At 39.2% G+C, this 144179-nt stretch overlaps 8 protein-coding genes, 1 long non-coding RNA gene and 2 other non-coding genes across 26 annotated transcripts; 6 read left to right on the top strand and 5 right to left on the bottom strand.

The window, feature by feature from the left end:
- Window positions 1-32405: 32405 nt before the first annotated feature.
- On the bottom strand, window positions 32406-76560 carry bckdhb (branched chain keto acid dehydrogenase E1 subunit beta). 3 transcript variants are annotated; one of them, XM_027002226.3, is made up of 11 exons: window positions 76342-76560; window positions 75587-75664; window positions 73587-73655; window positions 71332-71465; window positions 69979-70134; window positions 66504-66612; window positions 64343-64440; window positions 62096-62206; window positions 41540-41626; window positions 35883-36030; window positions 32406-32738 (listed from the first exon to the last, which is right to left on the bottom strand). In XM_027002226.3, exons 1-10 carry the CDS (start codon window positions 76538-76540, stop codon window positions 35890-35892), a joined length of 1182 nt encoding a protein of 393 aa, XP_026858027.2. In that variant the 5' UTR covers window positions 76541-76560; the 3' UTR covers window positions 32406-32738; window positions 35883-35889. The 3 variants fall into 3 exon arrangements, with proteins under 3 accessions (XP_026858027.2, XP_026858018.2, XP_026858038.2); XM_027002217.3 differs by having other exon boundaries at window positions 32406-32684; window positions 76342-76559; XM_027002237.3 differs by lacking the exon at window positions 32406-32738 and adding an exon at window positions 33442-34021.
- Window positions 76561-77230: 670 nt separating this feature from the next.
- On the bottom strand, window positions 77231-85576 carry ttk (ttk protein kinase). 4 transcript variants are annotated; one of them, XM_027002787.3, is made up of 25 exons: window positions 84452-85576; window positions 83844-83933; window positions 83451-83673; window positions 83220-83326; window positions 82848-82991; window positions 82552-82666; window positions 82374-82452; window positions 82186-82286; window positions 81988-82084; window positions 81754-81859; window positions 81409-81631; window positions 81205-81311; window positions 80920-81063; window positions 80663-80814; window positions 80160-80299; window positions 79969-80071; window positions 79594-79686; window positions 79327-79484; window positions 79005-79156; window positions 78772-78896; window positions 78615-78689; window positions 78237-78413; window positions 78032-78128; window positions 77801-77883; window positions 77231-77640 (listed from the first exon to the last, which is right to left on the bottom strand). In XM_027002787.3, exons 2-25 carry the CDS (start codon window positions 83929-83931, stop codon window positions 77557-77559), a joined length of 2973 nt encoding a protein of 990 aa, XP_026858588.2. In that variant the 5' UTR covers window positions 83932-83933; window positions 84452-85576; the 3' UTR covers window positions 77231-77556. The 4 variants fall into 4 exon arrangements, with proteins under 4 accessions (XP_026858588.2, XP_026858578.2, XP_026858597.2 ...); XM_027002777.3 differs by having other exon boundaries at window positions 83844-85576; XM_027002796.3 differs by lacking the exon at window positions 82552-82666 and having other exon boundaries at window positions 82374-82477; window positions 83844-85576.
- A 920-nt stretch (window positions 85577-86496) lies between these two features.
- Window positions 86497-89333, bottom strand: dctn3 (dynactin 3 (p22)). The gene is made up of 7 exons (XM_027002808.3): window positions 89193-89333; window positions 88541-88625; window positions 88371-88457; window positions 87530-87613; window positions 87182-87240; window positions 86986-87045; window positions 86497-86732 (listed from the first exon to the last, which is right to left on the bottom strand). Exons 1-7 carry the CDS (start codon window positions 89286-89288, stop codon window positions 86646-86648), a joined length of 558 nt encoding a protein of 185 aa, XP_026858609.1. The 5' UTR covers window positions 89289-89333; the 3' UTR covers window positions 86497-86645.
- Window positions 89334-89941: 608 nt separating this feature from the next.
- elovl4a (ELOVL fatty acid elongase 4a) lies at window positions 89942-96618 on the top strand. 3 transcript variants are annotated; one of them, XM_081696537.1, is made up of 8 exons: window positions 89942-90196; window positions 90760-90840; window positions 91196-91286; window positions 92622-92809; window positions 92980-93060; window positions 93560-93731; window positions 94207-94334; window positions 95037-96618. In XM_081696537.1, exons 3-8 carry the CDS (start codon window positions 91220-91222, stop codon window positions 95346-95348), a joined length of 948 nt encoding a protein of 315 aa, XP_081552663.1. In that variant the 5' UTR covers window positions 89942-90196; window positions 90760-90840; window positions 91196-91219; the 3' UTR covers window positions 95349-96618. The 3 variants fall into 3 exon arrangements, with proteins under 3 accessions (XP_081552663.1, XP_026858701.2, XP_026858683.2); XM_027002900.3 differs by lacking the exon at window positions 90760-90840 and having other exon boundaries at window positions 91204-91286; XM_027002882.3 differs by lacking the exon at window positions 90760-90840 and having other exon boundaries at window positions 89943-90196.
- Window positions 96619-98758: 2140 nt separating this feature from the next.
- Window positions 98759-107129, bottom strand: LOC145651170 (uncharacterized). Of its 2 annotated transcripts, none has more exons than XR_014116941.1 (3): window positions 106509-107129; window positions 105280-105729; window positions 98759-99272 (listed from the first exon to the last, which is right to left on the bottom strand). It is a non-coding gene; the product is annotated as an uncharacterized LOC145651170 (long non-coding RNA). The 2 variants fall into 2 exon arrangements; XR_014116940.1 differs by lacking the exon at window positions 98759-99272 and having other exon boundaries at window positions 105281-105371; window positions 105653-105729.
- Window positions 99175-103830, top strand: mtcl3 (MTCL family member 3). Its single transcript, XM_027002262.3, has 7 exons — window positions 99175-99280; window positions 100250-100994; window positions 101084-101308; window positions 101545-101703; window positions 102023-102094; window positions 102264-103451; window positions 103693-103830. Exons 2-7 carry the CDS (start codon window positions 100293-100295, stop codon window positions 103801-103803), a joined length of 2457 nt encoding a protein of 818 aa, XP_026858063.1. The 5' UTR covers window positions 99175-99280; window positions 100250-100292; the 3' UTR covers window positions 103804-103830.
- Window positions 103878-114158, top strand: mtcl3a (MTCL family member 3a). 3 transcript variants are annotated; one of them, XM_027002254.3, is made up of 7 exons: window positions 103878-104015; window positions 105924-106091; window positions 108703-108954; window positions 110038-110505; window positions 110681-110760; window positions 110865-112464; window positions 113354-114158. In XM_027002254.3, exons 2-7 carry the CDS (start codon window positions 105987-105989, stop codon window positions 113564-113566), a joined length of 2718 nt encoding a protein of 905 aa, XP_026858055.2. In that variant the 5' UTR covers window positions 103878-104015; window positions 105924-105986; the 3' UTR covers window positions 113567-114158. The 3 variants fall into 3 exon arrangements, with proteins under 3 accessions (XP_026858055.2, XP_081552601.1, XP_026858047.2); XM_081696475.1 differs by lacking the exon at window positions 103878-104015 and adding an exon at window positions 104046-104690; XM_027002246.3 differs by lacking the exon at window positions 103878-104015 and adding an exon at window positions 105457-105831.
- Window positions 114159-115327: 1169 nt separating this feature from the next.
- On the top strand, window positions 115328-119963 carry echdc1 (enoyl CoA hydratase domain containing 1). Of its 2 annotated transcripts, none has more exons than XM_027001556.3 (5): window positions 115328-115869; window positions 115942-116084; window positions 119089-119141; window positions 119226-119306; window positions 119385-119963. In XM_027001556.3, exons 1-5 carry the CDS (start codon window positions 115641-115643, stop codon window positions 119791-119793), a joined length of 915 nt encoding a protein of 304 aa, XP_026857357.2. In that variant the 5' UTR covers window positions 115328-115640; the 3' UTR covers window positions 119794-119963. The 2 variants fall into 2 exon arrangements, with proteins under 2 accessions (XP_026857357.2, XP_081552053.1); XM_081695927.1 differs by having other exon boundaries at window positions 115729-115869; window positions 115946-116084.
- A 463-nt stretch (window positions 119964-120426) lies between these two features.
- trnar-acg (transfer RNA arginine (anticodon ACG)) lies at window positions 120427-120499 on the top strand. The gene has a single exon. It is a non-coding gene; the product is annotated as a tRNA-Arg (tRNA).
- Window positions 120500-121280: 781 nt separating this feature from the next.
- Window positions 121281-121353, top strand: trnar-acg (transfer RNA arginine (anticodon ACG)). Its single transcript has one exon. It is a non-coding gene; the product is annotated as a tRNA-Arg (tRNA).
- Window positions 121354-121924: 571 nt separating this feature from the next.
- On the bottom strand, window positions 121925-141972 carry limd1a (LIM domains containing 1a). 5 transcript variants are annotated; one of them, XM_027001733.3, is made up of 9 exons: window positions 141279-141969; window positions 139780-141070; window positions 134696-134797; window positions 128511-128578; window positions 128038-128100; window positions 127058-127188; window positions 125415-125466; window positions 123585-123653; window positions 121925-122764 (listed from the first exon to the last, which is right to left on the bottom strand). In XM_027001733.3, exons 2-9 carry the CDS (start codon window positions 141026-141028, stop codon window positions 122648-122650), a joined length of 1851 nt encoding a protein of 616 aa, XP_026857534.2. In that variant the 5' UTR covers window positions 141029-141070; window positions 141279-141969; the 3' UTR covers window positions 121925-122647. The 5 variants fall into 5 exon arrangements, with proteins under 5 accessions (XP_026857534.2, XP_081552049.1, XP_081552051.1 ...); XM_081695923.1 differs by having other exon boundaries at window positions 139780-141969; XM_081695925.1 differs by lacking the exon at window positions 125415-125466 and having other exon boundaries at window positions 139780-141972.
- Window positions 141973-144179: the final 2207 nt, after the last annotated feature.

Genomic DNA, 144179 nt, shown 5'->3' with positions numbered 1-144179 from the left:
ATGAGTTGGGGGGTGGGAGGGTGCTTAACCTGAAGCTGTTGAAACCGTTTCCAAAAGGCTCTGCCTGATTGAGAAGCCAAAAGTGAAACAGCCATTTTATTGTTTATCCTTTTGGTTTCAGGCACATAAATCTCTTCTTAGTTAGGAAGCCAAGCTCAAATGTAGGCCTGAGCTCAACACACTGGGCAAACAACACCAGGACACATCATCAGAACAAATGATGGTGATACATCCTTCAGAAACATATCCAAGAGACAAATCTGTGCATCTTTTTGCCCTCTCTGCTCAACATAGTAAGGCATGTAATGCAGGTTGCAATTTCATAGTTCATGGTGCTCAGATTCTCGTGAGGACATGTGGCTAATATAATGCTGGAGGGCCTGAAGGATGTTGCAAGAGGCTGTGATCTCACAGCTGAAACAATAAGGGAAGTTGATGGAGTGCAGCACCATGCTGACAGGGGACCTGCTCTGCACTTAGCCCTCCCCCCCAGGCTCCTTTTGTTGTCTCTAAGTGAGGAAATTAATTCTGTTTCTCATTAGGCATGGTGGGCCTGACCTGGTGCAGGTCTCCAGACAAGTGAACCATAACAGAGCAGGACTGGTGCTCCCCGTCGGCCCATGTATGCAACCTCCTACCAGCCCCAGACAGGCTGCATGAGAACAGCGCATGCCCGTGGGGGAAGTTCCTGTTGTTGAAAAAACATTGCTAAATCAGAGCAGTATGGCAAGCTATGCAGATGTATGTCCGAGTCAAACTGCTTTGTGGTGTATTGTTTGTATCATCATGTGGTGTATTGTTTGTATCATTACAGTTTTTTAAATAACATTCTGAATATAAATGACACATTCATAAGTGTGCTGTTAGTTTACTGGCCTTCTGGTATACACAGAACAGACCTGACACAGACAGAATTTCAGCCTATGCATAAGTCAAATTTGTGTCTAAAAAACATCCTGTGTAAAAAAACAGAAGTCGAAATACACAAAACAATTAGCTCAAACACACAGAAAACAGAGCTGAACACTGGAAGAATTTTAAAAGGAATCATGTTGGTTTAGTAAGGGATTAGCAATTTCCTTTTATTGTCAGGGCTGGTATAAAGGTATAAAGCATGACAGGCAGAACAATGATTTATGATAGACTATGCATCATAGACTTTGATTATTATATACTTCAAGACTACGCATTTATTTATAATAACTCATGGCACATCTTCAACAAAATTTGTGGAAAGGGGGAAAGCCTCCAACATGAGACACAAGATGAGGTGGAATGATAAGTGTAAAATTAACACATTAAATTGAAAGTGGTGAAAGCATCATGCCTTGCTCCTTTGGAAGAGAGGAGAGGCTGGATTAGTTTCTTGCACTGCACCCATTTATCATCTATCAGAAAGACAGAATTGCAGCTGGACCTTTGAGAATGAACCTCTTACCTTTACCACTTTCCCCAAGGTTTGTTGAGATAAGCACTGCTCTGGCAGCTTGCCTGCAGAACCTGTGTGTGTGCCTGTGATGAAGCACACATTTACATGCCACTGTAAGTAAGAGTGTCTGCAAAATGGATACATGTACAAATGGACTCAAACATGCATTGTAAAACTACACTTTGCAATTGCATTGTAATTGCAGTTTCATTTCTATGGGTGTCACTCAAGCAATCTATTTCATAAATCATATCTGTTCACTGAATGATATAGTCCCCCAAGCAACAATTCAAACTGAATTTCTTTCCAAAACATGATCCTACGTGCTGCATGTTTGCATTTCTGCTAGTGTAGATGTGTGTATATTTAGTTCTACACCTACATGCAAGAGCCTGCCTCGCAGATGCATAGCCTTAGCAATTACATCAGTGTTATTTAACACTATGAATTAGAGAGCATGCTTGTTGGCTGCATAACTGTCTTATGGATCCCAAAGCAAACGGCTTCAGGAAGGGTGCGGTCAGACGATAAAAAGCCAGTACTTACACCAAGTACAGAGCCTGAGGTGATCCAGGCCAGCTGTTTTTCTGCTAAAAGTAAAGCTGTATAGATGAAGAAGTATTGTGATTTTTAAGATCTTTTTAAGATGAACTATTTGGTGTGTGGAGACACATGAGAGAAAATAGGCCAGTTTAACAAAAGAAAAATTACAACTTTATTGAAGATACTAACAATTTTGGATTAAACTCTCTAAATGAACTCAGTAAGCCTTTCATATATTTCTTTTTTCATAGATTTGTTGATAGTCATATTCATTAGGTAGCTAGTGAGTAATTGTGATTTTTATTCTCTTGTCCGGGGCAGAAGTGAGTTTTGTACGTTTATTTTAACCACTTTTTAGTGCAAGCCTTTTGGAAACATGCCAAACCACAGTGTAATGGTTGGTCAGCCAGTTACCAGGGGAGACACACCCACCCCTGCTAGGGACTACTCATCGCACCTGCCCCGTTCACAATCCCCTGATTATTAATTGCCTTCACCTATTTCCCATTCACTCCCTGCTCTATTTTTACCCCCCCCCCCCCCCCATCCAAGGAGATGGGGTTGCACATTAGTGGTCCTATTGTGTCAAGCCATGCTTAATTGATTGTCTAGAGGAAGACTAGCTCCTCTACTCCTTGTATTTGAGATCGTTTGTTCCCATCGTGGATCACCGATGGAAAATAAAGATTACCTCTCTGTGGACCTGCCTCTTGCTTCCATTTACCTGCCACTGTCACAGAATGTGCAGCCCAAGGGAAGTGAGGTGAGTAACCCTGAGTGGGTCTACCTGCTTGCTGCCCAGAAGGCAGCTATGGAGCAGCAACAGCAGGAGATGGGGGAGATATGCTCCCTTGTTCTGAGTCTCGGGCAGCATGTCAGTAGCCTGACTCCTGCCACAGAGCAGTGAGTCACCCCTCCCGTCTCCCCACCTATGCCGGAAAAGATGAAGTGCCTCATAGCGACCCCCGAGCCATATGGAGGAGACCCAGAGGGGTGTGAGGGCTTTCTTGTGCAATGCAGTCTTTTTCTTTTTGTATCAGCCCCCCCTGCCTGACCATGTCAAAGTGGCTTTTGTAGTCTCCAGGCTCATGGGGAAAGCCTGTGTCTGGGGAGCTGCTCTTGTGGCTAATGCCTCCCTGCTTATGAGTGACTATGCCGGCTTTGTTCAGGAGCTTAAGGTGTTTTTTTTCACCCATGCCAAGGGAGGGTTTGCGGGCAGTCGCTACTCAGGCTGAGACAGGGACTCCACAACGTGGTGGACTACGCCATGGAGTTCCGCACACTAGCGGCTGGGACTCAGTTTAACAAGCCGGCCTTAGTGGACGCCTTTGTGCACAGACTGAAAGCGGACCTGCAGGCGGAATTGGCATGCAAACCAGAGCCTTCCTCCCTGAACGAGGTGGTGCGCCTTGCGATTACATGCGATCGCCTTCTACAAGAGCGGCGCAGACAGCTGCATCGGGGTATGATGCAGCGAGAAAACAATTCCCTCATGGTACCAGGGGACAACCCCACAGAGCCCATGCAGCTGGGTGTGGCAGGAATGCAAGGCAAGCTCCTGAACCGAGGAAAAGGTGAGCAGTCGGTGAGTTTAGACCTCACTGTGCAAGCTACCAGTTTTGGTAAAACATTAGTGTCACCAGCTCTCTGCATCTGCTCTAGTCGATTCAGGGGCAGCAGGCAACATAATGGACTGGGGCTTTGCTAGGAGGTTGGGCATAAAGGCCATCTCTCTTCCTACTCCACTAAGTGTGTGGGCACTAGACGGAGGACCCGTGGGAGCAGGGGTTATAAACCATGTCACTCCCCTTGTACTCCTCGAGACCAGAGGGGGTCATGTGGAGCGGATTTCCTTTTACCTTCCCTCCCTCTCATCCTGTAACTCTAGGGCTCCCCTGGCTAAGGGCTCACAACCCCCAACTACACTGGTCTGACAACCACGTCCTCGAGTGGGCAGCTCCCTGCAAAACATGGTGCCTGTCTCACTGGACGTTGCCGCTGCAGTCGACCTCTGTTGAAAACCCGGAGGTGGGAGAAGGACTCGGGGCACCCCAGAGTATAGAGATCTGGAGGAGGTGTTTAGCCATGCAACTTCCCCCACATCGGGAATGGGACTGTACCATCACCCTTAAAAGTGCTGCCATTCCACTCCGATGTAGGGTTTACCCGCTCTCCCAAGAGGAGGACTGGATAATGGCACAGTACATCAGAGGCACTGCAACAAGGGTACATTCGTCCCTCCACCTCACCAGCCTCTGCGAGTGTCTTCTTCGTGAAGAAGAACGGAGGGTTGTGACCCTGTGTGGACTATAGAGAGCTTAACAGGCTACTGGTACAGTACCCTTACCCCCTTCCCCTAGTCCCCGCAGCACTCGAACAGCTGAGGGTAGCCCAGTGGTTCACTAAGCTGGATCTTCATAGTGCATACAACCTAATTAGGATTAGAGAAGGCAATGAGTGGAAAACCACCTTCAGAACGTCATCTGGAGTATTTGGTCCTACCCTATGGTCCGTCTGTCTTCCATAGGATTTCATTGATGTAGGCCTGGGAGTTCTTGGCTAGATCTGTTGTCGCTTATATTGATGACATCCTGATCTACTCCCCATCCCAGGACCATGTGCATGACGTAAGGGCTGTCCTTGGCACCCTCCTGCAGAACCACATCTACTGCAAACTGGAAAAGTGAGTTCCACCACAGAGGTAAGCTTCCTAGGTTACGTCATCTGTGAGGGCAGTGTATGCATGCAACCAGGCAAGGTGGAGGCAGTGACAAGCTGGCCTAGACCCCAGAATCGTAGGGAGTTACGTTTCCTAGGGTTTGCTAACTTCTACCGCCAGTTCATTGATTCCTTTAGCATGATGGCTAAACCATTCAGACCTGTCATGTGGCCTCTCCAAGAGGATCAAATGGAACCCAAAGGCAGGAAGATCCTTCACGGAGCTGAAAGCTGCTTTCTCCAACACTCCAGTTTTGTAGCAAACTGACCTGAGGGAGCCTTTTGTGGTGGAGATAGATGCGTCAAATGTGGGAGTTGGCACGGTGCTGTCCCAACACGGGAGCGGCAAGGCAATTGAAGCCGATTGCATACTTCTCCAAGAAGCTAAGCGATGCGGAAAGGAACTATGGCGTGGTAGATCGCGAACTCCTCACTATTAAACTGGCATTTGAGGAGTGGAGGCACTGGCTGGAGGGAGCAAGGCACCCCTTTTGGTCATTACAGACCATAACCTGGAATACCTTCAGACCGCCAAAAGGCTCAATTCAAGGCAAGCCCGGTGGCCGCTCTTTACAAGATTTGCATTCCGCATGACCTACCAACCTGGTGCGAAAAACGTGAGGGCAGATGCCCTCTCGCATCAGCACATGCAGAAGCCCAAGCCACCAGTCTAGAGCTAGTTCTGTCCCGCACCTACTTTCTGGCCACAGTCAGATAGCTGCAGCAAACCCACACCCGCACTGCCCACCTGCCCGTCTTCGTGCCTCTCCGTCAACGGCGAGTCCTGATTGCTTGGGCACACACATCAATGGGGACAGGTCACCCAGGGACAACTCGTACCACACAGCTCCTAAGCACTTGCTACTGGTGGCCTGCTATGAACCAGGAGATCATCAGGTATGTGGCATCCTGCGCCATATGTACCTGCAGCAAGACGCCTCGCACACCACCTGCAGGTAAGCTACTGTCACTACCCACTCCTCCTCAGCCCTGGTCCTACCTCGCTATAGACTTTGTTACTGGCCTACCTGTTTCAAAAGGCAACACCATAGTCTTGGTGGTTGTGGACAGGTTCTCAAAAATGGTGAGATTCCTGCCACTGAGAACCAACCCACTGCCTGGGAACTGGCAGAACTGCTCTTCCACCAGGTCTTCTGGGTGTTTGGACTGCCAAAACATCGTATCAGACAGGGGACCGCAATTCATGTCAAAGGTGTGGAAGGAACTGCTGGAGAAACTAAACATCAGTCAGCCTGACATCTGGCTACCACCCTCAGGCCAATGGGCAGGTAGAAAGGGCAAACCAGGAACTGGGTAAATTGGAGGTCTTTGTCAAGACCAACCTGAGACCTGGAGTAATTGCCTCCCCTGGGCTGAGTATGCCCAGAACTCCCTATGTCATAAAGCGATGGGTTTAACAACTTGTGTCCTAGGTTTCCAGCCCCCACTCTCTGTGGAATCCACCCACATCAGATCAGCCGGCGGTGGAAGCATGGTGTGGGAAGGGGTGCATCAAAAGCTGCGTAAGGCCATCGCCACCTATAAGAGGAAGGCAGATGGGAGGCTTGGGGAAACATCTCAATGGCAGATGACCGTGTGGGATCCTGCAGGAAGCTGGCCACGAGGTACGAGGGTCCATACACTGTCACACGATGCATTAACGAGGTCACCTACCACATGGGCCTCCCCAGGAACAGCCAGGCTTCTCGGGCTTTCCATGTGTCGGCACTGAACCCAGTGGTAGAAGGTCCTCTTTCGGAGGAGTCCAATCCTTCGGGTACCCCGCCTCCCCTCATGCAGGGTCTTCGGGGGGGGTTCTGTCACAGGTGGTCAGCCAGTCACCGGTGAGACACACCCACCCCTGCTAGGGACTACTCATCATACCTGCCCTGTTCACAATCCCCTGATTATTAATTGCCTTCACCTATTTCCCATTCACTCCCTGCTCTATTTTTACCCCCACATCCGAGGAGATGGGGCTGCACATTAGCAGTCCTATTGTCAAGCCGAACCACGCTTAATTGATTGCCTAGAGGAAGACTAGCTCCTCTACTCCTTGTATTTGAGATCCCGTGTTCCCATCATGGATTACCGATGGAAAATGGATTACCTCTCTGCAGACCCGCCTCTCGCGTCCATTTACCTGCCGCCACACAGCACAATTCCATGTGTTGTGTGTGGGTTTTTTAAATATGCAACTCTTCAATTGGCAGCAACTTTCCTTATTTTCCTTAATTCAACAACTTTATTAGCAGAGAAATGTAAGGTCTATAGAAGGTTATTTTACATAAGCTCAGCATGCTTTACAGTGACGGTGTGAAGCGCATACGGAGGACTTTATGGGGAAGAATTCCTGGAGCACAGGCTGCAGATGACTGAGATTTGGCTGGGCATCATTTCAGGGCTTTAACTTCATCACTCTGCTTCTCAGTTCATGCTGGTGCTTAGTTATACATGCTTGCCAAGCATTTGAGATTTTCTTCATGAAATTACTGTGAATTCAAACATTCCTGTAACCTTACCTTAGTGATAAACTTGAGTTTTTCTTTAAGCTCCCCAACACTAGACAATCAGATTCTACCAGTACAGCTAATTTCTAGGACTGTTGTGATCTTCATTTTGATGGGGAGAACAGAACTTTGGGAGATCTTTTTACAGAAGCCTGCAGAAAGTCCACACAAAGTACATAGATGGTAATACAAACTATCATGCTAATTAACCTACTACCATACTACATGTAAAACTACAATACAGGACTAAAACTGATCACATACACACACAATGACCCACAAAAAAATCTACACATTTAAAACATTCATTTAACCATTATACATCTGTGGGGAAACCTAGCTGTGTTCTTTGCCCCCCCCCCCCATCCTTTCTTTCTCACTGGTCAGTGGTAGATGCCACAATAGTTATTCAACACTTTTACACTACAATTGCAGTCATACTGCTTTACAAAGATGGTGCTATGTCTGCTCATGCATTTGGGAATTCAATATTTACTGTTTTGCATGGCTCTGTAAGATTCATGGTCCTGTGAAGCAGACCAGAAGAGCCAGTAAGAGCCAATTTGGATCCTGCCTATTGGATCTTGTAGTGGGTATAATCAGATGTACCATATCTGATAATCAGATGTAACAGTTCTCTGCACTAAGTACATTCTATAATCTATTTTCACTGTTAACAAAGCATGCAAAAGTCTGGTAGTAATCAAGATCAGGCACAAGATCAAAATCAGACTGCAGAACGGAAATTCTTAGTAGGCTAAGTATCATTCTGCACATGTGTGTGAAATATTCATCTTCGTCCTTATCACAAGACAATTCTCTCTCTTGATGACTCTGTCTTTGTGTCACTAGATGACAGAAGGATATTAATTTATCATAGATTTTATTATGGAGATCACACCTGATTGCTTTTTCTTTCAGTTACAAATAGCTAAAGTGACACTTGAGCAATAGCATAATGACTTGTCATAGATAATATCCTACTTTGAGAATCTTCACTGTCTTATGTTTTTGTTTTAACTCGTAGAAATTACAATCCAGAGGAAAACAATGTGCTGGGATCCTGCTGACTGATTTCTTTCTTTCAACATATTTAAATATAGACATCCTAATCATCCTTTGTACTCTTGCTGTACATGTCCTCTGCTAATCAGGAGTACATTCTCCAGATTCCTGTAAGAGTGATTGACCCATGAGAAAGAAGAGGCTCAGACCAATGTTGAGGAAAAAGGATTACCACAAGGCCAATGTCTTTGTCTTTGAGACTATATAAGAAGTTTGAGAAACAGTTATGTAATACAGTACTTACATGCAAACTATATTCATCTAGCCCAATAACATTTAACTGGCTTTTTAATGTAATTTATATTTATTAATTGCACACCAGGCTTGGATAGAGTTTCCCTAAATTCTGTTTCCTAGAATTCAAACAAAATGTATTCTCAAAATTTCCAGTAACAGGAATCAAACAGCCTATGTTAATGATTGTTTTTCATTTCCAATCTGTTGAGAGATGCAGTGACAAGACACAACTATGCCCTTTCCCAGTAACCTAGCATCAGTACTACACTGACTCAGAGAAATGCAAAATAGCATTTAGGAGATGATATCAACTGTGAAATCTCTAACAGGTTCTGGAGCGTCTGGTCTAAAGCTGGACCACAGTCTATAGTTCAAGGCATGCTCAAGGAGGGGTTAGGAGGCTGGCTCTCTGTAGTGCAGTTCCCAAACCAAACAAGTATTTATCTGCAGCCCTGACATCATCCTAGTACACAGCGCTGCCTACCAGATCATCTCCCTCACACATGCACGTGGCATTCCCAACGCTCATGGCCCGTGTATCACGTACACTGAACTCTGAGACATTTCACACAGTGATAAACAAAGCTCAGTGAGAGGCAAAGCTTTGACGTCAGCCACTGAATCAGAGCTTCCTGCTGCTAAGTAACACATGCAAAACCATTACAAAAACTCACTGCCTTTAGGATTTATCTCTTACGGGTAACAAAGGTTACTAAATGCATATGCTATGGCAAAGACCCATAGGCAAACATTGCTTTAGCGAGGGTGAATGTGAGAAATCATACATTTACCTGTTGGCATCCATGCATACATCAACTTATGTGTGGCCTGGTCCAGGGTTCCTGATTAAACACCGTTCATAAGGTTGGAACACAAGGCAAGGTATGATCAGTAGACTCAGGAAGTTCAGAGAAAGAAGGTTGGTCATCTCCTGTCTCTCACTCCTCTCATCTAGAAGCTGGAGAAGTAGACCATCAATAGACTATCAGAGACTATCAGTAGACTATCAGAAAACAACTGGAACAAAGTCCCACTGCACAATTAAGTTTTCAGTTCTGATTCTAAATAGACCTGTCAGTTTGTCAAGGTTGAGACATTCTGTATATCTTGTTTTCCATCTGTTTTCTGTCTTGTGGTAAACCAAGCTTTTTTATTATGATGTTGTGTATAACACTCATTTCTTCTTACACAAATGTCCAAATATTAAAGATCTTTAAGAGAGCTTTAACAGATGAAAGATGAAAGCTGTGCAGCATCTGTGCAGTCCAGAGTTTATTTCATTTACTAAAAACTGATGAGTGCTGGACCAAGACACTGTTTAAAGCACCTTAATAAAACCTTTCAATCTCTCAGCACTACAGCAAGCCATGTTTATCACAGTGCTGGATTATTTTAACTGCAGTTTACTGTTTATATCCAAGTCATCTTGGATAATATTATCTGAAGATTACTGCTGCACCAGAGACACAAAGACAGAATTAGAAGTATCAAGGAGCTTAGTTTTCCCTTGGGAATATTAGCAACAAAGATTATTTCAAACTCCTGGACCACCTTCCAAAACGTCCTATGCCCTGTCACTGACAGAGATCCTCAAAGGTACACCAGGAGTTCATCAAGGACTGCACATCTGTACTGCATCAGGGCCCTTTAAATCACTTTAGTATGTCTATGATGCACAGCATATGAGTAGAATGTTCATACGGAATATCGGGCATTTCCCACCACTGAATCATCTTAGTAGATGGAGATTTCAAGCATGTTTGTGGCATCTTAAGTTTTGGTTTCAAAAGGTCCAAAGAATGTCTTGTTCTGTTGTATCAAAAATAAATTTTCAATAGGCTTGATCTGACACTACACAGACATAGGGAGCTTACTCTACCTTATTCGTGTAGAGAAAGTGTGTGAGAGGAAAAAAGATAACAAAATGAAACCTTTCTCAAGGGCAACAGGTTTGAATGGCTGCTATACCTTACATATCAGAGGAATACTCTTCAAACATCTCTTTATCACACCGCAAGTATGACTGACAGGAAGGAGATGCTTTGACAAATTGGGACAGTTTGCTAATTGCTTAGCGATACAAAAGAAACATTCTTCCCAAATATGAAAGACAACATAAATTATTACATCCTGCCAATCACTCCAGAGAGCAGCAAAAGATTATAGTACATAAACAAATCATGTAAAAAAAAGCTTGAGAACATGAAAAGTTAGCCAGTTTCTTGATTGCATATGAAGTTCTCCGTGGGACACCAGAAGAGCACATAAAGTCTAAGACAAAGTAGGGATGGTATTTTCCAGCCGCATATGGGTGAAATCCCATATGACTTCAATCTATTCTTTTATTAGCTGTTAAAAGTTTAAGATCAAAACACACCCCATAGACACAAAACAAATATACCATAATCATTTCTTATCTGCATTCTGGACTTTTTTGCGAGAGTGACTGATTATACCCCTTATGAGTTTATCTATTGCGAATGGAGCCATCGGCTGTTAAGATGCATGACAGGATAAGAGTGAGAAAAGAGACAGCTTGTGATATGCTGCATTCTGTTCTATTCTGTACTAAATCTTTCTCTGTGATGCAGGCTGAGGAAATTACTGGATGTACCTTGTATCATGTCACCCTGTCCCAGCCTTGAACAAATCCTGACAACCATGACAAAAAAACTAAATTAATTAATTAATTAATTTTAAAAGGAAAAGAATAACAACACCCCATGCTCAAGGTCACTTTGCGCTCAATTCACTCAAAATGCTCAAGGTTGGCGCATATATATATATATATATATATATATATATATATATATATATATATATATATATATATATATATATATATATATATATATATATAAACTACACATAACCAAGGCAACTTCTTTCTCACACATGCCAAAGGTAACAGAATAAGCCTTCTCCCATTCAGGTTGAAACCAGTATATATACACTGCAAAGTAACAATAGTTAAACAACTCAGATATCCTGTTATCTGATATTTTGTTAAATGGGTTAAATCCTGTTCTTACATATATCAGGCATTTTATGGTAGGTTATGTGCACTATCACCCATATTTTTCTTATATGGTTCATATATTTCCATAGGTTATGCTACAAGTGACACAAAATGCAGTGTCTAAAACAGTGTCTTACAGCAGCCTAGAATACTTATGGAAAGAGAAGAAACATAGACATGTTTTGGTTAGTGCCATATGATTATTATTCATTATTCTATTCTATCTGACTTTAATGTTGAAGGAGGCAGGAATTGTGGTTCTCTGCTGAATGCAAGTGCATGACCTCCTGATGCAAGATGTGTCTAACTGAAAGCACATTGAGTTGAAGTGGGGAGTAGAGTCATATACTTGCATGTTATCACTTGCCTTTGAAGTCCAGCTGTGGACCAGGTTCTGGCAAGCAGAGGTGAGGTCCATTTGTGAAAGCTTTGTCAAGTGCATTGAGAGCTATGACAAAATTAACAAACACAGAGCCAGACAAGTAAGATGAAAGTTTACCAGTGTGCACACGATCTCACAGATCATAATGAAGAAAAAATGTCTGTTTACAGTGCGGTCTGTATGTAAATGGTCAACAGCACTTTTTTTTTGCTGTTTGGATTAACTGTTGTCTAGGATAAATGAAACATAAGGCCTTGTGCAAGACCCACTTTAGAAACATATTCATTAGTATATTGCTTCTGTAAGTAACTTGCTGCATATGCGTTTACATTTGCATTTTCTATTGTTGTGATATTTCTCTCACATTTTTAGTAGTAGTCTATACCTGTCAGTATGTAATTAACATACTGTAAACAAAGGGAAAACAAACATCTTTGTTTAAGATTGCCTTGCTAAATGAAAACCTATCATCATGAGATTGAGATTATATCTGATGTAGCCCACCACACCTCCACTCCAGCCAAGTAATTCTGTTGTAGAATGGGTTTCGGGCACGCAAACACTATTGGGACCAGACTAGGACTTCTAGAAAACCAGATTAGACACTGATTGCTTATTTTTCATTTTTATTATTATTTATTTGTTTCTCTCTCTTTTGATACTTATTCAGCTCCTTATGGTTTATATTGTTACTACTGTAGTGTTCATTGATGGCCAGAAGAGAATCAGCACCTCCTTTGAGTCTCTGTTCCTCTCAAGGTTCCTTCCTCATGCTCTAGAGAGCTTTTCTTTGCCACTTTTAAATAAAATTTAAAAAAAACAACAACAAATATATATATATATATTTATATATATATATATATATATATATATATATATATATATATATATATATATATATATATATATAAATTTGACTTGACTTGAGATTTTAAGTGGTGTTTCACTAGTTTTGCTTTGCTATTGAAATTAGGTTACAAATGCCCAAAAACAGCCAATGGCAAAATAAACCAACATCTATCTGCCTGTGTTCTGTTCTAAGCACCTCTTGTGCTAGTGTTCAAATAAAGTTAAGCCATGTTACACATGGCCACTGTTCTATGGCATATACAGTAAGAAATTTAACTCCGAATTAAGGTTTCATTTAATTACATTTGCAGTTTGATACTGATAGTTCATCTATCAGATAGCAACATCTCATGTAATACCTGGTATTCCTTTCGAATCTCTCTAGTTTTGGCATAACACGGACATTTTTGGATGTTTGAACGGATGTTTTGTTTTTTAAACTAATTTCATAGCAAATCTTTGTTTGCTATTTTAGTGACGGTACAAACCTCATGTGAAAAATAAGATTTTCCCTATTCATTGGCTTCATCAGGTCTTATATTTAAAGATGCCATAAATGAGCCATGCGACATAGTTTTATCCATTTTTTTTGTTGGTTAAAACCAGATCGTCTTACACGGAAAATGTTCATAGTAAGCTAACAAATTTAATTTGCTTTGTGTTGCTGGGATTGAAAGCAAGTATCTAGGTTAGTATGTGTAACGCTAGCTACTGGGAAACTCTAGATAGGTAACTAGCTACCACAGCGAGCTAGCATGGCTAAGATAATTAGTTAAATAGTATGAGGACTTCGCTTATTCATTGGAGGCCTAAACGCCCCATGGTATTAATTTACTTTGTGTGTCGATATCAGAAGCAAGTAGCTAGCATGTAACGTCAGCTATTAGCAAGCTCCAAGTAACTAGTCAGGTTAGCTATTAAGCTTGTTTTCCTAACTAACCTAGCGTTAGCTAGCTAAATTGTATAGTCTTTTTTACACGGTTGATTTTCCTACCTGTGTAACACTCAAAGAAATAGAGATCATGAATTAATCCTAATCACACTAAATAGGTGTTATTTGTCCTACTTACTTGGCCCTTTTATGTCTTTGACATTCAAAGCATTTGCTGAATCTGGTGTGGCAAATAAATGAACAAACCTTATAGAAAAATAATGAGAAAGAATGCAGAAATGTTCTGTTAAGAGGCCTATTGATTAAAGTGCAGCCCGTCATCTTGAATTTGAATATGATTATTTTCTAAGTGTACAAACTGAAATGCAGGGATTTTCCTAGTTCTCACATTTTAAGGGACTCAAAGTTAGTGGACCTTTGGCTGTTATTTCTTGGACAACTGTGTGGTGTTACATCATATGTTATGGACAAGAGCTAAAAAGGCTGAGACTTAATTCTGCATGTAAGTTTTCCATCTGGAGTCAATTACAGTGTCAGAATAATAACCTGTTTCTCAAAAGTCAGTTGCTTGGTACACTGTTAGGAAGTAAAATGCACTCTTGAACTTAAAAAAAGACCTGGCAGACCATAGAAGACCACAGTAGACTGAAGAACATGTTGAATCATGAAGAAAAAAAAAAAACATCAAGTCAGTAGTGTTCTATGACAGAAATATGAACAGATCAGCAGGAAAAATATTGAGCATCTGGTGATGATATATAGTCCCATACTTCAGAAGATTATTGACAGCAGAGGTACTGCAACAAGCTTATATATATATATATATATATATATATATATATATATATATATATATATATATATATATATATATATATATATAGGACAAGTTGTTAAATTACTTGTGTTTTCATAAAATGTCAAATTCACCTAACCATACATGTACTTACTCTTGAATTTTAACCTGCACTTCAACCTCACTGACCTTATCTACATTTTAATGTGTTGAAATAGAGTCAAAACAACAATTGTGTTACTGTCCAATTATTTGTATACTGCGCTATATTGCAAGATATAAAAATACAATTACTTTATATTCAGTAACTTTATAAAATCTGCTCTGTTTTCATTAAACCATATAAAGTACACTACAGAGTGAAAAGGTCCATTCATCCACTTAGCAACCTCTCAATCATTCCTTCATGCCATCACTCACTCCTTAGATCAACTCATAGCAGAAGTAGAAATAGAGAGATTTCCCTAAGGAGGAAACTGTCTGCTATATATGCAGCAGGGTGGGGCTTGGTTCAGTGGCCTATAAAGTGTACCATATGACCATGTCAACCAGGTTGTAAATTCTCCAATTAGCTAACCGCAGGCTTTCAGTCACCCAGGGTACAGCACATCATGATTTTTCATCTCTTTCCAGTTGCTTATTACAGCTGATCATTCACTCTATGCTAATATTCACACTCCACTGACATACCTTTGGAAAGTCATCAGACAGACAAAACTGACCTTTTGCTGACCTAATAGAAGATTCAACTTTCCGAGCTCTGGGAGATGCACGCAGGTAATAGAAATGCTTGATAATCAGGTGTAAAAAGGTGAAGGGGTGAACCCAGCCTTCACTTTTTCTCCATGAGTGTGACACATGCAGATTTGGCATGCCACTCTGTTCAGCACCTACTTCTGCTGCAAAGGCCGGGACAACAGACTGCAGGGAAGGAGAAAGCCAGCTCCCACATCATTGAAAGGTTTTATAGCAGGCAAATGCCATTGAAGGCTAATTCATGCTTGCTAGGGCAGTAAATGTTTTATGATGATGTTCTGAAGCAGGTCAAAGCCCATTAAAACATAATACACAGCCTATGAAACACAATGAGGATGGAGAACCCCAAACCTGCCATCTGTAAAAGAGAGCAGGACAGCAAGAAGAGGAAAGAGTTGGGTGGAATCATGAGGCCTGCCTAAGACCCTCCAGCTCCAGCCCCACACTGCTGGAAAACTCTCTAAAAGACACAGTCACAGGTGGACTGTGATGCTGGCGGCACAGAAGAAGCGAGAGGTAAGTTCGAGCCAAAGTGCTCTTTATTCTCCATTCAAGAAAATTATAAGGAAACCCACAAACAACCAAAAAGGTAATATGTTCAGAGGTTCTGGGTAGCAGTGCACTAGGTAGAAGCTCCCACGACAGTAGTCCACTAATTTGCAGCATCCTCGCCAGGGACATGCAGAATTAAATAGCAGAGAAAATGAGAAACAGGTGTATCACATTAATAGGTAGGTGATTGTGAGTGAGGCAGGAATGAAGTAGAGCCCCTCTCTGGAGTAGGCGTGCCCCTCCTGGTGGATAGCCAACCAACCATAACATGAACCCATTGCACAAATGCATTCACCTTGAGGTTCGCTTTGAAACTCCAACATGCAATGGTAGGCATGTTTTTAATAATAATAATAATAACACATTGTATTTCTATAGCATTTTTCAAGGACCCAAAAATGCTTACAATAGTCAGTACATAAGAAAGACACTGATAGGCATAAAACAGAATATATACAGCATACATATATCTGCTCTGCTATTCAGTGAACGAGTAAAGGATGCCAAATTAGCTTGAACTTATTTTTAAACTGCTGTTGGACTGACACCCAGACAGAAAGCATAGGCTTTCTGACAAACATATGATTTGCTACAACTCTCCGCATTCCCAACAATGTTCAAAACCCTTAAATTCTTTGGAGTCTACATTTTGCCTCTTAACTCTCATTGATTGTTAGTAGCATAGTGAAAACTCTGTCTTGTCTCCTGATATTTTATAGTACATCTACAGCAGCCCATACATAGCCCACACATGCCTCAACATAGAAGACACTTTATGTTTTTAAAGAGCTTATTTAATCTCTTAAAATATATATATATATATATATATATATATATATATATATATATATATATATATATATATATATATATATATTTGTTTGTTTTTTCATGACTCATTCTAATAGTAGAATGTATTAATAAACAGCAAACATAATGGTTAGTGATTTTTTCCAAATCATTTAGTAAGATCCTGAAAAGTAAATAATTGTTTTACAGTTAAAATGTGCTATAGTTAACCAATATAGAATATTAAATTCACAATAATTCAATCAACCAACCCCTCCACTGAATTTTGTGAAACACAGGACAAAGGTTCTGGGAGCAGTTTAAAAGCTATCAGTTCAATAATCACCATTCTTTGACACACGTCGATTATTTCTAGACAGTGCAACACAAACTTTTTCTACTATGGCCCACAATAACAGAATAATTATTTTAGGAAGGTCAGGCAATGGCAAGGTATATATATGAGATGCATTTGGAAAATGCCAGAAGGCGAATGTAAGGAGTAAGGATAGCATGACTGTATATTACCTTGTAAAATAAAAACTCTGTCACACTATATGTGTTCTCACTTTTATACAGTAATATTTCATGCTTATTTTGCACTTACCACTCACTTTATTAGAAACACTTTCTTTGCACCTACACTGGCTACTTTAATAGTTACACCAATTATTGTAGGCCCATTTTACAGACTAGCCCATCTCTAACCATGAGCAATATGAGAGGCACCCTTGTTCATCTCTGGTCTGTTTCTGAACATAGGATGACTGCTCATAGTTTGAATGCTTGTGCTGGCAATAGTGTATCAGGCACAGCAAATGTTTTTTTCATGGGCCAGTGTCACTGCTGGGTTGAGACTTGTCTTCCACCCAGCCAAATGCAGTTCGGTGATAAGAAACTGACCATTAATAAAGAGGATGGCTAGTACACATTTTCGTAGAAACAGATTGCTTATAATTTGTAACTATACACTTATAAGGTATTTCTAATAAACAAATGTTTCTAATATAGTGAAAGGTAAGTGTCTATATTCTCATAACAATAACAAAAAGGAAAACATAGTAACAAAGTGAACTGTAGTCCCTGATATTTTATGGATTCTTTTCAATTCTCTCTTCAAGGAGACATTTTAAATAATATATATGGTTCCATTTGTGAAATACTATATACTGCTGTTTCATATACTAGGGGAGAAATTTATTTATTTACTGATATACTTTAATGATTTACTGACTGTTATCTTTTTTGTGAGAACCCAAGGATGATGAAAGAGGAACATTCCTTGGTGATTCTTGTGTAGTAGGGTTCTATAAGTATGAACAAAATATGCAATTATGTGTAAAAAAAGACAAAGATCCAAAAGGTCAAAAGAGGAGGAGGATGCTGATCATGACCTGGTCTTCTTTAAATGATCTTCAGTTCACCTCCACCCAGCACACAGAACGGACATGTTGTTTGACGTCTGTAGCACCTACACAAACAACTCTCAAAATGCCAAGGCTATATATCTCTTCAGGTGGGAGCAATCAATAATAGTTAACACTGCACCTCACTGCAGATATGAGAGGTATAAATAGGTTCTCCCAGTGGGTATGAGTCTGAGAGATGCATGACTGCTATGCCATTTATTCTGATATAGTTTTGGTGACTGTCTCCAGTTCATGCTCAAAGCAACATGACCTTCCTGCTGTGCAAAACAGGAGCCCATTCTTTCATGTCGAGTGACTGATGGGCTAACTGTGCTCTGGAGATGAAGCTTCTCCTTCACGTACCCTTTGAAGGGAACATAAATAATTCGCTGATGGTTTAGTGGACAGTTGCACACATACCCTGATCATTTCCACATACATGTTTTACATATACCATTAAACATGGCTCATTCTCCATTTAAGACCAAGCACAAGTCTGAAAAGGTGAGAAGCGCAGGGTCACATGAGCTATGAGACCAAAGGGGTACATGAACTACATATAAAAGCAGAAGTCTGAAAACCTTTTGAAGTTGTCTGGATTCCTGCATGAATGTAATGCAAGCAAACTGGCAGAGATGGCACAGTTTATTGCCACCAGACAAACAAAAAATGCATCCTTTCTATCATCAAATGATCATTGAATCATGGTTTTGGGGTTGTGGGGGCAGGGTTCAGCTCATTGTCCCATATTATTATTATTATTTGTTGTATTTATATAGTGCCTTTCTCAGACTCAAGGTCGCTTTACAAGTATCGCTTTTTTACACACTCAAACACCTGATTCTCATTTTCAACATTGGCTCTTATTTTTTCCACACCACACAAAAGAGATGAAACACTCATGACCCTTGACATGGCATTTTATTTTATAATAGGATGCAATCTATCATTTTTATTTGAAAGGTCTGAGTTATGGTTACCATATAATAATAGCTATTATATATTCCCATCTAGAATATAGATGTAATGAGAGTGAAGTGAGGTAGGATGCATGTGCAGAGATGAATAATGTTTGTTTAGGGCAAATCCATAAACAGAAGCTTTGGAACAGTCTGAGTTCATATTACCAGAAGTCAACATTGCAAATCCAGAATACATGCTACAAAGGAGGACAAAACAAAACCAAGAGAAAACAAGACAAACACATAGAAAAACAAGATGAAATACAAAGAGGAATAGCTACAACATGCAATGAACAACAGTAACAACACATGAGGATAGCCACAGTAACTGGCAAAACAAAAATTAGAACACAGAGTATATATACGCATACACACAATTGAACAGAAACTAGAAACACCTGAATCCAATAACAGGCAGTGATTTACAAGACAAGAACAGAGACAGAAACTAAAACAAAACCTCGTGGCAGACATCACCATGAGAACAGAACAAACACAAAAAATGGAAGATATGGAGCTAAGCATTATGGGACAGCTGTGGGCCAAAAAGTACAGATACTTTGGGCCAGAAATTTGGAAAGAAAATATAAACATGCACAGCCTCCTCTAAAAAGGTTTAAAAATGTTCCCTTTTACTCTAGCTCACTAGAGTTAAAGGAGTAAGTGCATGTGCTGCTTTTTGAATACACACATATTGAACATATTGGTGACCTTCAATAACATTTCCTCAGTGTTTTAAAAGTAGGTGTCCTGCATTGTCATTGATATTTTACTTGAAAGTTTAAGACCATAGGCTTTTGTATGTATTAGAGTCGGAGAGAATGAATGAAAGAGGCAAAACAGGGAATAAGCATACAGACCGTTTATATTTCAGGATTCAGTCAGGAAAAATTCAGGAATTCCTGTAACTGCTTGGCCTCAGATAATTCCATAAACTGTCAGCCTTGAGTAAGGCTGGGCTTGTCTCAGGATCAGACAGAAGTTTTCCTTGTGTCAGGCCCTAGTTTGCATAATTTTCCCATTAATGGACTTGTCCATTTTTTTGAAACAGGAATGGCATTCAAATGCAGTGCATATGTATAAAATATTATTTTAAGGCAAATAAAGATGATATTTTAGGACATATTTAGGAGATGTAAGCAAATATCCCAGTCATCTGAAGATTTCAGAAGCTTTGTCTCACATTTATATGAACACAGGGAAATGTCACTTTCTATTTTCTGTTTCAACTGAACCACTGAAGAGTAAGCATGACCAAAACAAAACAAAAATGTACATGTTACATAACTATTAGCTAAAAAGAAATTTCTTGGGCTCTTGGGAGCTCTTTGCCATGTGGCACAGCAAACCGCTTCATATAAAATAAAAAACTTATGTTTGATTACATAAGTCACTGGCCACTGGGAAACCATTCGTACCATGTATTTTTGAAAACACCTTCAGGATTAGGGGACCTCTCTCAGAGGATTGTTGACTTTCATATCTGTTATAGTTGCATGTCACAAGAGCCTATGAACTGCAGCTTTCAATAATGTAAATATATATCCCTGGTCAATGAGCAAGGGCATAGTGTGTCCTCTAAAATTCATTAATACCAACAGGATCAGTGAGACAGAGGACTGGGGACATCTACCCCCACTGTGACTATCTGAGTTCAGCTTCCCAACTAGTCACACTTTTACGTCCACTGTGTTCATATGTCAGATCTGCTGTGGATATGGACACAATGACCCTTTATCTGATCAAGCTATGCTCTTCTTCTGCCATTCCCCATTAGAAATAGGGGGAATGAGACACTATTATCTCAGTGTTATCAGTTCTACTAACTGTTCCAGACACATATGCAATGTGTAAATGGTCTCAACCACCTCTCACTTTTGCTAGATAGCTAAATGTTCCATGCCATAAATGCCACAAATGATTGCCAATGAGTTATTTTACATGCACACTAATATGTTACTCTGACTAAGGGTATTACTCCAACTATGGACAAAGTCACATATATGCATCTAATTTTCAAAAGTCTTTGGCAGAGATGAGAGAATCTTCTGAACAGATAACCATTTCTGCAGCACACCATAATTCAAGCCTTTATGGCAGAGTGGCAAGACGGAAGCCACTGTTGAGTAACAGGCATATGACAACACACTTGGAGTTTTCTACACATGTAAACTGAACTGGTGAAAAAACACTATCTGGTCCAGTGAGATGAAAATTGAACTCATTGGGCAGAACAGCAATCACTATGTCTGGTAAAAAAAAACATGCACTGCACATCTGGTTAATACCATCCCTATGGTGGCTCATGCTATGTGGGTGATTTACAGTGGCAGGAACATGGAGGCTGGTAGTAATTGAAGGACAGATGAATGCACAAAAATTTAAGAACATCCTTTATGAAAATGTCCTTCAGCGCACACTTAAATTCATACAAGGGCCACAGTGCACCTTTCTACATGACAACAACCCAAAATACATGGGAAAACAAGACTGGAATGGTTTCAGGGCAATGTCCTTGAGTCGCCCCACCAAAGCCCAGACTTAAACCCCATTCTATCTATGGAGAGACCTGAAAATGGCAGTTCTCCATTCAAGCTGAGAGAGCTTGAGAGCATCTGCATAAACAATGGGATAAAATACCCAAATTCAGGTGAGCAAAGCTTGCAGAGATGTATCCAAGAAGACTTGCAGCTATAATTGCTGCAAATGGGCTTCTACAAAGTACCAAAGAAAGGGTATGAATTATAAGAGAGTTCATGTTTAAAAACATGTTTTCACATTGTCATTATTTGTGATTAAGAGTAGATTGATGGGCAAATATCAAAGTGTGAAACAAGGAAAAGGAACTGAATGCTTTCTGAATCCACTGTATGTATTGTTGTATATTTCATAATCATATTATGCATTAAAGGTACATTATGTTAAATCACTGAACATTTCTTCTACTGGGAAGAGTTCCTTCTGAAGCGTATTCATAAAATTTTCATATAGTGCATTGGCTACTGATCAATAAACCATGCAAATCAACAGTAGATATCACAGTTAAAAATCTGGATTATCCAGTTCTAGGACAGAGCACTTACTATGCGGCATGGTCTATGGAGGCCTGGTGTTCAGATGCCTTGGGCCTAGTCCACTGAGATGTGCTCTGTTTACTGGGAAAGGTGGACTACTCTAGTATAAACTGGGGTATGGGTGGTGGTTCGCAACTGCTGGGTATGTTGGATCACAAGGCAAGCAAAAGATCTTCATTACATAGCAATATGAATTGCATGAATCAACTTGGGACTCATTAGGGGCTTCCCAGCTGAACATAAGCATGTTCTGCAGCATTTTTGCTAGTACAAATAAAACTTGAGGGGCCATCAGTTGGACTAACATCATTCAGTACAGTGCACTGATGCTATTGAAATAGCCTTTCGGTTACATTACAAATGAATAACAGTGGAGCATGGAATGATAAACAACACAAAACAACACATTACCATATGTTCCTTGGGTATTCTGTGGCCTTCTGAGTTCAGGAATTTTATAAGTGAGCTCATGCAGATGGCAGGCTACTGATAGTCAGACTGATCTTAAAACAGTGCCTATAAAAAATCATCATACCCAGTACCATATATCCTTGGCTTCTGTCACATTATACTATGAAAAGGAAAATAAATTAAGTCAAACTGTTTTCAGCTGTGTTTACACAGTATCAACATCACCATCAAAGTTAAAATTAAACTTTTAAAATTCTGGAACTTGGTCACAGTAGATTTTTTAAGATCAAATGTAGGCAGCTGAGGAACACAAGTCACCATTCCTGCTGTTAGTTATGATCTTACTATGAGCCCTGCTGTGTTTCTGTTCAGATGGCAGAAGTCTTGGCTGCCACAAGTGGCTAGTATTGCACACACTAGGCATGTTGAGGTAAAGTCTGCTAATGTATACACAAGACTGCATATAATCTCCTATGAAACAAACATGTTGCTTTCAGCAGCATACATATGCAGTGAATGCTTTGAATGTTGGGTGAGATTTTAAACTACCTCAGTCAGCCAAAGCTTGTGTTTTCACAAAGGAACCATTATGGGTGGTTTTCTGTGTATGTACCCTTGATGTCAAACCTAAAAAGGTGAGAAAAAATAAAATAAACTGAATTTTTTTCTATTTACATATAAATTTTACATTTGTAGATTACATTAACCCATATCTTCCATTTACAGACTATATAGATTGCTAGTGTAATGTATCTACAATTAAATTAGACTGTAGTTAAATTTATTAATAAATTAATTTAGATGTTTGCCATCACTTTGTTGCTTTATTGCTGTCAGTTGTCTGGACATAAGTGCCACTTCAGACAGCACAGGTCAGTACATCACAGGACTGAGTTTTCTGATGGCCATCTGCGCCCAAGATGCTAATAAATAACACCACAATGCAGAGAGTAGAAACCATTAGTGTCTCATCATCACACTCTGCATTTAATTCCTAGTAATCATCTAACAAACTTTGGCACTGCTGTACATGCCCTTAGAGCCTCCTATTCCCTTGCTCAAAACTTGTAAGAAATTGATGTGCAATCACATTTCTCAGCAGATCTGCCAGCGGGTGTCTCAGGAACGATGAATACACTCCTGAACATACTCAATGAATTAGCACCTGCAGACCTATTCATTCACAATAAAGTACTATCAGCAGCAGATGGGCTACAGCTAATTTAGCAGCATGTTAGATGTTCATTGCAGGAAGTTACAGGTCACCTTTTGGTATCATATCTTCATCAATAAAATATATTCAGAGAGTTTTGTTGTCATTGTAAGTTAGATTTCTTTCTCAGATATTGCTCCTGGCCTTTTCCCAGTGTCTTCCTCTTTTGGAAGAGGCTTAAATTACATGGGAAATAAAACATTTGCAACATTCACAAAGACATATTTAAGAGAAATGTGGTTTAGAGAAGCACAAAAAAAAATATTATGAGTCTCCTCATGGCCTTATGCTGGTAGTCCTGTACTAACTTCATTTAGTATTATTCCTTTCCAATCCAAAGGTTTCTGGCATATCCGTTTTAATTAAAAATGCTTTTTTTCCCCTTTTTTTTTTAAAGGGAAAAAAATGTGACTGACACCTATTCTGCAACAACCATAGGAAATGCCAGGCATGCAGGAAATATGTGTGTGGGGCACTTGTTCTAGATGGCAGACCATGTATTAATAAGCAGTACTCATTATTGTAGTTTACTCACTGAGCTGGGATGGGCACTGCTCTAGCCAGATGCAAAAGATACCACTTTCTCTGCCATACTGCAATATAAACAAATGCCATAGACGGAAGTAGAGTGAAGCCTTGTTTGCTGGGACTGACTTTCTTTAGCTGAGGAGTCAAGAGTAGAGGCACAGCAAGGCAGAGATGCTGTTGAGCAAGAACAAAGCATGCACTATAACATGAAACGGGGGCCAGCTGTATTTAGTGCCTTGTCAAACATAGTTTGCTAAGATGAAGTAGTGCTTTTGGAGTGAGGAACACTGCATTGCTAGTGAATAAACACATGCAGTCACACAGTGGAACAGAAATACAGCAAGAAACATGAAGCAGCAGAGAGACAGAGACATAGCTGACACTGGGAGATACAGGGAATGATGGAGGTTGCAGATAAGGAAAAGTATAAGGATTGAGTACTGATTAGTAACTGAGTTTGTAACAGTGACTCAAGGAAGCAAGAATGGGCCATAGTAGAAGGAAAAACAGACTCCCAAATTTTATAGTGGCCCAAAAACCACAACACAGCAGACCTTAGGACAAGCTGACATCTGCTTCCTCTTCTCCAATCACAGCAACCTCATCCTCCTCATTCTTGCTCTCTCTACCCCAGACTCTGGCCAGCAGTCTGACATGTTTAATCCTGTCTAGTAAGGAACCCTGGCCAATAAGCGCAGGGGGAGCACCAACAGAGCCTTGGTGACTCAGAGGGTCACTAAACGAACAGCTGCATACTCTTGAAGGAGCCTCCTCTCCTCAAAGCATGGGCATTCCTTGAATAACTCTCCCAGAGATGGGAAACAATCCATTGCCCACTGTCCAGTAACTTGAAAATTTTTAGGTGCTATGTGTCAGTGTGATTTAGCAGTGACCAAGTTCCCAAGATTTAAAAGTGAAACTGATTAAGTCTGTAGTAGGTTACTTGTTGAACTGCATTTAAGCTGCATGGGAAATTAAACTGGTGTAAATTAAAATGAGTAATTTGGCCAATTACATTGCAGATGAGGTCACCCCTGCTTTGTAATTTAAATATGTAACCACAGTCTATGAGTAGAGACATCTATCAAAGGTAGCATTTAGCTTTTAAATGGTCTGTATGAGGCGAGGGAAATGTCTGGCAGGACTCACCCATACTTCCTGTGCTGGCTTGCCTTGCCAGAGCACACCACCAACCCCAAACAACCATCAGAACTAAGACAGGGCTTCCACACACTACATCTGCTTTCGCACACATGATAAATGCTCTTTTGTTAGTGTTGATTCTATTAGGGGAAGAACAAACATTTCTTCGGGGCAGACTTGTATACTTGTGAAATAAATGCCACTTTATAGTCATAATAAACAGCAGCTTTCTTATGCATAATCTATATGATTTTTTACAAGGTATGGTGTTCATAGCCTTCATATCTTGTTTCATATTGACCGACAGCAGGCCACTCACTCACTCTGTAAATAAAGCTTTCCATAAGACATTGTCTCCTTCATTGTCCCCTCTTAGACTTAAATACAGAGTTTCCCAAAAGCCACACAGAACTCTAAATATGTATTTCTGCTGTTCTAATTAGAGACTGCCTCTCCCAGCTGGGCAACGAAGCTCTACATCAAGAAGGGCTAAAAATAAAAAACAAAACAAATGAAAATTATTTAAAAAAAGTTACACACTGAACAAAGCTTAACAATAGCAAAAATAAGACAATACAGTGCATGGCAGGTTATTTTATGCCTTATACAATCTTGGGCTTTGTGTTTTAAACATGCCTGCATTTGCTGCAGAGGTTCTCAGTATCATTAATTAACAAATGTTAATTTTATATAATAAATAATGTTATACTTATCTTTTAAACATATTTGCAAAGAATAATTGAAAATAATTTAGAAAACAAAGGAAAAGACTTAAAAAAAACACTGAATTCTATTATCTGCACAACCATCATAAGCATGTCTCAGAAGGCAGTTTTTTAAAATGTTAGCAATCACATGCATACTAAATCTATTCATTGTTCTATTATGAAGTAAATGATCTAGAAATTCATTTGCTATACTGTCAACTTCAAGTGACCCACAAATTAGCCCATTTCCAAATGATACCACAATATCTAAGTATTAACAAGTTGTATGAGCATATTTCTGCACTTGCGTTACTATTTAATATTTTTCTAGGGGTTTCTGAAATAAACATGTTAACTACAGAAATATTTAAAGTCTACAAATCCTGAAGAATCACATTGTGAAATCCCCTAAGAACATTTTGTGATTGTCACTCAAATGTGAATTACTTTCTTGTAGTTCAGTACTCAAGAATACAAAGTTTTGGAAGAGTGTAAACAAAATGGCCATTTAGTCTATATGATCTTCATCCAGCCACTTTACCTTTAAAATTTGTTGATTTGCAGCATGAATATCATCTTACAATAACTCAAAAACTGCCATAGAATACACGGTTTTAACAAAAGAAAAGACAATTTAAGAACAGTTTAGTAATGTATGCAGCAGTTCAGCACACACAGTTTTGTCTTTCTACTTTGAACAGAACACTTTATTGCAAAAGAATTGCCTCCCCATGCATCAATATGAGTGAAGTGATATCAGACAGTCTTGCAAAGAGCACAGCCCTAATTTAGTTTTTTCCAGACAGACAAGCAAGAGGCAAGATGTAGTTCCTATTGTGCCCAACTGCCTGGGCTTGTCCAGCTTTCATCTCTGATCGAAGTCTGTGTGTGTCTGTGTGTGTGTGCCTCAGTACTCAGGGAAGAGAGGAATGTTTCCCTCAAATTATTCCCCTCACTGACCTCAAATGACTCATCCCTTCTCTTCACCCAAATTCCTCAGTGTTGGATCCTTCAGCACCATTGCAGCCATTTCTGACAAACGTGCTGCTCAGGCAGGGCTTAAGTACTTATGACTGGGTTCACAAAAAGCATCAGTAGAGGGAGTGATACAAAAGGTTGGTTTGAAGTAATAGTTCTAGTTCACATCTGGACAAACAATATCTAAGAAAACATCACTTTGACTGATATGTGCATAGAACAATGTGAAACATGGCTGAAGTGAAGATTTGATATGGCATAGCAACTACAACAAATCTGCAATATAAAAGAAAAACAATCTCCTTTGCTATATCTTAGTGAATTTTTGACCTTTCTCATGTTTCCACATTATTCTGTCTTATGAGTGGATGTAATGCTTAATGCGTTTTGAAAGTGGTGGCAAGTTCTCTTATATACCAAGCCTCTTAGAGCATACCCTGAAAACATTATGGCCATGCCAAGTAACATCAGTCACTATGAGCACTGCATTTAATTAAGTAAATATGCTCATATTATTTTCATATGGTTGCCAGCATGTGAATGCATATAAAAAGCTCCATAGGATTCACTGATAACACAGTGAGAGTGAGAGTCATGTTTGAAGAATTTCTGATTGAAATGTGCTGTCAGCCTTTATACTGAATGAATACATCATGTGTTCTATCTTCCACTGCTGTTTATGTATGTGCTTAAGCAATACATATTCCACTAAGATTCATCCCTTAACATGCATCTGTAGCTAGGATACTGCTTGAGGTTACTCCTCAGAATTGCATGTACTCTAAACACCACCCCCCACCCCGCCCCCGCCACACATACGCCACTTAATAGGTACAACTTGCTAGTACCAGGTTGGCCCCACTTTTGCCTTCAGAAGTGCCTTGATTCTTTGTGGCATAGATTCAAAAAGATGCTGCAACCATTCCTCAGAGACTGTGGTCCATATTCACATGATGGCATCATGCAGCTGCTACAAATTTGTCAGATACACATCCATGCTGCTAATCTCCCATTCCACCACATACCAATGGTGCTTTATTGGATTGAGATCTGGTGACTTTGGAGGTCTTTGAGTACAGTGAACTCACTGTCAAGTACAACAAACCAGTTGGAGATGATTTGAGCTTTGTGACATAGTGCTTTATCCTGCTGGAAGAAGGCATCAGAAGATGGGTGCACTGGTCATAAAGAGGTGAACATGATCAGTAACAATACTCAGGTAGACTGTGGTGTTTAAACTATGATCAATTAGTATTAAGGGGCCTAAAGTGTGACAAGAAATATCCCAAACACCATTACACCACCAGCAGCCTGAACCATTGATACAATGCAGGATGGATCCATGGTTTCATGTTGTTTTGACCCAGAATGTTGCAGCAAAAATTGAGACTCAACAGACCAGGCAATGTTTTTCAAAACTTCTATTATGCAATTTTGGTGAGCCCATGTGAAATGTAGTTTCAGTTGCCTGTTCTTAGCTGAAAAGTGTGGCATGTGGTGTAGTCTTCTGCGACTGTAGTCCAACATTCAATGTTCGACATGTTATGCATATCTTGGCTGTAACGAATGTTATTTGAGTTTCTGTTGCCATTCTACCAGCTTGCCATTCTCCTCTGACCTCTGGCATCAACAAGGCATTTTCACCTAGAGAATTGCTGGTCACTGGATATCTTCTATTTTTAAATCACCTTTCTTCCCTGTTCTGATGCTTGGTTTGAACTTCAACAGGTTGTCTTGACCATATATATAATGAAACCCATTCTAGTTTAAAAACCATTCATAATGTTTATACCATTACAGGTTAAAAAAGGGGTTTTTTTTTTTTTGGCTAATCACCTTAAAAAATAGCATGCATATAATATCAGCCCTTCGGGAGCTCTTTGGAAGGTTTAGAAAGATATGCATTTGTAAAGGAATATAAAAAGCAAAGATCGTGGTGACTGTCTGGCCAATAGCCAGCATGCATGCACGTAGCTCTTATGGACTGGAAACCTGATGTCTTATTTGCTGTGAGTGTAGCCTGTTACATGAAAGGATCCTTAAAAAAATGATGGAAATTATTACGCCAGCACCCGTAATCAGCATCTCTTACGTTACATGATACTGAGCTTCCCTGACTCCAATGGGATGGCATTTGTATATAAACAATTGCCCTGTCCAACTGTCAGCTAAATTACCTCCATTAAGCAGTGTTTTTCTGCCTCCTTTTTGCAACCATTCGTTAGCACCACAGGCTGTCTTGCACAGAGAGGTGATTCAGGAAGCCACAATACTCACGAGGGAATGTCTCAAATATTATTTTATGCTAACAATTTTGTGTTGGTCAAAAATCGCACACTAGTTTTAAGAAAACTCAACATTTAACATTATGCTAAAACAACACCTTCAACATTTCATACACTGATGATTTTGACACTTGACCACTGGGAATCCATGTGCTCAACCATAGCGAGTCAAGGACATTCCAAGTAGTGAATAATGCATTTTTTACTTCTGTGCGTGCAGTAAAAATGATTCCACTGTGTTAGAGAACTATAGTAAAAAACCTAAACTTTTCAAAGATTTTCCTGCTGCCCATCCTAGTGTCATTTAATAGGAATGGAAGAGGAAAAAGCAATAATCTTTCAAGTCAGACAGCAGTTTGTGATAAATTGCAAAAAGCCGTGTCAACACCAAAACAGCACACCTTCAATGAATTTATTTAGCACTTTTTAATTTAACTTTCTGAATCGGTTATGCAATGTTTTGGTAAATTCAGAATAATTTCCTCAGTTCTGTAGTACAAACCTCTCTCACCCACAAGTCAGAAAACATGACAAAACATTGGACCAATTTCCCATCATTATTCTTTTTGGACCACAGAGTGCAGGGTTTCTATGTGGAAGCAAGAGGAGCTGTGAGAGGAAGCCCCAGGGGAGGGTTTAAAGGCTGAGACGGCACAGTGAGGAAACGAAGCTCCAAAATGAAGTCTAAATTCGCCAGAAGCCCCAGCAGCTCCGGTGCATCCATCCTATACTACAGTATCTAAAATAACTAGTTCCTCTAGGTTTATTGTTGGGTCACACTAGGTTAATACAAGGTTAATAACAAATATCTACTAAGGAAAGCACAAACAAAGGCTATGAATTGTGTTTATAACAGATTCTGCACTTTTTTTTTTAAAAAAAGGACATTTAAGGACAGGAATTCCAAGACATGATTCATTCAGATTTCTTGTATGAATCTAAAAATGATAAAATAAATCATGGTTTCCACCATATGCACTTACTAGTAGGAAACACATTGCGAAATAGTGTGTGTCATGCGGGCCAAACCTAAACATGTAAATCCACTAACAGCTGGATTTCTGAAATCCATTAAAACATCTGTATTCCATTAGAGTAAAGTGATTTACAGTTTATGGGTATGAACCAATATCAATCATGAATTCTGTAGTGGCCCTGTATATAACCTACCCATATAAAAGAAACCACTTGATGAATGAGCATTATAAAGTAATTACATTTGTAGCATAAATGGTAAATTTGCAAACTTCTATGATGCTCTGTGAACTTGCAAGTCTTGCGGACTCAAGCTTTAATTCTTTAAAATCATTAATAATCTAAATTTTGATACAGTAATCCTTTAAAACCAAAATTCTCCCACAATCAGCAAATACATTAAGTACCAAGTAGTCTTTTTTAACAAATTGAAAATATTTATAATATACATATGAACATATACGCGAACTCTCTCAACCAATCACACATCTAACAGCACCATGTCTGCTTGAAAAGTGTTATAACACCATCTTAACCAGAGGTCATCTCCTCTAGCTCGCTGAAGGGAGGGCCCTTTGCTGCCACTGTGGTCTGGGCCATTTTCCCTTCAACCAAAATGACAGATACTATTTTATCTATGTATTTTGTCCATAATTTGCGGTCAAAAGGCTTAAGAGCACAGAGAACCTTCTCAGATGTTTTTATGATGTTAGTAGATACTTTGTGATTAGTGGCTTTGTCTCAGTTTATCTCCTTATGTGGTGGGGGTTAGTTTCTTTATTTGCTTTCTGAGTTTAATTTCAAAGCCACAACCTCCCACTGAAAAAAAACCAAAACAAAACAAAAAACAAAAAAAAACAAAAAAAGATACATGACAAAATGGGGAAGATTCTGAGCATGCACGAGACCATACTACATACATCAAAGATGTGTGTATTCACGTCAGGACAATCATGAACAAAGTAGCATTTTAAATTCTTCTTTCTATGCAAATGCTTTTTGTAAGTGCAGGCCAGCAGCATAAATAGAAAAACCTGTACAGACCTAAAACTGTACATAAGTTTACACACCATAGACATGACCACACAATACCTTATACATGAAGTGCGATTTGATCCCTGACATCAAATATATTACACTGTCCCTGCATCACATGCAGTTTTATAGTGGCAAGGGAAGGTGTCACATACATGTCTACTTACGTTACAACACAGAAGCCCACCTCGTAGAAATGTATGATGGAAGTTCTACATATTCCACACAAGGATGTGCGAGACTGAGTAAAAATGGATTTGCCTTACAGAAGACGTCAAAATATACATGGCAATACATCTGTAGTGCCACGTAAATGGCACAGCCCAAACGAACTGGCCAGTAGGGCAATGTTCTCTAAGCACAAAGATCAAACAGCAGTTAGTCCACAGATCAACTTTCTTAACACATACTTATTGTTTTACAAGTGCATTATAGATGAACCTTCAGTTGCTGATGCAAATTTAAGTTAGTACTATGGACCAATTGAGTATTACAGTTCTGTTATTAATGAACATTATATTCATTCCCATTATATTTGCCACTTAAGAGCAAGTTGGACATCACACAAAAGAGGTCAAGAAATACTCCAAGATTCTCAATGACAGTCTTAAAATGGGGAACATACACTGCATAACTGTTTTGTGTACCTTGAAAATAACATATAAGTATTGTTATGCTAATTCGCAGATGGCAATGATTATTTTCTCTTAACCATTTCAGATGCCTTTATCGAACAGCTTACCTTTTGAATATGTGCAATGGACTTGAACATCAATCCTAAAGAGCTTAACTATTATCTTATTATAAAGTTGCATTTTCATATCCGATCAGTCTCCACCCAGTATGTATAAATCAAGTCTGCTCTCGCCACCCAAAAAAAAAAAACATACAACCATCATAATCTTTTTATATTTGTTAACACATTTTTGATTATAAACAAACATATCTAATAATAGGAAAGGAATAAGCTTTCTGCAGGGAAATAGGGAACTCATGAAGCAGCTTCCATTTTGGTCATACCTTACAGTGTCTATGATGCGAACAAGACAAATTATAAATAACTGAGTAGCACAGTTTGTGTATACTGGTTAAATGCCTTGTTTATGCCTTGCACATCACCAGGGGCAGTCAGAGAAGAATCGGTGGAGTCACATCAGCAGAATTCCTTTAATTTCCTTCGTAAAAACCAGTAATTGTATAATTTCATATATCAGCTTTATAAAATGTGAGAGGGTCACATTCTTAACATCAAAAAAAGGGGAAAACACCACCAATGACAATGAAAGGGCACCCACTGGAGATCTACAAGTTAATGTTCATTCATAGTATAAGAGTCAGTCAACTGCATTCACGAACCCCACAAGTAACAGTCTACCAGTGAACAAGGGAAGCAACCAACTCTGCGATGAATTCATCATGTCCAGATTCTGGAGACGAAAAAGCAGTAGAGAAAGAGTTCCATGTTGAAATGTCTTAAAAGTCTGCAGCAGAAAATAAGGTAAAACATGTACATGCAAGAACCATTACATTGGACATCAGAAACATAACAGCCAGTATATTTCAACAGCTAACAACAGACACTTTAGTGCTGTGATTGATAATGGAATATACCCTGGCGTAGAGCTGGAGTGGAAACCTTCAATCTCTTTTGTCATTTCTGCTCATTCTAATTTAAGTGAAATTACTGGATTGTTCAGAGGGGCTTGGCTCCAGTAAGGATTCCACAGGGGATGTGTGGCATAAAGCAACGGCAAGTCCTGAAAGTCCACTTTTAAGCCATATACATTCAGGGCCAATTAAATGTTTGGGGTGTAGCCATGCAAGAGTGTACTTTTATATGACTTTACATATGATACATATATGTGGAAGTTTGGATATTTTGTAAGAAAATAGTTTAAATTTATATAAGCAGTAAATGTTTAAAACCTGTGGTATCTACTGAGCAACTGTAAATAGTGATCAGTGAAGTCCAAGAAAGAATAACAATGAACTTGGAACCCATGACATTTCTAAGCAAACAAACATCCTCTGAAAAAGTCAAGTTTCAATTAGTGTCATATTTTTGACATTTCTTTGTGAGGACAAGTGTGTGACCAAACTAAACTGTCAGTATAAATTCATAAATCAGTAGCCATTTGAAGATTATCTGCCTAAGTGATTTTCAACACAATGAACTTGTTTAACCAATGTTTAATATAAATTTATTTCAGGATTGGCTATTCTGCCAGGATTGGCTATTCTAATCACAGATGTGATAGTACAAGTACATATTTTCAGCATTACACAAACTTACAATCTTACTAATAAAGTCAAATAAAACTCAAAATATTCATTACAGTTTCCGTCATCAAACAACCTGTATTTTTATTACATTTTAACAGTCAAAAATGAAAAGGAAAAAAAAAACAAAAACATAGTAAATGTTTAGGTACTGGTTATGGTCCAAAAACTGTGCATGCCTTGTACAGTAAGGAAATAAAAGATCAAGGGGGACAGAATCTGGTCTTTCTCCACTTCTGTAATCTTTAAATGTGTGATCCGATCACAGTAGGCTCCTGTGATAAATTTGAGATAACATACAGCATGCAGTGCTTGTTAGTTAAAGAATTGAATTTGGTAGACTGGATGACTAAATATAAAAATGTACAGAATGTGGAGTCCCTAGTTTGGAAAGCCCTACATTACACAATCCATAGCTGTGATGATGTCTGTGATGTGGTATCCATCCGACATTCTCTACCTCCATGATGGACATCTCCTCTGGCTACAGCAAGAAAATTACATGATTCATTCACTCTTCCTAAGGTTTACCTTCACTTGGCTAACTAATGTTAGCCATCTTATATTTAGATAGTTTGGTTTGCTGTTAACTGTTCATTATTATAGATATATAATAAATGAATAATCAGAACAAGAATCACTTATGTTATTAGGCATCATATGTACTCTTTAAAACCACACCGTCAGCATCCATGTTGGTATTATTTGGTTTGACTTCAGAAACCTCCTATGTCGTTGAATTCACAGGAATGAATAGTGTCCAGTGATCGCACACTTTGAATTTCCACTGGCCATAACATACACTATATTGCCAAAAGTATTCACTCGTCTTTTGTGAGCAGTCACAGAAAGAACAGGTTAGAACAGGAAGGGGCCAGCCACAAAATGTTCCCACATACTTGGGAGAATGAAATTGTCCAAAATCTCTTGGTAGGCTGAAGCATTAACCCTTTCACTGGAACTAAGGGGTCAAATCCAACTCCTGAAAAACCCCACACCATAATCCCCCATCCACCAAACTTTACATTTGGCACAATGCACACAGACAAGTACCATTCTCTGGGCAATTGCCAGACCCAGACTCATCCGTTAGATTGCCAGACTGAGAAGCGTGATTAGACACTCCAGAGAACATGTCACCACTGCTCTAGAGTCCAGTGGCGGTGTGCTTCACACCACTGCATCCGACACTTTGCATTGTGATAGTGATGTAAGGCTTGGATGCAGCTGCTCGGCCACGGAAACCCATTCCATGAAGCTCTCTATGTACTGTTCTTGAGCTAATCTGAAGGCCACATGACATTTGTAGGTCTGTAGTGATTGCAGAAAGTTGGCGACCTCTGCACACTATGCACCTCAGCATCTGCTGACCCTGCTCTGTCATTTTATGTGGTCTACCACTTCATGGCTATGTTGCTGTCATTCCCAATCGCTTCCACTTTTTTATAATACCATTGACAGTTGTCTGTGGAATATTTAGTAGCGAAGAAATTGCTTGACTGGACTTGTTGCACAGGTGGCATCCTATCACGTTACTAGGAATTCACTGAGCTCCTGAGAGCGACCTATTCTTTCACAAATGTTTGTAGAAGCAGTCTGCATGCCTAGGTGCTTGGTTTTATACACCTGTGGTCATGGAAGTCATTGGAACAACTGAATTCAAATGATTTGGATGGGTGAGTGAATACTTTTGGCAATATAGTGTATAATCCAGGTACTTTTTTGATTACTAACTGTGAATACTAAGGTTTTGGACACACTAACCATCCCAGAAGTTATATTTTGGCATAGAAGTATGAGATTGTGGATGCAGCCTGACCTTTATTCATTATTGGGCATGCCAGTATGGCAGGACTGCTTCAAGATATTCCATCATTAGCAATCTAGTTCTTTATTATAGATCAGTGGAGGGCATCGACAATTTTCTTAGCTCCTGAGTGTATGTGGCTTGAGAGCAGAGTTCCAAGACTTGCATATGGATTTAATTCACACATCTACTTTGGAATCCCTGCTGCAATGAGATACTTGCAGGCCTGACTGACTCCATCCCCGACACTGGTTTTAATTATGGTTTAACGGCACTCAAAATGATGCAAGCAATTAAATATTGATTAACCCATACAGAGGGAGAAACAAGCAGAGGTGTTATGAATTTAATAATATAACCACTTACAGAGTACAACAATCACTGATATAAAAATAAAATGTATAAACATATATAACTGCAGCCCCAGACCAACGAGCCTTTCAAAAGCTCTTGGAAAAAACTTGTTGAAATATTGTGGATTCAAATAAACAACAACAACAAAAAAACATCTTATTCCTTTTTATATTTTAAACCTTACCTGAGCATTAGTAGTTAATCATTCGTTTTACAGCATCAAAACATTTCCATTTGTCTGGGATGTAGAAGGGTTCGAAAATGTGAGGGAAAGGTGTGTCATATCCACAAACTCTGGTGATGGGTGCTTCCAGGTTTAAGAAACATTCCTCCTGCATAGAAAACCATAACATCATTCAGTCACAACTGCCTGTATAGCATAGGTGTGCTAAGTACATACCTACCTAAATCAGTAGCCAAACAGGACTAGAGGTATACTTAATCCATTGTCAAGGAAGCTACCATATCATTGTTTTTTCTTCTTAGTAATTGTACAGAAAGTCCATGGGGTCATTCCTCTGAGATAAGTGCATGAAAAGCACCTAGTTATAGTGAATCAGGGCGAATAGATTGTGAGGTAATCTTGAAAATGTTTCATAATTCATCCAAGGAGCTTTATCATTTCAGCTTTGTTGTGTAACAATTTGCTTTCAAACCTTATAAAAATCATGGCCCTCTTCACTTCTTTTAAACTAATTCTATCCAAAATGTGGCCAATGTGTCCCTTGTCCTTTAGGAGATAAGTTGCTGAGTCTTTGTCTATGGGGACAGTCCTCATTTCCAGGGACATTGTACAATGTACTCTTTGAATACTCCAGCCACATATCAGTCTAATATTCTTGGTGACAAAGGCCCATTAGATGTAGCTGAAAGCTTTCATGACAAAGGCCCATTAGGTGTAGCTGAAAGCTTTCAAAGATATTTGCACTTGCGATTAGACTCAATGACAATGTACTGTTTGGCACATTTGAGGCATGGGGGTATAGTTTTCTAATCTCCTCCAGTTTGTGTCACATAGACCATGCATGAACCCCTTGGCACAGCAGCTCCTTAGTGTTAGGCAGCTCTTCACTTCCTGCAGTCCAAATGTCAGCCTCCCCACCCTGCCTACTTAATTAGCAGTGATTATGCCTGATGGATGTGGGGCACAGCTGCTAGCGTTCTCTTCCCCTTTACTCATTTCCTTTTTACTGGCAACATGAGTCAAGCCAAAATAGCAGGCTCTCCCTCAGCGCGCACAAAGCTCAACCACAGACAAAAGTAGAACTGTAGTCTGTGGTTGAGCTAATATCTAATGAGGCACAGTGTCACAATTTGGGTTGTTGTTTTGTTTTTTTTTATTGTTTTTTTTGTTTTTTTCTAAGCCAACATTTCAAATGCTGGGTTATTGTCATCAATACCTTCAAGAAGACATTCCTTCAGTGAAAGGCATCTGATAATAAGGCTTCAAATAAATATTCTGTTAGGATGCTGTTCTAAATTTGGTGTGAAATTAATCAGCCACTTCAAAGCTCATCACCTCATGTGCTGGAATGAATTGACTACAGCCTGTAAGTAACTGGACAGTAACAATGTATTTAAGGTAAAAGTATAGAATGCATACTTTAATATATATATTTTTATTGGGTGAAGCACAGAGGAATAATAGCCCTTTTATGCTGAGTGACCTCATTTAATTTTTGATAAATGCAGTATTACCTTTCTGATAAAACCCCATGACCACTGTGTTCTGTGCCCTTAACACTCCAGCTTTTGTCAAGAAGACTTAAGATAAGTCTTGGACTAGTATTATGAAAGCATTAGTTCAATACTGACAGACACTAATTTTTACATTGCAGCTGAAAAATATATACCTCAACAAAAGCAGAATCCTATCAGTCTTTAAAGAATACATAGGTGAGTCCTGTCAAGCCTAGATATTTATGGACACACATTTGGTTTTGGATGAAATGTCAGGCTGCTAGTACAGAATGGCTTTGCTCTATAACATTCTTAAGATGGGAGTGTGCTTTACACAGCATTATCAGAAGATGTGCTCTTCCTCAAATAGCTTGGCAAAGAGCATTTCTCCAGTTCTCTGACTATAATACCAGCCCATGAGCCAGAGGCCAGCTCCAAGATTTGTAGTCAGGTGTCATAAGTCTCAGCTTGGCTCCAAAGCAGATGAAGCTAACCATAATTTAGTATATTTTTAAATAGCTTTTTTTTCCCCCTCACACCTTGGACTATATTTCTTTAATAAAAAGAAGAAATCTATCTAAATCCAGTTACTGGAAAAGAGGACGAGAGACGTTCCTTAAAACCACATTTTTACTCAAATCAGTGTTTATCTACAGGAAATGCATGATTACATGCAATGTACTTTAAATATCAGTATCAAAATATAAGAACAATATAACAACATGGCAGGCAAACATGAATAGTTTTGCATTGAGGATTTGGGTTTAAAAATATGATTTCAGAAGTAAACGCTGCACTCAAAGTTTGTCTCCTGTCAGTAAAGAGCACCCTATGTCAGGGACAGCCACAGATGGGAGATTATTGCAAGTGTAGGGTGACATGGAAATTCCAGTGTTACCAACTATGCAAGCCAAAAAAGACAATTGAGAGCTGTCTCCCTGGGGAGCCCAGAGTCAGATGAGGATAGCTATATTCTGGAACACTCTGTCTGGCATTTTTTTCTTGAATACAATTTAGTGTCTAGAGACCTCACTTGCTGAGACCAAAAAACACTAATTCAGGAAGAGTATAAGATGCAATATTTCAGGTTGATTTTATGCTGAGAAAGGTCTGATTATATATTTAGAGAATGAAAATGTTATTAAAAAGCTCATAACACGACAATTATGTGCTTTATAAAAATCACACCCAATCAAGTTTCAAGTTTGGTTTATTTGTCACAATCTGTGCTATGCTTCAGTATGAGACGATAGGTGTGATCATGTGATCAGGTGTGTTTTCATTTAATAAAATATGTTCCAGCATAAACTTTAGATCAATTGACTGGATTTCTACTTATTTTTACACTACTACAAAGACTTCATGACTACGTTTACAATCATAAACTTACCATGTCAAACTGAATAAATCAAGAAGGGTGCATTTACTTGTTTCCACATGCACGATCCAGAGGAATTCTGATGGGAATCTCTCTGGTGGACTAAGCAGTTGTGATAAGTGAGACTGAGCCAACAGGTCTGTAAATCTCAAACAAAATCACTAAGCATTTTAGAAGCTTTGTCCATAAACAACCAGCTTTAAAAAGACATGCAACTTCCTTACTGGAGCAAAAGAATGGGAAATAACCACACAAAAGATGCACGCCTCCAGCACAAATTATGAGGTGGTCTGTCGGTAATGACAATTATTGCCCTCCATCACCAACGCACAGAGTCAGGGCGTGAAGGGGGTTAACTGACTTTTAGTGGCTGTGTGGAGCAGTGCCGCATGTGCTCAGAAGTAGATGGTTATGGCAAGACCATACAGCATGTGGTATGAATTTAATATTTCCCTAGAACCAGTGGAGCCATTCTGGAATGTACGAGAACCTTTGGTACAGCAATATTTTGGTTGTTTACATGGCTCATTAATATGAGCCACAAGATGAAATGTTTATTGCCCCACCTAAATATTTCTCATTTCTATACCTTCACTGATAAAGATCTTTTCTGACAACTTGAGTGGTCCATAAAATCTGAATCTTATAGTATGGTTGATTCGTAGGCAAGTATGCTATGAATGATTTTTTAGGCATCTAAACCAGAATTTACCACTCCTGCATGTTGTCAGCAGATGCACATAAAGGAAGCAAGTTTCACAAAATACTAACTGTCTCATGAAATGTATCAGAATTTCACCACCCCTCTCTGGCTGCTCCAAACCAACTCGGTTATGTGAGCATAGCTGTTTTCCTCATACACACAGAAGCACGTATGCACACGCACAACCCCCAACATTTATGTCAATCAATGGTTCAAAACACAGATTCAGTAAGGACAGAATGCCTTTGTCCCTCACACAATTCCAACTGCATCATGAGTAGCAGAGGGAGAAATAATAATCCAACTATTCCACTGAGGAGTCCAGGAACAGCCAGATCGACCCAAAAAAATCCCGCTGTTCCAGTCTTGAATCCAGAAATAACAGGACACAGCACTCCCTGGTGCAGGGAATCACTAAGATTCACTGAAAGGAGTGGTGAGGGAATGTCAGGACCAGATATTGCTTTCTATTCTCCACTATTCCAGTGAAGCTACCTGAGAAGAAAGTATCCATGGATAAATATGACACTAACACTACTAAATGAAACAATGAAAACTGCTGGGTTACTGAATCAGAAGCAAGTTCTTCAGGACTGGCAAGTTCATTTTGGACTTGGTGCTCTTGTGCTTATTAATGGTATTATTGTAGACCGAAAAAACTTGACCCTTGAAATGTGGCCCTGCTAAAGGCCTTATTTTTAGCACGTTTCCTGCTCTGTTCTAGTATTTGTACACAAAGCAGGACCATCCTGCTGACTCACTACCCTCACCACCCTGTCACCATTCTGGCAGACATGCCCTCAACCCAGGGCACGCTGCGGTCACTGCTCCCCTCCTCACATACAGTTATGTTCAAACAGGCAAGGAGGATGTTCATATGACATGTTTGCCTGTTCAATGCTTGCAATGCGATCCATTCTGGGTGATTAGCAAGCCTAATAAAATTTCTGCCTTGCTGAAGCAGTTCATGAACTTACAATTTAGCATACACAATTTACTAGTTCTACAGTACCTTTAATCCTATGCTCCAGTGACTAGTCAAATCAAACATCACTAAAAATAAAAATATTGAAACTTGAATGCTCATTTATAGCATATTTCTAATTTGGTTTCTAATATGGTTAATATAACAATAATGAAAATACGTTAAGAGGGAGAAAGATGATTCATAGCCTACTAAAAATGTCACCAACAACTACAGAAAGACTAGAGGAAGAGGAAGAGTGAGAGAGAGACAGCATTAGTGAGAGAGAGACAGAAGAGTGGGTGTGTGAGAGACAAAGACATGAGTGTGTGTGTGTGTGTGTGTGTGTGTGTGTGTGTGTGTGTGTGTGTGTGTGTGTGTGTGTGTGTGTGAGAATGAGAGAGAGAGAGAGAGTCTTTAATAAGGCTAAACAAGTTAAAAGTTGAAGAATCATCATGGAAGAATGAACGGGCAAACTGTGGGTTTCAGATTGCAGACTGCAGATCACACAAGCAACCACGGCCCCCAAAAACATAATTGAGGGCATGATACAAGACCAACAGAAATGGGAAAGGTTCATTTTCTGAAATGTATTGTTTCTCAAAATCTAGACAAGCACATGGTGCACTAGAAATCTGCACTGTTAGCACAGTTTGACTAAGACTTTAGTTACTTTAGTTATTTAAGACTTTAGTTATTTACTTTCATTCTTCTCAGGAGATGATACATGAGCTCATGTATACTGAAACATACAAGTTATAACTTTTGTTATTGCCCTACACACTTTTTATAGTTCTACATAGCTCTAAATGCTGATTCTCTACATATGCTTCTGAGGCTGTCAACTCCAACAACCCAGATTAACCTAAACCTGCACTAGAAAGAATTTTAATGGTGTTTCCCTATTGTCACTGGAATTTTTTCCAAAACTGGGATTAATTCATGTCTGGCAAACCAACCCAAAGTGTAGTAAGTAAACTAAAAATCTATAAATACAGCATGTTCACAGTCCCATTTATATAATTTTTAGGTGCTTGTTCTGGACTTTTCACCTTGACATAATGTGAAGTGTAGAGCAGCCAGAAAATCTCACCCATGGTTCTGTCTGGTTCTTACCTGTACAGTGGAGCTGATCTCTGCAGCAAAGCCTCCTGTCACTGGTGCCTCATGGCTTATCAGTAGGCGGCCTGTCTTCACCACCGACTACAATAGCACAGATCAAGTAGAACACATTAGTTATAGCATTTATTGATTCAAATTGACTTGACAAATTCCTGCCAAATCAAGTGCATGATTGATTATCTAATGGCAGCATTACACTGGACTGTTCCAGCACTGACTGTACATATAAAGTGATTTCAATTAAATGAAAAGAAAATTGTGCTTTTTATAACTAAAAATGACCTTGATGACATGTTGAGAAAAACCACCCTGATGTAGCAATCTGATTCAATCTGACATTGGTACACATGATAGCGTTTTGGTTGAATCATAGTTGGTTTTTTTGTTGTTGTTTTTTTTTAATCTAATCTTTCCAAACAAAGCTTTTGTGAATCAAATCACCCTGACTGAATTGCAATTTTAATCAAATCACAGTTAAGCATGATTTAAGACAAATATTCACATTCCTATTAAATTAATATGAATGTATCAATTTAGTATGTATAATCTTAATCAAACAAGTTAGAATTTGCTCAAAGACCCTTTATAAATAAGGCATTCAGGTACAGTGAAAGCTAAAGATAATGCACTAATCTTTCTCTTCTACAGCATTTCTCATACCTGTGACCAGCAGCAATGCTATCACTTTAAATGCTACCACGGGATATTTGGAAGTGTACTTTTAAACCTTCCAAGCACACAATTCACATTTCAAACGAAATTTCACCTTAAGACTCTTTATGGCACACACCAGTAACATCCGCTCCAAGTGTTGGTTTGGACAGACAAAAAAGCTCACAGTGGTTTCCATGACAACCTCAACCTCTGCCATGGGCAACCGTAATGCCTTATAATGGCCATATGTCTCAGTGTTTAAATACAGATTACAAATCCACTCAAACGCACCATGTTGCTCTTAGCCTGTTAAAAATAAACATGAAACCACAGCTGTGGGTCCAGGACAAAAGCCCACACAGGATTAGACAGAGCCTGCCATGCAGGAAAGGGTTATCCTGCCACCAGCCAAGCAGACTGTTTGTCACTTTACACTTAAGCAGAGAGGTCAAGCACACCTCAATGGCTGTTCCTCAGAGAAGGTAAGGCTTTCAGTCAGAATTCTGTAAACTAGGTAATTAAAATCTGAACAGTGTTTCCTTCCCATAAAAATCTTACATTTGAGTCACACTGAAGACAATCCACACACACACACACACACACACACACACACACACACACACACACACACACACACACACACACACACACACACACAGTGTGTGCAGCGAAATAGCTAGGCAACGCATCGTTGATTCATTTGATATTAAGCTTAAGTGTTGTGTCCACCGCAGATAATGATGTGATGTGAATGCAAGGGAGTCCCACATGCTTATATAGTCAGCTGAACATAGTGATCAAGGGCAGCAGGCATCTCATCCAACTCCACTGAAGCCCCACATTACTGACGGAGGAAGAGGCTCCACCCGCAATGTACCACAACGACTCTGCTGTCACACGTATACTTTACTGCATTTCAGCACTCCACCTTGCCCTCCATCGACACCGCTTTTCTCACTCAGTCTCTTATTCCATGTTGTCCGTCACAAGGAAATCTGAAATGAAATCTCTTCCACCTTACAAGAATATTTAAACTACCAACTCTAATGTCCAAGTTACGATTTGAGTGCTTAGAATGGCCATTCCCAAGCTTTCATTTATTGTTGCCATTTCAGGTTGAAATTTTCCTTTAGACAATAACACTGGTTACAAGCATGGTCTGAAAAGGAAGGCAAGAACCACCCAGACTGTTAAGACAACATTCTCAAACCACAAATAGTAGATGTCAGAACAAGCTGTTGAGCTGTAAACAGCACTGGTGATACGGCTGACTTATGAGTGAAAGACTGCTGGCCTCAGCGACATCATCTGCTCACTGTGCTACAACAGGCTGATGTCTCTTTTTTATGAAGACAGGGCAGACATTGGACTGCACAGGTCAGACTGTATACTGCAGGAGTCATTTACTGTGGGGGCTAATGAGCTGTCATCCATGTGTGGGCAAGGCTGTTGATGAGAGAGCACGTGTTACTGAGCAGGTGCAGCATGCGGCGCTTTCCCATGCCAAGCAGTGCAGCAGAGTTTGAGCTGAGGCTAGCAACGTAGCTTCTCCTCTGCAGTCTGAAGCCCTCTTAGGGCCTGGTCAAACAGAAAGCACTCTTGCATTCTAAATCAGGTTACTGCAATGCAAGAAAAACAACAGAAAACACCGGGGGTATCAAGCTGCATTTTGTTACTTAAGATATCACAGCCCATGATATTGCCAGCCAACTGCTATGTTCTCAAGGTCATTGCTTACAGAACTGTAGAAAGGTTATTATGTCGTTACAGTAGCTGTAACAGTTCACTGCTGTAAACATGCTGCTTGAACACTGACCTGCCCCAAATCATGGTAACATCATTTCAGAACTGACATTGATTAGTTAAACTTTTTTAATTTGACAGTCTAAAAAATGCAACAATAATGGCATAAAACATTGAGAGGACAAAAAACACAATGCAATGATCAAACACAAATCTTTTACTTCTGTACGCAGAAAAACAGATGGACAAAACACAAGAACACATTCTATGAGTGTGGTTCCTTAGTATAATGTGCTGTGACTCCATTCCTGAGACTTAGCAGCATTCGCAGTGTGCTCATAATCCCAAAAGAATAGAGGCTCATTGTTCAGGTCTGGTGTGAGGGCGCTGTCTCCATTCTGATAATGGCCTATGCAGATGGAGAAGGAACAGGAGCTGGAGGACCTTGGCCAGTCCGTCGCCCACATGACGCTTCACCATGAAGATCCAAGACACAGAACATGAAGGCAAAAGAAGCACCCTGCATGTCTTCATGGCAATCTGACAGCACCTCCCACCATAGCCTAATCACATCTAGACAATGACTGAACCTCCTGAGGCCCAAGGACTGCAGGTGTTCTGGGGACATATGCTCATAGTTCTTATGCCAGTTAGGTTTATACTGACATAACTAAGCCTATGCTAGGTAGGTGCGCTAACGGAATAATGAAGCTACATGCTAATTAAATGATAAGATCTCAGTGTGAACAAGGCAAGACAACTGGGATCACTGATGCAATATCCTTATGTGGTTTGATGAACTAATGTTGTTACACAATTCTAAACTAGCAGGAGGCTTAAAAACGCTGTCTACTGCTGCTGCTGGCATTAGGAGAGTTAGTCACAGCTACCAAATAAATTCTACATGTAATCCCTTGTGCAAGTAACTTACATACAGTGCCTCCAAGTAGTATTCAACCCCCTGCAGATTTGCAGGTTTACACATTTGGAGTTCTCTCAGCATTGTGAAATTTGGACTGTAGATGGGCCTGGACATGTGAAATGCACTGCAGCAAAAAAGATTGTTATTTCTCTGTTTTTGTTTTGTTTGTTTTTTTAATTTTGCAAAGTTTACCAGAGGGTCAATTATTATTCAACCCCTCAAAACCACCAGAATTCTCAAGTACCCTCAAGAATTCTCAAGTTCCCTCAAGTATTAAGAAGTAATTGAGGTATTAAGAACAATGAGCTTCACATGCTTGGATTAATTTTCTGTTTTTTCCTACCTTTTCTGACTATAAAAGTCCCTCCCAAAACAAATGAACAGCACTCATACATGGTCAACATGGAAAAGACTAAGGAGCATTCCAAGGCCATCAGAAACAAAATTGTGAAGGGTCACAAGGCTGGCAAGGGGTACAAAACCCTTTCCAAGTAGTTGGGCCTACCTGTCTTCACCGTTGGGAGCATCATCTGGAAGTGGAAGGCTTATGGAACTACTGTTAACCTTTCACGGCCTGGACAGCCTTTCAAAGTTTCCTCCTGTGCTGAGGCCAGGCTTGTCCGAACGGTCAAGGCTGACCCAAGGACAACAAGGAGGGAGCTCTGGGAAGATCTCATGGCAGTGGGGACATTGGTTTCAATAAATACTATAAGTAACGTACTCCTCCGCAATGGTCTCCATTCCAGGCGAACCCATAAGGTACCTTTATTTTCAAAGCATCATGTCAAGGCCCGTCTAAAGTTTGCTCATGATCACTTGAAGGACTCTGAGGCAGACTAGTTCAAGGTTCTCTGGTCTGATGAGACCAAGATCAAGTTCTTTGGTGCCCACCACACCCGTGCCGTTTGGCGACAGGATGGCACTGCATATGACCCCAAGAATACCATCCCTACAGTCAAGCATGGAGGTTGGAACATCATGCTGTGGGGCTGCTTTTCAACCAAGGGGCCTGGGTATCTGGTCCGCATTCACGGGAAGATGGATAGCACAGTCTGCCTGGAGATTTTGGCCAAAACCCTGCGCTCCTCCATCATGGATCTTAAGATGGGTCGTCATTTCCTCTTCCAACAGGACAACGTCCCCAAGCACACAGCCAAGAAAACCAAGGCCTGGTTTAAGAGGGAAAAGATCAAGGTGTTGCAGTGGCCTAGTCAGTCTCCTGACCTTAACCCAAATGAAAACTTGTGGAAGGAGCTCAAGATCAAAGTCTACAAGAGATGCCCAAAGAACCTAGACAACTTGAAGAAGATCTGCATGGAGGAGTGGGCCAAGATTACTCAAGAGACCTGAGCCGGCCTGATCAGGTCTTATAAAAAAAGATTTATAGCTGTAATTGCAAACAAAGGTTATTCCACAACATATTAAACCTAGGGGTTGAATAATAATTGACTCTAATTTTTATGTTTAAAATGTATTATAATTTAATTGAGCAACTTATACTTTTTGTTTGTAATATTTAGGCATCTGTTAATAAATGCTACTTTTGTTCAAAGTTTGAAGGTTCTAAATTATTTGCAACTTGTTGAATTTGCAAAATCTGCAGGGGGTTGAATACTACTTGGAGGCACTGTATGAAGGGAAAAACACATGAAGCAAAAATATACACCTACTATAGAGGCTTACTTGCTAAGCTGCCAACCAATAAATGTGGAATGAGTATATACACCCCCACCCACAGAAGTACACTATATGAAGCTGAACACACACCCCTGCCCACTATGTTGTGAGCACATGTTATTAGTTAATCCCAGGTGACAACCAGGGCTTAATTTGTGTGGGGCCCAGAGATAACCTTAGCGCACAGCAACACAAACACATTCCTCTGGCACACAGAATCCAGGACTGCTATTACGGTATTGTGGAAGGGAATTTCAATTTCCCGCATGTGAGAGAATCTTTTGGCCTAGATGAGGATCAGCTGCAAGTTTTTGTTTTGTTTGTTTGTTTTGTTTTCCAGTAATGCTGCTGTGACATATGAATGTGCTGAAGCCAATTATACCATGAATTATAGACTGCAAAGTTGGACTGTGTGCTCTGAATCTTATAAGAGAGCACAAGGCACTGTTTAGTCTATCCATCAAACTCCCAGCTCTCCACTCTTTTACTAAATAGTGAAATGAGTCAATTCATCAAAGGAACTTCCATCTGAATTTTTTATTTGCTAAATGGCTAAAAACCCACACCTGCTCTGGCTCAATCATTTAAACTGGACATGAATAGTTTGCTTTGAATGATTAAAGTTAAAGCTGTAAATGAGATCATCATAAGTGACAGCATGAGATGATGCACAAGCATGCGTATGTGTGCGGTGTGATAGCGATTACTTGCTCTTAGCGAGGGTGGAATCACAAAGCTAAAGCTACCTGTTACAATAAATGTCAAATCCATCTCCCAATTCATTACGTTATGCTTGTCCACAACTGACCTAGTCTTCATGACATCATGCCAGAAACTGACTACCCTCAGTCTGAGCTATAACTAGGAGGAGTAATGAAGTCAGTGGGAAAAGGAGAACCCTACAGTCTTTAATTACATGTAACTCAGAATCCATTGGCTGAGACATATATCCTCCTTGTGATGACTCGGAGCTTACGTGCTGACACTAATCAGGGCCCGTGCTTAAGGTGATGTGTTTACAGCAATATTTGTTGCGTACCACTCAAAACATTTTCCAGTGCTTCGATCTTTATCTATTGCTTGCCACTACATGGAAATGACCTCTGTGTACCTGTCTCTCTCAGGTATATGAAGAGCACAATATTCATAAAAAAGGCACAGTCGCTAGCAGGTGCTGTCAGCCAACAGCCTATTTACTTCTGGCTTCGTAATGCCACTGCTTCCTTTACAGACTGCCTAACCCCAAGGGACTGCGCATGAATACAGAAAGGAGTTTTTTCTTGGGCACACACTTCATCTTCTACTTTTTAGTATGAGGGAAGTTAACAGGCGCGAGTTCAAAACATACTAATTGTGGGCACTTCTTTAACCCTGTTGGCTCTGGAGTAGGGAAAGAGTTCTGAGATTCAGGAATCAGGGTGTGGTTTAGTATGCTTTTTTATACTCTTGAGAAGCAGTCTTTAAAGCAGGGTAACTTGGGCACAATATCATGATGTAAATTGACCGTGGAAACTGCAAGACAGTCACAAGTACCAGTCTATGAGAAAAGGAGCACAGTAATCAGGCACAAGATTACATGCTACTTTAACCAAAATAGAACACAAAATTAAAAATATATTTACAGGGTTGTTCCTGACATGCTTAACATACCTACTGAGAACTAGGCAGCATCAGTGTCAGTAAAAGCTCCAACAAAGCAGGCAATGATCAAAAAGAAAGAAATTACAAAATTAAAACCAGATTAGAACAAATGAGACTTGTATCATTATATCAGGAGAGGACAGCTGATGCTAGAGACAGAGTGGAAGAGGAGCTGTAGGGTGTAAATAGTCAGTGGGATTACTGAGGGGTTGACGTATGTGCTGCTAGGCTTTACTGGGCCTTTATGCGCCAATGCTCTAAGCCGGAGGTAGCAGTGGCTTCCCTTCACTGCTCAGTTCCAGAGGGCTGTGATTAGGCCAGGCTGCTTGCACAAGGGGAATGTCATGTTTACAGCCATTCCCATACACACCCAACATAATGAGCATCGCCTTCATTCTGCCTACGCTTACCACCATGCCACGGCAGCAGGGGAAGAAGATGGCGGGCCTTCGTCGGGACATCCACTGCCTTCTAGGTGACTCTCTCTCTCTCTCTCTCTCTCTCTCTCTCTCTCTCATATACACACTCACTTAAAAACCACAACCTGAGGTATCAGAACATCAGGGGCCACATGATAAATGCTGTGCACAAACAAAATATGCTCGAATTTGTGCTATAGCCATGTATTGGTTTGTGCAGTTTAGGGACTCCAGAGGCAAGATAATGAACTGAGCAGAATGCATCAAGACCACAAGTAGAATGCCTGTGAAAAGTACTTGACTACTTGAATCATATGAAGACATATGAAATGCAAGCATACTTCATTTGTGTTTCTTGTATAATCATGCATAAATTCCTTTCCATTAAATTTGTGCATGCTCAACGAGTCATAAAAACATGCACAGCATAACTGTCAACAAATGTGCTGCAGTATTAGAAGGCACTTGTCAATGACACACTATAAAGAGAGCACTGTTTTTGACTGGTAAAATTTAGCAGAATTCTGGGTACATGATGGCTGATGTAAGCATTTTTTTAAATTTCACAAGGATCACACTCTAAGAATTGTTTTCTGAACACAGGCCATTCCTGGGATGGCTTTATTCAAATCTCACTCCAACACAGCCAGATTCCTTACACTCTGAGTGAGCAGGCCAACATCAAAAGTCAATTTTACTGCAACAAGCATTTTTCAAAATGAAAGAAGTGCAACAGAATGCATTCACATTGCAATTAAGGCATCAATGTAGAATGAATTTGACGTTTTGCATAATGTAAACTTATATGATGGTGTATAATCTTTTAATCAGAAATCTCAGGTCTATTTATATGGATATATATTCATGAATAGCCAAAATTATATTTTAAGATTTTGTTTTTTAATGGTTACCTCATGAAGGAGATATGACATACTAAAAGCATGTGTCTTTTGCTGATTGGGATTCATAAAGGAATTGGTGCTTAGGACATGATGTGTGTCCACATATGCAGATGTGATTTTTTGTGTGTGCACATGCAGATTGTGCCATTTTCCCATCCATAAACATTAGGCCTCAGGTCTCAAAATGGACAAAAATGTGCCGAGTAGTACACGTACTACTTTAAAGATCTTAAAGTAACAGGTAAACAAAAAGACAAACAAGAAGATAGACAGCACTGTTGCACATGCTGGGGCCTATCACACTGACTTGGAGAGGAGCTTAAATCCTAGGCCTCCCCAGGAGTGCAGTTCATCAAAACACGACAGGAAGTGAACAATGAAATATGCTGCTGCCAGCGCAGAGTCAGCCTGCCTGCAGAGCACTCGCTATGAGCAGTCTGCATGCCTTGAATTGGTGGCTCAGCACACAGCCATAACTAACATGCCACAATATAACCTCCCTGACAAATAAAGTCCCAGTGCAGCTTGACTTCTTACAAGTCTCTTTAAAGCAGGAGGGGAAAATTAGTGTGGCGCAAAAGGCCAGATAAATCACAGCACAGAAAACACACTCATTCATTCTACTGTGCACATGTACACAGCCAACAGACAGAAACAGACACACACAGAGCCCTGGGCCCAGAGCCAAACCTGGCTGCTGAGAGGTCTGCATGCCAGGAGAGACCTCAGACAAAAATAAGCCCACACATCCCATAAAGTCCTATTAAAGTAAGCGGAGGGCAGTTAAAGCCTGACATGCTCTACCTTTAGCTCATAGAGTACATCACCACCCACCAAGTTACACCATAGACCTGAGAGGGGAACAGATCCACTAAACATACACTATAACAGCATAAAATTTTCCCCTGCCACTCACTAGAGAAACAGTGAAAATATGGGATGTTTTCCTTGTTGATGTTTTTTATTCCTTGGTTTGAGCAGCAACAATCTCTAAATAACGGACATGCTAAAGAAAAAAGTCTGGGATTGAGAAATGCTTTTTAAAAACCTGTGAGCTACTGAATGCAGCAGATTTAGGTTAAAAAGAACTGTCAGAAGCCACTGAAAGTACACAGCAGTAGACTATGAAAAAGCATGAATGACAGATCAGATTACTGTGTTTGTTTCTGTTGCTTTTTTGTCTTTTTTTTTGCAATCTGGAATATATCAGTTGAGGTCTTGGTTTGTGTTGAGTTTCTCTTTGTGTTAGGACATTTAGGAACAGCATAAATGCGTCACGCACACACATGCACACCTTAAAACACTGAAATGTCCTAGCTTTGTAGCCAACTCCTCAGACACTAACTCCAGAGGGTCTGGATGGTGGCCATGTAGGATGCTTTTAGCTCTGGGTTCTGATGCGTGACCTGGAACGTAGTTCAGTCAGCCCATGATTACACCAGAGAAGGGCCAACACACGCCTCACTCCATTCACTCATGCTAAATGGAGCCTCTCTTTAACGTCTGCCCTCCCCCCCCCCCCTCCCATCTCCCCACTGCCCCCTAGGACACAAATACCACCCTCCACATGAATGGGCACAACTACCCATTTCTTCCGGTCTACACAAGATATAATTTAATGCCCTTGTTACAACATTCAAACTGATTTTAAAAAGAAGAGCTTACAGTGTTTAGAACTTTAGACTATAAATCTACAAAAGAATTCCACTGTATCTAGAAGTAAATTAATTTTCCTATTTGTTAGCCAGCTCAGGGATAGTTTTATTCAAGATTCCCAAATTTCATCATCAATGTTATTATACAAGAGTTAAGACGTATACTAACATGTCATGCTCAAATCATGTTCAGTCCTGTCTGTGTGAACTTGACACTGATGTAGCCTGCAGAGCCGTCATATGTAGGCAACCTGTTACTTCCCCTGTCCTCACCTAGGTTTTGTCTCTTTTATGGCTTCTGTGGCTTCAGCATAAATATCCAAAGGCAGTGGTAAAGGTACTTGACTTATAATCGGAAGGCTGCTGGTTCAAGTCCAACCACTGCCAAGTTGCCACTGTTGGGCTCCTGAGCAAGGCCCTTAACCCTCAATTGCTCAAGCTGTACTGAGTCATAATTGTAAGTCGCTTTGGATAAAAGCTTCAGCTAAATGCCATAAATGTAATGTTACTGTAGCCTTTCAGGTTTGCTGAAGTAGTCACCTAGCCCAATGCCAAACCCTGGTGAATCCAAAATTCATTCCCTATCTTACAGGTGATCACTGGTTGCCAACAAAATGTTTGTTTCCTCATCTTTAACCTTCCTCTTTCTTTTTTATGTTTAAATAAAATGTTTTTACGTTGTCCATTCTGTGCCCTGTATTCACTGATTCAGCAACAAAGATTTTCAAACAATGTATAGTCAATGAAAAGTATATATATATATATATATATATATATATATATATATATATATATATATATATATATATATAACACTCGCACACACAGCTGTGCAAGATAAGCAATATATAAATATCACTTTAATGTGTAGTATGTGTTATGTTCAGTGCTTAAACTTTTTTCCCCCCTCTTTTACCATCCCACCCCTATCTAGCACTTCTACATGTAGCATATGCTGCATATGTCCCATTTGCACCACTGCCCAACTGAATGACACAGCCAGATCTCACTGAAGCCCTCCTGGATCACATCATCCACACAAATAATGGGTTCCTGGCTTTCCAGGACGGCCTGCTATCTGCCTCAACAATGACCTCAATGTTCTCAATCTGTCCAAAGCAATGGCCAAAAAGTTACCCATTGAGGGAGAAAACAGCGATACAAGCAGCACGTCTAGTTAAATGCTGCATGTGATGGGACTTGATGAAGACTGTCCAGCTAAGTGTCCTGTGTCCTTGCTAAGCAACCAGGCTTTGCCTGGCTCTCCCTCTCACACACACCTGAGACAATATGAGTACTTTGCGAATTGATGAAGACTTTTTTGATTTATGGGCTCCTGATCTTGCCTGCTCTTTTAACAGCACATGCAGGAAAAGAGCGGTTGTGAAAAAGCAGATCTCTGAGAAAGAGCATGTGCATGCATGCGTTTCAGCTCATATGTTTCACAGTTGCCCTTTTAGTATGAGCAATATCACTGTAAACATCAATACGGTAACACAGTACACATGCACTGAACTGAGTGAAAGCCTGAAGAAAACAATGAAATGAAAATCTTGAATAAGGAACCGCTATTCCTTTTGTAGTTGTTTTTATGAGTGTGGAGGGTCTGCTCACTTGCAACCAGTGACACGAACACAAAGAGGAATTCTAGAAATGTTACGAGTGCTGAACAGTGGAATGCAAGTGTTGGCAGAAGCTGAAGGAGTGAACGGAAAAGCAGATCTGATGAGATGAACGTGGAAAGGAGAAAGACAGAGTGCAAGAAAGTGTGCCAAGCCAGGGAGGTTTGTGTGCAGGTGAGCTCAGGGCAGAATAACACAAAGAACCTAAATGGAAAGCAAAAGGAGAAAAGCACAGGAAAGGCAAAAGTAAGCAACAATTCAAGGGCCAAACACATTACAGATATTTGTATCTGGCTGCATACAATGGACAAACCCTATAAGGATCTTGTGCATGCTGCAATTAGAGACCTGTGATTAGTTTCATTTTAAGTTAGACTGTCTCTCCTTAGCTTACTGCTAGTGCCCAGAGGGAAACCTTACAAAAGCCACAAGGCTCTTAAGGCCCACTAAGTAGGTCTTTAGCAGGAATTTAGAGGAATACAGATTATATGCATGGACCACATAAAAACTTGAAACAATATTTTTTCAGGCCAGGTGTCTGGTTACTCCACATTTCCTCCCGTTAGCAAAGCTGATGCCCGGATCAGCCACCAAAAAACAACCATGAGTAATTTTCCACTGGTATAACCGCCAAAGCAACACCGCAATACAACACATGACAGAGTTATGATACACTGACCAACGGACATGCCCTGCTGGCCCCCAAGCTCAGCTCAGTACAACTAGACCAGCCAAAGATATCTGCATTTAAAGTGTAATTATATACATCAGCTTCAATAATAAAACACACATGATGAAAACCAAGCCACGAGTCTTTCTTCTGTTGCCATTTTCACCCAATTGTTTCCAGCAACTTTCAAAAGCAACTCGCCAAACATATTACAAGTTCGGCATCTCTGTCAACAGATATAGACTTCAATCCTGTGAGCATCAGCACTGGAGAAAGCACGACTGCTAATCATTACCAGGCCATCTTAAATAAGTAGGAGCCCTAGTCCTTCACAAAGAGCCCTAAGAGAACAAAATGACAACCTATGCTCTTTAACCTATGAAGAAATATACATAAGACTGATCCAAAAGCAACTTGTCCTACTGTGATGTTTGCAACAGCAACAACAGATTACATTTATCAATCTACCACACTTTCAGCATCAGGTCTACTGGCACAAAAGGCAGCTTCACTGATATTTTCTAAATAAAGCTTCTTCTGTGATCAGAATTCTGGTACAGGAAATCATTCTGTATTTTTGGCTCACAATCATCAACTTAGAATTTCATTGTCCACAGAAGACGATGGAAGACAAAGATGGAAATCTAGTACAGGCTGATCATAAATTACAAAACTCCTGTTGAATGTCAGAGCCAGGTTTGTAGTTTTGTTATGAAGTAATCAACTGATATCCAGACTAAAGAGTAGCCCTGCCAGGAGATTCAATGGTTGCTGAAAACACAACAACTGTAAAGCTTCACTTCACCCAATAACAAAGATATATTTAATAATGCACTTTTGTATGTCGCTCTGGATAAGAGCTTCTGCTAAATGCCGTAAATGTAAACGTAAATGTAATAATAATACAACATGTAATTCTAACTCACTCATTTATTTCAGATTAATATCACAATGTCTGAGTCTTATGCCAGAAGTAAGCAAACATATGATTTTGTTTGAAACAATGTTTAGAGATTCGTTGCAATTGTATAACAGCAGTAGAACACAATATTGCTTTATCACTCTTAACACACAATGAGTACTATGTAGGCTATGAGTGGGGAAAAAAACAAACAACTGTTTGGACTATTTTGCTGACTGACAAACTCTTAACCCATAATCTGTTTCCCACCCAATATCCATGTTCAGCATTAACTACAGATCCCTTGACTGCATCTTCAAGCCATTAATGCGCAAAAAAAAAAAAAAAGTTGAAAAGGCAAGCAAAATACTTATTTGGCTGTCTTGTTACTTTGAAGTAGGACCAGTTATCATGATATGAACAATCCACAAACATAAGAGCATAAAGAAAGAGAAAAGGGAAACTTACATTCTATCTTTGCTCCACTGTATGATGACGGAATGAATTTAAAAACAAATGAACAAATATATAAAGTCCAATTATATGGTATAATTAGGACTTTAGTCTAATTAGTAATATTAAAGCGTGACGTAAGGCAATAAAAATGTATTAAATTGATAATAGAATAAAGAGAGACAGTCAGATGAAAAAAAAAAACACACAAAAAAAGCACTGGCTCACAATCGATATTTCCATAGCAGTACTGCACAGGCTCTCTGAACTACAGCACAAAACTTTCTGCAGAAGATGCAAAACTGACAGAGTTCTGTCAGTCTGAATCTCTCTTCTACTCATGAACTGTCAGACCCCAAGCAATAAGCCATCTTTGCACTGATATAACCTACTAAAGAGATGTTTATTTGGCATGCCTTCGCTCTTTTGACTTTAGGACAAGTGAACATTAATGTTAAACAATCTACACAAAAAACATTGACAGATGTTACCTTACTGGTTGACGCAGAACAACGCAATAAGAGTACATTTCAAAACCTGCCTGTGCTATTAAATATAAGCCACAAAAATGACTAGCATTTCCAACAAAAACTGAGATTTGAAACACAAAGAAGCAAAGCTGAATTCCAAATTCCAAAAAAAGCAATATTCTTCATTTACACATCATTTTGTTTAAAGGTTCCATTGAATGGAAAACTAACTTTATCTTGGCATGGTTGACTAAGGAGAGCACAGCACATGGAACTGACATACCCTGAACCTCAAACTCTGTTGTCACCTCTTCAAAATGCAAATCCCACATAAGATAAACAGGGTTGTAAAATGGACCAATTCCCAAAATCCTGTTACATAACAGTCTTGATTGCCTAAAATGTAAAGGTATTGTGAAGAACAAAACAATGACAACAGAGCAATGGGCATGGTAAATATTCACATTTCATATTTAACATTCATGTTAGTTTGCACATTTTTACTCAAGACATTGAAGCTTCAAGAAGGCTTCACTCTGACAGTGGAGAGGGGCAATTCCAACTTTATTGGCATCACAAGCCTGACCGCAACCTGTAAGTAACTAGCTAGCGATGCTGGGGGATTTGATCCACTTTTTGGATTGAGAGTTTTATAGTGAGTTAATAACATAGAGGGTTTTATAGTGAGTTAATAACTTTCTTTTACATTATGTTGTTGTCAAAATTGTACCTGTACGAGCTACTTGGATTATGTTAGCCACTATCATGCTCTAAGTAACTAGCTAGCATAGTTAGCCAGCTAGCTATCTAAATAGTATGATGACCAAGCTTATTTAGAGGTTAATTTTATTTTCCAGCCTGGTTCCTCTAAAAGAAATGTGATGTCATAAATCCACACTATAAAATGTATCCCTTTAACAGACACATTTTTAACTTTTAATCAACTTTAATCAGTTAATCAATAAGACATAACTCAGAAGCAAACTAGCTAGTTTGGTTGCTTAGACATATAGCTAACCTAGCTAACTCACTCCTGATTTTGACAGTTCTGAGAGAGCCACTGGGGTACATCACCCACAAATCAGCCCATCATAGCAGAGCTCCTCAATTATTTATGAGCCCAACAAAAAAGGCGGTGTAAAAAAAGAAACAGCTTGGGGCAAAACATAGGGCTGTAAAAAGGTGTGTAAAACCACATGAAGGTGTGTAAAACCGCATTATTTGCCCTGACCAAAGTCACGTATCTATAAAGCCATCACAATACATTATTGAGTAAATGCATTCTAGAATTCTAGCAAAATATTGAGGAAATGCATTCTAGCATACCTTTAAGAACTTCTATGACCACAACCCACTTACTCATACATACTGTATGCATAAATGGTTCCCTTTGGCTCTCTCAAACTATTTAATTATGTAATAGTTTAATTAATTTTATTTGTCCATCGCTGCTTATAACAATGAAGCACTTGTTCTGACCTGGAGACCTGGAGACTAGAGGCAAACCACATTGTAATTCAACGGAACATAAACAACTAAAGAACATGAGTCAGAAGTGAGGAAGATTGAGCATGCACTGACACGGTCAGATCCCCACCAGAGAATCTCAAGAGCCTCATCCCTTAAAAAAAACCTGGCTTCAAGCTGAAGCTGTGGGTATGATGTGAGTTCAGCTACAGGGCTCTCTGTCCAATTAGAAGACAACTAAAATTAAATGCAACATGTTTAGAGGGCTGGCCCAGTGCTTGTTAAAAACAGACACCATGTATATTGCAATGCACAAACCAAGTTCAGTTCACAACAAACTAAAATAAACAAAGCAAAACAACAAATCAGCAATATTTTAATTCAAATCGTATTTAAAATAAAATGTAAGTCATTTTTCTATAGAGGTGCTGTTGACTTTTTGAAATGTACCTACTCTGCAGCTCTTTGAAGGTAGATGAGAGTGTTTAAAGAAAGCATTATCTCTATCAAGTTTTATTTGCAGAGCTTTACATAATGTACTTTATAAATGCACATTACAAAATTTTGTGGTTTCTTGTTTATTCTTCCATCATAATCACATCTGCACATGCTGATACTCAGCAGATATACTGACATGCACACAGCGATCCCGAAAAATTATAGTGGGGACTGCTGAAATGGAGTGTAGCAATTGATTGTTTCATAATAGGGGAACCTTGGCAGTCAGTATCTTTAGGTTTCCATTTTGTCAAGCCAGAGCAGAACTTACATAAAGAATAAAAAAAACATTTAATAGCAGTAAGACTTCAGCCACCCTTTTATTAAGATTTTTAGTGTCCATAAGCGTTTATTTTAAGTGGAAAGGACAGTAAGACACTTCCTTTAATATCATATAACAGATGGTTTTGGTTTAATTGCCTCTACTCTAGTGGAGGACTTCCATATAACATGAGGTTTTCACTTACTCCCCCATACAAAAGAACTTTGAGGCTGTCATTAAAGAATAACCTTGTCTTTTAATATGCTTTCCTATTATTTCCACATGGCTTCCTGACAAACAGGTCTATGATAGCTTTCCATAGAATGTGTATTATAGTGCAGGAGCACTTAGTAAATGAGGCATACAGATTGATAAGATGAGCTTTGTGCAGAGAAAGGCAGGCTAGGTGATTCTGCCACGGATGCAGCTGCTTCAATTTTTCATTCGCTCTTCCAACATGAGCTAAAAGACCAACCAATAACTAGAGATGAAATAAGAAACTTACTGTCAAATGTACAGTCAATCCTATGTTTGTTTATGGCTACCCATCGAATGACAAAATAACTATTCAAAAAAACAGCTCCACAGGTCGCAGGTGAGCTTCTGTATACCAGTGGCAGCCAGAGGAAAGGATGAGGACATAATCTGAACACAGCACTGCCTTCTCAATCACCAACTTGGACAGAAAAATCGGATGCAATAGAAGCTCTCATTTTAGTTGACTGACTTGGAGTTACAAGTCCTTTCCCTGAAGTACTTTAGACAGCAGGACCCCAAAACTCAGCCTTCAAAAAATGAACAAACAAACCAACAAAAGAAAGAACACAAGAAAAAAGCAAGAAAGAAAGGAGAGATGGGGGAGGGGGAAAACTCCACATGCTATATGCCTCTTAACAATAACAAATGAGATCAGTACTTGAAACATTAGGGCCCAAATGCAATCCTAGTAGCCATGACCCATCAAATTATAAATGTACATTACAACCTTTGCTAAAAAATTTACCTGGACTCGTTACAGACAATATGGCTGCAGCACTGGCACGTAATTTGATTTGTCAATCAGCATTTGCATTGAGGTTAGTCCTCAACATCTGTGATTGGGCAAATTTATCACCCTGTAGCTGGAATGGATAGGAATGAAATACTCATACAGACATTCTCCAAGGGTAAGCTGAGGACATCATATATCAGGAGGAGGAAAATTCAAGAAACATCAGAGGACAGAAACTGAATTTACAAGAAGAGAAAAAACAAGAAGATTAGCTCAGTGTTTACACTAAAACTGTCACAGATTGACCCTTCAGCTTAAAGTGTTCAGCATTTGTGTTTGTGGTGGGATGTTTTACTTTTTTTTGTCATATTACTAAAAAATCCAAAAACTTGATATATACGTCAATCATAAAATGTGAAACATCACATCTTAACAAAGAAACAGAACTGTAGGGACTATAAATGAGCTAAGGACCATAAGACACATTAAAGTGCATCTCTTTTGCTGAATTGCTCCACTGTACACATAACTTACTGAATCATTTTAGCATGCATTTAACTCAAGGGAAATGCAAGCACAGGGAAGCTCTGGGTTCTAGGCACATCTTGGTGACGCTAACCAGGCAAAGCTGGAGCACTTGCTTAGGAAGGGCCTATTTACCGTTGCGACTTACAGAATAGGGAGCAGACCAAGTAGCCTTAAAAACACAGCATTTAGCCTCAAGATGCAAACAGGACTCCCATTGTAGAACAAACTAAGCCCTTCTATGTCTAACTGCTTGCCAGCTTTCTCACTATAAAAGAAATGCCGTCGCCAGTGAAAATGTCCGGACAGACAGATTGATAAACAAGTGCCCTGTACTCATGGTTAGGTCACATGTTCCACTATAGTTAAGCCTAAAAACAGACTATTTAACAATTACCTACACAAGCCATAAAGGAGCCTTCAGTCAGTACAACTGCTTTGCTATAAGATAATAAAAATTTGGTTTAATCATTAATTCTGAAGAGTGGCTTGAGAATGTGCACAAGAATCTTATGAAAACAGAGAGCCATCACTGAAGAGATCCATTAAAAATCTATGTTGAGATCAAAATAAGTAAAATTAGACTAATGCAAGACATATAGTCATGTCATTCACTTCTGAATTTGTGAGGAGCATATGAAACAAAAATAACTATATAAATATTTATTACACATTTAAGCAGCATAAACTTAGCAGCTCTTTACTCTACATAAACACCCCACCTGTGTGTCAGCTTAACACAGTTCCATACATATAGTTCAAAACAGATACCATTTAAGCAGTCAAATTACTGTAAATGTAGTGCAGATATACATCAGCAATCAGAATATGAACAAAAAAGGGCAAGGATAACAAGCAGGCAAAGATGAGTGGAGATGAAAATTGTCAACATTTTACTGATTGTATATTGCTTTATTAATATTTTACAGCCCCATAACATTTAAAAAGAGTTAAAAGTGCAATGTAAATAAAGTTCACTAAACATATTAAACTCATCCTGCACTGGAAACAATTATGGAATTTCCTAACATTTTGACAACTATAGTAAGTAAGTAATATGAATAAAAAAGCAAGAAAATGAGGGGGAAAAAATAAAAAGGTATGAAATAGGAAAAGAGAAAGAATCCCCATTATATCATCTAGGCCACTGGTCTGGCATGGGGAAACTGGCCATTTTCTTTATCCCCTAAATGAACGACTATTACATTTCTTTAACAGTTCCAGGAAGCAAAGGGGGAGCTACTCAGTTTTACTGCAATTGCAGACAATTTCTTTTGTCAACAAACAGCAAATATATATATGTTGAATATCAGTTTTGTGGATCATTGAGAGAAAGTAACCGAAAACCAGAAACAGCACGAAAACCAGTGCAGTCCTGTTTTAATGACTAGAATGATGACGCACAGATGAGACCCAGATCTGCATGCATGCATAGGACACCAGGGAGCCTGCATCAGTACACAGTGACTCACGCTGAGCTAGACACTCCGGCAGACCCAGTTGGACATCATTTTGTCTTAGCATCTGTTTCTAGTTCATAGAGTAATACCACTATGCTGGCCTACCAGCCTATTTAAATGATGGGTTGATTGTGACCCTTCATTTTGCCATCTGAAAATGGCCATGAAAAAAAACAAAACAATATGGCATAGACAATGCGAGCATTCTTGATACAACCATAGTACACAGACGTTACTATGTCTAAAAAAAAAGCACCTCCAAGATGAGGATAACCATCAGCAATCTCCTTGTATTTTGGAAGAGCACCGTTTTCACCCACTGGTCACCTAGGGCCACAAAATCTATAAACCCTCTACAAAATTGGTTCAGTGATTTATACAGGCTTCTAGCCATTTTTGCATTTGTTTTTCCTTGACCACAATCATACATATGGCTACAAAATATTTGGCTTTGATCTCTGATACAAAATAATACAAATGCATGACTGGGGCCAGGAACAAACAGCCCTATTACCTTCCCATTGATTCATTTTCCAAGTTCACTGCTGACTGCCTGATACAAAAGATGTTCCTCCTACCTACCAACAATGAAAGATGTGTCCCATTTAATTTTGGAAAAATTTGAAAGTTGCACTGCTGTTACTAAACCTTCTTAATCGGAAACACAAGAAGAGTGCTATAAAGAATGTAGTGGAAAAAATGGGCTAGACAAAAGAGGAAACATGAGAGGTGTTGTTTAGAGAAAGAGTCTCTCCTTATTACGTCAGCTTTCCAATACCATACAAGTGCCAAAAAGCATATCATCATAAACATGCTATTCAATTTCATGGAGAGTGTTTAATACCGAGACGTTTGAATATTACATTGTTTATTAGAAAAGGCAGCTGTGAACAAATAATCCATGACAGGCTAGCAGACTTCCTTCGCCTCACTGCCAAAACAATAACACAGGCGACAGATTCCAGTTTTCACTGCAACCCTGTCACAGCTTCAGAGCTATTCGCTAACAGTATATTTGGCCTCAGGAAGCCTCAAAGTTTTACCTTGTGCTGCCTCCAAATATACATGATAAAATGGGCAATATTAAAACAGGGATAGGATTTGACCAGACATTTTCCTTGCTGCTTGGTTTGAAAAGAAAACAATAAGCAGAGCATTTTGATGACAATTTCAGAACGCCAGGCTTTACAACATAGCTGAATAGGGGTGTAGCTAAGTTATGCTACATATTTCACATACAAAACTACTGAGTAAGAAGTTATAATTTAGTGTCTGAGAGCCCTTTATGCTGCATAAAAAGCAGGTCTGTGGTTCTTGAAGTCGTACATAAACTTTCACATTATGTGTGGCCTACAACTCAAGCATGAGAAAAATAGATATGTTCATGCTTAGTTTTATCAAAGGAAAACCCATAAAATCTTTGATATAAAAGGGCAGATCAGAGATTGGGTGTTTCTAGTAAAACTGCTTTAATTTAAGATTTTTTAAAAAAAGGTGAATATATGCCAGCTCAACTGCTGAAACATTTTAGCTCTAGCAACACAGCTCAAGAGTGTGCTGATGTTGCATTTGAACTGTAGTAGCCTTTCTTGTATTTGTGCGTACAGTCATGGCCTACCTTGCACACAGTCTCTATGTCCCAGGGCAAAATGGTTTGCAAGTCGATGACCTCACAAGAGACACCAAGCTTCTCCTGTGCCATAGCAGCAACCTCCCTCATTACATGGACCTACAAACCAAAGTATAAGATTAATTCATGAGCTACACCAAATATTGTCACAGGCCTGAAAAAGCAAATCTACAAATGGGTCCCACAAAGGCATCAGGTCAGCTCTGTTTATTAATACATAAAATTTAAAGACCCCCTCCAATGAAAGGATTTTTAAACTGGTCCATGAGGTGTTTATATACTAGAAAATATTTGATTGAAATAAGTGGTCAACACCATTTTGAGCATTTCTGTTTTGGAACCACAGTGCATCTATGAGTCTCAAAAACAAGGATTCAGACATCCAGGGATTCATACATCACAAACATAAACAATTCCATAAACTTGTGGGGTGGGGCTTTCCAGATCATAATGCTACTATGAAATGAAGGATATCAGAAAAGCAAGCCAGATAACTTGTATTATGCAAGCGAAGTTTCAGTATTCAAAATGATGGCACAGAGATGTTCCGTTTTCAGTTGCAAAAGTTGCAAAAGGAGAAAATGTGAGCCTTTGTGTATTACCAAAGGATCTGAATATCAGAAATAAATGTGTGCAGTTTATTTGGAAAAATCAGACAGTCCCAGCCAAACTTACAGAGGAAATGTGGGTTTGCAGTAGCCATTTTCCAGAGCACTGTTTCGAAAATTTTACTCAAAAACAGATGGGCTTTGCCACAACATTTATATTTAAGCCTGACACCATTCCATTTATAGTGGGGACACAGGGAGTACATGCCAGCATATTGGTGAAGGCAAAGCTCATGTTATCTGTTATCATTACATTTCTAATATTGTAGAGCTATACATAAAATGCACTACCCTTCTGATACATCGAAGCAATCCTGTACAGTTCACTTTTCTTCTTTGGAGATGGTTTCCAGTTCAAACATGTTGCTCCAATATTACTACTTGCCTTTGTATAGCACAAAGTATATAGCAATACAGAAATCAAGCAAAGTTTTGTGTAATTGAGCCGCAGGTATGCTCGCACTACAGGAGAGTGGAAGCAGGGGATATTTGCATATTCAGAGATCTACATGTACTGAATGAAGGCTGCAGTGCAGAGTTAAACCTAAGCCACTTTTAGGGCATTAACAGATTCTTTCTTGGAATTAATTTCAAATATGTAATTATGATGAACAGAGAGGAAGAAGGAAGAAGGACCTGAACACATGTATTTAAGTTTATTTTAAAGGTTCAGTGCCCCCCCACCAAGAAATTTCCCCAACCTCTGCTTAACCCCACCTTCACCATTAATATGTAGTCAATCAGCTAATACATAACGAGTGCCCTAATTTCCCTTTTTAGTTTTGTGTCAGAAATGCAAGGCTATCATAATTAACATGTTGGTGTAATTTGTATTACACCAACAGACTGTGTCTTACTTGAAACCTACATTAGGCTCATAAATCCAGTACACAATTAAGAAGCAAAGACCCCCAACATGTTTTGGCTGGCTACATTTAAGAGAAGAGAGAATTTTATGCAGTGAAGTATTCTTCTGTTTTATTTCATTAAGTGCCTTAGCCCCATGCTCTGAGCGGTGTTGGCATAGCCCTCTCAGTTATTTTCCTCATTCATGGAGTGCTGATGGATAAAGGGCCTAATGGCGTGAGAAAGGGGAGAGGGCCTTGATTTCCACAATTTCAGATGCTTTTTTTCCCCCTCTCTGTCCAACGTGAAGGTTATCTCCTCACTTTCCCTTGGTTCCTGACTGGCCTTTGCTCTTTGGGTAAAGGTAAATTATACTGCAGGTGGGATAAAAACCTGTTGAATGGCTGAGCCATGACTTAGGACCCCCAGAGAGCTATTGAAATCATAATCCCATCCTGCCCATACAGAAGGTAAGAATGACAAAGAACATGAGGGAGCAGAGAGGACACAGACAGCTCACACAGAGAAGGGGAATGCATTTGGTGTGGGAGAGAGGTCAGCCCAGGGCCTGGTGACAAGATCCCTTGGAGCTCCCCTGCTAAGTGAGCAGAGCCTTTTTGATGGAGCCTGTTTTAATCCATGGTTCTTTATATTTGGAAATGTCACAAAGATCAGGGTCTAAAGAGTCCATTCAGCCTGCTGATTCTCTGCATATGTGTTATTGTGGTTGAACTCCTCCGCCTGAATCAGTGTACTCTCCCGACCCATTTATGTGACCTACCTGTGTGCCCCAAGCGACCACGGTGAGATCACTTCCCTCCTGCAGAACCTCAGCCTGGGAAAGGGGGATGAGGTACGGTTCAGTAGGGACCTGCTCCACTGCACAAATGAAACAACAAGAAACAGTACATAAACACTCTCTTAAAAAAAACAATGCTATTAAAAAATCCAGCCCAGCTCTATCTCTAAATGCTATAGGAGATAACAAATGTAGCAATACATAGCAAAGCTATGGATTAGTAACAGTGACAACTGGCTGCATTAGTAATTCTCAAAGAAGGCTTATGCACCTTAGCTATTGAATCCAGACAACTGCTTGGTTGTCATATTTTCCTCAGGGCAAGAAAACCTACCCCAAAAGCAAGTCTCAGCTTTTCCAATGAGTCAAAACTACAGACACTTTCATTTGCATTTAAAACAAAAGCAGAATTATACTTTGAACTGCAGAGTGGAATTAAATACATTTACAAGCTGACAGGACTTGACTACTTTTCATTGTCAGAAGTTGTGCTTTGTGACCGTTTCAAAGTTAAGAAGCGATATGCCTGAGGAAGGTTTAGCATCATGTACATTAACCACAGCCCCCCTTTCAAAAAACAGTAATTAGTTAATAATTGCATTTTGTGACACTGGACAGTAGAGATAACCAATAATATGTGAATAATATGCCTATATATGTGTTTAGGCAATGTTTTTGGTGAAATATAAGGGTAACAATATTGCTGATGTCCTAATGCCGAATTCCATTCAAAAAAGCAAACTTTCCATATCTGGAAATGGCACACATACAGAAAATTAAAAACAAGTCCTACTCAATCCCTAATTCAGAGAGGAAAAAAAGGAAATACTTTAATGTGTAAACAAAAATTGTTTCTGCATGCTGGATCAACACAATGCTCTGTTCTCATTTCAAGAATTCTAAGTACCTGTACCAAATGTGTAATCTCCATCCAACAGAGACTTGTTACGTTTTCTTAGTCCATATTGCTGCAACAGTCAATAAGATCCAGATAAGGACAAAAGAACCTAAATGAGCCAATAAGGTAAAATGAAGCTTTAACAAAAGGGCTGAAAACGGTCTATAATTAAGTATCATTTAACCTCCGAGATCAAGTACAAAACCCTTAATGACTCATGATAGCTGCGATTAAGAAAATTGATGGGTAAAAGGTAAGACTTGTAGTATACAGTCTTCTCTGTGCAAGGGGAGGAGAGGGTTCAGTCCTTGAATGTGACCCACTCATACAAAAGAAACTTCATCATGATGTGATTTGCCTAAATCAGAAGAGCAGAACAAAGGCACTGTTCTATTTACTGTTCCTCCCAATCCGTATGTATTTGGGTAAATCTTTTATGACAATTTTATATACTGCGATAACTTTACCTAGGCATCATTGCTAAGAAAATACTAAATTAGAAGCAGGTATACATTAATTGTGTTTCATTGCCTTGCTTGTCAATATAGGGTAAAATGCAATTTTTGCGATGTTTGACTACAATTCGGCATCTCAATCTGTGAAATTTAGGATATCAGTTCTAATTAATAGCAAAGTTCTATCGCATTCAAAGATCTTCCACACATTCACACCCATGCCTTCTGTATGCACCATGGGGTCCAGCATGAATGAACCTCTGCTTCATCAGATTAAAAAAAAAAATGAATCAGTTCCACAATACTGAGTTCCAACAAGGATCCATTGCTAGCCATTCTTGATGCAGAGAAAGGCAGGTATAAGGCATCACTTTCCTGGAACTGTTGGCCCTAGTGTGATTGGGAAAGTCTTGAATCGATACATGGCAAGCTGGGATAAAGAATTTGAGAGAAAAAAAACAGTATCTTTCACTATTAAAGTCAAAGCTGACCTAACTTGACTAGCTTTTTTGCCATTTTGTTTACATCATCTTATGCTGAGGAATGCTGCTGCAACCACTGCATGGACTGTTAAAGTAGTGATGTTTTGAGATTGCCTTTCCTTTTAAAGGCCTGAAACTGCATGCTCCAATTTTAAAGAAACCTTAATTTCACATTCGTTCATACCAGCAAAATTAATGAACAGATAATGAACACATTGTGTGCGCAACATAAAAGATCAGTTCATAGAATGATCTTCATCAGGACATCACAGATACTTTGGATTTAACCATAGTACTTGGGAGCACACCTGCTGCTCTGTAGAGAATCTTGGGTTCAAAGAAGATGCAGGGGTTCCTATCGGCGATGCAGGACAAGAGAAGTCCCTTAGCTTGAATAGGACCTCGAGGCACGACCACCTAAGGGAGTAAACAAACATTATCCTGGTGCAAAAATAACAAATCCTGAATAATTGAGCATATACTTCAAGACAAGGCATGGTAAGGTTATTTATATAGCACTTTTATTTAAACAGAACAAATTTCAAAGAGAGATCTAAAACTAGTAACAAAGATGTTACTAGTGTTGAGATAAAGCACATTGTAGTGCATTGTAGTGCACTGTAACATACTGTCTGGCTGTACTAATATTCTCTGACAACTGGTTCCATTTAAAAAAAAGAACAGATAAATGCTGCCTCTCCATCCTTAGTCTTGAACTTGGGCAGTACTAAACAATTGGATGCTACTGATATGAAAGTTCTGCGCATTTCATTACATTTCAGCATTTCAGATAGAGATGCTGGCTCTACACAATTAAGCAATTTATAGATCAGTAATAACACCTTAATATCAAATCTATAACATACTGGTAGCCTGTGCAAAAATTTAAGAATGGGGGTAATGCATTCCTTTCTTTTGCTCCTAGTGACAAATGTGAATCAACTAATGTCTTTTTTGGGCAGCCCTATTAGGACACCAATGCAGTAATCATCCATGCTAAAATAAAAGCATGGACAAGTTTCTCTGGGTCTGGCTTTGTGAAGAAATCTCTAAACCTGTTTACATTTATGGAATTTAGCAGATACGCTTATCCAAAGCAACTTACAGAAGTCTTGTTGATGTTCTTATGGTGATAAAATGCTGATTTAGTAACTGATTTGATGTGACTGCTAAAACTGAGACCAGTGCCCAGTGCTAAAAATGAGATCAGTGTCCAAAAAGCTAACTACAAGCTAGCTCTTTAGATCTGAGCAGTGAGTAAATTGAACCCTAGGGGACACCACAGGTCACTGGCACTTTATTTTCTATTTTGACAAATTCCTGCATTTTAGGCATGACTTGAACCATTTTATTACTATTTCTGAGAGTCCAACCTAACGCTTAACTCATTCTAATAATTTTATAGTGTAAGGTTTTCAAAAGCTCCTGTGAGATCAAGCATAAGGAAAATGCATACATTCTGTATTTAAATGTCTGTATAAAATTGTCAATTTAACCATCTGTATTTTACTGTCTGTAAATGATTATCAAATTTAAATGAATATAATTAATTACCTTAATTACAGCAGTGTTAGGACTATAAGTATTGGGGCAAAATTCAGATTGAAATTAGTCTAGACAGCAATTTAAGGATAGAAAGCCAGTAAGTTGCTTGAAAACAATTTTCTCAATGAACAGCAGATTTGAAATAGACGTTTGTAAACACAGAGAAAACAGAGGAGCACAAGGCTATGAGAAAACTGCCATGTGTGACCACTCCCTTTGTTCTTATTTTGAACTGATCTTGAACCATCTTGACCTTTGCAGATTATAGCAGCACAATGAGTTAAGGTTATTGACTGTAATAATCCAGTGCCTCCTAACTGGGTCATGTTCTCTATATTGTTCTCTACACTGGGTAGCAGTCATACGGTTGGTCCTCCTTGCATTCTAGTGAAAATGCACTGACATTTCGAAGACTCAGTATCATGATGTGTTTTGTTTTGGTAGTTTGACATGTCACCATGTGTATGTGTTTACTTTCCCTCCATGTTGTCATGCCCCCCTTGTTAGCTGGTTCCTTGTTTCACCTGACCCTTGTTCTATCCCTAATCAGTGTGGTATGTAAACCCTGTTGTTTAACATGTATAACATCAGTTATTACCTACTGTTTATAGAGAGATATTTGCAAGTTTCTCATTGTTTTTGTACATTTCTCATCATTGCATTTGCATGTTTGTCTTTGTTGTGTTTGCTTTGTTTCTCTGGTTGTTTTGTTTAAATTTACTAATAAACACCTACATTTGCATAGCCTTTTCTCGGTTATCACAGAATACCGACCACCCAAGGATCTAATATTGATGCACATTAATCTTATCTTTAATTCCTACAGATCTGAATTGTTTGTGTTCACTTACTAATTTATAACATTCATAGAAATAATATTTCACATGCAAATATTTCAGAATCAGATGTGACCCACTACAAAAAATGTATCATTTTCAAATGTTTTCAGTTACTTCACATACGATTGACTACACCTGCCAAGAGATGACATGAATATTTTTTCTGTACCAATCCAATAACAATAACTTGCATTTAAATGTGGCCCAATATCTATACCCTGTGGAGGTGTAATTGAGTTGTTTGGGTGAAACATTTTGGGGGATTTTTTTGTGTGTGAGAGATGTATTATATATGCGATAGTTTTACAGATACCATGCTGGGATATGACAGATAAACAAATAAAATTATAAAAACAGAAAAACTGTTTACAAAATTAAAAAATTAAGATTTTTTTTTCCTTTCAATTTCCATACAGCCTCTCTTAATTAGACATGTATTGCTTTTATCACCACCTGCTTGGTTCCCAGCACACACACACACACACTCACTATTTTGACTGCCTCACTCACTGACTCCTAACATTTACACTACAGCTCATCTGCATTTTTATTTTTTTTCACTACTGAATGCAACTGTAGTTCCACATCAACTAAATATTGACCTTATCAAGCTTCTTATTCAAATTTTCTAGTCCTCCTAAAGGCTCAGCAGAGTAATGGCAAACTGTAGTTTTTCCAGTTTATCATACAGTTTGAATATACTAAAGCCATAGAATAATTAATTTCAAGAATAAACAGAAGGCGGGTGCTGTACTTGATTGGTTATTCTGTTCCTTTCCTCTCCAGCTCTGTTAACAAGTTTCTACTGCTTTTTCTCCCCCCCACCCCCAACCCTGAATTTCCTTTACTTCATGGCCAAACTGGAACACTTTGTTTTTTAAAGAACGTATAGATCACTGTTGGTCATAGATCCATGGTGGTGAACAGTGCTAAAATGCCATTTTGTCTCATTTAACTGATCTCACTAGAAGACATAACCTGTTTCCCCACCCTGGGTTGTCAAAACTACATTAAAGCAATGCAAGTCATCACATATGGATTCAGATCTATGCCATTTCTACACCAGTCTTTTTTCTTCAAACATATTTAATCACTATATAACTAATATATAAATAACAACATTTTCATACTGTTTAATCCTTATATTTTACACCCAAAACACTGCGTACTAATTCCTACCATTCTAAAGCCAAAGAAAAAAGTCCTTGGTGTACAGAGAAATGTACAGCAGGAACAGACACCAAGACAATGTTCATAGAGCCCAAATTATGCCTTTCATGGCTGAAAATTAACCACAGCTTTAGTCCTCAACCATAGACCAAATTTCCAATTTTTACTGAATGCTGTGCTTCATATCCTATTTTTCATTATTTTATAACCAGTTTCTGTAAAGACGTACCTTAATGCCAGGGCAGTGGGCAAAGAAGGCTTCAGGACTCTGCGAGTGGTAGAGGGAGCCATGGCCCACACAGCCCCATGGTGCTCGGATGGTCAGGTTCCCACAGTCATAAAGGTTACCCGAGCGGTACCGGTACTTTGCGGCTTCATTTACAATCTTTAAAAAGAACAGAACATTTTGTGAGTACACATATTAAAGGGGAAGTTCACCTTTTTCACATTTGAAAAATACATATATAATTTGTGCATCACTTGTAGCCATAATCTGCAGAAGGTTGTTTGTTAAGGGAAATATGTAGCTATGAACATTGATTTGTACTCTCAGGGACCATTTCCACAGCTTACAACAAAGCACCTCATGTTGCTATTAAAAATTGTTGATTTTCATTGCATTTTGGTGACGCAATTTCTTTTTTGAAATTAATCAAAAACTGGAGCTGTTTATTCCGCATCCAGCACCCCAAAACTACAAACCATGAAGAATAGAACAGACTGAATCAGAGCAGGAATTTAATGACTACTGCAAAGAAAAGTGGATCTTTGGGAGTTTTTTTTTTTTTTTAACTGTTTTATGTCTTTAAAGATTATATTTTGAGGAAACTGATGATAACTCAACTAGTGTTTACATTCATAAATCCATCTGATTATAATTTCAATTTTATAAGAATCATTTGTTGAGAAAACATTTTTTTTTGTTTATGCTCAAATATAAATAAAAAACGTTATCTTCCCCTTTAACTGAAAACTCTGAAATGCCTTTAGTGTTTTGAGCTCTTTCCTCTGTAAGGCCCCTCTTCCAGTGAAGAGGGAACATAGTGGCTGGCTTTATTACCACTACAACACCAGGACCTCTGCTCTAAAATATTCCCTTGTCACATCTGATATTCACAACTGCCCTGAAAAAGGAACGTAAACTCATTCATCTTCAGGGAGGTGACAACATGCAGCACCAGATAGGCAAATGCAGCTAGCTCCTCTCTGCAGGTCAGCCAGCAAATGCCTCATTTATCTTTTGCTGTGTGTAAGCCACTGCATCTTTACCTGTGTCATCAATGGCAGCATGATTTTTGAATATTCTGTATGACCTGGTAATCTCCAAGAACAGAACTGAATCATGTACATGCATTTTGAAATATTAATACACTGATTTTGCCGGTGTAACTGGAAAACCGCCTTGAATTCCACCGTGTATCTCGGAATTGATCCCTACATAAATAAATGAGTCAGCTGTCCAAAATGTCTTCACAATAAATACAATCTACAACATAAAAACAACAACCTCCTGATGGCTCACTTAACTGAATGATGACTTAATCAGTGTTAGAAGACAGAAGCATCAAACCAGTGGGCCCACCTGATCGAAAGCTGGAAAGATGTAGTCGGCAAACTGAATTTCTGCAATGGCAGTTGCTCCTCCAACTGCTGCACCTATTCCAAATCCTACTATGCCTTGCTCGCACAGCGGAGTATTGAAGACGCGATCTTTGCCTGGCCAAAAAAAAAAAGTAAGTGAAAATAAAAATGTAAACTGATGGGTATTTGTCTCATAGCTAGTATTCTGAAACCCATTTTAATAACAAACTGAGACAAAGTGGATACCACAGGACACCACAGACAAGACTGCCTTGAACAAAAGATCCTGCATAAGTGGTTAATTTCTCATCTGTGTTAAGAATCAAAGCAAGGTAAATCTAATTCCAAATGGCAGACTCATCCATGACCACAAAAACATGGTGTGGTTTCCACTTCTATCCTGTAATTCAACAACAAACCACATGAACTAAACTCTAGACATGGTCAGAGATTCTATTTTTATTTTTGCCAAGTGACCAGCTGCTCCTTTGTTTTATCTTTAGTGGTGGCCTACATACCTGCTGATCATTCAGACTGATCTGAAAACACGGCTTGTATAACAATTGCAATACATGTACTATATTACAGGATTATTTGCACCAGCACCCAAAGGTCACACTAACAAACCAGTGCATACATTCTTAAAAGCTGAATGAAAAAAAAAACTGAATGATGAATAAAAGAAATTGACATAATGATAGAAATTATCAATGATGAAAATGAAAGAGGAAAAGAGGAATTTAACAGAATTGATGGACATTTCAGAGTCTTGGACTCCAAACATTTTCCACCCTCATCGCAGAATTATAAATCTGTACTTCATCTGAACAGAAATAAAGGGAATACCAAGCAAAAGTTTGTATCAGTCATTTTAGTGATAATGCAATGTTTCCTGGCTGGTGTATGCAATCGATTTCACAGAAAAAGATATTCCATGTGGATTGGCGGGAGAAGGCGGCACAGCTGAAAATGTGGAATTCAGGTGGACAGCAGTACTCACTGCTCAGCAAGGCCTGTGTGTGTGCGTCACCCTTACAGGTAGCCATTCATGTGCCATCTCTCTCATCTAACAAGATGGCATGGAAAATAATGATCCCTTGCAAAAGGTCAACACCTCTGACGTCAATGAAAACAAAAGGCGGGGGAACGAGAGAGAGAGAGAGAGAGAGAGAGAGAGAGAGAGAGAGAGAGAGAGAGAAGGCACCTGACTAATGTTTATTTAAACTACAAGTTGCTAAGCAATCCATGAATCACCACGTTTGTCTGGCAATGATAATCATGTTAATGGAAGCATAAAAAATATATATATCAAACTTCCATTAATATCTATAGGTTAAAAGTACAAAATCAAACAAAAGCGCTACACAACAGCATAAATGTACATTATACAGAAAAATGTCACTTCACTGTTTAACAGTATTCTGGACAAAAATGGGGTCCCAGTTGAGTTTGGTATTCTACACAATAATGTAACAGACAAAACCTCAACTCTTAGAAAAAGAAAACCATTTTATTCTTGAATACTCCCATAGTACCTACGTGATTGTAAGGAATAAAGTTCAGAAAGTTTTTTTTTTTAAAACAGAAACAGAATGCATGCACAAATATTGTAAAGTAAATATCATCATCTTCACAATTTTGATTTCATTATTATAATAAACATTATGTTTCAACAGATGAATGGATAAGAACACAAAATATTGCCTAGAGGATTTCCAAATTCTAGGTCTTCAGGAGATAATACATATATCTCGTTCAATCGAGAGATGATTGTGCATCTCAAAAACAGGACAGTGCTGCCATCTAGTGCTACAATGTGGCCCATGCAATTTAATGACTGGCTATGTTTGAAATAGCCTACTACATACTGTATACTGCACTCAGTATATACTGTACACTGAACACTGGTCCTACTAATAGTATGCAGCATAGTATCCAGTATGCAACAAACTAAAACCATACAATGAGGTCACATGAACATATGAAGGTTCCACACACTTGTGAAAGATTTTCTGCCACCGTTGCATGACAGGATTCAGTATGCCACATAGTTATGTTCTGTCTCTCACATACCAAAGCAGTATGATCCGCATACATTTCGCATAACGGAAAAACGTATTTTGATCACATACCCCATATGGCATACTGATTTGGGGCCCAATCAGAATGTAGTGGGTAATTTCGAGCACAGCCTATGACAACTTGAGCCATAGATTTCACATTGCATATATGCAATCAGTATTGAGAAACACTTACCATATTTGTCCCTAAGTCCAACTGTGCAACGAAACACTCCACCAAAAGCCACGTCTTCCCCAAAAATTACTTTGGAACAGAGACAAACATCATGTAGAAAATATAACTTTGTTTCATTTGCTGATGCTATAACAGCATGTCATTCAGCAAATCAGCCAGACAGACATCAATAGAAATTACATTAGTATTAATATAGGGGTGCACTGACATAATATTTTCATTTATGATTGCTGTCTGAACAGCAAGTGCAAAGACCTTTAAAGTGCAACACCTGTAATTCTTTAAAGGTATAAATGCTTGTGCACCTAATTACATTTTTTATAAAATGTTTTAAATGTTTTTTAAAAAGTCATGAATCATGAAGTCAGTGCAAACAATTCAATGACTGAGTGCACAATACAGACAAAATATTATATTGTTATTGTATTGCAACATATGGTCATTGTGATATTCTCTAAAATATATTAGAAATATGACCCAACTAAAGTGTCCAGGCATTTCTTTTTACCAACATTACCAACATATGTTGTATCATGTCAATGCCTTCATTAATCAAATCAGGTATACAACACAGGAACATCTGAGTTTGGCAGGATACTCAGCACATGACATGACATGATTTCATAGATGGCTCAATTATCTATTGAAATGCTCTGCAATACATAACTATTGCAAAAACCTCTACTGGGATAATTTTAAAATTATATATTGTTCAGACCTAGTAACAACATGAACAAACCATGACTGATCTTGACATGATAAGACTCCTGGAACCAAAAATCATAATTGGCCATTTTGCTTCCTTCAACAATAACAAAAACAACAACCTGTTTATTATGTATGTTTGCATACATTTTCACAATTGCCCGGTTTTTGTTCCATTACAGTGGAGATCGAAAATGTATAAATCCTTTAGAAGTTTCTATATTTCTGCATAAATTTGACATAAAACATCATCATTATCTAAAAGGAGATAGAGAACCAAATTAAACAAATGAGACACAAATAGACTGTCATTTATTTATTGAGGAAAATGATCCAATATTTCATATCTCAGAGTGGCAAAAGTATGTATACCTTTAAGATTAGCAGATATTTTGAAGATGAAATTTGAGCCAACAATGGAATGACAAATCAGATGTGAGTGGGCACCCGGTTTTATTTAAAGAACAGGAATCTGGCAAAGTACAACCCTAAGCACACAAGTTCTTCTACCAAAAAATGGTTAAAGAAGAATAAAGGCAACATTTTAAGTCAAAGTCCTCACCTTACTCCTGTAGAAATATTGTGGAAGGACCTGAAACAAGCAGTTCATTGGAGGAAACCCACAAACAACCAAGTTGAAGCTGTTTTGTACGAAGGAATCAGCTAAAAGTCCTCCAAGGAAGTGTGCAGGACTAATCAACATTTACCGGAAAGATTTTGCTGCACAAGGGTGTCAGACCAGGTACTGAAAACAAAGGTTCACATACTTTTGCCACTCAGATATGTATTGGATCAGATTCCTCAATAAATAAATTAGTCATATTTTCTCATTTTTCTGATTTGGTTTATGACTTGTGACAATCTGAGGTTTTAGCTCAAATTTATGCAGAAATTTCTAAAGGGTTTACAAACTTCAAGCAGCACTGTATACTTGTATATCATTACATATACTATGGAAAAACGGTACCACGGAAAGTGGTTCCCCTCTCTATAATTGTAGATTACTGCTGGATACTGGAGGGATGTTCCTGAGGCCAAATATAGGCAAAACTCAAACTGTAGAAGCAAGGTTGTACAAATTTTAAGTCTAATAAGAGACTTACTAATATGTAATTAATGTAAATTGTAAACACTTAAATACCACATGAAAGAAAGATTCTAAAAACAAGTTAAATTTCATAAAATAGGGTCCACCTATTTTAGTTTGGGAAGCAAAAAAAAAAAGTTAAAACTTTGTTGCCCAGAGATCTAACAGCATCTTCAGCAAAACAAACAAATATATGAACAATAGACACCTGCTGTGGGGTCACTTGAAAGGGTGTTGTCCAAAGCACTGGTAACAGACTGGAATAAGTTCATCTTCATGGTGGAGCCTGAAGAGAAGAAATATGTAGTTGATCTAGGCCATAGACAAAAGTTTAACATTTGCACAAAACCTGACTGTTCAACCTATGCGAATCAAAGCTGAACTCTGGTGAATGCAGAATGCATTAATTTAGTTTCGCCGTTCGCCACAAAAGAAGCATCATGTAAAACTGGTTAGCAAATATCTTAGGGATATAATTAGCTGTTCTGGAAACGGTTCATTACGCGGTTGTGTATGTGGAGTTGCAAATTATAACAGGAAAAGGTTCTCGTAAAAAAAAAAAAAAAAAAAAACAGCAATAGGACTGATGTCAGCTAACTGCTCCAATGCAAGTCTCTAAATAATTTGCAGATGCGTACCTAAAAGCCCTTATCTGCTTTCGGACCAGCGCAAGGCACTTTAAAATAATACCCTAAACGGTGTTGATTTATTGGAAGATGGCTAGTTCTAGACAAGCTAACCAGTATAATCACAGGGTAAGGTTAAGGCATCAAACAACTTGCATTTTGTTAGCTAACCTAACCTTGCAATCTAGCCAGCTGTTATACGAAGGAGTTGTGAAGATGCAGGCCTGGAAGGTAATTCGGTATCTTAAATAATCAGACTGTAGTTAAGGAGCTATGTATACAACAAACAGCTAGCTAACCAGCTAGCTAAGGCATACAGCAAGGACCTTTAGCCTACCATATTTAGTTGGGACGGGGTCAGGATGAAAGGTGAAGTGCGCGGCATGTCTTTTTTGCGTTTTCGGCTTAAATGTGCAGCTCGGGAAGAGTTTGAGTAGTGTTACTCCAAAACTATTGTGCAAACTTGCATGAATATTGGTGACAGGGTCTTTAGAGCTTACGCTCCTCAGGAGTAACCGTGCTGCTGCCGCCGCCATTGTAAGAAGAGGATTACCGACCCAGGAAGTTGAATACAACGTCACTAGTGAAACTGACGTAAGGGGTGACCTGATTGGTTGAAAAAAGTGGGTGGCGGCACCCAGTGAAGCCTTTACTGAAGGACAAGAATTTCTGTGTATTACTGCATACTGTCATTCCATTTGATTAGCCTATTTATATAGTAAATCAGCACAGCAGTGGCAAGTTGACCCTTTAAAATGTGGGTCAGTATGGTTTGATCTGCAGTTTTACTTTATAAAAACATTGTCTTGAACAGAAGATTTGGCATAGATAGTTTCCTACAACATGCAGCAACACGAAACTTTAGTAATTAATATGATGCTGTTGGGACTTTTTGGGGATCAAATCCAATGTCAGTTATCTCTTTATTGTTTAACAACCCATTTTTTGTTAAAGATTAGTCATCATTAATTGTACTTTACTAAAAATTGTACTTTTTGAAAGACAAACAGAAATAAGTACTTTAAAAAAAAAACAACAAAAAAAACCAAAACAAAAACAAACAAAGAGCATTTTTACTAGCTCAACTGTGCTGTCTCCTCTGTCTTTTTTACCTTGAACTTAGTCAGAAGTACCCTGCCCTGAAACATGAAAAGTAATTCATCTCTTCAGTGGATCTCAAACTTAAAATGAATAATCCCACAAACGCCCATTTAATATACCATAAAAGGTAAGTTTATTCATGAGAACATAATATATAAATGTACAGACAGAAATGGAGGTGAAATTTGGAGAAAAAAAATATGAAAAGGATTTTGTATTTGAGAATTGTATACTCCTAAAATTAGGTGACAAAAGTTGCTAAGGATAAAATCAAGACTGACAGGTTTTTTTTTTTTTAAGAAATAAATGTCTTAAATTAGCATTTTTGTGTCAGTCAAAGAAATGAGCAAAATCCAATGCAGAATTAAACATAACTCCTCCCATTTTCTCAAGATATCCAATCCACTGGCTGGTGTATGTTGTCAAGATAATGATTCACACAGAACAGTCTTCACTTCCACGAGGATTGACTAGATCTCTTCACACATTCAGAAACATCCAATTTTCTTCCACTGTTACACATTTTTGCTAGGTTCTATAAGAAAAAGAAGAGAATTAGATGTAGATGTTGAATATTTGATGAACATCTGATGAATTCGAAGTGCAGTTCAAGCATCTTTAATCAACTGGAATGGAAATGAATCTGTGTAATTAACCATAGCACACTACAGATCAATGAGTGGAAGAATACTCACACTAGCAGCTCTGGCAATGCTGTTGGGAGACTGTAAGGCAGCCAGCTCATTTAGAATTCTCTTTAGGTCACTATTGCATGGTTCTAGAAGAGAGACCATTGGACAACGCTGAGCATGAAAAAGAATGCTAATTTAGCGCACTGTATACTATATACACTACTCAGTTTTATCTATGTCCAGTGACTTTTTCCATGGATCTGCTTGTGTGTACTACTGAAAAAAAGTGGTCACCTGGCTCAGGTGGTGGCTGAGGCTGCAGTTGTAAGTATGGATGATCCATAAGTTCTGCAATGGAGATGCGTTCTTTGGGATTCCGTACCAGACACCGCTATATGCAGGGAACAATTTTGTTAATTTTGTTTTATCATTGTAAACTGTGATGTACTTAATACTGGTCAACCAGTACTTTAAAATATAATCCAACAAAAACACATACCTTTAGTACATCTAGCAAATCCTTTTCAGAAATGTCAGGAAAGTCAATCTCATGAGACGGATCAATAATGGCATGTAGTTTGGTGATCTGGTTAGTGATGTTTTGGAAGGGTGTTTTCCCATAGGTCATACAGTACAGAATACACCCAAGTGACCACACATCACCCTTCGGGCTGATCTATTATTAACATAAAAAAGGTAAATGGGTTTATTGGGTATTGGGCAAATGATCATTCTCTTGTTTATATATGCCACAAATACATAGCATAACACCTGTACAAAGTACTAAAGAATACTCATACAACATCCGTAAATACCGCAGTTTTACATTTTCCATGTTACACACAATATCAGTTTGAAAATGTACATCTAACCTTACCTTTGACCTTGGCTTTCCACCATTAGATGACGTGTCTTTAATGGCCTCCGGAGGCATGTAGTTTAATGTCCCCACCTAGAGGATAGCATCAGAATCCTGAACCTACTGTACACACACCACATGCAACTCATTGTATCAGTTTAGTATCTGTACTAACCTGTGAGTCCTTCATAACACTTGTCATGTCTGGCTGAATGTGGTTGGCTATGCCAAAGTCTATGAGCTTTAAGGAAGCATTCACAATCACAAAATTAGCTGGCTTCAAGTCACTATGGACAATACCTATGAAGCAAGTTTAAAAAAAAAATAAAACTTATGACAACCAAGAGCACCAACACAAGTGTGTACATTTTTTCCCCCAATATTAAAGTGTTGCTCTTGCATAGTCACCATGCTTATGAATGGTCTGCACTGCCTCAAGCATATTCCTCCAGTAGAACTTTCTCTCCAGTGAGCTGACACTCTTGCGGTTACGTAGCCAGGTGTTGAGGTCCAGGTTGCCACACTCCATCAACATATAGATGTAGCTGTCTGTGATCTCACTGAAATTCAGGCAAGGAAAAAAATGCAGCATGAGGGGATGGTGCCAAGTCTTATAGGCTCCATGATGGCTGAGCTGAGAAGAGAGGTAACAGGGTCTAGATGTTCATCTTCCAATATCGGTAGCCCTACAGGGGGCCCTCGGGATGAAGGCAGTAGAAGACATACTCACTAGTCATACAGCTTGATGATCTGGTCACTGTACTGCTGTAGGTGATTCAAGTGCTCAATCTCATTCTTGTAGCTTTCAACAGTCTGAGTATCTGCTTCTTCCAAGTTCACATATTTCACTGCATACAGCTGTTTCTTCTGGTCTAGAACCTGATAGACCTAAAACACATGCCACATGCCATAGTTTTCACCCAAAAGTAAAGTCCCACAAGCATGATAAACATGTATAAATAAAAGGTAGTATTATGGTGGTATGGTGGTACAGTACCTTACTGGAACCACCTCTGCCTATCATCTTCAAAATGAAAAACTGTCTGCCTTTAATTGTGATGGACTCATTGGAGAAGGCACTGACAGGTCCCTGAAAGTAAGATATTATTTGTGGTGAACATATACATCCCCAAACCTGCACTAACTGAAATTTAACAGAGAGGAGTGTATATTAAGGATCGTTTCTTCCTGAAAGTTAACAGTGTCTGCCAATCTTACATCAGGACTTTTTTAACAAAAATGTTGAATAAAAAGAGATTGTAAAGATCTAAGAGCACCCAGTGTAGAAATTAGGAGATTTCTACTATTGCAAAATTAAATGTTTAGGTGTGAAACCGGCTGTTCCCTGTGACAACTGTTGGACAACAGAGACCTGACTCTGTGGTGTGCAGGGTAACGAAGCATGGCAGACTCTTTGAGCTGTAGATGGAACAGACACAACAGCTGGTGTCTGCTTTACCACTGGTGTAACAAAACTAGGAAGAAGAAATGAAAGCATCCAGATTAAAATAATATATTTTTTAAAAAGTTAAACAATTTAATAAAGCCCTGTTGGGTTCACACCTGTTTGTTTGGGGGTTTTTGCAGTTGGGTGTCTGGAAGCCGGTGGCTGGGTTTAACCTGGGTGGCACAGCCACAGAGGAAGTCCTCACTGAGTTAAGAGGGCGTGGAGTGGGAATATGATCTATAGGCGACTTATGTTCCTAAAGACAGCCACACAAGATTTTAAATGAACAAGTCCCCAAAATAAAGCACATGAATTTAACTTCACAAAAAGAATAATATTTTTTGTTATAAAGTTAACAGCAATTACACAGAGGTAGTACTGAAGACATCTTATTCCTTTATCTTCCTATACTGGGCCTTCATTGGGCACATTGTTACATATTTTAAATTGTTCTGTAATAATTAAAACAAACAATAAAGAAGCAATAAAACCATAAAACTGTTTACATTACAAACAATAAAGACCAATGACCATAATCACAATTCATGCTTGGTCTTTAGTTTGACATTTTAGCATATTTGGGAAAACCAGTGATGAAAGTCCACTTCCATAATCACACCTCTGGAGATGCATGTTTGTTGATGCGTGCAGGAATCCTCCATTCTGACAAACTCTCCGCAGCACAAGACTTCCGTTGATGGTCATTTCTGGAAATTCTTAGCGGATACTCTTCTTCCTTTCCCACTCTATCACTGTGAGTGGCTACTACATCTGTAAAAGAAAAAAAACAAACTGACATCTACCAAAGCATGCTATAAAGCATCTGTTAATCTGATAATCTTTTGATTATAGTACATGGAGCTAAAAGTGACAAACCTGCAACATCCTCTTTATCCTCTGTAGGGAGCAGCTGAGTTTTTCCAGACTTCAAATTCTTCACAGCCATCTGGAGAAGTTCAGCAGGTTTGGCATTTAATGCCAAAGCCTTCTGCAGAATGGAAGCGCTTTTCTTAGTATTACCTGCACAAACAAAATGTAGAAAAAAGAGAGACATCTTTACTATGTTATTTATGGATACTAATGGAGGTCATAAATATATGTAGTACTACATTTGTATAATGTAAAACAGCCTAGCAAAATCACTATTTTATTTACACCAACCTCGTGACAGCTCAAACTGAGCATGAGCGATATGCACAAAGGCAAAAGCTTTGCTATTGGTTCTAGCAATAAGGAAATTATCCTCAGCATCATCAGGATCTTCAATTCTACAGAAAGACAAGCAACAATAGATTTACAAGAAATTTCTGCATGCGAGCATGGAAAGACACAAGGATTTTTTTCAGTCAAGCTCCAGTCACATACCCTTTCAACTCAGCATATCTGACTAGCATGCGAGCATAGCTTTCAGTTTTGCTATTCTGTGCAAGGGGAAGTCTAGAGAACACTTTAGAGTAGCATTCCAGCAGCCTGCAGAGAAAAGCAGAATCTGCACGAGGGTCCTCTTGCTTCTCCAGGTTTGTGAGGTACGCAAGGCATGCCTCGGGAGAGCTTGAGCTTATGATTTGATTAATGTTGTCAGTGGTGTCTGAAAAGAGGAACAGGGAGAATCGCTCCATCAACAATAGAAAATAATGCAATGGTAAGGTTATTAGTAAAAAGACCTAGTCAGATTGACATTTATCAAAAAGAAAAATGTTAAAGCATTACCATCCAATCTAGTGGTTATTTTCCTTTCTGGTCTATTAAGGAGTGCTGTGGTGGAGTCCACGTCACTAGTGTCCTCCCAAGGCCGTGGCTCTGGACTAATAAGTGGCTGCACAAAAATATCCGTCATTCCATAACTACATGCAAACCTTTTCACAGGTATTAGGTGCAACTATTCAGCATCCTTATGTTCAGTTGTCATCATTAGAAAAGTGAAGTATAGCTGAATTTTCATACCTTCAGACATAGCAGGTTGTAAGAGTCTCCATCTCCAGAATTCTTCTTTGCAGAAGACAGCGGCAAAACAAAGCTTGCATTTGAGCGATATGTTGACCTAGAGAAAAAAAAAAAACATCTGTCAGTTCTGGGCAAAATGGAATGAAAAACATTTTAACATGACAGATGATGCATTATATAGATGTAAAACATTCTCACCTAGACAAACTGCTGCTGTAGCTGGAAGCCTCAGGTTTGGAAACAATGTCAACATTCTCATTTTCAGGTATAGATAATGGCACCATTGGTATCCTCCCAGGCTAAAGAGATAAAGCAATCAGTTAGCATGCATATCCTCATGTCAAGTTCTTTCTTTGAATAAGACCGAACCTCATTTCCAACATTACCATGGCCATTGCTCTTTTGCGTTCTGAGCCATATTGCCAGACAGGGAGGTCATCCTGGGGGCTGTTTTTATACTCAGTTCTGTAATTCCAGATTTGCAAAATAACTTACAAATGAAAAAACAAAAACATTATAATTACAACAATGTTATGCAAGATAATATCTTGATTTGTTTCCTACCCTAGAGAAAAACCACTGGCAAGATGAAAATCATCTGATTCATCTGATGCTCTGGAGATGCCTTTAGACATTAATCTGCTTTTCATGGGTTCCTTTGCATTTTCAAGTGCAGTCGCTGAAAATATGTATTTTTTGTGGTTATTTAAACACCATGTCAATAGATTTTCCTATCCTATTTTAAACACATACATACACTGCATAAATAATACACAATACTGTGCATATAAATACATTTAAAAACATCTTAAAATGAATAATTACTACATAGACAGAGATATAAAATTCTTCTTAAAAACCTGCTAAATTTTCTTTATTCTCTTGGGAAAACAGTTGACGTCTGCCCAGTTTCAGATTTTGCATTGCAGCTTCTAAAACTTCTGATGGTTTAGCCCCCATTTCAAAAGCCTCCTGAAGAATCCAAGCACTTTTCTTCTCATTACCTGTTCATTCATTCCACAAATGTTATTAACTCCATATGATGATTTTCTGCAATAAACACACCTGAAAGCTAATATGCTAAATTCAAAAATGCACACCACCACTTGCTGCATTACTGAAATTATGATCACATTAATACTTTATTATATTAATTTCAAGTAACATTTAACAAATGACACACCAAGTATGGTAGTTCATTAGTCTGATGGCAACATTATATATTTTCTTACCTTGCAAAAGCTCAAACTGAGCATAAGCTATGTGGACAAAGGCAAAATCCTTGCAATGGGATCTTGCTATTTCAAAACTATCCTGTGCCTCGTTAACATCCTGAATACTGTTGAAAGGGGGAGATCACTTTGGCTTAATATAAATCAAATTAGATTCAACAACAGTATGTGCTTTTCAAACTATATACTGTGAAATAAAATAGTATTTAGGACAGACAAGCAGTGACTTACGATTTTAGCTCTGCAAATTTCACCAGCATCCTCGCATAGCTTACATTCTGGCTGAATTTTCCTAATGGCATGCTTGAAAAAACTCGGGTGTAGAAATCAATTAATTTGGATAGAAATGTAGGATCTGTGTGAGGATTGCCCTTCTTCTCAAGATTACTCAAAAAAGTGCGGCAAGATTCTGGTGAATTTGAACTGATGAGTTGGTTAATATTGTCTGTGTCATCTATAAGGAAAGAAATTTATTACGATATTAGGAATTTTGCTAACACGTCTAGCCAGTTACCTAACTATATTATTCAGCTTTCGTTGGTTTTTCTGAAGCAAAACAAGTAACAACATGATATTATGGATAGCTGAACGAATAGTGCAATTGGAATAATTCATAATAATCACCATCGTTATAATATCTTTTCATCTTCTCCAGCTTCTGATACAATTTGGCTATCTGCAGCTGTCGATCAGTGTTCTCGTCATCATCCATGCCTAAAACATGAATAATCATTCTCCCCTTACATCAGCACATCGAGCACCGACATAATCACTTTTTGCTGATGTGTCTTTGTGATATTATATACACAAAAAAACCTCTTTAAATAGAGAGGACTGGTTTGCAGTTTGTAATATATTTGAATCTACGTTGATCAGTAAAATGTAGCTAAGCCAACGTTACTCCGCCAATGTGGTAGCTAGCGCGACCATTTATGTGAAGCTAGCTGGTGAGTCTTGACTTCTTGGGACAGATTCAGCTACCACTTAACATAACCTATAGTTAGCTGTTTATGGTCACCCACATAAACATTTGGAGCATAACCAAACCCTTTAACATAGCAGAGGCTCAATCAGAAGCCTTACCGAGCTAACGCTAACAATGTAGCTAAATAACTAGCTAGGTTAGCGAATGCTGAACGGTGCTCGTTGCTGACACAACTAACGCTAGCCAACAGTCACAGTGGTAATAACAACAAATGCTCGTACTAGTGTTATCATTTTTACAAACTTACCGCTGCTAGGAGTATTTCACAAAGATATATCTATGTAACGTGTGAACAATATTTAGTATTATGCGAGACGTATGGACAAGTCTGTTTTGTTCAACAAAACTTTCAAACTTGCCCACGTCCTCACATCTCGCCTCTTCATTGGTCTGTTTGTATCGGAGACTCCGCCCTTGTTTTTGCTCCACTTATACAGACGCCATCTAGTGGCTTTCTGAAAAAGTGGACCAATACAAGCAGACAAAAATATATCTACTGCGTGAACAAATCACTCTAAAATGCCACAGATACATTTTGGTCTCTAATTAGTTTTTAGCTTTTGTTGTTTTAAAAAAAGTTAACGACACAATATGACGACAATGATTAGATAGCACAAACTTCTCAGTCCATTTTGTTCATTACAAGTACTGCATGGGACGTAGTGCCACGCCCTGTAAATGTAAATCCATGTTTCCATCAGCTTTATGGGATATTTGTGTAACCTGTGGTACAGGAGCCGATATTTGCAGAAACACAGGGCTACGTGAAATGTTTTGAAGTTAATATAACGTTATATAACATTTCTGAATTTAGCTAGTGAGTGAATGGAGAGAGGTGTACTTATCGCCACAGAATTTGCCGTATTCCCATTTGAGTGCGTATGACAATTCTTTTTGTAGTGTATTGACATTTTCTTTAAAAACAGCCTTGCTTAGAAAACTGCTACCCGTTTGATAAGATTTCATAAACAAATATGGCTACCATGTGAATCAATACATCTGGTATTAAATGTTCAATGTATATGTTCAAATGTTTTGTGCATTTAAGTGTCTGAGTCAGGGCCTAATATAAGTAACATGTTAAGAGTTGGTAAAATTATTATAAAATACAGTCATCAAAAATTGTACTTGTGCCTAGCTTGTACCATTTAGATTTTCAATGTAAATGATAATTATTTTATGATTACATTGAAGCAAAATGCTTTTAATTTAAACTGATTCAAATTACACCACTCCTCCCTAGTATCAGTGATTCACTAATTCTAGATTTCAGAGCAGGTAGGAAAAATAAAGCTTTGAGAGCTTTATGATTGTTACTGGAACTTTCATTTTTGAAGTTAATTACTGTTTTCAGTTTTCTTATTTGTTACATTAAATTTATTTTTTACTTTGCCATTAATTTTGGTAATGTAAATATTCAACCACATTCTTATTAAAAAACTCAAACTTAAGCAATGTGTAGTTTTTGTAAATAAGTCAAACCTTTGATCACCACAGCAATGCACTTATAAATGGTACCATAGTTTGAGAATTTTATAAGGAAAATAAAAGAGCACCCTACACAAAGTACAGATCTAAAAAGAAGCACAAAGCTGGCAAAGATGTGGAAGAAAGGGCTCAACCTTTCCCACACTGCCTAGGTTTAGCCTCCAAACAAGAGCATTTCTTGGTAAATTTACTAATGAACCAGTACCTGCAAACACAGAAGTCAGTGACTAATGATGGAAATGAGTGATCAACAACTCCTAAAACATTTTTAAGGATCAATACAGCAGAAAGCCAAACACCATATCCTTATTCTTTTCGATACATTGCACCTACAACTGCAAATTGTTAATATATTTCTTAAAACAATTTATGCAGCCTGTCTAGTTCAAAACTGTAGAACTGTGTAGATTAAATTTGCACTGAAAAACTGGGCATTCTGTGGTTTTAACAAAAAGGTTTGCCCTATGTAAGAAGGCTTTAAACATTGTGCTTAACGAAAAATCATATAGTTTCAACAAATTGAATTAGTCATAAAATGAAATTTTCAAAAAGAAAAACTTGACCTTTTCTAAATATTTTTCCTCATTGCAGCATAGGTATTTCATCAATAAAAAGAGTTGAAAAGAAAGACAAAAATCAAATCAATCAGAAACAAGACATTTAGGACAATCTGGACAAGACATTTAAGTGGTTCTACACAATCTACTCAAAGTCTAGGAAACATTTCACATTACAGTGCTTTAGTGTAATTTACTATTTGAGTATAAAGCAAGAAGCATGCAAGTACAAGACAGTAATGACTAATTCAGTAATATTTATGCTTTATTACTCAAGACAATGACCTAGAGTAAGTACAAGACACATCTAAGTTGCAAATAAGCAAAATAAGTAGCAACTGTATGAGAGAAAAGACAGAATTAAATTAGGACTATGGAACATTTAGTATTATTACACTATTCAATTGGCTGGCCTTGTTTAGGTGCTTCCAATTTCCGTAGAGTTTCATCCCACTGGGTAAACTGTTTTGACAGGAGAAACATCTGTGCAAGTGTTAAGGAATGATGGCTGCCTTTATATCTTCTTACTATTTATATCTAAATAATATAAATCATACAAAAATATCAGTAGTATAAAAAATAATGCTGTCTGTAACCGCAGCTCTACAATTACATGATTACCACAAGTGCTTTCAAAAAGGATAATATGGAATAAAGTATGTTTTCACATTTGTATTATTTGCTATTCACAATCTTAACATTAACACAGATATTTATGCAAACAAAGCAAGGATACCATTTTGTTATATTCTTCAAACAACCTTTTCACTTCTGCAGATAGTTCTTCATTTTGGTCCTACAAAACATAAATAGCATATACCCAAAAGCCAGCTACTGCACCTCAACTGGACACTCCACAGTGAATATTCAGTTTGGCAATAAAAATAAATTGTGCTGTGGCCCCTCCATGACTAACTGTGCACATTACTTACCTGCTGTTTGATGTGAATTTCAGATAGGCGTTGAACTTTGGTAGCAAGCTCTGGAACAGCTGTGTTAACCAAGCAAAAGCATTTCTGAAGTTCAGGTTTCATCAGTTGCATATGTTGTATGGGTTAAAATATAGCATTGCATCATTAAAAAATATACAAAAAAGGAACAGCACATCTATGCTAAAAAATAAAATCTCAGTCATTGTAAAAAAAACAAACAAAAAAACGTACTTGTGTGTACAAAAAGCCATAGTGTTTTTACAGTGAAGCACTAAGAGTTGATTGGTGAGTAAAGACATGCCTCTTATCAAAGGTATGAACGGCTTTACAGATAAAAGGTCATCATACCTTTAATGTGACTGCTATCCAGCAAAGGCTGTAGGTTATTCACTAGCTCCAGCAAGGCAGCCTGGGAACGCAGGAAGTCCTCCTCTGCAAACAGCAGGAAAAAAAAGAGGTGTTAACATGCTTTATCTGATGTTTAAAAAAATGAATTACTAATCAACATTAAAGAATATGCCACATGATGTTTAACCTCCATAAGCATTGCAAAAATGTATTTTTTTTATTATAATTTTCTGAAAGGACAGCAAGCAACTTACAAAAGGAAATAAGATATTCACTGGAATCAGAGTGCCATCAATGAGGGAAAAATTACTTTGAAAAAGAAGAAACCATTAGCATAACAAGCTAGTAATGACCAACTTACTTGAAGAAAGCAACTATACTTTAGTAGCAAAAAAAAAAGATCAAAGATGTGAATAAAAGCCTTGAAATATCTGCTACTGAAAATCAAAAAGAGAAAGTACTGCAAAGCAATGTTGCTTGACAGTGTAATCATAAAAGGCCACAAAATGCAAATCTCCCACCAAAAACAAGCAATCCACAAGATGCACAGCTCATGCTTCAAAGCAGCCAGGACAGATGAGCAGTGCCACACCTAGTCATGCAAGTAGCTTCTCATCTTTAATGTTAATACAACTAAATAGGGCAAATGTATAATCATTCAGGCGAGTATATCTACATGCATCTTGTCTGCATATTTACTGTTATATACTCATGGGTCAATTTGTCCCTAAATTCTAAGAAAATGATGAAACACTACCAAACCACAGTGACTTCACAAGAGAAAATGACGGTTTTGTTCAGTACCTCTCCTATTAATGCTTTAGAACGACAAATCACTCACCTGCTAATATAAACTCCAGTTTCATGGCATCTGGCACAGCAATATAATCTGTGAACTGTGGATCTAGGTACTTCAGTAGATCTTCAACTAGTAAGTAGAAATAAAAAGATGTAACGATTGCGGCGGAGAAAGTTAAAGCGGTAATGAGTAACAAATTTGTCTACCCTCACTTTTTTTGTGAAGAATCTTGACACGTTCCCTCTTGTTTGCCGTGTTTGCAAGTGCAGTGTTTATTCTCGACAGAGATTCATTACACTGAAATAGGGAAAATACGCCAGTCTGGATAAACACCGTTGGCAAACATGCGAAGCACTGTTTAGTACAACTGTAGCATAGCCTGCAAGTCATCCAAAACGGAAAAGGTCTATCTAGAAAACCTCGTCATTACGCCGTTCCTAGTTAATCATGATGTATGGATTTAATTATGCAGGTAACTAATTAGAAAGTTAACTAGCCTTTTACTACCAAGTTAGATCGCAGTGGTATAATTAGCTAGCTACACCACGCCCTGACAACTGCAACCTTTTAGCTAGCTAGCGGATCATGGCCTTAGCTAGCTAGTTAGCTATCTTCGCCAAAAGCTAATTACATACATTTGTCACCTGTGACTGAAATGTATAACTAGCTAACTACCCAAACTGAAGGAAATAATACAGAAACTATGGAACCAAATATCTAGCGTTAACTATAGCGAATAATTACTTAGATTAGCTAGGCTGTTTACATTATTTTTAGCCTCTGGGGGCTACGTGGGAAACGATTCGTAACATCTTAAGTTGTCAATACAGAAATAAAAATGTAAGTAAGCTTGCACCACATTACCTTGAAAGGTCTATTACTTCGTACACGTTCACCATAAACATGTTTTTCTAAAACATTAAGACGAGCATCCAAATGATCAATATTGCTTCCATCCATCTTGCCTTTGGTACTCAAAGCCGGAAATGACGTTTTTTTTTTTTTTTCTTCTTCTATCGCTCTGCATCGCATGCACCACAGTGTACACTTAAGTGCATCTCCCACATTTGTTCTCATATTTGTTTCTTTAATTTGCATTTTCATGTCTTCCTACTATGTGTTCTAGACCAGTTTTTGTCTTTAAAAAAGCAATCGTTATTTGAAGAAAAGCAATATTACGCTTAGGTCGCTATTATTATTACGGTCATTATAAACTGAGGCATAAATAGAAAAACTAAGCAATAACGTTAACAATAGCAATTGCAACAAAATAATTCCCAGACAGGTATCTTATATAACTAATATAATAGAACGCGGCTGCTTCACGCCGTCGACATTTATCCTAATTAAAATTATGCACACGATTTAGCTATCACTCGTTAATTTTATTTATATTATTTAGGAGGCTTACAGATTAGTCATACTATGAAATCTGAACAAGGCTATATTAAAAAGAACAGGTAGAACAGGGCCGTGTCGTATCATACAGTTGTACCGGTCATTGGGTTGCTCGATGCAGTCTAGGAATAAACTTTAAAGGTTATATCAATAGCTAGTTAATCTTAGGATTTGAGTTGGAGAAACAATTCTAATGACAGTACTACTCGCATGCGCAATTCGCCTTTCTACACTGCCCGTTTCTAGAGGACCGACGGGAGAACCGCAGCCGCAAGCTGAGTGATGTCAGTCTAGATCTACAATGAATGCTCTGCACATTTACATTGGTTTTGTGCTGAATGTTTCAGTGATCCGGATTTAAGTGAGAGCCTCTTTTATTTGTGACGTTTGGTTTCTCAACATCGACGGAATATTTGCGTCGCATGACCTTGTGCTGAATGTCATTACTACAGGATTTTAATCCCAGTACGGTAAGGATAAAATTAAATGAAGAACACATGCCCATCGGCTACGAATCGACCGTTATTAGTTTTTGCTAGGTTCCGTTATAATGCCGAATTCTACAGGAACCGTTTTGTCAAGTGGTCAATACACAGGCGAATCAACCACCTTGATGAAACTGAACCGATTGCAACGATAGCATTATATAATCTATCACCATCACGTTTGTTTCAGGCTTTATCATATCTTTTGCGTGTTTCATTAAGTGCGTGTTAAATTAAGAGGTTCTCTAAACCGCAGCTTGACCACGTAATTTGTTATATGGGGCCATATAGCTGGTGCCGATTTTAACGCATGGACTCCGTCTGGTTCTGGTTATGGAGGCCTCTTAAATAGGAATGGGATAGCCAGCCAACGTCTTCTATTTGTAAACGACTTGAATCTCATTGCCTTTAAAACGCCGGTATAAAGGATAAGACCAGACCTCACGTTCACCGGGATTACGGATTTTCAGTAATTACTTGAGCTGTATTTATCCTTAGGTTTTTGCGGCTGTCTGCTGACACATGCTTCACCTGCCTTTGTGCTGCAGGCCCCATCAGGCTCCCTCTCGCGATAAAATATCCATCTTGTGACCAAACAAACATTTTACTTGTGTGTAGGAGAACATCAGGTAATTACATTATAGGCCTAATTGCCTACAGGGTCAAGTTTTTTCGTTCTTCATGAAGTTGTAGGCTTCCTGTTGCAACCATACAGTGAATGAGAAGAGAACCTGTGGTACAAGCTGTGACTGAACAAGTAGACAATAATGTATGACAGAGTTCCAAAATACAAACAGAAGGTTCATAACAAAGAGAGTTCTATCTCAGACTTTTTAAGAATGCATCCAAAATGTTTAACCAACAGCTAAATTTGTGGACACATGAGGTGCAACCATTAAGAGAAAATGGGCCGTTACTGTTACTGCGGCAGTTCTGTGGGTATCTTAACTATCTATCCTATTATTTGTTCACTTTCACTGAAAGATAATTAGGACCTGAGCTACAAAGATGGATATTGTGACACACCTCATCAATGACACTATTGAATTCTACAAATGGAGCCTTACTATTGCAGGTGACTACTGTTTTCTTCTTTTTCATGAACTCGTACAATGCAGCGAACATGATGCATTATTTACTTGGGAGTACAAATAAGGAAATAATTTACTACTATCTGGATTTCCGTGAGACTGCTATGAAGTTTTTTAGGTAGATGTATTATTAAGGTATAGGTTATGAAGGATTGCTGAAACAAGTAAGCAATCTTTACCATCTCTATCAGTTAGTAATTATAGGCTATGTTTCTGTTCCTTGAACAAATATACCTCACCACTTATTGTCACTGATTGTCATAATAACAGTATGTGACCACTTTGAACAATTCTTAAATGAGCCCTTGCTACCTGTAGAGGATAGACAGTATATCTTAAGTCATTAGCTTTCCACAGTGCACTATTTTATAGTGATTGCATGCATCTGACACCCTATAAAAGTTTGAATGAAACAATGTCTGTTATGCTAAATTTACACCAATATCGCATGGAAAAAAATAGAAATAGCTATTTGTATACACTGTTGCCCATTTTAGGGGACTCTAAGTAATCTAACAATTGGCTTTTTAATGTTTTTTTTAATGGCTATATTGGCTATATTGAGGTATTATTAGTTTATCAGGAAGAATAAATAAAGTTATAGAGTTGATTCTATATGTGGCATTTAGATCTGGAGACTGATGCTGCTCTCTTAAGCAGAAGACTAACAAAGTGCCATTGCTAGTAAAGCTAGATAACGGGTGGCTGGAAATTTGAGCAAATCCACCAGATTCTATCCAAGATATTATTATAGCAATAGCTCCTGAAACTCACCTGGTAACATGTAGATGGCGCTAGAAATGCCAATGTCATGGGCTCAGATCCCAGGTAGCACACATACTGCCATCCTTTTAATGTTGCACTGGAAAAGAACATCTGCCAAATGCTGTAAATGAAGACACTGTGTAATAGATGTAGAACATTATCCAGGATGTAGGTATAGATGTGTTCAAAAATATCATAAAGAGACTTCAGAAGGATTACCTCAAGATGCAGTCACTTTTGTAAGCCTCATAAACAGAAAGGGCAGGTAACAGATGGTTATGGTCTATAAAACATGGCATGGGCATATAAGGCTTGTGTTTCATTTACTGAAAGGCAGGATACTGTAAGTTATCCAAATTTACATTTCTGAAAAACAGATAAACATAGCCTACACATTCCCAATAAGCAAATTCTTATTCATCTGCCTAACACATGGAATATTAATACCTTTAAATCAAAAGCTGTACCAGCTCACACTCCATATATAAAATGGGGCTTCCCCATCTTGGGGAATAGTAATAAGTGAAGTCATAATAAATGTTTGCTGGTTCCAGACAAACGTGTGGAGAAATGGCCACTGATGGACTCCCCTCTCCCAACGCTGGCCATCAGCTCCTCCTATCTACTCTTTCTCTGGCTTGGGCCAAAGTTCATGAGGAACAGGGAGCCCTTCCAGCTCAGGAAGACCCTTATTGTCTACAACTTCAGCATGGTCATTCTTAACTTTTTCATTTTCAAAGAGGTGAGTTCTCTGGATGAGTATTATAAATAGTCTTAACTATTTAAGGCAATAGATGAAATGACAATTCTAGTTCTAACTATAGTCCTCTTGCTTATCTGCACTAGTTACTAAAACTAGTCTTTCTGTGTTTGACCTTCATTGACATTGAGTCTATTTTACTTCTGTTTCAGCTCTTCTTGGCAGCACGGGCAGCAAACTACAGCTACCTCTGTCAGCCAGTGGACTACTCAGATGACCCAAATGAAGTGAGGGTGAGTGTGCTCCTGCAGAGGGGCTTTGATGTAATTAACAACAGCGATCCTATGACTGTCACCATGGGTGAGCCATCCATGGGAAACAAGGCAATACGATCCCTCTTTCTCTGGCGAATGAGAGTATTCAGTGTGGCAGTGGAAGGGAGCTCAGTTTCAGTGATCTGTGATACCATGGATACACACACGCTAGTACTGCCATAGATACACACACACACACACGTTGGCACTGCCAGAGCCACAGATTATCCATCTTGCATTAATCAGGGGTCATCATAGTTTCCAGTGGTTATTTTTTACTATGTTATTTAAATGGCACTAATTGTAAGTCGAGATGTTTCCTCATGGGCTTAAAAAAGTCTAAAGAGTACAAGACTATTGTGGATAATGTATGTATTTGTCTTGATGGTAAAAATACAAACTAAACTTGATGAAATGGATATGAGATGGCAGGTACATTGTGTATTTTTTCTATTTATTGTTAATGTTTTCTATACAGGTGGCAGCAGCCCTATGGTGGTACTTTGTCTCAAAGGGAGTAGAGTACCTGGACACAGTGTTTTTCATCCTTCGTAAGAAGTTCAATCATGTCAGCTTTTTGCATGTTTATCACCACTGCACCATGTTCACTCTCTGGTGGATTGGCATCAAGTGGGTAGCAGGTGGCCAGTGTAAGTATTCAGTAACCATCTAAGTTCTAAATATAATATTTATCTATAACTGCTGTGCAATTCTTTTGGTGAAGGCATTAGTAAAATCAGTAATTGATGGGATAGGAGTCTGGCCAATTAATAGCTTGGTGTAAAAAGTATTAAATCGACGTGCAGTACCATATGACATGTATGAGCCCTCTGTGATGGACCGGTGCCTGGTCCAGGGTCAGTTCCTGCCTACTGGGATAGGCTCCAGCACCCCACAACCATCTGTCTGTGTGTGTCTGTGTGAGCAAGCAAGCGTTTAGTGATCCCTGCAAACTAATTTCCAAAAAAGCCATTTTAAATAACTTTTGCTCTTTGTAGTAGTCTTTTGAAACATTTTACCATACTACCGTAGACTGCAAGAAAATTTCTACAACAGAGTTCTAGATTGCATTTGGTATTATATTGTAATATCATTTTAATATTTTTTTCTCTCTCTGCCGCTCAGCATTCTTCGGTGCTCATATGAATGCAGCTATCCATGTCCTTATGTATCTCTATTACGGGCTGGCTGCTTGTGGGCCAAAGATCCAGAAATACCTGTGGTGGAAGAAATATCTGACAATTATCCAAATGGTAATTTATTTTATTGTTTGTTCTGACTGAAATAGTCCAATATTGCTTATGCTCTATAAATCACTAAGATTTGATATTTTACCAGTTGTGACTTCCTTTTTTTCCCTATTGATGAATCTAAACATTTACTTAAGAACTTACACCAGTTACACAAGATTACCAGTTAAACAATAAGCTTAATTACCAATACAACTATAAATGACTTTGACTATGTGTAGACTCATTAAACAAATTGGAAATTATCTTTAGTAAGCAAAAACTCAAAACCAGTCAAAGGGTTCAGCTAAATACCTTTATTACAAGACATCAGGGAGTCTTCACATGGAATTTCCAACCATGCTGACTCACTGGTAACAGGCACAATCATTTATAAGAGTAGTGGCAACACAAATCCGTGCACACACAGAAACAGAAACGGCACCTTTTCAGAGTGGGGATGGGGAGCTGGAGGTGTTAGGTTTGTTTGATGCATAGCCGTGCTGAAAGAAGGCTGCAAACAGTGGTCAAATGTTTAATGAAAGATCTGATTTCATGGTGGGGACTTCATTTTCAAGTTGATTCACTGGAACATATTTTACCCATCATCTATGAAGTGCAGTTCTAAACTATTTTGGGGCACCACAACAATTTCATTCTACAACTAATGTTTGTCATTTGTTCAGTAGTTTTCACTAACTTTGCACCTGTTACCCTTTTCCCCAGATCCAGTTCCATGTTACCATTGGCCACACTGCTCTGTCCCTCTATACTGATTGCCCCTTCCCTAAATGGATGCACTGGTGTCTGATTGGCTATGCACTGACCTTCATTGTCCTCTTTGGAAACTTCTACTACCAGACGTACCGTCGTCAACCTCGTCGTGAAGCTCCATCCAAGTCAGGCAAGGCACTGTCTAATGGGGCTGCTAATGGAATTCTGATGGCTAGTAATGGAGTGACTGGCAAGGTGGTTGAGAAGCCTCTGGTGGCAGAAAATGGCAGGAGGAAGAGGAAGGCCAGGGCCAAGCGTGACTAGAGCAGAGGGGGCACGAGAGGTAGAAACAGGCAGGCTTCCATACACATGCTGCTAGGACCATAAACCTTGAGAAGGAATGGAACAGAGGTTGAAAACTAGTAACTGCTAAGGGATGCTTGGCATGGGGACCTGCCTGTTTGGAGGAAGCTGTGAGGTTTACAGCACTATGTAGGAGGTGTTTGCCAGTATCAGACCAGGTGGATCTGATTAGAAATATTTGATGAGAACAAATTATGTTCCCTCCTCCTACAGTGTTATGCTGATGCATAAGCAGTACTGTAAGGAGAATGGAGTACCCCTAACCCCTGAGCAACAGGGCTTCAATTCTCTATTAAAGCATGATATAATTTTGGTAACTTTTCTTGTCATTTTCATTATCTGCCGCTGTGTGTCTGCCTTATGTCTTTTGTCATATTAATCCTCATATCTTAGATTTTCAGACCGGTCTCTCAGTATGATGTAAGAAACATTGACATGCCCCTATACACATGCTTCAGTAGCAACAATCTCTGCTTTTTATTATGTAACATTTTCAATGACTTGCTGATTATTTATCGAACTCCTTCAAAGAAATGTTTGTGACCCTACAATATATGGGGAGTTTTTCGTAATGCCGGCCCTGGAGTACCCTGTGCACTGTAGGGTTCTGTGCAATTGGGAAATTTTGCTGTACAAAAAAATGGTAAAACGAGCATTATCAAATGGAATATTTAAATCAGAAAATTTACAATTAAGTATTAAATTGTGGTGTTTTATATCTAGAAGTTACATATTCAGCAAATGTGATTTTCCATATTATTTATTTAATTTATTTACTTATTTATTTACTTACTTGTAGACTTTTTGCATAATTACATTATTGTCTTAGTTTTATTTAACAAGAACTATGTGACACTTGGCTCCTGTAAAATTACATTTTTCCAAGAAGCTATATGGGAAATGTTTTCACATTAAATGATCAGACCATGTGCATACATATTTTAGAGAAGTGCTACTGTTGTCATATTTAGGTGGGCTAACTGAAGTTGGGGTGAAAAATATCTACAGAAGCACTCTGAAGCCTGCATTCATCTGAAATATCCCATTGTATGTCAGTGAGGTCTTTAAACTGCTGTTTGTCATAATTTTTCCATTTTAAATATAAAAAAATGCAGTGCACTTGTGTTATTGTTCTCAAATAATTGTTTTTCATGTTGTATATGCTGTGCTATTTTGTACATTGTGCTTTTAAAAATAAAATGGGTATCATGAAATATTTCTCAATCCAAAAGACATCTCCTTTTTTTTTTTAAGTGACAGAGTTTGGAAATATGTTGTAACAGAAGCCACTGTACATATATATGCATAAATGATGCCAGTAGTATCTGAACATTCTTCTGAAGGAAGATGGGGTTTCAAATGGATTGGAATTTAAATTTTTGTATGGTATGTAAGTGTCTACATCAGACACTTTGGTGTAGTCCTACTATTGGGCTAGTGAGTTTGATCCATTTTGACTGACTGCATTTGTGGTAAATATCTTAAGTGATAATTAGCCAGCCATCAAAAATGCTCTTAAAAGCAACCACATCTACAGTTATGTCTTGTTTTCTGTATTTTATTTTTTTCATACTTGCTATTCTCCCTTAAAAACAACTGAGGCAAGACTTATTAAATCTTGATAAAGGAGGAGTATCAGTACAGCATCCCAACACCACATCTCTCATTATACAACCTAACTTAGAAAGCATCCATCACTATATTTCAGCAAATGTCTTTAAAATACATTATATTAAGATTATGCTACATGTATATGCATTTATATTAGATATTTCTTTTAAGTTCTTATTTACCCGTTGTTCTTTTCCAAAGGTCACAACCCTCAATTTAAATCCCACTCTTTGTTGCAACTCTGTAAATGACCACTTCTTCACTATTCATACTCTCTTCCTGTATGAACTGCCAGAAGGAAACCCCAATCCAGCAAGGCAGCTGCACTGTTTCCCCAGAGTTCAGCCAACTTCTTTTATGTCTATCACTCAAAGAATATGAAGGTCTCCAAGGACCAATCAGAGAGGCCTACCTCTCCTCCTCCTCATATGCATCAGAGACAAAGGTTCCCATGGCAACTGTACACAGCTGTTGCAGCCGTCTGGCTGCCCCACCCCACCCAACCCCACCCCGTCTACTCATGTGAGAGCCATCATTTGATGGACCTCCATACTACACCATTCATATCATTTGCACCCTAAGTGTTACTGCCTTCACTTTTACATACAGTGAATAATACAGAAAAAGGTATAGGTACACAGGCAGTTTTGTAAATCAGAAAACTAGACAAATTACTTTTTTAAAGCTTTTTGTAAGCCTGTTAATTTTGGACATTGTAACCTATTCTATAACAAATTGAGAAAGTGTCGCATTTCTCTAGTATAGATAAGATGAAGATCAGCACTGCTAAAAATATGAAAAACATTTCATAAAGTACATGCAAACCAGGATATCTGAAATCTATGAAACACATAATCCTTCTGTATATAGTTTTATGTTCATTTAGCATTTGTATTAAAACTGCAAATGGCCATGATAAAAATGAAATATGTAATAATCACTGAGTCTCTAAGACTCATAAAGGTGGAGTGCTTCACACCTCCAAGCTGCTGTAGATCCATTATCATAGCTACCAGCTGGCTGCCATTCTCCGTCACATATGGCCATGTGACTCTTCTCATTTGCTTTTATAATTTTATTTTCGTGTACACAATCAGACTTTAATTCATGCTGTAGGACTACTATATATATATATATATATATATATATATATATATATATATATACATACACACACACTGCTATATACTATATATATATATATATATATATATATATATATACACACACACACACTGCTATATACTATATATATATATATATATATATATATATATATATATATATATAGTATATATATATATATATATATATATATATATATATATATATATATATATATATAGTATATAGCAGTGTGTGTGTGTGTATGTGTATATATATATATATATATATATATATATATATATATATATATATATTATTATTTTTTTTTTTTCCCCCTTGCATTATTATACACACTGGATATTATAATATTTATTAACACAAAATGTGCCAGATTATAAATGTAATTGACATAACTATGCTTGCAGTGGAGATAAAGGGCTGAAATCCATCTTAGCCCATGATATCATCTGAGACGGGGAGTATGTGCACAGGGTGCAGCAGTACAGCATTGACCCCGCCCCTCTATAGACCTGCAATGGAGTATGCCCGGTCCAGGGTCAGTTCTTGCCTTGCACACTGTGCCACTGGGATAGGCTCCAGCACCCCACAACCCTCTGTGTGTGTGTGTGTGTGTGTGTGTGTGCGCGCGCGTGCGTGCAGAGACAATGGAGGAGACCATTCATTGATTTAAAGATATCCTCTCAGAGTACCGTGCACATACAAATGTTTTGCTCGCTGTATGCTAATATGCTGACTCACTACTCAAAACACTACAAGAAATGCTTATTATATACTCTAAAAAAGGATAACAGCAATATTTTCTACATTTTATATAGGCCTACTTTTAGGAAGTGACGTTAAAAAAATAATTCTGACAAACCAAAAATTTCATTCCGAACAAAGGTGGTCATTTTTGCCTTCTTTCTTTTACCAATTAGCAATTGCTTTTAGCAATTTCACATAGATTATTTTTTTTTATCTTAAGATCAATGAAACAGGTCAGGTAAAATGGAACTTTGCTCTCGGCTCCAAGTATTGTTAAGACCTTGCCCAGTTGTGACATCACCACGCACGTTTATTTTCGGCGATTTTCGATGGTGGTCTTGCAGCGCCGGATACCTATATGCATCTTCCCCATCGTACATCAGTGCTGGACAAATGAGGATGCTGAAACGGTAAGACATCTCTTTTAATTATAACTTTGCGTAGGTTTGTTTTTTTGTCAGAGGACTATTTATGCGACAAAGAAAGATGGAATCCATCATTTGAATGATAGTCATTTGGGCTTTATTAGGTATTAGACATTCACCTTGGAAAGGTTATAAACAACGCGGCTTTCTTTACATCGGTCTTTAACATCTCGAAAATGGAATGTTAGTGGAACAAGCTAAATAGCCAATAAAGAAAATGTTCTTGTTAACCAGTAGGCTAAAGATTAAGACGTTAGAAAGAACAGGATATTAATACTTAGCCTATAACCACATAAATTACACAAATCCCAAATGTGTGAATTGGTCAATTCTGCATGCTTCGAAGAAAAATGTAATCGTCAAAGAGGGTTGTGTTAGTTTATCTGTAAGCCATTGTCTTTCTTTTCATTTTTCTAATCACTGGATAGGAAATGGACGAATGTAAGATGGTTCAAACAAAATAGGCCTTGTTTTACGAAATGTGATGAGGCTTGCGTACACCCAAATAACGCGGAAATGTTATAGTTATTCAGGAAAAGACGCTCTAAAAACGACATCTGTGCCTCTATAATGAACAGCTGCGCACCACCATGTAATTAGATGACAATGCCACGCCATTCACGGCGGCTAAGAATATCAATATCTCGCGACACCAATGCAAACTGATTGACTTTGTAAATTTGTAATTTGTAAATTTGCTGCATTTTCGATATTCTAATTTCAACAGATTTTATAATGTTTAAAGTAACTGGATTTTTTAATGAAATCGACCATGTGAAATCCTTGTCTATTGAACTAGCCTATATGTACGTGTATATTAGACTGCGTATTTTAGGTTATACGTATTTTGTTTTTACATGTAGAAAAATCAGTATTTTGTGCTAAAATGATAAAAGTTATATAGGTTTATTTCAGGTTATAGGTTATATGGTATCTCTCATTTGTACAACTAAGGGAACGGACGATGGGCGACAATTGATTGCTTGCAGATGACACCATGAATCCCGCCACAGGCGGCGCTGCCGACCCGCGACAGGCAGACAATAGTAACATGAAACAGCAACGAGCATCCTCCCCAGCCAGATTTAAAGACGTTACACCAAAAACGAAAAGCCCTGCAGGGAAGCCCGGTTCAGGAAAGCAGGGCGGTAAAAACAGTCGAAGTAATTCTCCCGTCACACAGAATTCTGGCAAAGATAAACAGCCTACCAAATCTACAGCAGCTGTCCATGCTTGTGGTGCTGAAAGTCCCACTTCGAGACGGGCAGAGAAAGGCAAAAGAGTAGAAGAGCGTAACAGCTCCACCGAAGACTCGTATGGCACGGACGACTCTCCTTTAAAGAGCGATACCAATCGTGTAGTCTCTGATCAGCCAAGTTCTTCGAAATCCCCTCAGGGGAAAAGAAAGTATCAGAAAGGAGAGGGAGTGTCGGGCGGAAAACAAGCCGCAAAACATTCCATGGGATGTGGCCCTGGCTTCTGGAGAGAAGGATGCTTGCAGTCTGAGTTAATACAATTTCACATGAACAAGAGCTTAAAGAAAGAAGGGAACATTCATACGAAGGCAGCCGGCTCTGCATCCACGGAGATGGAAGTCCCGCGCGAGGCATCGAATAGGCCTGCTGAATGCATGACTCAAATCAACCAAGATTTGCGGGACGAAATTGATAGCTTAAAGGATGAAAACGATTATCTTAAGGTAGGCCTCGGGAGTCATGAATACGACATAAAACAATTAATTGTTTCGTAAACATTGTGGCTGATTTCGCAATCTGTTTATTATACTAGCATGAAATAGATGAAATGAGAGCGGAGATGGATGAGCTGAGAGATACGTTCTATGAAGAAGATGCCTGCCAATTGCAAGACATGCGGCGCGAGCTGGTTAGAGCCAATAAGAACTGTCGAATTCTCCAGTACCGCGTGCGGAAAGCAGAGCGGAAGCGGTTGCGATATGCAGAAACAGGTGAAATCGATGGGGAGTTATTGAGGAGTCTGGAACAAGATTTGAAGGTAAATATTCTAAAAGGGTTTAGGAGAGTCTAGTCTTCTGTAAATTTAATTAATTTAGAAATAATTTCAATGAACAGTTTTTTAGGCTAAAGGCCTTGGTGTTTTGGTCAGTCTCTATAAAATGCTTCCAAAAATCCATAAATACACAGACATACCTAACAAAGATCTTAAGCTGCTGTCCAAGCAGTGCCATCCATTAAGATAGTTAACCTCAATTCTTTCTTACTTTTTCCCAGGTGGCAAAGGATGTGTCTGTGAGACTGCACAACGAGCTGGAAAATGTGGAGGAGAAAAGGACAAAAACAGAGGAGGAAAATGAGAGACTGAGACAACTACTGATTGAGGTGGAAGTGACAAAACAGGCTCTACAAAATGAGCTAGATAAAGCTAAAGAGGTGAGCATCTTAGCAAGGTGACGAAGCTGCTAAATGCTGTAAATGGAAACATGTAAGATGATCAAGTGACAATAAATATCATTTGATTTGTACCAAGAGTAAAAAAAAGGCATATCATAAGGATGCATAAGGATCATCTTTAAAAAAATACCTGAACAGACCCGCTATTAAACCCAATAGGTCTTTGCCTTCCATATAAAAAGTAGAACAGACCTGTTTCTGAAATACATGATTTGTAAAAGCATCTATGCTTTGTGGAACAAAATGGTTCTGTCCAATACCTTGTACAGTCTTTAACTTTATATACTATTTCTATCAGGCATCTCTGAAAAGAAGAGGAGGCAAAGACGGACAGAAATCAGAAAAAAAAGTTCCAAAGACCCCAACAGAGGTAAAAACCACAACTGTATTGAATATGGACCTTGTCACTTGTAACACATAACACAGTGAACACAGTCATTAAATGTAACCATTAGATACAATATAATCAGATTATCTGAATCATCTGTGATACACCGTAATTTCCATCAATTTAAAAATGTGGAGACATGTCTCTGCAGGAGGAAAATGAGGATCTGAAATGCCAGTTGTCCCTTATTAAAGAAGAAGCCATACTGATGAGGAAGAAGATGGCTAAGATAGACAAAGAGAAGGACCGTCTGGAACAGGAGCTGCAGAAGTACCGCTCCTTCTATGGTGATGTGGACAGTCCTCTTCCCAAAGGTGAGGCTGGTGGTCCCCCCACCACACGGGAGTCTGAGCTGAAGCTACGTCTGCGTCTGGTGGAGGAGGAGGCTAACATCTTGGGCCGTAAGATTGTGGAGCTGGAGGTGGAGAACCGTGGTCTGAAGGCAGAGCTAGATGACCTGCGAGGAGAGGAGCTCGTGGGAGGCACGGTGGAGCCACTGTCGCGGGAGCAGAGTGAAGTACTATCGGAGCTGCGGCAGCAGCTGCAGCTAGTTGAGGACGAGGCCGAGCTGCTCCGACGCAACCTGGCTGACATGGAGGAGCAGAACAAGCGGGTGACAGGCGAGCTCAACAAGCTAAAGTACAAGGCAGGCTGGCACGAGGGCTCCCGCTTCGGTGGTGGAGCGGCTGACGGTGCTAAGGCCGAGGCCCTTCAGGAGGAGCTGAAGGGCGCGCGGTTACAGATCAATGAGCTGAGCGGGAAGGTGATGCAGCTGCAGTACGAGAACCGTGTGCTGCTGTCCAACATGCAGCGCTATGACCTGGCTTCACACCTGGGCATCCGTCCCAGCCCTCGAGACAGCGACGCAGAGAGTGATGGAGGCCGCCGTGAGAGCGATGATGATTCCACACGCCTCCCTCCACATCGCAAACGTGAGGGCCCCATCGGTGGAGAGAGTGACTCAGAGGAAGTCCGCAATGTCCGCTGCCTCACTCCAACCCGCTCTCTGTACTCTCCCGAGGGACGTTTTTTAGCCCGAAGTCTCAAGGACCGGCAGCAGATGATGGATATTCGCATGGAGGCAGAGCGCTTGAGCAGGACCATTGACAGGCTGATTGCTGACACAAGCACCATCATTGCTGAGGCACGGGTCTATGTGACAAATGGTGAACTCTTCAGTCGCATGGACGAAGATGATGAGAGCAACCGAATACGTGAGCATGAGCTTCTGTACCGCATTAATGCCCAGATGAAAGCTTTTAGGAAGGAGCTCCAGAGTTTTATTGACCGCTTGGATGTTCCCAAACCAGAAGATCGGGAAAATGAAGAGCCTCTCTCTGTAAGTCTACCCAAATTTATTTCATTTGTCTTTTTGTATTCACTATTTAACATGCATTCATAACATTATGTGTTAGTGTATTTTCAAACATGTAATCACTTTATCAATGAGTTTAAATAAGGCTAACAGCATTTTTCATCAATTATATCTGTGCTTTACGATTTCTCACTTATACCCTGTTTACAAATGTATTAATTTTTTTTCTTGCTTGTATTCTGCATTCTTGTCCACCCTCATCCAGATGTTTCAGCCCATCATTTTGCTTATCCTCATTCTTGTTTTATTCTCTTCCCTATCATATGCGACTATATTCAAACTGGTATTTCTTTTCACCCTTTTCTTTGTTCTGTAAGCCCCCCTTTTAAGTGACATTGTTTTGTTATGTTATGTTTTTTGTTTTGTTTTGTTTTGTTTTCCAAATTATTTGGGACATTTCATTAAGGTTATACAAAGTACGGGAGGTTTTTCACCCATTTACACACGGGCTGCAGATACTCACCAAAACACAAGCTTTCAACTAACAGCAATGACTTCAAATCAGCTTTACTACAGTCTTTTTACTTGGTAAGTAAGAAACATAGTTTAAAATGTAAAACTACACTTATACCTTCAATTGCTTAACCTAATCACTAAGTACATAATACATAATAATGTATATATTAAGATTAAGATGCCTTTATTTTAATTACAACGAAATTAGGAGTGCAACTCCAGTTCAGAGCAATATAACACAACTAACAAATTTAAGACATTCAAACACGATTATTGCACTTATATTCTTTGGACATGACATTAATTCGCAGATTTTAGAACTAATCTTTATCCATGCTTGGTGCTTTTACTTAATGAATGCCTGTCAAAAAACCGTTTCATGAACAGCAATAAAATCTAGGATAAACGCATTTTTTCAGAAGCTCAAAGGAACACAGCTATCTTGTAGTCGATTCTGAAGAATGTCCTGTAAATTGAGGGATTTATCTTAAACTCCAATGGCCATATGTTTTGGGGCGGGAGGAGTGTGCGTCGAGACAACCTCTGGATAGTCACGTCATATAGGCTATTATAACCAGCTGTGAGAAAGACACGCAGAAACTCGCCAGCAGAAGCGCTACAATTCGAGGGGTAAAATAAGGTTTGAACTGGAATTTCATTATTGTCTCAATTAGCGTTTTTGTTTCCGTTAATTTTAAATCAACTTTCAACTTTTCTGGTTCTACAAAGAATGCAGACTGAGCCAAGGTAAGGTCAATTTTGAAAAATTTGCTTTAAATATGGTTAGCTAGCGGACTACACTAATAACGTATAGCTAAGTTATGCAGTAGTAAATAAAAGAGGGCTGTGTTTATCCGAGAAGGCAGAAGGCTTGCAAGTTAGCACAAGAATCAATCAGCTGCCGTCCATTAACCTGTTTCGCTAGCATCTTGTCATTGTGGTCTATAGCCTTTGTAATGATGTTTTCAACCAGTATTGCCATTGCTGACGCTAATTATGAGCTTGGTAGTTTCCATAGTTTAACTATGGCACACTTCAGATAAATTTTGCTCGGTCTTGTAGATGGGTGGGCTGCGTCCGATAGCTACAGGGAGTAAAAATAAACCCAAACTCTTACATCAGTGGAGCTAAGAGTATTTTGAGCTCTTGACCCCTGTCTGCCGGTGTCATTTTCTGTTCGGCGAATGGATTAATCGCTGGCGTTACCAGCAAGTTAGCGGAAAGGGGAAATAATGTAGCTTGTTAAAGACTGACTGAGCAACGCATGCTTTGCAATAGTACAAGTTGTGAGTGTATTTAGTACAAACGTGTAGCATGATAAGAATGACAGCCTGACCTTGTCGTTGTTGCTGCGGTGATATGGAAAGAACAAACGCACGCAGAGCGCTGCTCGAGCCGCGGAGATGGAGCCGGAGTCGGGGAAAATGTCTGGTTTCGGGAAATTTGTTAGTTTCAAATAAGGACTACACCGGCATACAAGTCGAAACAAGTCTGCCATTGCGTATTTAGAGTGATGGAAAAGATGTGGAATGCGTTTGGAAATGGGTCAGGGTTACACGGTGGCGGCGGCTGTGTAAGCAAGGCACAAGGCTGGGAATTTATCCCTTCGTCCAGGCTGGAGATGGAAGGAGGCGGGAAACGGAGCCAGAGTGCAATACGCGTTCTGTCGTCTCCAGCCTCTGTAGGTCATTCTTTCGAGCAGTCTTTACCTGGACCTACAGCTTCTCCATCCGATGGAGCTCGTGGGCAGATTCCGTGGCTAGAGCTGCAGTCCCATCACTCACGACTGAAAAAGAGGTTTGAAGAGTTAAAGAAGCGCCATGGGCAAGAAAGGGATGGATGGATGAGGCAGAAGGAAATTCTTTTGAGAGAAGTGGCTGACATACAAGTAATGCACGAATGAATCACGAAGACCGGACATGGATTTACGTTCATTGATCAGGTTGAATGTAAGCTTTATCGTTTGCTTTGCGTTTACAGGGGGGAGAGAACCGACGCATATTGCTGGATCTAAAGACATTGTTAGAAGAGGTTCAAGTGGACATGAAACGGGAAGAGAGTAAACGCAGCGAGCTTCAGTTGCAGTACACAAAGGACCGGTGCGCGTGGGAGCTAGAAAGAGCCGAGTTAAAATATCGAATTGCACAGGTATGTTTGCTCTTCGATATCTTTGCTCTCAGATAACTCAAGCACCAGATATCAGAGAGATCGCAAACCTCTGATCACAGGTGGTAAGAGTGGTCTATTTATTCATAATTATCACATAAACATTTGGTCTACATTTAGCCCATCCCAGAGAAACTTTTATTTTAGCAGTACTATATAGGTCTGTCTATAATTTCAGAGAAGCTTCCAGCTCCATTAGAATTTCCATTAAACTGTCCGGTGAGAGGCGGTATGACTACTGTCCATTGGAATATATACATTTGATTATGGTAAATGTACAAAATTACTTTCTAAACACAAGTGACTTTGTGCTACCTCACTGACAAAAGTCATTCCTTATTTATGTACCAAAAAATAGGAGTGGGAAAGGCAGTGTGCCATTTCAGACTTGCTCCGTACCTTCCTCTCTATGTCTGGTTGGTCACTCTCTCACTGAACTCTTGTTCTTGTTTGGGACACCCTTGTAGAGACATAGTCCAGACTGTCTGGTGTGTTTATCATACTCAGTGAGAGCAGTTTTAAACACCCCCCCCCCCGGTAGTTTATGCATTAACCTTAGAGCTAGACTCTCCTAATACAGTAGTGCAGTGAAGACTGCAGGGCAGAGGAGGTAGCGAGGAGTGGAACTAAGGAATGCTGGAGGGCTGTATGCTTCTTGGCCAGGACACTCTGTCATGTTCACTACACAGTTTTCTGGGTATAGTATAGTATAGTATACTGGGTTTGAGCCTTGACTTGAAACAGTTCCCCACATCCGTGGCCAATATGTTACAAAAGATAAGATTTATAGTTTGCAGGCACGATTTAATCTAGATTATTTACATGTGGACAAATGGGCTATAAAGAATTACAAGAATTTCCACAGTCTATCAGTCCACACACAACACAGTTGCACTTGTTTCTTCCAAAGAACTGTGGAAAATATGTGTGTTCAGCTGCACAAACCAAGCCAAAGAATTGGTTGGCACAGAGCGCTGAATTCAGGGAGGAGTCGAATGCAACTGTAAAAGTTTTTCTTCTATAACCCACATCCTACCACAGCTTATGCTGCAGCTCCAGAAGACATCCCAGGTTTATCAGCAGGCATTCGTGACCTGGTATTCGTCAGCATATTGGCCTGCATATTTTTAAAACAGAGGTGGTGTACTGTGTGTGTCCCTGTGGCCGCACCCTTAGGAATGTTAGATGCTAAAGCTTTGGTCTTGCTGTCTATTTATAGAGAAATGGCAGTTTGACACTCTTTCCCAGTAAGACAGTCTCAGTATAACACCCACAGCAATGATCATATTTTAAACCAGCCCTGTTTTCTTCAAGCCTGATTACATGCCACCGATTTGTAAATATACTGAGGCAAACCTAAAAGAATGCATGCAGTTTATAGCCATGCCCTGACTTCACTGGTCCAGTGGGTTATTGTTTATACACACCATATTTAAATCTGGTTTTGTTGCTAACCTGAGCACCTGAAAACCTAGCCAGTGACTTAAAATTTAGAACAAGAACAATCCTTGCATTTCTTGTATTGTATTCATTATTGTTTTCCTTTGCACTACTATTCAAAATATATTCTATACAAGTATGCTAGTAAAGTTATCAACCTCAAGACACAAGTGTCATATTACTTGTTTGTGACAGAAATGGTTTGTGTGCTTGGGGAGAGTCAAATTAGACTTTAGGTTTCCATTTCAAGATTAGCTCAAAGAGACATGTGAACCAAGGAAAACAACTAAGTTGTTCATGCATCTACCATTGCTGCAGACACAATATCATGGTGTATAGTAAGAAGAGATTATGTCAACATGTAACAGTTTAATTGTGAATGGGTTCAAATGCCTTAATTTAAAAACTACGGTAAGTAAATTCATATTCATATTCATCAATTATTCAAAAACTACAATACATAAATAAACTGCCATAATAAAATTGCCTTATTCATAAGTGTGTTCTGGTTACTGATATATAACACATATACAAGCATTAGCATCAGTTTCTATGCAATACTGACACTTGGGATACCATTTATAACACAAATAGCAATCTTCTCTAAGAACACAGAGAGAGGTTACTTAAAACTATATAAACGCTGCAGCATAACACTACCAATCAGTCATCTTCCACCTATAGCAGATTCCTAGAGCTACTGTAGATTGCATGTCCAATGTGGCATGGCATCAGACCCAGACATTACTGCCTAACTGCAGAACTGTGTGTCTCAATGGCATGCATTTCCTCTTTCATTAAAGTTTTGCAGTACACACAGATATTGTTGTATAAGTGCTCACTAGAAGGTCAACAGGCCACTGTGGCCTTGTGGCCCCTGCAAGGCACATTCAGCATGTACCCATCAGTGCGTGAGGAAGCTTAGGCTGGGTATCCTATGGGATGTGCGTGAGGATAGATGGTCTCTTATATCCTATGAGCATGCCAGACATCCAGAATTTTCCTGCCTTCCTAACCCCTTAACTTCCATTTCCCTTCAAAACTGTTATTTCTTTTTCCTCTCAGTATCCTACATGCATCTTTGTTTCCCTGTGGAAACAAATATTTCCTTGAAATACAAATACATCAAATACTTGACCCTCTCGCCCTGTAGTTGGAGGCCAAAGGACATAACACAGAGGTAGGAACGGTGAGGAACACTGAGACTGGAGATACACTAAGGGAGCAAGAGGAGCAGAGGAGGCTGCTGGCAGACACCCATACTGCAGCAATGGACCTGCGCTGCTGGCTGGAGCACAGCGAAAGGGGCTGGGCGAGGGAAAAATCCGAGCTGCTGGAGCGCTTCGACTCAGAGAGGAAGGAGTGGGAGAGCCAGCTCAGGGACATGCAGCGCAAAATCGAGGAGGTGAGTCCACAGATGGACACTGAGCCCAGGATACACTTAGCCCTGCCACACCCAAAGGTCATCTAAATCAACATACTGCTGTCCTGTTAAATCTGGGACTCAGTGATTACTTGATTACTAATGGCAAATTTCTGCAAAGTGCCAAAAACAGTGATGGCTAAAGTCACAAGACATGCATTAGGGGATTTTCCTCCAACATGTCTAACTTATACAACTTACAGTGCGAACACTGTTTACAGCATTAGACCCAACATTCCATTCTGATCTATGTTTCACAAGGATTGAAAAATTATAAACCTTAGTAGTATTTCCAATGTGCTATTTCAATTATTTTTTCAATTAGAGATGAGAAAGAATCGGACCATGTGATTTATCAAAGACATGCTCTTAGTGGGTGGTGAAAGAAGGGGGAGATGGAATTACTCAACCCAAAGAGAGATCTGGTAGAATGGTCTTAAATCTGACTCTCTTTGGAAAAGAGATTAGCCTTTTAATGAGGGGGTGCACATGGATTGTGAGCCAACCCAGTGGAACAATCTGCTTTGAATAAACATGTGAGCTATTTTGTCTTCTTAATGCAACTTCAAAGCCAACAGAAGAGCAAACAAAATGTGAAAGTTACCAGTCATAAAACTGTTATAAAAATATTTGATGTCACTTGGTAAATTTGAGGTATTGTTATCTTTGTAAGTGAATTTGGGCTGCACTATTTTCTTTTAAGTCTTATCACAGTTTTGGCTTTTGCAATATTAATGTCCCAGAAGGCTGCAATATGAAAATGAGCTCTATAACGAATGACATCATTTGTGTTGTGTTTTGTTAGAATTTGTACCTATGTCAGACAATGTAAATTAGTGTTCTGTGATGCTTTAATAAATCAGAGCTTTCACAGCATGATCAAATAAATACATTTTAAAAAATTGATTTAAAAAATGTATCCAAATCTTTAACCATGTCACATCAAAGTTTCAATATTTTAAGATATTGCAAGGCCTATCACTAGTGATTAGCAATATAATCACAAGAGAGTTTTTGTTTATAGCCTAAAACTGTATTTCTTGCATATCTGCCTGTTTGTCTTAGCTGTATAATGAAGTGAAGGCCCATCGAGAGAGAAATAGTGCTGGACCACACACCAATACAGAAAGTAATGCCACAAGACTCAGCTCATGTTCTGCCAGCACTGTGTCCAGTGTTCTAACTGAGCCCTCAGATGCTCACAGCAGCAGCTACTCTGAGCCTCTCACCCCGCACAGTCATAACAGCGCTGACTACACTCATAACTGCAGTGAACCTGCTGACCTGTACTGCCAAGAGCAAAGTGGCCCATCAAACCAGGGCAGCTACAGGAAGTATGAGCATAGGGAAATCGAAGCCATTAATACTGCAGAACTGGTGGGCATTTTGCCTGGATGTATGGGTGAAGGACTCGGGAACAAGTCCACTGTCTCTACTGGACAAGAGGATCCTCTCAGCCCCTCCCGAGGATTTCAGAGCATGGACATCAGATGGGCAAGTGATAAAAAGAAAAACACAATGGCTCTCAATGCTGTGAGTGTTTTTGTATACAATAGCTGAAAAAACAAAAATTGTATGATTTGATTGATACTGCACTGTATTGTTGCATCTATACCTTTCTGACTATGCAACCCTTGTTTTTATCTGTGAGAGAATTGTGATTTGCAGTTATTTTAACTTGTCCACTGAGATATTTAATTTGTCCTAGGCTCTTAAAGAAATAGCTAGGGTAAGTGAGGAACTGTGCAGCTACCAGGATGAGATCAGAAGGAGGTCTGATGTTAAGAGGTAAGTCCTCATAATAATTACCAGCAGTTCTTCACTGACTGGAAATGTTCTATACACTTGCTTCATGTAATGTTGGATTCTTCCTGTTTGGTTTTCAACCACAGAAGCTGCACTGAGTCAACATTCTTTCAGGAAGAGGTTGACATGGCTAAGAAAGATGTGTCAGAGACAAGTGACAGGGATTTCAACTTGAATGAGTGGTGCAAAAATCTTCAAGTCCTGGACAAGCAGGAACAGGTCAACTGGGAGTGTATTAAAAAGGAATCAACTAGTCCTGAAAGTGATTCTAAGCCACCAGTGAAGAAAAGACAAGCCCCTCCCATCCCCGTTCGGAGCACATCTTGGTACCTGAACAGAACTTCTGTCACAGAAACAGAGCCCAGTGCAACAGAATCTGACAGAAGGTGTCAAAGTCCTTGCATTCACAGAAAGTGCAGCAGCCCCTCCATAGTTCGAAAATTTGAGGCAATGTTACAAGAGAATGAGGGAAAAATTCTGACAGACTCTGGGATTGTCTCCTGCTCAGTGCCTCCTGATTCCAAGTGCAATATCAGCTGCTGCCAGAGCCAATGGTCCTGTGATGGAAGCAGGTTTGGCAGCAGCAAGTCCTCCACATATGTGCCTGTCCAAAAATGCCTCTCAGATGTAAACATCCTGGCTTCTGGAGCTGGGTACAGTCAAAACCAAATGGATGCAGTGAATAAACAAAACCTGAAGGCACAGCTTGATTTCATGGATTCACTACACAAGGGCATGGCTACTGACTCACTAACAAAGTCTCTAGACATTACCTCACCTTACATCAGTACCAAAGTCTCTCAGAGAAACGAGATGCTAGAACGAAAGACGGCTGAGTTTAACCGAATGCTCTTTCAAGCAGGCATGGGTGTTCAGTGCAATAAGGACAGTTCCAGCTGTGTGGATATGCACTGCACATTTGATAATACCACTGCCATTCCATCACCGTGTCTTGAGGACAATTCAAGAGATGCGCTATCTGATCTTATGGTACAGTATCCAGAGCGCAAATTCACTGAGACTGCTCCTCAGATTTCACCACAGTTAAAGAGCCAAACAAAAGAGTCCAAGTTTCCACCTCAGCAGTCAGATAACAAACTGAAGAAGGTAACTGCTGACCTACAGCCTCCAGCTGTGAAGTATGAGGACCCAAACCTTAAATGCCTGTCAGTGCACACACAAGACAAGGAACTAAAACCTCTGTGCCTGGAGCACAGGGCATCTTCCATCACACATTTTGATCCCAGAATGCAAATAGAGCAAATGGATTTAGATATATGCCCACCACAACTAAAGACAGAGAAGTCCAGTAAAGCAAAGTCTGCTGGTTCAGATCAACACTCTGCTGACACAAAGTCTAAAGAAACTGAACGTGCAAGACAGAATACATCTAACACCAAGTGCAGAGTTTTAGATGAAAGTCCTTGGAAACCTACAACTCTGGCAGCCTATCCTCGACCAGTAGATTCCCGGTCCAACTATGGAGCAGTAGAACGGATTTTGAAGAGTTATGAAAATTTGGGACAATCCCAGCAAGACAAGCAGTTACAGCAGAGTCCAGGGAGGGAGGAGGACTTCATAGAGCTCCTAGATATGCTGGAAACCCAGCACCAGTCTAGATCCAGTAACACACATACACCTCAGCACCAGGCTTTAGGTCACAAAGAGACACATGTAAAGGTGAAGGTCAGTATTCCAACACATAGACATACATGTCTAAAAACAGTTTAAAAAACCTCATACGGACCCACAAGTAACCCACAAGTAACCTTGTGAGCATTAAAAAGTGCACTGGATAAGGGACGCATATTAGGTGCAGGTCTAATTGTCTTTTATGTGTATGTGTATGTTGTGCATGTACACAAATCCATCGACCCCCAGTCAACAAACCTTTTTGTCATTGTTTGAAGTATAAAGGAAAATATTTTAGATCCTTTTTATTTTTAATGCTGGAGTGAGGGTCATCCATCTGGAAATATTTTCTCAAAGAAAATACCCTCTCTCCAAAAAAACCTTTAAAAAATCCCAATGAAAAGTCCTAATTTTAAATTCCATCAGAAAATATTTCCAGATAATACAGTGCCAAACACATGATTTCTAGGAATCCTGGCATGTGCAGAAAATAGTTTACCTCCATATTACAGAAATGAAGCATTTCTTAAATTCCCCAAAAATGTAGTAGTACCACATTTTGGCAAAATGTTTTAAATCTAAACCTTTAATCTTTGGACCTGTTGGAAGCTGCTGTAGGCTGCCAGGTTTATAATGCAATTACAGAAATATCTACATATGGCCAGTGGAGAAACAGTTCTCATCATAGGTTTCTTTTGCAGATTGCATTACAAACTACTGAAAAATTAGTAGGTCTGAAGGGCATCAGACACTGAGATTAGAATAAACATTATCTTTGGCCCAAATAGGGCATGCACAACAAACATGGCTGGACATGCATTGAATAGTCATTTTCTGTAAAAGCTAAAATGCTTAAAGAGTAGTTGTATAAACACAACACAGGTTGCTCATGGTTGTAAGCTTATATACTACATATAAAACAATGAGATTTCTTTCTCTACAGCAAAGCAAAGAATCCACAGTAATCATCAAGAAGGGTTTCTCACGACCAGCTTGTCCTGCAAAAAGACGTCTACCCTCACGCTGGGCTAACCACTCTTCTTCCACATCTTCTACATCATCTCACTCTCCTTCACCAACAACACTAGCAACAGATTCCACCCCACAGCAAACGTTCACCTACTCTACCTTTGACACTGAGACAGTCATCATGTGAGAGTGGGAAACTACAGTTTTAATTAAAGAGTTAACAGAAGCAGGCTAACAGACCATACTATTTTAGAGGAATATTGAATCATCTCCTACTTATGTTTGTATATAGCATCGATGACTGTTAATACAACCCATTTTTCAAGGTGCAGTCTGTCTTACTTTTACATTGTATTAATTAACTGAGTTTTGTATAATAAGCATATCAAGAATATCTGTGTATATATTTCCCTTGAAGTCATGAACTGTAGCTTTCAATTTTCTCATGATTCATGCCAAAGGCTGTGATCAACAACCCGTGATTTGTATTTATATCTGATAACTAGTGATTTTCCTCCCCGTTCTGTTTAGTTGCCTCCTATTTTTGAGTCCCAGGTTTTTTGATCATAACTAAAAATTGTAGTGATGAATACATCACTGGAATAATTCCTTAAACTTTAATTGACTCTGGTCAAGCATATTTGTATCACTAATACATGAATTATAAACCCACTCTATCTTCTATCTGAAAAGTAAACCCTTTTCAACCTGTTTTTCCTATCTATACTGAATACAATTGCAACATTTTTTTCAGGTTGACACAAATAAAACAGTAAAACACCCCAGCCCTTCTTTACTTGATTGTTCAACAGTTTTACAAAGTTATATTAATATTTAATTCCAGACAAAGAAACAGCTCTCATTGGACAGACACCATGAGCATTCTAAGAGTTGATATCTTCCCTTGACATTATCATAGTAATGTGATTGTTGACAGACCCACATGAAATCAGTCATCTTAAAGGGGGTTCTGAATTCTACATCAAGGACACAAGTTTGGCCAGTCACCAACATTAGTAGACAGTCTAGAGGTATTTTAATGGTCAGGAGTGAATGGGCTCTGCTGAGTCTGACTACTGAGACACCCAATGCCTGGGTGTTATGTGGTACCCTCTGACTAAAAATAGCAGGTGTGACCCTTTTGGTGCCAGAAATCCTATCCCGATGGTAATATATACACTACATCCCATTCTTGATGTGGAGATGTAAACAGTTTCCCCTTTTCCATTTGATATGTCTTTAAGAATGGAGGTTCTCACAACAATATAGAATGCAACACTAGCTAGGAAGATCATAGCTATATTAGCAATCAATAAAAAGGCTTCAGGGAACTAATGTAAAACCATGCTTACAAGTATGCCACAGAATTGTCAAATAGATTATGTGGTTCCATTGTGATTTTTAAGAACAATTTTCCTTTATATATCGGCTTCAGAGAACATTAATTAATATAATAATATTATTATATTATTACATGATATATTATATTATTAATATATTTATATATAATTATGTTTCACCACATAAAAAAATCCTAAAAAAACAAAAAAAAAACACCTACAGATTAACCTTCCATCTTATTTTTCAACTAAGTACAAGTACAATTAGTACAGCCTACACCTTTTCACTATGAATGAGCCCTCTGGTTCTTTCTCTTCTCTTCCCACCACTACCATTCTGCCATCCTGCCCTTTCCCCATTAGTCCTGTCCCTTCAGGAGGTCCAGAGATACACCAATATGGGGATCAAGGGCATCTGTCACACTGTCACACACTCAATTCAAAATACATATTTAACTGCCACATAAAATCTTTATCTCTGTAAGGGTATGTTAATATTGCATGTTCCACATATCCTTGTCTATTAGGTCATAGCTTGGATGTTGCAAAATCAGGCCTGCGCTAAAATAGAGGCAGGATCTACATTTCAGCACTCGAGTCCCTGCCGGACTATTTTTAAGATCACGCACAGCCCCAAATTGCTTGTCCTCTTCTGAAGATTTGCGCACCACATAGTTAGTTAGAAATTGCGCAGCCAGCTTCATAAACGGCCAGTTGCAGTTGTCAGAAACTACCGAAGAATTATAATTTCTTTGGTGGTTTGATCGTCGTTTTTTATATCTCGTGCAAAGCTGGCTTCTCATTCTATAGCTCTAGCTAGCTACCTTCATTGTGTAAGCTAGCTGAGTAGCTAGCTAGCTAGGATACGTTACGTGTTACAGCTGACATTTTTTCTTCATCTACTTTATTGGAGCTAGAAGAATGGCTTTGTGTGGTGCTGGTCGCCTCTTACTTCAGCACCCACGAAATGCTTTACGAACGTTTTTCAAACACAACAGGACGTTCTGCTGCAGCAACAATGACCCTCAGGAGGAACAGATTAGAGAGAAATTTAAGCTCTTCCCCGGAGGCTGCATAGATCTTCATAAACAAGAGTCGAAGATCGCACTGATGACAATTAATAATCCTACACGAATGAATGCCTTCTCGGGTACGTAACGTGAGATGACGTCTGACCTAAAGTTTCACGCTGAATTAAATTAATCAGCATTGCTTTTTCCAGGCAGCATGATGCTAGAACTGGAGGAGCGGGTGCGTGAGCTGGAGACTTGGACAGAAGGCAGAGGTCTCATTGTGAAAGGGGCTGCTGGAACATTTTGCTCTGGATCTGATCTAAACGCAGTCAGAGCAATATCAAACCCGCAGGTATGGTTTTGGACTGTGACAGCCCTGCCATCTGCATTAATGGGGGCCATTTCTGTCCTAAGGACATTATATGGACACTGTGTGCACAGTTATTAGGCAAGAGAGTATTTTGACTATATCATTTTTATGCATATTTTCCAACTCCAAGCTGTATAAACTTGAATGCTTAGTGAATTTAAGCATATCAGGTGATGTGTATTTGTGTAATGAGGGAGGGTGTGGCCTAAGGAGATTGACACCCTATATCAAGGTGTGCATAATTATTAGGCAGCTTCTTTTCCTCAGGCAAAATTGGCCAAAAATGGATTTAACTGACTCTGAAAAGTCCAAAATTGTAAAAGGTCTTTCAGAGGGATGCAGCACTCTTCAAATTGCTAAGATATTGGGGTGTTATCACAGAACCATCAAAGGTTTTGTTGCAAATAGTCAACAGGGTCGCAAGAAACATGTTGAGGGAAAAAAAAAGCAAATTAACTTCTAAAGTTTTGAGAAGAGCTAAACATGAAGCGAGCAGGAACCCATTGCCATCATATTCCAGAACTCCAACCTACCTGAAGTGCCCAGAAGTACAAGGTGTACTTCTCAGATGCCAGCAAGGTGGAGGTGGGGTACTGCTATGGGCTGGTATTATTAAAGATGAACTAGTTGGACCTTTTTGGGTTGAAGAGGGATTCAAAATCAACTCTCAAACCTATTGCCAGTTTTTAGAAGACACTTTCTTCAAGCAGTGGTACAGGGAAAAGTCTGCATCTTTCAGGAAGACCATGATTTTTATGAAGGACAATGCTCCATCTCATGCATCGAAGTACTGCATGGCTAGCCAGTAAAGGCCTTAAAGATGAAAGAATAATGACATGGGCCCCCTGACCTAAACCCTATTTAGAACGTGGCCCTTCTTAAATGTGAGATTTACAGTGAAGGAAAACAGTACAGCTCTCTGAACAATGTCTGGGAGGCTGTGGTTGCTGCTGCACAAAAAGTTTATCATCAACAGAACTGAAAGACTCCATGAATGGAAGGCTAATGACTGTTATTGAAAAGAAGGGTAGCTATATTGGTCACTGTTTTTTTGTTTGTTTGTTTGTTTTTGTTTGTTTGTTTTTTTGGGGGGGGTTCTTTTTTGCTTTTTAAAAAAAATAAATGTCAGAAATGTAGTTGTTCAATACAACTTTTGATCCTGTAGTTGTTCAATAGAACTTTTGATCCTCATATCCTCATGATCCTCAATACAACTTTTGATTCTCAATACAACTTTTGATTTGTGATCCTCAAAAATACAACTTGCCTAATAATTGTGCACGTAGTGTATAAATATGCATGTAAATTAACTACAATACATTTGTGTTAAGCAAAGTGACCTATGTGTTGGTGCATTTGCAAATTTAAGATATATAATTTAAAAAAATAATGAACTACATACAACACTGAAAGAATAACACTTTTTACCTGTCCCTGCTCTCCAACTAGACACTTTACCATGAAATATATTAAAATCCTTTAGGAAAATTATTTTTTTACATTGTTGCATTACTCTATATCCCATCTAAGCTTTTTATGCGTTTGTCACAAGAAATCCTTAATATTCTAGCAAAAATGCAGTTTAGTCATGTCCCCAGGTTTTCACTCAGTTACCCTAACACAGTCCCTTTTCTTAATCATCTGAAACAATCCAAAAGTCACATGTTAATCTTCTGGATTTACTTAAGGATGAGGGAAGACCAAAAATAAGATGTCACATTTTCCTTTTGTATATTTGGTGATATTGTAACTGACTGAGAAGGTTAATTTCAACAAACTTTCCAGTTACCAAAAATTATTTCTTAGATATTTATTTATTGTACAAATATTAATTTTTAGTAAAATGTTAGAATGTGCTCAGAGAACTCATTGTATTAGCATGGAAGCTATGTGGTTTTATTTAATGTATTTAATTATGTGCTAAAAACTCAGTCCTGTTTCTTTTAGTCCTGTTACTCAGAGTAATGGGAATGAGTTGTGTTCTGTGTTATGGATTTATTAGTGAGAATATTAGTCAATACAGCACTAAATACCTGAAGTTTAAATTTTGCAGTTGAAATAACTGAAGTCTTTGGATATTTCTGATTAGTTTTAAAATGTGAAAACAGGGAGCCAATCCTTTAAGTGCTACAGAGAAACAGTGGCACTGTAGCGTTCAACGTGATGCTGACCCAGAGGGGGGAGAGAAATATTTAGAGAAGAAACGTGAGAAATACAAGAAGGACCTAGAGTCAGGCAGGAAGAAAAGTACACACACACACACACACACACACACACACACACACAAAACCACACATACATGCATGCACACACATGGACACTCATTCCTGTTACCCAGTGTTCATAATATGGTCCATCATTTATCTAATTGTTTTAATAAATGACGTAAAAATATACATTTGAGGTTTAGATCTCATTTAAAAGGAAAAATCTTTGCATTTTTAGAAAAATACAACGTGCATGCATTCATAGTGATTTTTTTTTTTTGTCACAAATGTCAGCTATTTGAACATGTAACCAACCATTTCTTTAAAATACACTTTCTTGAGGGGAAAACAGGAATCATTTAACAGGCTTTTGAAATGACAAGTTTTGGTAACAGAACTGAGAAAAATGTGGCCAACTTCTGCTTAAAAGCCTTGTAAAAAATTAAATAAAGATGCTTTAGATTGTCTAATACATATTTTGAATAGCTAAATATATTAAGTTCAGTGTTGTAAAAAAACATTTTTAAAAATGAAATTTAATTTATGAAGTTCAACATGCAAATGGAACCCATTCAGTGGAATGGCCCAATTATGTTTAGTTGTTTCCAGTACTACACCAGTAGTCTTAAAGTTAAGGTGTCTTCCTAATCTTGTCAAGGTGCAGTCTGCCTTGTTTCTAAATTATGTTCAGCTCTGTAAAGCTGCTTTTTGGCTATTTATATGAATAAAAAGCATTATATTCCAAGAATTGAAAACTGGATTCTTGATCTTTTCCCTAGGATGGCATGAAGATGTGTATGTTCATGCAAAGGATCCAAACAAGAATGCTCAGGTGGGCTTTGTTTAATCATAGCTTTGACACAGTGTAGCTTATACATGGAACTAAAGGTGTAATATGTAATATGTCTCAGTTTAGGTTGCCACTCATCTCTGTGGCTCTGATTGAAGGAAAAGCATTGGGTGGAGGTGCAGAACTCACTACTGCTTGTGACTTCAGGTAAAATTACATTGCACTGTCCATAATAAATCATACATTCAGTACAGTTTGGTTCTGAAACTCAGTTTCTGTTGGCAGGGTAATGACCGCTGATGCTGTAATCCAGTTTGTCCATAAAAACATGGGCTTGGTACCTGGATGGGGTGGTTCTGCAAGGCTTGTCCGAATTGTCGGCAGACAGCATGCCCTGAAACTGCTTGCTGGTGCAAAGAAAGTTGATCCAGACTTTGGGAGGCAGATTGGACTAATCGATGAAGTGCTGAGTTCTCCCCAAGGTGGAGGGAATGTCCTAGTGGAGGCAGAGCAGTGGCTAAGCCAGTTGACAAAGGGGTCTGCACCTGTTATCAGGGCTATAAAGAATGTGGTAATATCTGGAAGTGAATTATCTCTGGAGCAGGCCCTAAGGACTGAAATAGATATATTTGGGACAGTTTGGGGTGGGCCAGCCCACTGTGAAGCTTTGGCACAAAGAACAAAACACAAGTGAGAGAAATTGTTTGAAAAGTGATATACTTTTGTGAAGACTACTGTTTAAACAAAATGTTCAACACAGAAAAGAAAAGGAATATGGAAAGCTACATAAAACTTATCAAATTGTAGAATGATAGTAACAAATTATTTTTGTGCATCTGGCTTAATAAACTGAAGTAATAACAACGTTAGTTTTTTTTAAAGTCTACTCAGAAAAGCAGACACGTGCAAAATATGTGCCAATAGACAGCGATTGGATGATTGCTGAGAAGAATAATCTTAGCTAAAACTTTCCTGGTCGATTTTGTAATCATTGCACTCAGTAGCAAACGGGGAAAGTAGGTAACCTAACTGCTAGCTAGTTAGGTTAGCTAGTTGCATGATTGATAGCCTCGTATCTGGTTAACTTCAGAAGCTTTGGAAAGTGCAAAGAATCTTTTTTTGTTGTGTTTTAGCTACATTTACGGTTTTTGGCAGAAGATGTTAATCCAGAGCAATTTACGAAATAGATTTGTCATTTACTCATAGAAATTTGTTATTATTGCGATTATTGGACATTTTGAAATCTGTATACAAATATAATGCAGACATATAGTACCATTTATCGTTCCACTTCACAACTGACATTAGGTGTTATCAAACAAGCACTGGGCCAGTGGCGCAATGGATAACGCGTCTGACTACGGATCAGAAGATTCTAGGTTCGACTCCTGGCTGGCTCGTGTCTTTTTACATTTACGGCGTTTAGCAGGCGCCCTTATCCACAACGACTTAAATAAGTGCTTTGTCATTTACTCAAGGAATACATCCTAACCAGTAGAGTAGTTTAGAGTCCAAAATACCAAAATTCTAGCCAGTAGAGTAGGTTAGAGTCCAAGATACCAATGAACTAGAATACTGTAGAAATACTGCTACAAAATACATAAGGTCTCTTTTAAACAATAAGTGTAATAAACAATAAGTGTAATAAACAATAAGTGCTAGATCGTTAATCAACATCATTGTAATAAACAATACCCTACAATAAGTACCAAATTAATCAGTCAATATGGTCTTCAGCCTGCAAGTGACTCTGACGTCTGCACAGCAAATGGGAGCTCATTCCACCATCTTGGAGCCAGGACAGAGAATAGCCTCGATGCTTATTTTCCATGAGACCTGAAGCACGGTATTCCAAGCTGAGCTGGACTTGAGGTTCGAAGTACTCGAAGTACGGATCGGGCTTTGACTATTGACCTCATGTATGAAGGGGCTGGTCCATTTTTGGCTTTGTCGGCAAAGCCTACCTCTTCGTTTCTGTTCTCTTCAGTTCCTTTTCAAAATGAAACACTGTATCATCTGTAAAGCAAGTTTACATTTTGCTTAGTGTAAACAGTAAAATCTTAATATCAAAAAAGAAAATGGCATTAATATAGAAATTAGTAAAATAATTGTTAAACAGTGACATCTACAGGTAACGCCTCTGTAGCTAAAATTGACTAAATTCAGCGACAATACCATACCGGGCCAGTGGCGCAATGGATAACGCGTCTGACTACGGATCAGAAGATTCTAGGTTCGACTCCTGGCTGGCTCGCAAACTTTTCCCACTTCTGGGTTTCATTTCTTGGCACCATCACTGGGATAACATGGCCTTTATTTATAGTTTTAAACTAAGCTCTGCTTATTTGATTAACAATTAGATGGTCAAGAAAACCCTACAGTGCATAAAGAACATAAAAAGAAACGCATTAATTGAATCACCCAGTGTTCTGTGATGTCCTGAATAACGGAACTAAACAACGTGTATCTCACGTTACTGCGGAATGAAATATTCATTCTTGTGTTTTTGATAAATCGGTTAAACTATGATGGAAAAGGGAGATAAAGAAAATCTAGCACATAATTTTGAAACCAATAAAAAAAAAATAAATCAAAGTATATGCTAAACCATACTCTCATCCAGTAACTTAAGTACTACTGAGATTAATACCAGTTTATATACTGTAAAAGGACAAGATAAAATCCAAGGTTTTGTTCATCAAGCAGACATTTCTAAAGAGTGTATTTGACTGAGAAATAAAATACATACTGTATGTTAGCATTCTATTACACTTATGGTCCAATCACCATAGGATAATTTTATGTAACAAGAATGTAGAGAAAAATAATAATAGTAGATTGATGTATTTGACACTTTATGCAGAATGGTGATCCATAGTGAGCCTTCCATTTATTTTGGTCACTCTGTGCCACTTGCACATTATAAGCAATAAAGGTGTTGTTCTGCAAAATATCCAAACTAAGCAGATGCATTACATCATTAAACTCAGTAATTAGCTTTTCACTTTCGTGAATTTACATACAAAACTACAAGTTAATTCAAGAGCTGCGAGGAACGGTTCTTATGGCTCTGGAGTTTGCTAAAATCCTTGCTAAAATCTTTATGCATTATTGATTTCATAAATCAGCCTTTCATTGTATACTTCATTGTATGTTTTGGTCATATGAAAGTACCGTGGTTACCCAGCCGCTATCACTCTGGACACATTTTCTCCCCATGATATGCAAGGATGTGTGAAAGGAAGGACTGACAGAATCGCAGCAGAATGAAGAATGAGTCATCAGACAAATATGAAAGATAGTACATCTGACATTCTTACACAAAAATAATTTATGAAAGGTCCTTAAAATATGTCAAACAAAATAATTAGGCTACATATTAAATATCCAAGGACACACATACACACATGATCCTTGGGGTAACTCAAGATTCATTCTTAAATCATACAATTTAGATTGTGCTGGTAAGTTTTTAGGCATGAGCTTTTGGCATTGCTGATGTTTCTTGATTCCCACAAGGGGGCAGCAAATATCCAGACATTCTGGTGTCAGATTGAGGGGCAGACTGGCTCAATGTGTTTGAGGTGGCATGCATGGCACAGTAGTTGCCCATCCAGTGGGTAACAGCGATGTCCTTCTTCATCATTCAGCTCCATCTGACAGTCCTGCACAGAAGGGTCCCACAGGCTTGAGTGACAAGACTAGTTTTAAGCCAAGATTCCTGTTATGTCTGTTCATAGTTAAAGGATTAAGAAAAGAAAAAAAACTTGTACAACAGCCAGAATGTTCTACTAACTGTATGAATATGATTTAAACCAATAAAGAGAAGAAGTATCATTCTTTTAACAAACCTCATGTGACTGCTTTCATACTTGCAAGCAAGGATTTTTAGCTGGCTGTATACCTGACTTGCCGAACTATATATTTTTCCTTCAGGTGGTTGCAAACTTTAATGAGAGATTCCCAGAAGGAGACGTTTCCTTGAATTAAGGTTAAATTCACCTAGTGAATGCAGTGTAAGCAGCTGAATGAAGATCACAGTACATGAGAGCTCTAGCAATATGTTTAAAGCTGCCACTACAGTGTAAAGATTAGATAGGCATACTTAAGCAAACATGTGGCAAGTTCAGTGGCCTTTGATTATGTGGATCTATTTGACCAACAGCTATCAGTCAAGCTTTGGTATGTCTAGGGGGCATTTAAGCTGTGGCAAAGGTGACAGAAATATGACACAAGACACTAGCATGTGCTCAGCTCTTTTTGTACTGAGTGCAATATCGACAAGATTGATTATTGAAAATTTGTTTTTAAGTTATGGCACAAAAATTTATTATTTTGACCACAATTTTTATTTTGACCACATGCATAGAGAAATTGAGCAAATCAGGCCTAGCCGGTGATTAACCTGGGACATAATATTTGGTTGGTGTCAACTTGGTTCAGTGCACTGATATTTTTGATGTTTACTCCTTAAATAAAACTCACCTCACAATGATAGCATTCCACATGATAGTCTTTGTCCATGGAGACCACTCGAATAGTTTCATCAGACCCCTGAAAGTACAAGGAAGCAGTAAAATGGCACTCCCTGCTCTTTGACACACACAGTCACAACCTTCTTTTGTGGGTAACTTTGGAAGCTTGGAAAAGTGTGTAAAAGGGAGACTAATGCTCTTATTTATAACCCCCTGGGTGTCCAGAACATATGCAGAAATAAAGAGTTTCTTACTTGCCCAAACACAATCAAACCCTTTGCTAATGCTCTGGGCATTTGGTCGGGGATGTGAAATTCCATTCAAGTTTGCTCAGTGCTCTCATGCTCTCAACAGGTATCTGCCCCTGCTCTCCATTCTAGCCCCTGGGGCTCTCAGGAAGGGGGCATTCCTCACAGGTCATCTTTATTTATGGTCTGGTGGGGATAAAAGGGGGGTGGGTGATACTAAGACTGTAAGGAGCAAAGCTTTCCCTCAGTTCTTCCTTTGAAGACCTCACCTCCAAGTGCACGAAAGTGAGCTCATCTCACTCAATATTAAAAAGCTGTTTAAGCTTTATTAATGGGCCATTTAACTAATAAATATTACAGTACACAATTATAAGTCTGTCGTTTTTGGTTGGTAGCCTACCAGCATTCCAAATATCTTAACATTAATGGGCAGTTAGAAAAATACATGGCGCCGATACAGGACATCTGGTGTTATTGTGACAAGTGCTGCGAATGCAATTAAATGCAAATGAGAGTCTGCATAAAGTGAAGTAGAAACTGACAAAGATGCTATATTCTATTTCGGTAGTGCCCTCATTTTCCCTACACACTAATCACATGATGTGGGTCAAGAGACCTGCAGCTGATTAAATCCCTTCATTCATAATGTCTGGCAATAAGACGTGTTTTTTGTTTCCCTCTACAACTACTGAACTGTATCTATGTAACATTGTCCCTGTTTTTTGCAAATGAATATCTGCTTGATGTTGGCTAGACAGCTTGCTATAGCTAATATTTAACTCATGATAGCATGAGCTGACTAGGTAAAAGTTAACAAGCTAAAATAATTTTCTGGCTGATTTGGAAAACTTGCTGAATAGGATATTACCATATCTTTGACAGTTTTCAGCAAAAAGTTCTAAAATATTAACAGCATCCATACACAAAAGAAAATGCCTGCATCTTTCTGTTTATTTGCTGCTATAAACAGCCATTCATCAAGATGGACTCACCAGAAGATCTTCATGAGACATGCAATAACTGGATAAAGTTTCATGTCAAATTCCTGCATAGTGAAATACCGTTATACACTACTCCCTGTGCAGTTTAAAGTTCCCTTCAAAATTTTCACTCCCTACGGTTGGGAATCTCCCTTAAAATTGCCAAATTCCATGTGTAATCTCTTCTCAGAGAACTACTAGGATGATTGGATTGCATCTAGAGTCACTGGCCACGTGTCCAGCCACCTGTCCCCTCTTCAGACTCTGGAGCATGACTTCAGAGAGGTTAAGAGGTAAGAGTCTGTTTCAGAATAGCAGTCATCTTTGATAGAGAGGTAGAGCAATATAAGACAAATCAATGCTGTAGTTTAACACAATGATGATGACCATTACTACACAGTGTAACACAGTTTACACAGTCTAACACACATTCTACGCAGTCTAACTTTTACACATGCTAAGAGCTGCACACCTGAGAGCCACAGATTCCACACCATGCTGTGGACAGTTGTCTTTTTGTGGCTGAGGTAAACTGTCCACAGTGGCAAGGATTAAAAAAGGTTTAAAAAAAAAACCTATGTATCCTTAAATGTACAATGTTATGGGGCTTACCTCAGAGGGTAGGATTGGCTGACTGCATGCTGCGCATTTAGGTGCAAGGACCCTATGAATAAGATTAGAGAAACATATGGGATGATCTTTCTGTCACATTCTCACTGTGGCAGATTCCTTTTAAAGAAAATTCAGAGCTAAAACGTGGTTTGGGTATGGCTCCTAGAATGCCAGAGACGGGAGGTGCTGCGCCAAGCTGCAGATGTGTTGGCTGTTCCCCTGTCTCGGGAGTGAATGAGCGCAGGAAAAGCTCTGGCCCACTGCTGGGGTTTCTCTACAAAGGGCTGCTGCCTGACTGCCTGAGATTTTAAAAATCACACTAACTTCTTCAGGAGGAATGGACAATACTCACACATATAAATGAATGAACATTAGACACTAACACACACACACACACACACACACACACACACACACACACACACACACACACACTTCCCGTTCTTCTTTTGAAAACTAGGAATATTATACTAAAATAGGCAAAATGAAAGCACATTGAAACAGTATAGCTCTGGTCAGGGCAGCCCATCTTTTTAAACAAATTAAAGAGCTTTAGGGCTCTTAAATCTCCTTTCAGTTTGTTTTGCTACCATCTTTAAACCTTGTACAATAATCTTTCCAAGATTATGGAATAATGTGACAGCCGATTGCCAAGTCTAGATCTAAGAGCTTTTGGATTTGTGAAAATAGGATCTACTTCTAGGTCAAGTCAATAAATGGAACTTCTCACCAAATATCCAATATCCTCCTGTGACAATTTATTATTGTTCCTTATGAATTATTTCAGTGTATTTCTTTTTATGTTTTTAGCTGTTGAGAAGAAATTGAGCTCAACCCTGGTAAAGGAATTGTGCCACTTGCCCCTTGTCTTATTTGCATTTCTCTTCTTTCAAACAATCCTTCCAAAGAAAATCCGAAATGTAACACAAATGAGTCACATCTGGCTTATCACAGCCTGTTCCTGGTGCAGGGCTATGATCTGGGCCCACCAATCTCTGGTGCCATAATAGGGATGTAGTGGGAACACTGCAGGGGGCAGAGTCTCCAAGTGTTTCTCTATCTTTATGGGAGCGCAAGAACACAGTGAGGGTAGCACCATGGGGGCTAGAGGGTATAAAGATCACTACTCACATACAGTCACTTACACACCTATAGTTGAACATCAGGCAAACTTGTAGGTAAAAGTGGGAAACAGCTGGTTAAACCCTTAGACCTCTTATTGTTCATATTAATATAGCACCCCTCTCTAAATACCAGCAAGCTTTCCTAGAAGAAGTGAAGATTTGTACAGGCACCAAACAGATCAGTAGCTCATAGGAACCAGCAGTCACACAACAGACTGCTGAGACAGTGGCTTTTAGCTGAATAGAAGGCAGTTAATTAAGGAAGTGGTAACATTAGCATTCAGAACCAAGCACGAAGGTTTTTAGGCTATCAAACAAAGTAACTTGTCACTATATTCACAGTTGAACCTTGATGCACTCTTGCAAAAGAGAACTTTGTGTTGTGTGTGTGGAGAAGGTTAAATATCTCTCTCTCTCTCTCTCTCTCTCTCACACACACACACACACACACACACACACACACACACACACACACACACACACATTATAGCAAACTTATGCATGGCCACACACACCCACCTGTGATAGTCTCTGACACAGTAGATCTTGTTCTCCGTGTCCACTGTGAAGGGCACGCCGTCCAGGCTCTCATTGCAGATGACACAGCGGAAGCAGCCTGGGTGGTAGGACTTACCCAGTGCCTGCAGGATCTGACAACCAGCTCCATGTTACTACTATGTAAACATACCCCAGCACGGCCAGTAAAGGTGACATATCTGGCCACACTTTCCCACTTCATTGTGGCATATGTTGCACTGTCATTTATACCCATAAATAAGCCTAATTTATACCTATTATTAAACTATTTAAATTAACTATTTTGACTTTCTCCAAATATTGGCTTTTACAGTAAGTGCTAACAGTGCACACAGAGCAGGCTGCACTGCACTGTATCTTCACACTGTCAGAGTGGAACATTCCCTCCAAATATCTGCAGTGGCTCTGAAGATTCATAAGATGAGGAATCCACAGCATAGGCTCCATTCTGAATGGATGTGGACATGATACTGTGTTCTCACCCTAACTTTGTGTTCGTTTCCTCTGTGTGCATTTTTGTGTGGTGTGCATCTCTGAACCCATCATAGAAAGAACCATTTCCTCTGTTTCCAGATGTCTCTCCAGGGAAACTGAGGTATAGTTTTGTGTAAAAGCATGTCTAATGGAATGCCAAATAATGCCAGTTGGGCATTATTTGGGCATTATAACCATCCAGCTAAAAATGTGAATTCCCAACACCCAGTTAAAGACATGGTTATCATAAACCAGTCTCTAATCAAAACTCTTTTACAACTATCCAAACAAAATACATAAATGTGAGTGTGTGTACATAACTGCTTGATTCAGTAGTGATGTGTGAGGATATTATTGGACCTGCACCTCCCTACAGAAGAACCCCTACCTCTTCAGTAGCATGCACTATTCTTATCATTTGTTTTGGATCCACCTGTCCCACTGTCCATCACTGGACGTTGGTACTGCACACAATGTACTGGACTCACCATGTCCATGATCAGGTGACCACATGCGTTGCATTTGTCAGCTGACTGCTGGAAGCCAGAGTACTGTTATGGTCAAAGAGAGCAGAGTAGGGCTTTCTCAGTATATTTTTCATGTTTCTCCTGTGCTAATCATATCAGAAGCACTAATGTTTCACCTGACTAAAAACATAACTAACACCCCCACCTCCCTACTTTGAACAAATAAAAATGGGTACCCTTAAACCAACACTTTGGGAAGAATTTTGTTTTCATAATGAAATCTCATGTAATAACTATAAAAATGTGATGGCTAGTTAAAACCAAAATCAATCAGAAATGTTTAACAATTGCATAGATGCTAACAAATGTCTGAGGACTATGCAGCAGACCAAAACATACTGGTAGTATATAAACTTCAATAGTATACACAACTAAGGAGGTCCACACGGGCTCATACGTGGCTACATAAACACTGAAAGTGGTAGATGGCTTACCAGGAAGTCCTCTTCACAAAACACCTTCCCACAGACGTAATAAAATGCTTTCCCCCTGAGCCTACGACCTGCAGCCAAGGTAGACAACCCAGACAAATGAAAATCTGTGCAGCAGCACCCGAGCTAGCCTCAGTTAGAGCATACACTAAAGCTCTTAAACCCTTTCCCATTACACCTGCTCCTGTTCATCCCTGCAAGACAAAAAAAATCTATATTTGACAAGGGAAATTTACTGGGAGATAAAAATATGAATACTTCCATTACAAATTCAAATGCAAATCATTTGAATATAAATACCAGATTGTATACATCAGAGGTAAATTTAAGGTTGGAAAATATTGTTTAATGCATTTCATTACACATAGCTATATTAAAATTATACACTTTGTAATTCTAAAGGTTTTTTTCTGGCCTTATTCTGCATTTATAATACAAGACATTCACTTATCGTTGTGCAATTTCTTTAAAATTTTGTATGCTCTATACCATATGTATTTAATGGTTAAACGGGCTGTTTATTAGATTTAAGAATACAGGCACACGGCACAAGGTAAGAAACCATATGGAACTCAGGCTGACACTGGTTTCCATCACTCCATAGGGTAGAGTTTACTGGGAGCACTTCCTGCCTGAATTGGGTCTTTTTTGGCCCACCCTCTTCCATAAGCACACATACAGGCAGGCACGCACGCACGCGCGCGCGCACGCACACCCCTCCCATTCACACAGCCCCTGTCCCACAGGAAAGGGGAACATTCCACACATTTTGTAAGGCAGGGGTACAGAGTAATATAGTTAACCCTTACATAACTAAGAAAAATCAGCCTCGAAAGATTTGCTGGTACATTTCTTTTGGGGAGATTCATTCCACTGTAGGTCTTGAAGTCTGAATCATGCAGAATGTTAACAAATACAGAAAAGCATCAGTCAGCCACCACCACATGTTCACAAAGCAATGTAAAGACTGCCTTCATGGTAGATTAACATCACCACACATCACACTGCAGTAGGCAAGCCAGATTTCAATGGAATATTTTCTCAGCAGATTTATATATGCAAAGATGTTAAAAGGCTTCAGCCGCGCAGCTGCTAAAGATATTCAGCATGGATCTTGGAATCCCACAGGAACAAGTTAATGAGAAAATGAAGCTGAATTCATCTGACCAGATTCAGTACCCAGCCAGTACCCTTCTGGCTGTCCTGGTATTATTATTTTTGACAACAGCAGCCCGTTTCAGCCTTGCTCTTTCTCTGGCAGTATCATCTCTTTCCTACTACTGAAATGGTTTATCCACACATCAGATTTCTTAGAAGTGAGAAATGTTTCCCCTTCTGAAACCTGTTGTTCTAATTTTCTTATAACAGGAGGATAAATGACTAAGGACTGGATGCACCGCTCTTGTTCCTCACACTCCCCTCTGTCTGTCATCATGAAAAAGGCAGTCAAGGCTGGGTTTGAAATCATGAAACACAAATTAAAGGATGAAGACCTTTTTCCTAGCTGTAGAATCCACATGGGTAATGAAAATCCAAAGCCTAAAGCCTTATGTGACATTCTGGAAGCATTTGGTTGCATTCTGGTAGCATTATGTGACATTCTGGTAGTTTGACACAGCAAGATGTCATGGGTTGATTCCAAATACACTATATTTTTTCTCAGAACTGGAGACTTTGAATCTTGATCCCCTTTTCCTTAAAAGATGAAAACATGGTGCAATGTTTAATTCATGCAGGAAAAAAAATAAAAGACTGGAATGCCAAGCATGCCCAGTCCACGCCATTTCCATTCCACATTCATTCCTTGTTTGCTGTTAATTTTTTTATGTTGTGCTTTATGTCTGTGTTTTTCATATTTTCTCTCTCAATCATTCTGAGGGTAATTGTTAACAACCTGGTAATGTATTGTAATGAGTACTGAATCTTGAATAATGGTCTTAATAACAAGCCTTTACAGTGACATATCTTTAATGAACAAATGGTTGAAATAATTAATGTCATTGTTAGAAAATAAATAGGAGGTGTTATATTAAGTAATTATCAGAACATTCTTTAGTGTCAATAGGCTCTAACAGAAGATTTCAGTGCTGCACAGTAATGGATGCATTTTTGGCCATTCCGCTCACAAAAACTGCACTTCAGGTTTGAGAAAACTTTCTGGAATGGACTGTTCAAGATAATACCACAGTGTTTCACTGGGAAGTTGTGATTTTGTGGTTGCTTTTAAGAAGTGTGAAGTGAATCTAATGGTTTGGCACAGGATATTTGACATCCTATCCTGTATATAATTACTCCTGTCAGGGTCCTGAGCCAGCAAAGCTACCCCACACCTGTACACTACCACTACCATCCTTCTTAGAGTGGTTTAGGCCTTGGTATGCAGTTTTATCTCCATACATATAGCAATGAGTACATTTTAACCGAATATTTATCTTTTGACTTATCTGTCCATATAACACTGCTCCAATGGTGCTGTGGAAAATGGTGTTTGAGCAAAGGATTTATTTTTCATTTGTTCTGTTACTTTTGTGGGGAGTAGTTGTGTAATTTGCGGGATCTTTGGAACTTGGTTGAGAGTTCTGTGGTGCGCCAAAGCCTTTGCACTGATCTTTGCCTACTGCCTAGAAGTAGAAACAGTGCCGAATCTCTTCCACTGGTAAATTCAATAAATTAAATACCTTTTTTTACTGAGCTGTACTGAACATGAACAAAGTTGGGTTGTGAAGGTTATATAGCCAAACTGTATATTGTATAGGTTAAAGCCACACCTGACTTAACTGTAATGCATTAGAGGTTATTATCCTTTTCTTCCATCATTGACCTTGTTTATTTTGTAAATATATGTTTATTTTGAATTACTCAGCAATTGTATGACAATATAAAATAGAGCATAAGCTGTTTGCTAAATGACTTAGATGAACATTACATTTAAGGAGTTATTCTTGCCAAGAACCAGATCATTCCAAACCATTTACAAATTTTTACTAAGTATATCTAATTTTCTTGAGAAGCTGAAAGTCAAACTGCTGGCTTCCTGCTGCAGGGTGCCATAGCCTGACTGAAGGGTGCAGAGAAGGGCTCAGATACAGAGCGCTTTAATTGGTGCTGAGGCCTGATTTAACAACTGCCAAATTCGAAGAGCAAACAGTAAGCCTATAAAGAATATCAAGCAAAGCCAAAATGGGCACTTTAGAGTATCCAAAGCTTGTCAACAGGTAGATATACAGCCCTTTACCTATGTAATTTGTTTCATTGGCCAGGTCTGAAGCACCTTCTCAAAAGTACTCTGAATGAGACAAACTACAGCTGTGGGTAAAAACAGACATTAAAAGAATATTGCTGTAACCAGTGGCTAGTACTTAATTATTTCCTGTCCTGGTTCTGCCACCTGGTATATTTAGAAAGTAACGCTTTAATATCTCAGATGTCCCTCTATCACTTGCTGATACTTAATTCCTTGTCAATACTTGTCATGCTACTACTGATTCTCTCAATGCTTTACTTTTTTAATGGAACTTACTGAGTATACTATTTCTAGACCAAACATAAGGCCATAAAACAAGACTCTGTCCAACAAAGTAGCAACACAATTGAATGTGCTGCATTAGATGTAGAGACCGGAAGTTTTAGATTGTTGTACTGTACATGGTTGTGGAAAGTTTGTGGTAAACTAGATGCTGCATACCTCAGACCGAACCTGTCATGCAAAATCTAGTTACATATTAAAATGCCTTATTAGAATGAACATCTTACACTTCTGTCTTTAAAATGCTTTCTGTATTATAGGTTATAGCTTAACATTTTAACATTTGAGTTAAAACTTAGAATTCTCACTAAAACTTCTAGCTTTTTCAAATGGATGGTTAACAATTTTTGTTTAACCTATCATTTGTAAAACATATTTAATTTATTTCATTCAGTTGTATTCACTGTGCACATGAATACAACACAAATGAGATTACAGTACAATTTGAAATAATAAAATAATTAAAGAACCACAGACAATACAACGAGGCTACAAGCAATAGATATATTGCATGATGCTAACAATGAAATGGAACCCATTATCGAACTTAAAAAGAAAAATGTATATGTAATTTCTGATCCCTGTTGACAGGTCTAACGTGTGCTTCTGCTTGTGCATACATCATTGTCAGGAGATCAGACCCCTTTGCCAACCCTGTAATACACTTCTGGGTCTCCCTCCCCCCTGGGTCCCAGCTGACATAACACACCAAGCACGCTTCTATCTGCTTATCCCACCCATGGAGTAGGGACCCCACTTATTGGCTGCATTCCTTTACAACCTTTTCCCCTGGGTTCAGAGCCCCCCTCTCCCTTGGGTTCAGAGCCCCCCCCTCCCCTGGGTTCACTCACGTCTCTGTCCTCCACTCTGCTACCCCCAAGTTCTGAAGTGAAGCTACATTGTGCATTCTTACCACCACCAGAAGCTTAGAAACAGTGAACTCAGGTGGACATGGATACTTAAACAGCACACACACAAAGCACGAGACCTCTTGAAGGGCCACACACAGAGCCACACAGGAACTGGTTCTGAGGTATCCCAGTGAGTGATGGCTCAGGCTAAAGGTCTGGCCTGTTGGTATTCTCTAATAGCTAACAGCAGACATCTGCGAGCCTCTGTGTTTACCCAAGTAATTAGGGGCAAAATTTTAATTAGAGGCATACCAGAGAGCACCAGTCATGCAGGTGAGAAGCTTAGAAATGCCCTGCCAACTTTCAATTTGAAGAATTATTAGGCCCTACTTTGTGACTGGCTGCCAAGCCCAAAGGGTGATTTGATTAGAGGATGGGTACGCTGTGTGAAATCACACATATGGTCCCAGCTACACCTGGCCACATGCCTCCAGCCAGCAGGAGTGCTTAGCCCTACAAACATTACAGCCAACACACAGATTAACCCTGAAACCCTAACACCAATCAAATTCTGACCGCCAATTTCCTCACTCACAAACACACATGCACACACACACATATACACACACACACACACACACACACACACACACACACAACAGTACTGTGTGTGACATTGTCCCATTGTAAATTTGTAGCTGTGTCATTGAAAGCTGATCAAACTGATGTTATATTCCGAATGTTAAACGATGGTTAAACAACATAATAACCTAACCCAAACACAATATCAACATCTATACTACTTACCAAACACATATTCTGCAGTGCAACTCCACTCAGCAAACCATGGCCCCTCCTCTATGCCCCCCCCCCCCACTTTTTACACCTTCCTGGCACTGCTTAAACACAGACACACCCTGAAACCAAATAGTGAGTGCGACCACTTCACCATGCTCACACGAGGCCAAGGGAGACAAGAATGTGAGAAGGCTGGTGGAAAACAGAGATGGGTGCTTTTTTACTAAAAAGAGCACAAAGGATGAGTGTCTGCAAGAACTGATGGATAAGTACTGAGGTATCATGTTAATGGAATGAATACAAAATGAATTTGAAACAGCTTTAGATTGGGAACATATGCAGGTACTGGAAGCTGTTTGGCTAACTTATTTGCCACTGTTTTCCTAGAGGGCTGCACAGTTCGTGTCTTATGAGCTGTTCTAGCAGGCAGCCTCTGTCTCTCCTCTGTGTCAGAAAAGGAACTGCTGAAAGAATGTTTTGAAAAGTTGCTATCCAACTACAACTGCATGTGCTAGTCACGGGCATTTGGGGCTGAAGTTACAGATGGTGCTCTTTGGACTCAGTGTTTCCATCTCTAAAGGAGTAGGTCAAGCTTTATTCCATGTTACTGAATCTCTAGTGTTAGTGAAAGAATCCCAGCCATGCATCACTCCACTATTCTGCCCGCTGTCCTGTGACATGGAGCCTCTATGAGTAGCCTTAGCCAAGGCCTCCCATGATTCATGGAGACAGGGGATGTGAAATGAATGCTAATAAATGACAGTGGTGTCATAAAAACAAATATGCAACACATTTAATTTAATTTAGCATTATATAATTTGTTGCATTTCTTTTAATTACAATTAATTTAGAATAAATAATACAGAACAGACCGTAGCCTAATTTAATTTAAATAGGTATCCATTCCCATCCATAATGGAAAATGGGAAGTGTAAGTAAACACCACACCTAGTACCATTATCCCCAGTGAGGTGGAGAGAGGGAGAGAGGTGTCTGGATAAGTATGTACTTACTGCAGGCGCTGCAGGTGAAGCAACTGTCATGGTAGAGGCTTCCCATGGCCTGGCAGGCCTGGCTAGATCCATACACAGCCTTACTGCACTTCACACAGCTGCCTGCAGAGGAGCAGAACACCGGAGTCATAAAAAGAAAAGTACTGACCACATCCAGGGCACAAAGCAGTGATACGAGCTGCAGACCAGCATCTGGAGAACTGTGGGTTCCATACCACATAGCCAGCACCGAACAACGCAGCCCTACTGGGCTGCAGGGTGTGGGGTACAGCATGTCCTATTAACACCGAGCCTCTCCTGGGATGCAACAACTGGCACCACACATGGAGGCGTTATTGTAGTTTAGTGTACTTTTTCCAGCAATATTTAGGATACATTTTTGCATGCACCACAAATCAATGCTTATGTGTTCCAAGCTAAAAACAAATATATTCATGTCATGGAATATAATATAGGGTATTAAATCAAAACAAAGAAGGAGGAGAGAGTAAGGAGAGGTGAGAAGCAGAGCAGAATGGGAACACGCTGTGTGGTTATAGATGGAAACTGAATGCATTTCGGGTGCTTGGGTTGGCAAACAAGCTCAGAATTTTGCCCTGTGACCAGTGCAATCAGTCTATGATGTGTTCCCAGCTAACTGTGCCAAACATGCTAGAGAAACACACACACACACTCTCTCTCTCTCTCTCTCACTATTAGATACAGAGTACAAATAAGCAGAGAGTGAAATTCAAAAAAGAAAAGCAAAGACAGCGAGACAGACAGATAGAGAGCGCGGGGTGGTCTTGTACTATAATCCAATATAAAGAGGGGCAGTGTGAAGGACTTGTGTGTTGTGACATTTCCTGTCATGTTTACTGCCAGAGCACAGGCAGGGGAAGCATGGAGCTTCACCAACGCAACACACCCCTGATTACAGTTGATGCTTTCGTCCCTGCAACTTCCCCCACCCCTCCTCCACAGCGACGGCGGACCAGCATCGAACGGAAGCACAGACATAATTATGGCCCAGTCATAGTAATGACTGTCACTCAGTGCACAGTGAAACCATCCAAAAGAGCAATGAGAAATAGAGTCCTTCATAATGCACCACTCTCAGTGTTCTTGGAATTGACAGGCAACCACTGCAGGGAGCCCAGAAAAAGCAGTGGTGGCACTGGCTGTGATAATGAAGCAGTAAAGAGAATGACTCTCCTGTGGGTTACAATGCACATTGTTATTGACAATGCAAAACTGATTTGAAATGGTAATTCAATGCACCTGTGATCCCACGAAGAGCACTGTGCATTTTTAGATCCTTTTTCCTGGGTGGCCCTGTGTGGGCATTAACTGCCATTTAGACACAAATGATCAGCCCCTTAACACAGTAATATAACATTTTAAAAGACTGCAGTCAACAGCATGAATGGAACTTGGCTTGCAAGACCTGAGTGCCTTTGGAATGACAAGAAGAACTAACAAGAGTTTTGTAGACCCTTAGCTCGGAGTGTAGGTCTGCGTGGCAAGTGTGCCAAGAGCAAAAAAGATCAACACAATTAGCAGAGTTGCCCTGAGCTAACAGCATTAACCACAGCAAGCTCCCCTCACAGGAAGAGGAGCACAACATGGCCAGGCTGGACACTCACAAAGCGCCCTCTGTTCCTTCTGGTATCCAGCAATCATCAGGCGCCTGACCGCAGCCTACTCCCTCGAAGCACACACTAAAAGGGAGAACTTAAAGGATCCAACCACCCCTAAAACTTACACGCCAACTGCAGCATACTACCACTTGCATATCGAAAGCCTTATGTCCAAACGTTTCAAAACTCCACAAAATTTACCAGTATTACTTTAAAAAGTCAAGTGTATGTAGGACAGATAGCACTTTATTGATCCCAAAGGAAACTGCAGCAAGTGCAGTTGTGGTGGTGCTAAACATCCTTTCTCAGTGTATGACATTTATACTTTTAAATTACTAAGACATACATTATTCCATCCAGGTGATACATTTGTTAAGTAAATATGCTGTTAAAGTCAGTTAAAGCTATGTTGCTATCTTTTTTTGTGTGACTACACAAAGGCAGTTAGAAATTCACTGAGCACCAAGACCGTTCATTTCTCATGGTCAATTTTACATTGGCAAGACTTTGCCCAGCCGTCGCATACTAATTTCCTAGAATGAAAAACAACTTCCTGTTTAATGAAATCTCGGCACTATCTCTCAATAAGAGGATGTCTTCAGTCCATGTCCTGCTGTAAGGCAGAGAAAGATTTGGACAGCCTTGGATTGCAGTGATCTACACTGACACTTGCATATCAGACAGGTGCCTAGAGGAACCTGCCATAGGAATGCATGACAATCACCAGTCCAGTATATAGGCCTTTCTCAGGCAATCTAAGGCTCTAGAAGGCTGTACATATTGCTTCCACCAGACTGGCCAAACAAAATCAATATGCTTCCAGTCAGCACTCTCAGTTCGGAATGGCTATATGGCACCTTCCCTAGGAGGAACAAAGTTGTTAATGAAATCCAGTACTTTTCATTGATCTATTGGAACATTTGGCATCATCCGCTACCTACAGTGGTACAGTGGTCATACACATCTTCAGCTCTAGCGGACATAATTTATTCTAGCAGATTAATAAAATCAAACACTTGGAGAACAATAATGACCATATATAGTGTACATACATATACAAGCATATGCACGCATGTGCCGTAAAGCTTAATTTAACTGAAACTCAAACATTAAGAGAAAAAGCCAAGACACCTGAGGAATAATTAGGATAAAACCACTCAGTAGACAGGCAGATTAAGTAATCCTTAATCAAAACACCCTGAACACACCAGCACCATTGTCTGCATCTGCTGCATTACACGTGCAGCCAGGAGCCACTCCACCGGTCCCCTCCTATTCCTGCTCCCCGCTCCCCCACCTCATATCTCATCCACTGTCTCTCCCAAAACAAAAGGGACTGGCAGGGAGGGGCTTGCATGCTTAAGGCACTCCAGACAGAGGAAAGATCACAATAGCTCTCCACTTGGACGTCAGCAGGGAGAGTCTCACACTTGGGCTCCACTATAGCTCATCCCTGTTTATCATCATCTTCTGTCCCTGGCCCGAGCCCTCCATAAATTCCAGAGCCAGTTTTCCAGACATTCCTCAATGTCCCCCTGGTGCAGCAGTTTGGCTCCTTCTTCCTTTTCCCAGAACCTCTGCTCCAGGGCTTGCCAATCACAGAAGCACACGCTGCATGGGTGGAAATAACCCATATGAAAGCTTCTGTGTGAAAGATCACATGTGTAGCTGAGATTAAAAATGTTTTTTGGAGGGGGAGGGGAAGTAAAACAAAACAGGATACTTTTCTAATAGGCTAATCCCTTTCTGTAAAAGTTGGAGTTGTTTCATCAAAAGAACCACAGATTTCTTGACTGCTCTGTATTGTAAGAGTTTCCTGTGCAGCGAGACAAGAGCTCAGTGTGGTGGCTGACGCCAGTGCCCTCTTCACACTTCCACAGTGCCAAAGACCCGAAGCTCAATGCTCACCTACTCCCTGGTGGAGAAACAGAGCTTCATGAAAAGCACGGCCAGCCTTCAAATATGCTTATGCACTTACAAGGCTAAAATCTTTCATAATTCAGTTCATCTTCATGCCAGATGCTGTGTGAATCGAAGAAGGAGTTATAGTCTCATGGAAAACGTCATGGGTCAGGAGGACCTGAGTGAGAATGACATCATGCCTCTGATGCTACTTTGCTATTCTCTTGCTAGAGGTTCAACCTCAGAAACTTAGGTTAACATGTTTGATTACATCTGCTCTCACTGACATTAACCAAGAAGCAGGACTCTGCAGTAGTATGTAACCATCTCTGGACATCTCTTAAACAAAACCTTAAATTGAGGACCGTTTGGGAGTGCAGTGTTTCTGGAATGCTTTTGTTTTTTTTCCTTAAAAATACAAGATAAAAAAACAGAACACCATTATGGAGACAAAAATATATGAAGTAAGTAGATTTACAAACAACAAAAGGATTCAAACCCTAGTTTCTGCGGTTTGGCAGTGACAAGATATCTAGGAAGCAAACTGAAACATTTACAAGAGACATTTAGAAATAGGAAATGGAAGTGTGGTGATACTGTCAGTTTGCTAAGTGGGGATATGATGACTCCAATCTGGTCCCCGCCCTGAAAATGTCATCTGTTGGTGGGATGCATGAGCACTCCACATGCTCGTTCTCACAGGCTGTTTTTAACAGCTGCCTAATGCCTACTTAATTTTATTGTGGGCATCGTGATACATCTATGTGATGAATTACACTTATCATTATCTTATCATAATCATTATCTGTTTCCATGAAAATGTAGAGGAGCTCATGAGGGCCTATTTTTGTTACATGACTAACCAAAGTCTATTTTTAAAAAGTGTAACATATTAAATAACATCATTGGACATCATGGAGCAGGCCATACAGGAAATTCAAACAAGACTAATGGGCAAAATATCCAAAACATCAAACTTTTTTAATAAAAAGTGGTCACCTTTTTGGAGATTTATAAAGGTTAAAGCCATTTATCTATGGCATTGGGTCTGTGTCATACTTGTAATAAGAAGCCATCTTTATTAAAAAGGCTTATTACATATTGTTTATTCCAAAGGTCAGAGGGAAAAAAAAAGCAAGATACTGAGGAAGGATGATGAAACAAATTAGACAATGATTAACACTGAACCTGAGCCATGATTCCGTAGGCTGGAGACAGACTTTAGGCAGGAAGAAATGGCTTAACTGTCTCTCTCTCACACACACACACACACACACACACACACACACACACACACACACACACACACACACACACACACACACACACACTTGACTATACCACTCTCAATCTGGTCAATGCCTGAATCACTTCTCTCTCTCTCTCAGCTGCTGAGACACACAGACACACACTCACAAATAAGTGAAGGTCAAGTGGAAACAACCAGCATATTTTTCAATCCGTGGGTTGATATGTAACCATTCCTTTTCAAAAATTACTTAGGAGAAAAATATTAGTAGAAGAAAAACCCCACAACACTGGGAGTGATCACACTGGTCTTACCGAAGTAGTCAGCTTTAGGCTGGGCCATCTCCTTTTCCAGACGTTCAGTTAGAGCTTCTAATTTTATTTCAGCTGCAGATGGCCTGTGCTCTGTCTGTATATGGAGAGTCTGGCATGGCAGTTTGAGCACCCGTGGGGGGCTGGGGGCTTCACTCCCAACCGGCTCTGCAGCAGCTAACTGAGGGGAAGGGATTGCGTGGCTGTCTGCCTCTGCAAGACTCCCCTGCCCCTGACTATGACCCTGCATCTGACCCACAGCTGGGGGAAAGGCTTCCGGCTGATGCGGCTCTGGCTGGCTGTGTGCTGCTGGGGTAACCTGGACACAAGAACTGGAGCCAATGCTTTGTGTTAGCCCATTGTGGCAAGGGTTCCCAGGGACGGGCCTCTGAGCTGAGATGGGCTGGAAGTGCTGAGTGGTGCTCACATGAGGTGGAGAAGAAGGAGGAGGAGGAGGAAGAAGAGGAGGCTGGTAGGAGTCAGCCACGCAGGCCCTGCGGGTACCCACAGGGGATGGTGAGACAGAGTCATGCTTCCCACAACTGGGGAAGGATTGGGATGGTGAGCTCTGGTGAGGTGGAGGAGTAATTCCCCGGTTGTGGTTGGCTCCAGGTGCACTTGGACTTGGACTGTTGCTAAGGGAGGAAGATGATGATGATGCCTGACATGGAAGATCACTCCTAGAGGCCCAAGCAGCAGAAGAGCTGGAGGGGGGGACAGCATGAAAAGGCAGGGGAGCATGGTTGTACATGTTTCCAGTGTTGACAGTTGGGTGATGGTAGGAATCCAAACGCTCTTTGTCATCATAACTGTTCCCATATCTATAGCCCCTGCTGCTGGGAGCATCATGTTGGGTGGCTGGATGATGTTTTTGTCCTTCAGAAAATGAATACTGATGAACACTGGCTGTGCCTGGCATAGGCCCCGAGAGTATGGGTGGCTTAGCTGCTGCTTCAAACCCCTGTTTGTAGTTATTGATAGGTGGTCTGTCTTTGGTGTGAAATGTGTTGTCTGACACTTTCAAGTGGCCTCCATTTAGGCTTGCTGCCAGACTGTTTACCATCTCTTCTTGATGCTTCTGCATGTGAATTCTCGTCATTTTGGACGCAAACAGTCTCCTAGTTTCCTCAAAATCAGGATTATTGCCCGCGTCCCTCTTAATTCGGAATAATCCGTCCTTCGACGCCTCGTACATATTGAGATCCTCAATAAATTTACTTGCTTCAAGCCCCAAATCTTCGTATTTGTCCATGTTGACGAATGTACTCAAAGTTCAATGTCAAATGAGCGTAACCTATATATTTGAGAACACGACAAATCCTGATTAGGCTGTTAGAAAGAAGTCAATTCAAAATCCTTACTTTTGCCATTGAAGAAAGTTAAAACGGAAGGTTAAAAGCACAGGTAAGTCCGAGGAGAAATATTTACATATAGTAAAAATTCAGATTCTGTGATGTACCCAACTATAAGCCGCGTGGAAAAGTCAGAAAACGATGTATTACCTTAAAAATCAAATACTTTACAACCACAAAGTCGAGAAAGAGTCCTGTGCAAAAAAAAAGCCAACGAAATGATAGAAGAATCCGGCGACTTCTCTTCAGTTGTGCTTACAGCAGGATGCTGCACGCGCCGTTGAGGAGCGTGAAGCGTGAACAGCTTGTCCTCTTTCCAAACCTTGAGGCGCGCAGTTCGAGATCTCCTCTTCAAAGTTTTGTACAACTTCTTAACAAACTATCTGGGAGTATTAGTTAGTAAATTTGTCTAATACTTCAAACGCTCTAGCTTCTTGCACTACCGCCGACAATTTTCATACAGAGGCTTAACAGCAACCAGGACGCTTAAACTATATTCAATCTACCACGCAACTCGCGTTGGTTTTTTATTTAAAGACACAGTAACCTAAATATGACAGGCGGCTGTTCTTAGAACAAGGCAGACCTTTACACCAACGCTGAAATGAATATTGTCCACGTATAGCACAGCGTACTGTTTATAGCGGTTAAAAGCCATTTTAAAAATATCCTAGCCTCACCCCGTTACACACGTACAACCCACACGAATATACAACAAATCTTTTACTGTCAAGTTATCTTTGGACATAACAAGTGACTCGGGTAAACGTAACGTAAATTAGTTCAGATAAATCTAAGTTAACTGTAACAACAACTGTAACATTTCTGCTAGACGTCGTCCAGTTAACTCCGTCAGCCTCCCCCTCCCCCGGCTCTCTGGTTTATCGTGATGAATCTAGGCTTGGGTCCAGCGTGTGTAATTATGTTGACTGGACATCATAAGACGGAGAGAAACGCTTCCTAGTTATAGTTCACTTCATTGACCCCTCACATCTTTATATGGCCTCTGCCTCATCGTTCTTTTATGTTTACAAATTTACGTCCCTATGTACGGTAAATTAAAATAAAAATAACATTCGTTATAACTTGGAAACAAATTTTCCTAGTATTTAAATGCTAGGAAATTGTCAAAGTTTGCATAAGCTGCCTGCTTGTGAAATACAAAGAAAATATAATTAATGCTGTAGAAAAAAATAAAAATAAAATGCCTGTGTAATTACGGATAGTTCTGCCAGAGATACTGGAAGTAAAGTGTTAATTCGGTGTAATTAAATAAATAACTTAAAAAAAACACTTATGATATGGGTGTAATTTTCATGTGTGTTTTTAGTGTTGGTAGCACAACAAAAGCAGCATAATGATTTAGTCACTGTGATGTCACAAACATTCAGTTTTCTTTGAGATGGCTTTTGTGATAGTGCCTCGTTTTCGTTATGTTCTCCCACTGAGAAATAAAATATCAAATATGTTGTATGGGACAGCTAAATTACTCAACTTAGATGTAGCTCCATCATCCTGTATTTTTCCCCACACTCAGTTGTATTGTGGACACAATCAATGCCTCAAAAAACACAAAAATATTTTTTCCCCTTTAAAGAGCAAGACTAGTAGTTGTTAAGTGCTTCAGACTATTCCACCTGTAGCCACGGTAACAGAACACATACCTGAAATCTCAAAACTACTACAAACACAGAGTTATCCATTAAAAGAAACTGTTCAAATATTTTCTATTCATCATTTATAAAGTACAAACATCATTCCACAAATGAGGCGTATGTAGACTGTAGATGTATGTAGTTGAATTACAACACTATATAATTTCACATTAGCATACTACATCTCTACTGGAGAAGTTCCACATCAGATTTCAGACACCACACAAGAGAAACTGACCCAGGAGAGAGCGCAGTTGTGCAAACAGGACGTCACAGAATCCCAAATGAACCAGTGCATGACTGCATGAGAAGGAGAGCCAGGTGTCAGGTAACTGCAACGGCCTACATGCCCCCATTATCAGCAGAGCTTTGCATGATGCATTTTGGGAACACACACACACACCACTGCAGCTGCAAGCCACACATTCCAGAAGCCCTATCTGCTGAGTGAATGCGGAGAGGAATGCCTGTGTATGATAAAAACACATGCTCAAACTACCGCAAGCAGGAGGCCCAGCATGGGCACTGCTTCACTTGCACTGGAGCTACCACTGTAAAAGCACAGAGAGAAGGTATTATTAGGTAGGTTCATTCATATTGATGTGATTTTTAAAATAGCTACGTCAAAGTTGTACGCATATATATGCTTCACATGTTTTACTTTATTTATTTATTTTTTAACCTAGTTTACATATGTATATGTACATGTACATATTTATAAATGTACATTTGTTGCTTGCAAATATGCCTCTTCCTGCTGCCATTTTGTCCTGTGTTGATTTTTCCTCTGTGTTGAGTCTGGGGCCTCAACTTTAAAAGGCGCTAATGCTGTTAAACACATCTGCAAGAAAGAAAGCAGACAACCACTGGAGCAGAGGAAATGGTTTAGGTTAATGAAACAGTCCGCTTCGCACTGAGCCTGGATAACAAGCACAGTCATGTAGCAGTAACCCAGACTTGGATTTCTACAATGGGTATAGTAGATGCGAATCTATGCTTTTCCACAAAGCCTCTAACACTGCCATGGGTTCATGTGTTTTCTATTTAAATGAATTCATCTAATGTCATGGATGTGGAACCTAATCATTGCCAATCAACCAGATAAATGCCTACAAAAACCAATGGCATCACTGGAAAGAGCACATCTGTTCCATGTCATAACTGACACTGTGTCAAAATGATGCTTAAAAGGCTAAACTATTGACATATTAGCATTCCCCAAACCTAGTCCTACAATGCCACTGCCTTGCAGTTTCAAACATCCTGTGCTCCAATATGCTAGCTTTGCCTACAACACGTGCTTATGTTTTTAAATACAAGGTAGCATACAAGTGACTGAAGCAGATGTCTACCATGAATTGTGAATCTTTGAAACCACAGTCATATGACACAACTG

Source organism: Electrophorus electricus, chromosome 14 (assembly GCF_041902795.1).
Source record: "Electrophorus electricus isolate QZ-2024a chromosome 14, ASM4190279v1, whole genome shotgun sequence".
NCBI lineage: Eukaryota > Metazoa > Chordata > Actinopteri > Gymnotiformes > Gymnotidae > Electrophorus > Electrophorus electricus.
Note: the sequence above shows the minus strand (reverse complement) of the source record. Positions and strands in the feature narration are given on the sequence as shown.

Excerpts from the sequence above, each read along its gene's own strand:
- limd1a (XM_081695923.1), bottom strand. The coding sequence starts at position 141,028 with ATGGACAAATACGAAGATTTGGGGCTTGAAGCAAGTAAATTTATTGAG. Across the intron at positions 128,579-134,695 it reads CTTCACCTGCAGCGCCTGCA|GTCGTAGGCTCAGGGGGAAA; the intron begins GTAAGTACATAC and ends CCTTGGCTGCAG. Across the intron at positions 128,101-128,510 it reads TTTGTGAAGAGGACTTCCTG|TACTCTGGCTTCCAGCAGTC; the intron begins GTAAGCCATCTA and ends TGACCATAACAG.
- elovl4a (XM_027002900.3), top strand. The coding sequence starts at position 91,220 with ATGGATATTGTGACACACCTCATCAATGACACTATTGAATTCTACAAA. Across the intron at positions 92,810-92,979 it reads ACTTTTTCATTTTCAAAGAG|CTCTTCTTGGCAGCACGGGC; the intron begins GTGAGTTCTCTG and ends CTTCTGTTTCAG. Across the intron at positions 94,335-95,036 it reads ATCTGACAATTATCCAAATG|ATCCAGTTCCATGTTACCAT; the intron begins GTAATTTATTTT and ends CCTTTTCCCCAG.
- ttk (XM_027002777.3), bottom strand. The coding sequence starts at position 83,952 with ATGATTATTCATGTTTTAGGCATGGATGATGACGAGAACACTGATCGA. Across the intron at positions 83,674-83,843 it reads GAAAAGATATTATAACGATG|ATGACACAGACAATATTAAC; the intron begins GTGATTATTATG and ends CTTTCCTTATAG. Across the intron at positions 80,300-80,662 it reads ACAAACATGCATCTCCAGAG|GAACATAAGTCGCCTATAGA; the intron begins GTGTGATTATGG and ends GGCTGTCTTTAG.
- mtcl3 (XM_027002262.3), top strand. The coding sequence starts at position 100,293 with ATGAATCCCGCCACAGGCGGCGCTGCCGACCCGCGACAGGCAGACAAT. Across the intron at positions 101,704-102,022 it reads AGCTAGATAAAGCTAAAGAG|GCATCTCTGAAAAGAAGAGG; the intron begins GTGAGCATCTTA and ends TATTTCTATCAG. Across the intron at positions 103,452-103,692 it reads AAAATGAAGAGCCTCTCTCT|ATGTTTCAGCCCATCATTTT; the intron begins GTAAGTCTACCC and ends ACCCTCATCCAG.
- mtcl3a (XM_027002246.3), top strand. The coding sequence starts at position 105,457 with ATGGAAAAGATGTGGAATGCGTTTGGAAATGGGTCAGGGTTACACGGT. Across the intron at positions 106,092-108,702 it reads TAAAATATCGAATTGCACAG|TTGGAGGCCAAAGGACATAA; the intron begins GTATGTTTGCTC and ends CTCGCCCTGTAG. Across the intron at positions 112,465-113,353 it reads AGACACATGTAAAGGTGAAG|CAAAGCAAAGAATCCACAGT; the intron begins GTCAGTATTCCA and ends CTTTCTCTACAG.
- bckdhb (XM_027002226.3), bottom strand. The coding sequence starts at position 76,540 with ATGGCGGCGGCAGCAGCACGGTTACTCCTGAGGAGCGTAAGCTCTAAA. Across the intron at positions 64,441-66,503 it reads GATTCTCTACAGAGCAGCAG|TGGAGCAGGTCCCTACTGAA; the intron begins GTGTGCTCCCAA and ends TCATTTGTGCAG. Across the intron at positions 41,627-62,095 it reads ACATAGAGACTGTGTGCAAG|TCGGTGGTGAAGACAGGCCG; the intron begins GTAGGCCATGAC and ends GTGCTATTGTAG.
- dctn3 (XM_027002808.3), bottom strand. The coding sequence starts at position 89,288 with ATGGATGGAAGCAATATTGATCATTTGGATGCTCGTCTTAATGTTTTA. Across the intron at positions 88,458-88,540 it reads CAAGATTCTTCACAAAAAAA|TTGAAGATCTACTGAAGTAC; the intron begins GTGAGGGTAGAC and ends TCTACTTACTAG. Across the intron at positions 86,733-86,985 it reads TTGAAGAATATAACAAAATG|ATGTTTCTCCTGTCAAAACA; the intron begins GTATCCTTGCTT and ends ACACTTGCACAG.
- echdc1 (XM_027001556.3), top strand. The coding sequence starts at position 115,641 with ATGGCTTTGTGTGGTGCTGGTCGCCTCTTACTTCAGCACCCACGAAAT. Across the intron at positions 116,085-119,088 it reads GAGCAATATCAAACCCGCAG|GATGGCATGAAGATGTGTAT; the intron begins GTATGGTTTTGG and ends TCTTTTCCCTAG. Across the intron at positions 119,142-119,225 it reads ATCCAAACAAGAATGCTCAG|GTTGCCACTCATCTCTGTGG; the intron begins GTGGGCTTTGTT and ends GTCTCAGTTTAG.